The sequence below is a fragment of the Lactuca sativa genome, chromosome 9, assembly GCF_002870075.4.
Source record: "Lactuca sativa cultivar Salinas chromosome 9, Lsat_Salinas_v11, whole genome shotgun sequence".
Classification (NCBI taxonomy): Eukaryota; Viridiplantae; Streptophyta; class Magnoliopsida; order Asterales; family Asteraceae; genus Lactuca; species Lactuca sativa.
Window position 1 is genome coordinate 32,273,823 of NC_056631.2, and position 144,179 is coordinate 32,418,001.

General features: G+C 35.1%; 1 non-coding gene across 1 annotated transcript; it reads right to left on the reverse strand.

The window, feature by feature from the left end:
- Window positions 1–101,655: 101,655 nt before the first annotated feature.
- TRNAD-GUC (transfer RNA aspartic acid (anticodon GUC)) lies at window positions 101,656–101,727 on the reverse strand. The gene has a single exon. It is a non-coding gene; the product is annotated as a tRNA-Asp (tRNA).
- Between the last annotated feature and the right edge of the window lie 42,452 nt (window positions 101,728–144,179).

Sequence of the window (144,179 nt, forward strand, 5' to 3'; positions counted from 1 at the left end):
TATTATCTTGATTGCTTACTTATTAAATCTCATGACTAAAGTTGGCACTATGTCGGACAAGGAACCTAACTTACTTGTGTAAATCAAACTCGATCTTATACGGCCACTTAGGCTCGAACTTAGAGTCACTCTTCTAGACATCACCATATGACATGTGATGATGGAAATAAAATAAATTCATAGTGTTAACCAAACTATCTTCCTAACTATCAATGGCTTAGCAACTTTGTGACTCTTTTTGATCCAAGTGTGAGTCATGTGCTTCGTGTAGTTTTGGCATCTACTACCTTTCACACCTACTCATACTTGTCCCAAAATTTTTCTCATAGTTTCCAAGTCACTACACATGAAGACCACTAAAGAAATATGTATTTGTCCCTATGAGCACATACAAAAGATTTTTCCTAGACTCTACTAGGACTTTTCATCTCTACCGATGCCCTACCTTATGAATATATGTGGTTCGAGCATATATTATATTCCCTAGACCCTCTTTCTAAGAATACTTCTACTCTAACCTACTAATTTCTGAGGAAGAACTTCTACCAATACTAACTAATTAATTATCTGATTAATATGACTGCATGACTCTTGAATCAAACAGTCTACTGACTGAATGATCTAACACTACAACAGTTTGACTCAAACAAGAGTTGTGCAATAGCGCCAAATCAGGCAATCTAAAACTATTTAATTCTAGGAGTATGCAACCCATTGTATTTTTCAAATAAATAACTAATATCAGTATAGGTTCTAAGCAGCAAATAACAAAAAAATCCCTAGGCTATATGGCTTTTAATTTACCAGAAAATTCTTATCCACAATTCCTGAAAAGATCCATAGCCTACATACTAGTATGCATTTTGGACACTTCATTTATCAATAGATATAACCAATATGGATAGAAACCACTTTTATGTATGAGCTTTGGCTGACTTTACACATTGCATACTCTCCTGTGTGTATTATTCTTTATATAAAAGATTTATTAAATACTCAGATCCTTAGTTTCAGTCTAGAATCACATGAGTGTCATCCAGTTCGCTCAAAGTAGGGCTCTTATGCCAACTTGAAATGTCCCATGTTTTCAAACAAAACCATTCATTTTAATTAATAAAATTTTCAATTACATCAGAGTATAATGCGGAAAACATGATTTCGAATGCGCGTGAGTACAGTCGAATCTTGAACTTCTCTCGAACCCATGGAAAGCCTGAAAAATATTTGTAACAACTAGGTAAGCGATAAGCATAGTGAATTCCCCCAATATACCATATACCAAAATACACATACATGGATACAAATAATATGCTTATCTTAAACTTACTGTAATGCCCGTAGATCCGGGCTAGTCAATTTAGAAATAATAGGGGTCGAAAATGACTTTTTGACAAAAGATTATTTAGAATAAACGTCTCAAGGGTTCCGTACATATAAAGAACGCCGAAATCCAAGTTATAACGAAGAAATTATGTCCCGTCGAATTTTTTCGGCAAAATCGGCGCGGTACTAGGAGACGTAAATAGTGAATTTACGATAGAGTACTTTTTAGCCTTATTGATCTAAACATAAGTTGTAGTATACGTTAAACCGAGAACATACAAAAAAAAAGAACGCCCAAATCTGACTTTGTATGAGGAAGTTATGAATTTTCTAAGATTTGGTATAGCAGTACACAGCCCGAAACTCGAATTTTAGTTCGAGCGGTTTTTGGCCTACACGACCTAAATGAGAGTTGAAGATCTCATTAATAGGAACTCAACGATAAAAGACAGACGAAAACGGAGTCCGTATGTAAAAGTAATGAATTTTAAGCCGGCATTTAACCTCCTACAGTTAAATTTAAAATCGGTGGAGAATTAGCCGATGGAACCTAAATGAACGTTGTATATCTTGTTTTTACCTACGCGTGGATATAAATAACGTCGAAAACGTATCTCGTATGCGAAAGTTAAGGGGTTTAGAAGTCGGCAAGGTGCTGTGCGAAATCGGGTGACGTGGCTGAATATGGGTCAAGGTTTCTCCCCAAGGAAAGCCACCAGATGGTGACACATGGCCATGGAATCGACGAGTAGGACCTCCTACTCGACAATTAGAGCAGGGTTCCAGCCTATAAATAGAGGTCTCGGGTTCCCTCATTCTACACACCTTCCCAACTTCACTTTCTCTCTCTAACCCCCCCCCCCCCCCTTCTAAGCCTAGGTAAACCCCCTAGCACCCAAAGGAAGCCACGAGAAAAGATCCTTTCGCCTCGGGAACACTGCTCCAGTGAAGCCCGGTTTTCGAGAAAACCCGCTGTAAGTGAGCTACGCCTAACCTATCTTTAGTATAGCTTATGTTTCAATATAGTAATGTTATTAGGAACTTATAATGAGTATTTGGGCTATTATTATGATTTATTTAAGTGTCGTTATAATATCTTTTTAACCACTCGCGGTACGGGGAATCTGCTTTAAAGGGTCGCATAAGGTTGTTAGATTTCATAAGTGCTATATGCCAAAATGGTCCTGCCCTCCGTTGTTTTATGTTTGGCCCCTGTCAATATATAGTGGTTGAGAAATATTTTTTCATGCTTATATAATAGTAATAATAGCAAGACTATTAATTAGTCTCGGTGCATATTAGACTAAACTCTAGTGGTAATGATATTAGGTTTTGTCAAAGGAAAATTTTGTTAAGAGTAACGAAGTGTTGTCCGAGTGTCGAGTCACCACCTTTTCAAGTAATAGTTACTTTCATCTTAGACATAGATATGAAGTATTTAATATAAATTACGTGCTATGTGTGAATATTAACTATATACTTGCTATCTATGTTCGATGAACAATTTTATACATGTTTTAAATGATTTAAACTGTATATATATATATATATATATATATATATATATATATATATATATATATATATATATATATATATATATATATATATATATATATTAAATCTACAAAATATGTTGGGTAAACATGGGTAGATGAAATATGAGTCGGATGATGAGGTGGGAGGTGAAATAGACCATGAGGTGAGGGTGAGAGGTGGACAATTTGAGAAGCCTTTTTTTCCAAATGCTGGCCCCGTCATCTAGCAGAGTATGAATGACAACCACAGACTATTCTAGACAATCCAGTGGAAGACTAGTAGGCTCCCAACCTGTAGGTGTTGTGAACGATGTGTTCACCAATGTAATCTAAAAACCCATTGACATATATTGCGAGTGGACTCTCAAAAATGATATTGTCAATAAACGAGATAACCCTGGCAGATGCGCCTAAAGGACTCTACCGGCAGAAGTGCCTAATAGAGAACCTTATAACCCCGGCAGATGCGCCTCATAGAAAATGTCACAATTCTGGCAGCTGCGCCGAAGTGATAGAACTAGCAGATGTACTTGACAATTGTGTCATAGGCAACGATGGACTTCGTACCTATTCCTTAGGACAATCCTTAGGAATGAATGAATGAAGAATAGTTGACTCTTAGGGTAGATCCTTAACATTTAAGAAGAGAATGGGGATAGGTAATTGGGTTAATTGTTTGATGATTAGACATAATAATTATTATATTATTGTGGGTTGAAAACCTATGTACTCACCAGGTTTCCCAACCTGACCCACTCAGTTTATTTGTATCACAAGTGACGATATGAAGTTACATTACACTGAGAGATTAAGGAGATATAAATCACTAGTGATAACGAATGTAAGTTCTGTTTATGCTTATGTTTATGTATTGACGATGACATCCCAATGTTTTAAAATGAATAAAATACATTTCTTCGGAAATGCTTTGATGATGTATTTATCATGTTTTTTCTGGGAACAAATTCCGCTACATTTTTATTAAAAGAGATAATCTGATTTTTATAAAGCATAAACAAAATCGGTCTTTTTTGGCCATGAAAAATGGGGATGTCATAGTTGGTATCAGAGCATTAGTTTAAGCAAACTTGGAATACGGATTTATTTCTAGACATAAACATAGAATGGTAAGTGATGATCATGAAGAGTGTGTCTAATATATTTTAGGAAGTACACCTGAATAGACACAAGCACTAGCTTAATTAGGGAAGACACATAAAATGATTTTATGTGCTAAATGATTTATGATACTTTATGTTATCATTCGATCGGATCTATTGTATGTTGCAGACCAGATCTGGAAACTTTATGTGTTCAGATTTCTAAACGTTTATTTACGATATTAGAACTAGCATGTAACTTTTTGGAGTAATAAGGAGGAATACATGTCTAAATCTTCCTCTATCTATATTCTCGTCTCAATACACCATACGCCTGCTTTGGGGTATAGAATGTCATGATAAGGACTCATAGCGGACTGAGCAAATGGAGGAAATGAGAAAGCTTATGATAGTGAATGACACATATCGGAAGATATCGTATGAGTGGTATCTTGCCTTTAGAATATGTCAGGTAGTACGTTTATAGGAGTACAGTACGTCCGAGCTACACCTTCGATTGGCGGAATGATTGGCGTAATTCCCGAAGTTGTCCCATCGTATGAAATTTCCACCATCAACCAAGTTGAAGCAAAATTAATGATTGAAGATACGCGTGGAAGAAGTCCTAGTAGAGTTTAGGGGAAATTTTGTGATTGTTTGGACACATTTGTATGTGTTAAAACTGTTTTTGTGATAATGACATGGAAAATTGCGAGACATTACTTGGGACGAGTATGAGTAGGTGTGAATGGTAGTAAAGGCCTATACTACCGGAAGCACATGACTCACACTTGGATCAGGGAAAGTCACAAGGTTACCAAGAAGCTAGTAATTGATTTCGTTTTATTCAAGTAGGTCATTACCATTGTTTCGGTAATGACTAAGAAGATTGTTTTTATTCCGACCCTAGTGGTCATATCATATCGTGTCCGACTAAGTTGAGTATGTTACTTGGTTCAGAGAACCAAGTTTGATTTAGCATCCGACTTGATCCAGAAGATTGAAGTGAAAGATAATCAAAGCGATTATGATCGTTGTTAAAGTAAGAAACTTGTAGCTAGAAATGCTACATGCTAAAAGGCGATTATATCACATTAGAACATGAAGGAAGGTATATTCCATTCTAGATTTTGACTCTAGGAGACCTGAGTCTAAGCGTTGCATTACACGATGATAAGTCATTAGAATATGACACATTGGTCCATTGTAGTAATCAGAGAACTTATCTTAAGTTCATTAAGAAGAAAAATGAGTCTCCAATAAGGATTGATATTGTGATTGGAAGGTCATAATTTGGAGTCTAACATGAGATAGAGAGTAGGTGCAAGATCGATCACTACCTGCAGTCAGGAAGTCTTAGAGTTAGATACTCGTTCGAAGAAACATCAAAGTTACGGTTATTACTTAGGATCAAGAGATAACATATGGATTCATCATGTGAGCCCTGTTTCGTTGATGATTCCGGGACATAATCATCCTAAGGGGGGGATAATTGTAACACCCGTAGATCCGGGCTAGTCAATTTAGAGATAATAGGGGTCGAAAATGACTTTTCAACAAAATATTACTTAGAATAAATAATCTTAACCAAGTTGTAGAATATGTCTCAAGGGTTCCGTACATATAAAGAACGCCGAAATCCAAGTTATAACGAATAAGTTATGTCCCGTCGAAGTTTTTCGGCAAAATCGGCGCGGTACTAGGAGACGTAAATAGTGAATTTACGATAGAGTACTTTTTAGCCTTATTGATCTCAACATAATTTGTAGTATACATTAAACCGAGAACATACAAAAAAAAATGCCCAAATCTGACTTCGTATGAGGAAGTTATGAATTTTCTAAGATTTGGCATAGCAGTACACAGCCCGAAACTCGAATTTTAGTTCGAGCGGTTTTTGGCCTACACGGCCTAATGAGAGTTGAAGGTCTCATTAATAGGAACTCAACGATAAAAGACAGACGAAAACGGAGTCCGTATGTAAAAGTTATGAATTTTAAGCCGGCATTTAACAGTATAATCTCCTCCTACTGTTAAATTTATAATCGGTCGATAATTAGCCAATGGATCCTAAATTAACTTTGTATATCTTGTTTTTACATACGCTTGGATATAAATAACGTCAAAAACGGAGCTCGTATGTGAAAGTTACGGGGTTTACAAGTCGGCAGGGTGTTGTGCGAAATTGAGTGACGTGGTTGAATATGGGCCAAGGCTTTCTCCCAAAGGAAAGCCACCAGATGGTAACACCTGGCCATGGAATCGACGAGTAGGACCTCCTACTCGACGATTCGCGCAGGGTTCCAACCTATAAATAGAGGTGCCGGGTTCCCTCATTCTTCACGCCTTTCCAACTTCACTTTCTCTCTCTACTTTCTCTCTCTAAGCCCCCAATCCCCCTAAGCCTAGGTAAACCCCCTAGCACCCGAAGGAAGCCCCGAGGCTCCCAAAACCCCAAGAAAAGATCCTTTCGGCTCGGGAACGTTGCTCCAGTGAAGCCCGGTTTTCGAGAAAACCCGCTGTAAGTGAGCTACGCCTAACCTATCTTTAGTATAGCTTATGTTTCAATATAGTAATGTTATTAGGAACTTATAATGAGTATTTGGGCTATTATTATGAGTTATTTAAGTGTCGTTATAATACCTTTTTAACCCCTCGCGGTACGGGGAATCTGCTTTAAAGGGTCGCATAAGGTTGTTAGATTTCAGAAGTGCTATATGCCAAAATGGTCCTGCCCTCCGTTGTTTTATGTCTGGCCCCTGTTAGTATATAGTGGTTGAGAAATATTGTTTCATGCTTATATAATAGTAATGATAGCAAGACTATTAATTAGTCTCGGTGGATATTAGACTAACTCTAGTGGTAATGATACTGGGTTTTGTCAAAGGAAAATTTTGTTAAGAGTAACGAAGTGTTGTCCGAGTGTCGAGTCACCACCTTTTCAAGTAAGTGCATAGTTACTTTCATCTTAGACATAGATATGAAGTATTTAATATAAATTACGTGTTATGTGTGAATATTAACTATATACTTGCTATCTATGTTCGATGAACAATTTTATACATGTTTTAAACGATTTAAACTGTATATATATATATATATATATATATATATATATATATATATATTTTAAATCTACAAAATATGTTGGGTAAACATGGGTAGATGAAATATGAGTCGGATGATGAGGTGGGAGTTGAAATAGACCATGAGGTGAGGGTGAAAGGTGGACAATATGAGAAGCCTTTTTTCCAAATGCTGGCCCCGTCATCTAGCAGAGTATGGATGACAACCACAGACTATTCTAGACAGTCCAGTGGAACACTAGTAGGCTCCCAACCTGTAGGTGTTGTGAACGATGTGTTCACCAGTGTAATCTAAAAACCCATTGACATATATTGCGAGTGGACTCTCAAAAATGATATTGTCAATAAACGAGATAACCCTGGCAGATGCGCCTAAAGGACTCTACCGGCGGAAGTGCCTAATAGAGAACCTTATAACCCTGACAAATGCGCCTAAAGGACAATACCGGCAGATGCGCCTCATAGAAAATGTCACAATTCTGGCAGTTGCACCGAAGTGATAGAACTAAAAGATGTGCTTGACAGCTGTGTCATAGGCAACGATGGACTTCATGCCTATTCCTTAGGACAATCCTTAGGAATGAATGAATGAAGAATAGTTGACTCTTAGGGTAGATCCTTAAGATTAAAGAATAGAATGGGGATGGGTAATTGGGTTAATTGTTTGATGATTAGACATAATAATTATATTATTGTGATTTGAAAACCCTATGTACTCACCAGGTTTCCCAACCTGACCCACTTAGTTTATTTGAATCACAGGTGTCGATATGATGTTACATTACACTGAGAGATTAAGGAGATATAAATCACTAGTGATAACGAATGTAAGTTCTGTTTATGCTTACGTTTCTGTATTGACGATGACATCCCAATGTTTTAAAATAAATAAAATACATTTCTTCGGAAATGCTTTGATAATGTATTTATCATGTTTTTTTTCTAGGAACAAATTCCGCTACATTTTTATTAAAAGAGACACTCGTATTTTTATAAAGCATAAACAAAATCGATCTTTTCTGACAATGAAAAATGGGGATGTCTCACTTACGGCCTACATACCATTTTGTCTTTAACACGTGTCTACGTGTAGTTACGGCCTACATGCCATTTCGTTAACATGTGTCAATGTGTACTTACGGTCTACATGTCTTTTTGTTAACACGTGGGCTTATAGGCTCCCAGCCTCTTTTTCATTCCACCAGCATCCCCTAATTAATTCTCAATAACTTATAAGCATATCAATAATCACACACATATAATACATATTCGGCTCTATAGGCATATAGAAAGCTATATACTATGGGATCTACTCTACTGATTCATATATCCTAACATACACTAATATATATTGGAAGGCATAATATAGTGGGATGAACTCACCTTGATAATGAATCGAAAGATTGACAGTTATCTGAGTGATTCTACTGACGATCTGACCGACAGATAAACAAGTACTAAAATATAATACTTTAACATATTAATTTCTATGACGATCTGGTAATTAAAACTAGTTTTCACTAATCCTAATGAATACTGAGAGTTCTATCAAATAAGGATCAGCCAGGCCGGGCAGTTGGGAGGCAGGACCATTTAAACATATAGTGTTTCTAAAATCCAATAACCAAGCCAACATGACCATTCTAGACACCTCTCCCGTAAATAGATCAATCAACATTATAGCTAGAATTATTAACAAATCTAGTATGTATAGGTTCCTGATAACGACTATAATTACGAATATGTGTTATCCTAAAAGTCTAGTAAGTCTAACTTCATTTACATAGATTTCTAGGTGAAAAGCCAAAAAGTCGTGGGCAGGACCTCGATACCGAGCACTTCTATTTGCTCGACTCACTGCCTCAGAGCTTCTCTATAGCATTCAAAAAACCTAGAAAGGTCAGGCTCGAGGGGGAGGGGGTTTCTAGAGAGAAAGAGAGATGTGAGAATGAAGGTGAGAAATGAAGGAAGTCAGATCTATCTATTTATAGTAAGGATGTGTGCCCTGCATCATAGGTGCGTGAAACGTACAAGGGTAATGTTGACCAATCCACTGCTTGGCACATGTCAAAATCCCTATAGTACACGCTTGACCTTACAGAAGGTGCGCGCCCAACTCTTTGTGCGCGTCGTGCAAAGCGTGGGTTTTGTAAATTCCATATCTTCTTCATACGAGCTCTGTTTTCGACGTTCTTTATATCCATGTGTAGCTATCATCGAGATCAACAACTCTTATTTAGAAATCCTCGGAAAATTATCACTTTAATTTTAAATTTATGTTTTTAATAGGCTTAGACTGTTAAAGCCCATAGACAGAATCATATGGATGAGATCTTCGAGTCTCGTTTAGATTGTTTTTCCTAACAATCGGCCGATTTCTATTTCTATTTCTGTGTCATATATACACTTGCACTAAAACTTCAAAAAATCCTAACTTCCTCTTATGAAGTTAGATTTGGTCATTTTCTATACACACGCTCTTAGTTTTGCAAGTACTACGACTTTTGTTAAAGACTATTTATCCTAAATAGTCTTCTATCAAAGACGCCTATTTATGTGACTGGTTTTTTATACTATAAGGTGAAAATGGGGTGTTACGTCTCATCCATAAAAAGGATAATTGAAGAATTTCATCAAAGGGATTTGAGTGTTTAGGATCAGATTGAGCAGAATCATTAATAAATGAAGATAAACTTTCATCAATAAAATTATTTTTCATTTTTAAAGGAAATACATCCTCGTAAAACTTTATATCCCTGGAAAAGAAAACAGAAGAATTATCAAGACCTAACAACTTATAATCTTTCATGTCATTAGAATAATCAATAAAAATACATTTTTCTGATATTTCCACAAATTTGTCAGTTAAATTCTGCTTAACAGAAAAACACAAACAACCAAACACTCTTAAATTAATTTTCAAACATAGGTAAAAAATTTTAAATCATTTCAAAATGGGACTTTCCTTTTAAGACCAAAGTCGGAAGCCTACTTATAAGAAGCACAACACTGAAAATAGCCTCACTCCAAAATTTGAGAGGCATGTCATATTGAAATAAAAGAGATCTAGTAACATTAAACAGATGTTTATGTTTCCATTTTGCAACACCATTTTGCTGTGGAGTATAAGTACAAGTAGTTTAATGAGAGGTAACATCTTTATCAAATAATTTTTAAAGTGTGAATTAACAAACTCAGTACCATTATAAGACCTAACTACTTTAACATTTGAATTAAAATGATTTTTCAAAAAAAATTATAAAACACAGTAAACCAATAAAAGACTTCAGTTTTAGATTTCAACAAATACACCCATACAGCCTAGTGAAATCATCCACAATACTTAGGAAATATTTGAAACCATCAATAGTAGCAACCTTATAAGGACCCCAAACATCAAGATGAACTAAATCACATAAAGAGACACTTTTATGTTCACTTAATTGAAAAGAATTCCTAGACTACAAAGCCTTGTGACAAACATCACGAGGGGAAAGAGATTCATACCTAAAAGAAACAACATTTCTAAGAGCATTCAAGGATTGAACATCTAGATGTGTCACAACTAGCATTTTTAGCTAGGAAATTATGTCTTCATGTAAACATTGACTATTGTAAGACTTGTACTAACATGTTAAAGTTTACATTATGGTTCCTAGTGAAACATGTATTGTTATAATGCAAAGCATATATGTCTCTCAATCTCTCCCAAATCTCTCTAAGTATCTCAAATATCTCCCAAATCTCTCTATGTATCTCAAATCTCTCCCAAATTCCCCTATGTAGTTTCCTTAGGCGAAACCGACTCGAAACAAAGGAGAAAACTTGAAAGAGCAAGCTTATTCCGGAACCCCTTAAGTGACTTCGGACCCTCCCACTTGGGCAATCTCACTTCGAAACCATCTTGATCCAGAACCTCTCGTTTTGCTCCGGAATGCCTCGCATACTCCGAAAGATTTCGCAGCTTCGGACTTTCTAGGAGAACCGGACAGCTTCACACTTTGGACCGGAAGCCTTCGTTGCCTCGGAACCCTAACAGCCGCGGGAGGAAATGGTTCCGGATAAGAGTTGACTTCGGAACTAACGGCTTGACTCTGAAACTTGAGGATTTACTCTGGAACCTCTTGAATCCACTCCGGAACCTGAGAAGGACTTCGGAACTCATGGTTTGATTCCAGAACTCACCATTTGACTCTGGATTTTAAACCATTTAATCATTTTAATATATTTTGACGTCGGGAATCCCACCAAACTCGTGTTTTTCATAACTTAGACCCCTTAAACCCCTATTTTATGCCAAATTTGAATATTTAAAACATATTTATGCAAAATAATTATCAATAATTATAAAGGGATTAATTTAAACCATAAAGGGATAAGAGGGTTTGACTTTATGATTTGATGTAATCTCCCATTTCCCATGCAATTCACCGTAACCCATGAAACACCCACCAAATAACAAGGTTTGAACCATCAGATTTTCATGCACCTATTCCCCCCTTTTCTTTTATCCCCTTAAAGCAACGGCAGTGGTTGAGTTTTAAACTTCGCCATTTCTCTCACTTCTCTCATATTCTCTCCAATACTTCTCTCAAAAGTAAGAATAAGGATCTTACTAAAGGCTTAACTTCTCAAGTTCTCCTTAGAGTTTTTAAGTAAGTTTTTACACTCATCTTGTATTTTATATATAATCTTCAAGATAAATTCACATTATTTCACCCACAATAATGTGTGAGAAAAACTCTTAGGGCAACATTCCCTCCAAGGAAGTTCCTCAACTCATCCAAGAGTCTAGGCTTGAGATCTTCACCCCATCACTCCAATAAACTCATCAACCAACTCAAGCTGAGCTTCATACCCCTATTTTTCGAGTTTTTATTGTTTTGGGGGAGAATACAAGTCAAAGTATTGTTTAAATCATAATATATTTGCTTGTTATGCATGTATGCTAAGTTATATGTGCTAAAGTTATGAGAAATCCAAGAAATCGAAATCTTGAGCAAGTCTCAAGAGTTTGAACCATATTTCACAAACTATGTATAGAATCAAGAACTAGTATGTTACAAATTATAAGTCACAAATTTTTATGACAAAAACTGTAAGTATTTACTTCTAGAATCACTTAAACAATTATTTTGGAAGAAATGGATCACTTTCAACAATTCACATAGCTTTGAGTCACCTTTTGACAAACATGAGTCTTATTTGATAAATTATAAAATGAATGACCACTTTTGCCAACATCAATAATCTTGAGTCATTTATTACACGCCTGATTTAAAAAGGAGTTTTTTATATAAACAAAAATGAAATATCTAGTCAACAAGTCCACTAATGTTATAAATGTAATAAATAACGGATAACAAGGAATTTGCACAAACACCTGTTGGTATTCTAGTCAGGCGCATCTTCATAGTACCTATATATATACATAATAGTTTACGCTTAAAGTCCTGTAAGAGTTATAACTAGAGTCTCCTGGAGGGGGAGCGGGAATTAGTGTATAGATCTATATATGATTGACACCCTGCACCTTCGTTGTTCGCTACAGCTAGACCAGCTAGTCTAGGGTGACAAATGTCTTAAACGTACCTGATGCCTGAAGAATGTCGGAACAGGCACTCCGTCAGATTAGTATGGTTATAACGACTCACTCATAATATAAGAGTTATTATTTAGAACTTTATGCAAGTTACCCCTTTTGATTATAAACAACTATTATTTGGATACGTTAAATGAAGCTTTTACCACACAGGTCTTAGGGTTTTAAGACTAATATTTTATACATCAGAAAATATAGGATTTTTTGGCAAAATGATTTTATACGATTTTGAAAACGATAAACTAAAACACACATGCAACTATACTTGATTGGAAACAAGACTTACAACTATTTTGACAAGAAAATATTGGAATTTCTGGGTTTTCTAACTATCACAGATTTTTATACAAATGCTTATGAACTCACCAACATATTTTATGTTGATGGTTTCCAAACGGCTTGTATTCTCAGGAAATCAGTAAGCAGGTTAGTGGAATGCGGATTCAAGATTATTTTGATGTAGTTTGGAAATTACTCAATTTTGTCTCTTTTGTGTATTTCAAGAACATAAATAAGATATAAAACAATGTAAGTTTGATATATTGATGTGTGATGTTTGGATTTTCTATGATTCATTTATATTCAATTGTTATGATACTGCACAATGATGTCACCCGCCTCCAGACGTTTCCGCCGTTCTGGTTCAGTGGTGTGACAGATTGGTATTAGAGCATTTGTTTATACTGAACTAGTATATCTAGCCATACAAGATATACAACTATAAATACAATGGGACTAGAGCACTCTAACTAAAATAATACTTTAAAGATATAAGTATTTTATAAAAGTATACATACTTGCTAGAAACATATCATAACAAGAACAAAACGAAAGAACTTAAAGGTTGGACACTATAGTCAAACGTGGACAGTTATGTAATCATATATGGGATAAATATAGCCTGGTCAACTATATTTATTCGAGATATGACCAACATGTGCCTAGGATTGATCGAGGTGAACGAAAAATCTAAGACTACCGACTTAAAACTATAAGGGTCTGAGAACAACATGTGTCTAGGGTTTGAGAACAAAAGCTAAAATAATTAAACTACTATAGGAGTATTTTGACATTCCATCTATTTTCTCGTACTTATATATTCTTGTACAGATGACATGGTAGGCTTTCACCTCCTCGGAGACCCTTACTTCCCCAATCAGGGGAATGGAGGTTAGATCGAGGAAGACCCAAAAGAAGACCCCGAGGAACCCATGAAGGATCCCGAAGAGCCAATAGAGTTTGAAGAAGAGGACGTCGATGAAGAAATCAAGGAAGATTATGATGAGAAGGTTGAGGAGGACGATGAATCGGATGCAGAGTCTGAAGTTATCAACCCTCCCTACATGGCAAGGGTACCACCGCATAGAATGGGATACAATGGCCCTAGACCTCCTTGGGCTGACGATATTGAGAGATAAGGCCAACGCCAGGGTCAGCAACCACCATTTGGATGAACCAGGGTTTCTACAACCTCCAACATAGAGGACCAGCGGATCGCGCACTCCTGTCGTGGTCATGCGTATTAGGGACATCGGTGACTAGGCTCAAGTAACCGCCGACCGAGTAATGCAAATGTGGGCGGCTATGCAGGTTATGGATGCTCGCACGCGAGACTTGGAGCGAGACTTCTATCCAATGGAATGACTCATGGAAGACCTTGCTACCGCACGAGCGGAGGTCACGAAATACCAGGAGAGGCATGCCTCTCTGGAGGAGCGTGTGCGGATCACCGAACGTAGATTAGCACTGTGTTTCAGGGCACATCTACCTCGTCGCCAGCACCACCAGACCCTACTTGTCGCAGCTAGTACCCGTTTACTCGCTACCGTATTTATTTTCCTTTGTGCACTACTCTATGTACTACCGACTGCATGATTAAGTGATTACACTACTCATGGAGTCATTACTCTGTCAGATTTTATTTTCATGTATTGTATTCCTTATGAAGGCAAATTTTCATGTACTCAAAAGATTATTATCAATGAAAAATGGATATATATATATATATATATATATATATATATATATATATATATATATATATATATATATATTTTCTCATGATGTGTTGCCCGTTATGTGCTCTATTACTATTATTACATGCTGATTTTATGCACACTTGCTTACATACAACCAAATCACCGACACTATTCTATAATCAAGAAATCATGAAACAAAAATACATTGGATACTCATTATCCTTCTGTTCCATGACAAAATGATGTCGGGGAGACCACGATTCGTAAAAATAACAACGCAGCACCACCGCCGCCGCCCCCGTAGGAGATGAACTCTGCGGCCTTCCAAGAGGCAGTTTCAGTTGCAGTAACAATGGCTCTAGCCCACATTCAAACCAGAAATAATGGTGCTGGAAATGGCCAAGGGACAGGAAGCTCCCACCAAGGGATGAATCAAGGACCTGTAAAGGTCTATACCTACAAGGACTTTTCCAATGCAAGACCCCCTACTTTCAATGGGATTGGAGGAGTCATCGCCTTAAAGCGATGGATCGAAAAGGTTGAATTAGTATTTAAGATATGTGAATGTCCGGTAGGGAGTTAGGTGAAATTTGTGGCCTGCACATTTATCGACCAGGCATTGTCATGGTGGAACGGTCATATTGAGGCCATGACACTCCCCCTTGCAAATGCCATGTCCTGGGAAGAACTCAAGGAGATGCTAATCGCTAAGTATTGTCCCCGAGGGGAGGTACAAAATCTCAAGCAAGAACTGTGGAACCTTACGGTGCAAAACTCGGACATTGACGCATACATCTCAAGGTTTAGTGAACTAGCTCTTTTATGTCCTCGTATGATTAGGTCTGAGGGAAAGGAGCTCGAATGATTCATCTGAGGGTTGACACCTCTCATTCAAGGTAATGTGATTGCCTTGAAGCCCGAGACCTATAACAGTGCAAAGCGCCTAGCCAAGAAGCTTTATGACCACAGCGACAAGAAAAGTACCAAGATGACCGAGGGAGAAAACAAACAAGAAGGAGGGAACAAGAAGAACTTGGAGAAAAAGCATAAAGGGAGACAAAATTCAGGGCAATCCAAGAAACCACAGACTGTAGCAATTCATTCTGCTACCGCACCAGCCGCACCAGCCCCAACCGCCCCAGCCTCAACCACAACAGCACCAAAAAAGTCATATGCGGGCACCAATCCCAAATGTGACAAGTGTAATTACCACCACTTCGATGCATGCAAGGACTTCCAATGCACCAACTGCAATCAAAAGGGGCACATTGTCTGATATCTCAGGATGCCCCTACAACAAACCAGCAGCCCAATGTGATAACAACATGGGAGCTAGTCCTCCATGTTACGGATGCGGAGAAACCGGCCATTTTAAACGCAAATGCCCCAAGAACAACAATCAGAACGCAGGAAGGGTCCTAGCCATGGGACAAGGAGAGTCAGTGCAAGATCCAACCATGGTGACTGGTACGTTTCCCCTCAACAACTCTTATGTGTGTGTTTTATTTGATAGTGGTGCTGAGTGGAGCTTCTTCAGTAACGGATTCAAACACCTACTCAATTAAAATCCCCAAAAATTGAACCAAACTTTTACGGTTGAAATGGCCAATGATAAAACAGAATCAACCAACGATATCTACGTAGGGCACACACTAACATTAAATAATCACTCATTTCCAATCAATTTGATGCTTATTAATATTAGGAGCTTTGATGTAATTGTTGGCATGGATTGGTTAAGCCCCCACCATGCTGAAGTTATGTGTCACGAGAAGGCCGTTCACTTTCATCTTCCCAACAACGAAACCCTAACAGTTTATGGCGATAAACCTGGCACAAACCTCCGACTCATTTCTTGCATCCAAGCACAAAAGTGCTTGCAGAAAAAGAATCATGCCTTCCTTGCACATGTCGTGGATAAGACAAAGGAGGAGAAAAACATTAACGATATTCTAGAAGTACGTGACTTTCCCTACGTATTTCCCGAGGATTTGCCAGTAATACCTCCTAAGCGCCAGGTCGAATTTCGAATTGATCTTGTACCTGGAGCCACTCCAATCGCCAAATCACCTTACAGATTGGCTCCTGCTGAGATGCAAGAGTTATCTAGCCAGCTAAGCGAACTTCTCAACAAAGGATTCATCAGGCCGAGCTTTTCACCTTGGGGAGATCTGGTCCTATTTGTCAAAAAGAAAGACGGATCTTTTAGAATACGTATCGATTATCGAGAGTTAAACAAGCTTACGGTCAAGAATTGATACCCACTCCCTCGAATCGATGATCTATTCGACCAGCTCCAAGGAGCCAGTTACTTCTCCAAGATAGATCTGAGGTCAGGATCCCACCAAATAAGAGTCCGAGAGGAGGATACCCCAAAGATTGCTTTCCATACCCATTATGGGCATTTTGAATTCGTAGTCATGGCTTTTGGTCTCACAAATGCACCCACAACCTTTATGGACCTAATGAACCGAGTCTGCCAGCCGTTTCTCGACAACTTTATGATTGTTTTCATCAATGATATACTCTTTTACTCTCAAAGTAAGGAAGAGCACAACCAGCATTTAGGACAGATTTTGGGAACCTTGAGAGCGAAGAAGCTTTACTCAAAGTTCTCCAAATGCGAGTTCTGGATTCGTAGAGTGGAATCTTGAGACATGTAGTCAGTGAATAGGGAATACATGTGGACCCTACCAATATCAAGTATATCGAGGGCTGGGCAACCCCAAGAACCCCAACCGAAATCCGACAATTTTTAGGCCTTGCTGGTTATTACCGAAGGTTTATCCAAAAGTTTTCCAAAATCGCCAAGCCTCTCACCACTCTCACCCAAAAGGGTGTATCTTTCCATTGGAATGACAAACAAGAAGCTTCCTTCCAAACCCTGAAACAAGCCCTCTTCAGTGCTCCAGTGTTGTCCTTACCAGAGGGAACGAAAGACTTCGTAGTATACTGCGATGCTTCTAACCAAGGATTAGGCTGTGTGCTTATGCAGCGCGGAAAGGTGATAACTTACGCATCTAAACAACTAAAGACCCATGAAGTAAACTACACCACCCACGATCTAGAGTCGGGAGCTGTGGTTTTTGCCTTAAAGTTTTGGAGGCACTACCTATATGATACAAGGTGCACCATTTTCACGGACTACAAGAGCCTCCAGCACGTTTTGAATCAAAAGGAATTGAACATGAGACAACAGAGATGGGTTTAACTGCTAAATGACTATGAGTGCAAAATCAAGTACCACCCCGGCAAGGCAAATGTGGCAGCCGATGCCTTAAGCTGAAAGGGGTACTTGGGTCGCCGAGTAAAGACGTTAACAATAACCGTCCATTCCCATCTATCCTCACAAATCAAAGAGGGTCATTAGGAAGCCTTGAAGCCAGAAAATGTCGCCAATGAGGCATTGTGCGGAATGGAAAAGAATCTGACGGTCAAAGAAGACGGAGCCTATTATCTTATGGACCGAATCTGGACACCGAGGTTCGGTGGATTTCGGGACGTGATAATGAATGAGGCTCACAAAACAAGGTGCTCTATCCATGCGGGTTCCAATAAGATATACATGGATATCAAACAACATTATTGGTGGCCGAATATGAAAGCAGAGATTGCCACTTATGTAGGCAAGTGTCTTACTTGTGCCAAAGTTAAAGTGGAATATCAGAAGACCTTGGGTCTACTTTAATAACCCGAAATACCCAAGTGGAAATGGGAGAGGATGATAATTAATTTTATAACTAAATTACCCCAGACGGAAGATGGTCTGGATGCTATCTGGGTGATCGTTGACCGATTAACAAAATCCACCCATTTTCTGCCAATAAAGGAGACGTACAAAATGGAAAGGCTAACGCGATTATACCTGAAAGAAGTGGTGAGACTTCATGGAGTCTCCATATCTATTATCTAAGATCGAGATAGTAGATTCACCACTCGTTTTCGGTAGTCTCTCCAGAAAGCGTTGGGAACTCAACTGGATATAAGCACTGCCTACCACCCTCAGACTGATGGCCAAAGCGAGCAAACTATTCAGACTCTAAAGGGCATGCTCCGAGCATGTGTAATAGATTTTTGTAAAGCCTGGGATACCCACCTGCCCCTAGTTGAATTTTCGTATAACAATAACTACCATATGAGCATAAGAGTCGCTCCCTTTGAGGCCTTGTATGGCCGGAAGTGCAGATCGCCCCTTTGTTGGGCTGAAGTGGGTGACACCCAACTGGAAAAAGGGCAATCACCGAGCAGCACCCTTACAGGACCAGAAATTATTTGAGAAACTACAGAGAAGATAATCCAAATCAAAGCCCGACTCCAAGCATCGTGTGACCGACAAAAGAGTTACGCTGACAAACGACGAAAACCTATGGAATTCCAAGTTGGAAATCAAGTGCTATTAAAGGTCTCTCCCTAGTCCCTAGAAAGGGATGATCCATTTTAGGAAACGAGGAAAGTTAAACCTGCGATACATCAGACCATTCGAGATTCTTGCCCGAATTGGTCCGGTGGCATATAAGCTGCAGCTACCTTCGGAGCTCAGCAGCATACACCTCGTATTCCGCGTATCAAATTTGAAAAAGTGCTTAAGCGATGAAACCCTTGTCATTCCTCTAGAAGAGATTGAGATAAAAGAGAATCTGTTGTTCTTCAAAGAACCGGTCGAGATAATGAATAGGGAAGTGAAGCGCATGAAACATAGTCGCATTCCGATTGTGAAGGTTCGATAGAACACTAAGCGTGGATTGGAATTCACATGGGAACGCGAGGACTAGATGAAACAGAAGCACCCTCACTTATTCTCGTGTTCATGATCCTACCTTTCAAAAGAATTTCGTGACGAAATTCCCTTTAACGGGAGGATGATGTCACAACTAGCATTTTTAGCTAGGAAATTATGTCCTCATGTAAACATCGACTATTATAACACTTGTACTAACGTGTTAATTTTACGTTATGGTTCCTAGTGAAACATGTATTGTTATAATGCAAATCATATATGTCTCTCCATCTCTCCCAAATCTCTCTATGCATCTCAAATCTCTCCCAAATTCCCCTATGTAGTTTCCTTAATGGAAACCAACTCAAAACGAAAAGAGAAAACTTGAAAGATCAAGCTCATTTCGGAACCCCTTAAGTGACTCTGGACCCTCCCACCCAAGCAATCTCGCTTCGGAACCATCTTGATCCGGAACCTCCCGTTTTGCTCCGGAATGCCTCGCATACTCCGGAAGATTTCACAGCTTGGGACCTTCTAGGAGAACCGGACAGCTTCGCACTTCGGACCGGAAGCCTTCGTTGCCTCGGAACCCTCGCAGATGCGGAAGGAAATGGTTCCGGATAACAGCTGACTTCGGAACTAATGGCTTGACTCCGGAACTTGAGGATTTACTCCGGAACCTCTTGAATCCACTACGGAACCTGAGAAGGACTTTAGAACTCATGGTTTGACTCCGGAACTCACCATTTGACTCCGAATTTTAGACCATTTTGAACCATTTCCTCATTTTAAGATATTTTCACATCGGGAATCCCACCAAACTCATGTTTTTCATAATCTAGACCCCTTAAACCCCTATTTTATGCCAAATTTGAATATTTAAAACATATTTACACAAAATAATTATTGATAATTATAAAGGTATTAATTTAAACCACAAAGGGATAAGAGGGTTTGACTTTATGATTTGATGTAATCTCCCATTTCCCATGCAATTCACAGTAACCCATGCAATACCCACCAAATAACAAGGTTTGAACCATCAGATTTTCATGCACCTATCCCCCCCGCCCCCCTTTTCTTTTATCCCCTTAAAGCAACGGAAGTGGGAGAGTTTTAAACTTCAACATTTCTCTCACTTCTCCTATATTCTCCCCAATACTTCTCTTAAAAGTAAGAACAAAGATCTTGCTAAAGGCTTAACTTCCCAAGTTCTCCTTAGAGTTTTTAAGTAAGTTTTTCCACTCATCTAGTATTTTATATATAATCTTCAAGATAAATTCACATTATTTCACCCATAATAATGTGTGAGAAAAACTCTTAACTCATCAAAGAGTCTAGGCTTGAGATCTTCACCCCATCACTCCAATTAGCTCATCGATCAACTCAAGGTGAGCTTTATACCCCTATTTTTTGAGTTTTTATTGTTTTTAGGGGAGAATACAAGTCAAGGTCTTGTTTAAATCTTAATATATTTGCTTGTTATGCATGTATGCTAAGTTATATGTGCTAAAGTTATGAAAACTCCAAGAACTCGAAATCTTGAGGAAGTATCAACAGTTTGAACCATATTTCACAAACTATGTATAGAATCAAGAACTAGTATGTTACAAAGTATAAGTCACAAATTTTTCTGACAAAAACTGTAAGTATTTACTTTTAGAAAATGAAGGACCATTTGATAAACATGAGTCTTGAGTCACCTTTTGACAAACATGAGTCTTATTTGATAAATTATAAAATGAAGGACCATTTTTGCCAACATCAATAATATTGGGTCATTTTTTACAAGCCTGATTTAAAAAAGGCGTATTTTCTATAAACGAAAACGAAATATCTAGTCAACAAGTCCGCTAATGTTATTTATGTAATAAATAACGGATAACAATGATTTTGCACAAACGCCTGTTGGTATTCTAGTCAGACACATCTTCACAGTACCTATATATATACATAATAGTGTACGCTTAAAGTCATGTAAGAGTTATAACTAGAGTCTCCTAGAGGGGGAACGAGAATTTGTGTATAGATCTATACCGGATTGACACCCCGCACCTTCGTTGTTTGCTACAGCTAGACCGGCCAGTCTAGGGTGAAAAATGTCTTAAACGAAACCGACGCCTGAAGAACGTCAGAACAGGTAATCCGTCAGATTATTATGGTTATAACAACTCACTCAGAATATAAAAGTTATTATTTAGAACTTTATGCAAGTTACCCCTTTTGATTATAAACAACTATTATTTGGATACGTTAAATGAAGCTTTTACCACACAGGTCTTAGGGTTTTAAGACTACTATTTTATACATCAGAAAATATAGGATTTTCTGGCAAAACGATTTTATACGATTTCGAAAACAATAAACTAAAACACACATGCAACTATACTTGATTGGAAACAAGACTTACAACTATTTTGACAAGAAAAAATTGGATTTTCTAGTTTTCTAACTATCACAGATTTTTATACAAGTGCTTATGAACTCACGAACATATTTTATGTTGACGCTTTCCAAACGATTTGTATTCTCAGTTAGTGGAATGCGGATTCAATATTATTTTGATGTAGTTTGGAAATTACTCAATTTTGTCTCTTTTGTGTATTTCAAGAACATAAACAAGATGTAAAACAATGTAAGTTTGATATATTGATGTATGATGTTTGGATTTGCTATGATTCATTTATATTCAATTGTTATGATACTGCACAATGACGTCACCCGCCTGCGGACATTTCCGCCGTTCTGGTCCGGGGGTGTGACAAGATGTCCCAGTCTGTTATACCAAGTAACTTTGGAAACATAACAAATGGTTTTATTTAAAGATGACATATTTACCTGAAGCAAGGGAATCTTCAAGGTAATACAGCCCTCCAAATTCATTACTAGTCCCCACAATCACCTTGGACTATGAATCCTGAACATCACATTTAAATTCATAAAAAAAAACAACCAGATACTTATTATCCTTACATAACTTGTGAACCAAAAGTAAATTTACATTGAAGTCATGGAAAAAACATCAGATAAAGTAACAGACTCAAACAAGTTTATATTTCCAATCTTATTTATTTTGTAGAAGACCCATAAGGGTGATCCACTCTAAGATTAAGTTTGGAAACATCAACAACATTGTCTAATCTAAAATCATTTTTAATCATCTGATGATTAGCACCAAAGTCAACAATCCATTTCCTATTATTAAACAGAGAAGAATTACAACAAATACATTCCATATTTGCAGACACTTCACGTGCACTTGGTTTATCATTAATGAGACTAGGAATTTTGTGTATTGTTTGCTACTAAGGAAAAACTTATCATAAGCATTGTTAGATTTTGCATCAGAAACAGAAGAATCAAACCATGTTCGGAGTACTTGAGTAATTTGTAGAAAAAGTTTTATTTAAATTATAAGACTTGTTTCTAAATTTAAAATCTTTGGGATACCCAATGAGTTTGAAACATCTCTCAATGATATGTCCCTTAAGTCCACAATTTTCACATTGAAAATTAGAATTACCACGAGACTTATTCCTTTTTTGATCATTGAATTTGCCAACAAAAGCAGTAGCCTAAGACTTAGTGGAGGTTTGAGAAATAGAACCACCCTTTTGTTGTGACTCCTGACGAGAAATGGTTGCAAAAGCGGTTTTAACACTAGGAAGTGGTTTTGTAAGTAAGATATGACTGTTAACCTGACTGAATGTATCATCTAAACCAGATAAAAAATGCATTATTTTCATTAGTTTCGAATGATTTATAAACTGTGCAGATGCTTCACAGGTACATTCATTCAAATTAAAAAGCCCATCAAACTCTTTCCACAAAGCATCAAGTTTACTATAATATTCAGAGATGGACAAACCGTCTTGAGTAAGAGAATTTATTTTTTGCTAAATGATAAAGACAACATAAGGTATCACTCAATTCAGGCCAAATATCATATGTGACTTTGTTACAAGCATGATTAGCATACCCTTCAAAGCTCTAGTCATAGAACTCTTCCATATTCTAAAATTTTCAGTACTAGAAAATTTTAAAGTAATAATAGAAACTACACCAATATCAGAAGGATGCAAAAACAAGGGTTCATCAACATCATAATGATTTAGGCTCTTTGTTCCAGAAATAGAACCAGAAGTATGAGGTTCTCCAACCATGATTGACACAACCTATATGATAAACAAATTGTGTTCCCTTGGCAAACCGAGTGACTGTATTAAACCATATTCTTACAACCTTTCTTGGGGAAGAAAAGCTAGGACAACCATATGCCCATAACTCTATGTTATCAATAAATTGTACAAAACACACAAGCAAAAAACAAAGCAAAACAAAAACACAGAAGTGCCCAAGACAAATAAGCTAAACAAATAAAGAACAAGCATGCGAAACTTATAGAATCCACCAAACAAATGTTCTACAAGCAGCAATGTAGGTTATCGTTAGATCTGTCACAACCGATGGAATCTAACACTGAAGAAGACACATCATTCAAATTCTAGACATACACCAAACCACCCAGATTGCACCGTTTGCGACCTTGACGTTGACCATAAGAAATAACAAGGCGTTAAATCTAACGTTTACTCTTGAGATCTACGATGTCTGAGATGAAGTCAAGAAGCCATAAGAAATAACAAGGCGTTAAATATAACGTTTACTCTAGAGATGAAGTCATGAAGCCACGATCAACCAGATTGACAGACGATTTTCACCAAAACACGAATAACCAGATCGACAAACGGTCGACAATAAAAAAACATGAATCTACAAACATGTTACCAATAAGGACTCGTGAAACAAACTCAATCGCCAAGGGAAACGATCGTAGGGGAAATCTGAACTAACTAAACCCTAACTCGAGTGAAAACGAAAGAAACACGAATCAACTGAGAACAATCACAGGAATTAAAATTGCTCTGATACCATGTCAAAAACATAAAATAGATCACAACATCAATAAATTTTTTATTGATTCAATAAGTTCCAGTTGGTTTTGATCAGGAACTTACAACTGAAACCTCACTTACAAATTCACTCTCTCAAACAAGAACATAAAACTAAAGAATCATAACAAGTTTACAAAACAAGATGAACAATACAAGAAGAACCCTAATCTGGAATAAAACTCTAAACTAGGAAGACAAGAGAAAAAATGAGAGAAAACTCGAGTGTAGAATGTGATCTTCCCCCTCTAACAAACAGCTGCAGCACTAAACACTTTGGGTATAAATTTTGGACCAAGTTTCGATTTAACCTAAACCAAACCCGATATCTAAAAGCGCATGTGTCTTATAAGAACGAAGGAAATGAATCGTGGTTCCTGCAAAATAAGAAACCTAACACAACACACCCTGCACAACAAATTATTCACCAATCTCTCACAACCCTCTTTTCAACTTCTTACACAATCAACCCAAATTAAAGAAAAATTCTCAATGTTAATTTTGCAATAAATAAAATGACTATTTTTAAAAGAACGCGTTCGCGCTAAGCATTTTGGACGGCCAAATCCTCATAAGCTATTTGTACCTTTTTACCTTTTTGGCTTTTTGAAAGAGCACTTCTATTTGTTTCTTAGCAATGACATCTTCGCCGTGGACTCGTGGCATAACTAAATTAACTGCATATTAACTTCAAGATTTGATCAACGGTAATAGCTTATCCATTTATCATTTACCAATTTTTATTGCATAATTTATCAATCTTATATAACAAAATATTATTTTAATTAAAATAATTTGACAATAAACTCTAACCCACAATAAAATATGTACTCCTATTACAAAATAATAATATATATATATATATATATATATATATATATATATATATATATATATATATATATATATATATATATATATATATATATATATATATATATATATATATATATATATATATATATATATATATTAAAGATATGAAGCTTAGGAATAGTAAACTGGACATTTTTTTGACAGAAATGGTCCCTGTATTTTGCTCCTCATTCTTTAATTATATTGACATTTGTGGTCTTTGCAATCAATATTTTTACACTTTTTAGTAACCTTTTAATATTTAAAGTTTGGCCACAAAACTTTAACGGTTTGACAACTTTGATCCCTTTTCTAAAAATTTGCTAATTCATACTTCTTTAATTCCTTAATCGTTTTGAAACTTCTGATCCTTGCAGTCAAAACTTTTACATTTTTTCATAAAACGGTCCGGGGCAAACTCCGGGCTTTTCATCCTTACACTTTTTACGTCTGTCATATTTATCGATTCGGAAACAATATTGAAAGCTTTTAGCCCCACATAACGGGGTAACCTTTCTAGTTGTGTATTCAAGATTTTTTTTTAGTGAAGGGTGATCATCCTCTCAATATGTGTATTTTATTTGTAAATAATTAAATGAGAAAACAAAACCCATTTGGGTTTACTTTTTAACCACTTGAATACAAAGACAATGAGCAGTACCATCCCTTGAAATCAGGGTTTGAGAGCAACTGTGGTCTGTGGAGTAGTATCCTGACAAATAGAATAAAGACTCATTGACCCCTCAAACGGGTCCCACTTCAGATGATCATGTCTATGTTTTCTTAATTCTAGATAGATATTTATCAGTATAGTATTCAAAATTTCAAATGTAAATTGTAATCATACAGCAAATTTATACCAAAAATATATTTTAATACGTATTATAGTTCCAACATAATAATTATAAAAACTTTAAAAAAACTAATTAAAGTTATAATATTTTAATTAAATCGGTTTCGGTGTAATAATAATGCACCACCTGGAGGCAACCGTTTCGAAGGACTGAGAACCATCAAAACCATATAAACCACTTGAAAAGATCTATAGGGACTAACTTTAATCATATTTCCTTAAAATATAACAATTAAAAAATAAAAATAAAAGCCAAGAAAAGTGACCAATGCATGCGCCTATATCACCATTGTATATAGGTTTGTTCATAGATAGGTACATCTGGAAATTAAATTTGTGAAAGATTGGTGAGAACTGAGAATTGGGGATCGTAATGCTTTAAATTGGAAAAGTGACAAATAACGTGAGGATTTAAAAATAATTTTGAAATGCAAGGAGAATCAAAAATCATTCTTGGTCAAAACCTCAATACATAAAATAAATTATTTTTATACAAATTTATTAATTTTCATGTAATAATCTTTACACTTTTTCAATCCATCGATCAATTAAATTCTTACAATACTTATTTTATATATATATATATATATATATATATATATATATATATATATATATATAGAGAGAGAGAGAGAGAGAGAGAGAGAGAGAAAATTATCTCCTGTTTTTTATACCTACAAATATTCCTACCACTAACATTTTGACAGTGTTATCATTCTACCATTCAGTTTAATTTTATTTGAGATATTTCTAATATACTTATAATGATATAGTTAAGTAAAAATATGAAATGGTAACACATATCATACTTTTAATGGGTATAAATATTTATAGATATAAAAGTTAGGAGACAATTTAATTACTCATATATATATATATATATATATATATATATATATATATATATATATATATATATATAGAGAGAGAGAGAGAGAGAGAGAGAGAAAGAGACAAAAAAATTCTCTTGCTTTTTATACCTATAAATATTCCTACCACTAACATTATGATAGTGTCATCATTCTATCATTCAGTTTAATTTTATTTGAGATATTTCTAATATACTTTTAATGAGATAGTTAAGTAAAATATGAAATGGTAATACATGTCATAATTTTAATGGGTATGAATATTTGTAGATATAAAAGTTAGGAGACAATTTATATATATATATATATATATATATATATATATATATATATATATATATATATATATATATATATATATATATATAAAAGTATTGTATGATGTAAAAACAAGACAAAATTGCAAGAATGGTCTTTGTGGTATGTCAAAACTAGCACATTTGGTCCAAAATGGGTTTGGCTTGCAAAGATGGTCCAATTTCCTATGAACCTTTTTATAGTGACGAATTTGCCCTTATATTTTAATTTTCCATTTGTATTTTATTATCAGTAATTAAAAATAAAACAAAAATAAAATACCCTCTCTCTCTCTCTCCACCGTATTCCCCTATATATATATATATATATATATATATATATATATATATATATATATATATATATATATATATATATATATATTTTCTTTTTATCCAAGAACAGTTCATCTTCTTTCATCCCTCCCCTTCCTATCTGATATATCTGGCCATCATCCATCGTACCTCGCCCATCACCTAAACCAGGTAACATCTCCGACGAATACCAACAACACCATCGCTTCCTAGGTCAAACCACTATACCTAGCTTTTCTCTAATTGTCGTTTAGAGCTACAATGCCACTATTATCATTGTTCTTCTACAAGAGTCATCTTCTACGCCTAAAATTGATACACGCACCGATTCAGAGAAGAACAAAAGAGAGGGACATGATTGACATTTGATTCAATAATTTGAAAGGACGCCAAAATTTCTAGGTTGTAAATCATAATCCCTTTCATATGTAAATCGTAATCTCTTTAACCTGTACTGATTTAGGGTATACGATGTCTGCGATTCAAGGAGAGGGATAAAAGGGGTGCAGTTTACCTTCATCTTTATGTTTATTGAGTTGTTTGTGTGCTTGTGGGTTTGAGTTGGGAAACTCATAGAAGAAATTGATTCCGATGGTGGTGATGGTAGTTTATCAGAAATCGATTTCTTAGTTCGTGAATATGTTGTTCTTGTTCTTGAACTCAGGAAAAACCGAGTGTTCTTAAGATTTATATGCATATATGAGTATGTATGTGTTTAGTCTATTCGACTTCATACAATAAATTGAACAAAATTGATAAAAGTTAGGGTTCTTCATTTTACAAATCCACTACCAGATCTATATTAATTTTGTTTGGAGAGAGAGAGAGAGAGAGAGAGAGAGAGAGAGAGAGAGAGAGAAAGAGAAAGAGAAAGAGAGAGAAGGAGAGAGGGAGAGAGTATTTTATTTTAGTTTTATTTTTAATTGTTTTATAATTACTGATAATAAAATAAAAATGGAAAATTAAAATATAAGGGAAAATCCGTCATTATAAAAAAGTTCATAGGAAGTTGGACCAAACTCGCAACAAAACGAAACTATTGAACCATCCTTGCGAGCCAAACCCATTTTGGACCAAAGGTGCTAGTTTTGACATACCACAAGGACCATTCTAGCAATTTTGTCTAAGAACAATTCTAAATCTATAGGTTGAATAAATCAATAAGTTTGATTGATTTTGAGTATTTAAAATATTTCTTAATTAAATGCAATTATTTGTGTATAAAAATTGATTGCCATTCTCATTAGAACCGATTATCCAACGTTCTAAATTTGTTCGTACATCCAAATATATAAGCAAGTTTAATAAAGAAGTGACAACTAGAAATATACATTGAAAAGAGAGAGAGAGAGAGAGAGAGAGAGAGAGAGAGAGAGAGAGAGAGAGAGAGAGAGAGAGAGAGAGAGAGAGAGAGAGAGAGAGAGAGAGAGAGAGAGGGAGGGGTTAATATAAAAATGTATAAGTATTGTATGATGTAAGAACAATTCTAAAGCTTTAGGTTGAATAAATCAATAAGTTTGATTGATTTTGAGTATTTAAAATATTTCTTAATTAAACGCAATTATTTGTGTATAAAAATTGATTTTCATTCTCATTAGAACCGATTATCCAACATTCTAAATTTGTTCTTACATCCAAATATATAAGCAAGTTTAATAAAGAAGTGACAACTAGAAATATACATTGAAAATGGTACCTATAAAAAACTAAAACTAACAATGTGTAAATGCATTTTGAAAATGTGCATATATATATATATATATATATATATATATATATATATATATATATATATATATATATATATATATATATATATATATATATAAACTATAAATGTTGTGTGAATGTATAACCACTTATTTATCATATGATTAACAGAATAAATAGATGTGATTTGAAAGTGCATACTATTAACATAACATATACTATATAATTATACTTAATTAATTATAAAAATATTTTAGTCTATTAATGTATATTTAAAAAATGAATATTCTTTGTTTATCTCCTAATTTGATAGGATATTTATTTAATATTTATATATCTTATTTAATAAAATTAATTATGGATAATTACTTCATCTTTGTAGCAAAGTGTATGTTTATATCATATTACGATAAACGCTTGTTTTTAAGAATTAATATTCATAAAGAATACTTATATATAAATTATCAAGAATAATAATTTACATCAAAATAATAATCATTCTTATTGCACACACCCGACACATTCTTTTAAAACATTTAAAAAGCAACACAAGTAAGCATTTCAAATTTCACAATGTGTTTTATGAGAATATGATCATTCTCATAGAAGATATGCATATGAGTTATTTAAGAATGTTAATTCTCCTAAAATAGCTAAGAATGATAATGAGTAAGAATGCATAAGAAAAAATTAGAACGGGTGAAAATAGCAAACAATTCTATGAGAATTGAACATGTTCACATTAGCCAAACGAACCTACATTTTGGGTGATTTTAAAAGAATACATGAAATAAAAATAAAAGAAGGAAAAAAGAATTACAAATACACTAAATATTCTTGATATGTATATTGTCGATTTGTAGCTTCATTCAAGAATTAGTTTTCATTCTACATTTCATTCTTCCGTGTTCCATTCTTCAAGAACCAATTTCAAAAATGATATGATTGCTTTCTTCAAGCAGCTCTTTTTGATCCTACTGCTACCACGAAGAACCACCATCAAACCACGTAAAAGGTATTACAAATGATGATAACGTTCTCCTAAGAATAAGTCTTAAAAATCATATAAAAAGTATTATAAATGAGAATAAAATTATGTCGGAAAGAAATTATGTGAGAATGTCGGCCATAAAATCGAATTATTCAGCATTTGAAGCAAAGTAATATGACAAATAAAAAATCAAGCTAAAAATAAATCAATATACGAAATAAATTCACTAATTATCACAAATGAAAAAATATAAGATCAGAAATAAAAAAGAATAATTAAATTCGTATATTAAATACAAAATCGGAATTTATCAGAAGTGCGGTTTAAGCCTGTGGAAAAAACACATACTACAACTCTTGAAATTCAATACAGTTTGTTTGTTTTGATATAAGAGGATAAGTTAGTAAAGCTCATGTAACGCCCGATTTGTCAGGTAAACCTCTTAGCAATTATTTCCTTTCATTTGGACTTTTGGACTCGAGTACGCGGTGCGTACATATGGTATGTCATGCGTACTCCAATGGTTACATGAGGCAGGATGTCCCCTACGTATGCTAGGCGTACCCATGCGTATGCAAGGTGTACGTGAGTCAGGGGCAAACCCTAATTTGTAGGGTTTGCACCCTATTTAAGCACCTTAGGTCCTCCAATCCTTTATCTTATCAGCCTCCATCTTCTCCTGAGCCATATCTCGAAAGCTTAGCCATCTTGAGAGTGTTCTTGAGCTTATTGAGAAGTTTTGGGTGTTCTTTTGTGATTTTGAAGAAGAAGGAACTTGGTGGTGATGCATTGTTGGAGTTGGAGCTTCAAGATCCAGGTCTATCTTCTTCATTTCAAGCTTCTGGAGGTAAAAAGTTCTCACTTTGATGGTTCCTTGCTTAGATATCTGTTGGTGGGTAGATTTAGGATATTTGGTCCCATGACTTTGGTGGATGTTAGATCCTAACGAATTAAGACCTTAAAAGTGAGTTGGGGCCAACCGGGGCGTATTTCGGGCGTATGTGGGTGTACGTTGAGCATACGTACCTGAAGTCCTGATCCTACGGAGTACCCGAGTACGTCGGGCATACTGCTGGTACGCTTAGCGTACTCATCAGAGACGTTTTTAGGGCTTTTAGTTTGGGCCACCTTGCGTCTAGGGATTTGAGCCCTTGTTGGACCGTAAGCTTTTCTATATTGGGCCTTTTAGGACTTGGGCCCATTATGGGCATGGAATATCTTTTGGGATGTGGTTTAGTTGTATTTGGGCCTTGATGTGTTAGGCCTAATAAGACAAGGATTAAGTAGCCTTTTCCCTTGAATCAGGATTTAGGGTTTGGACTCTCGGGTTGGGTTTGAACTAATTTTTAATTAGGTTTTATTATGTGTGATTTAGTGAGAGGATTTCACGATTTAGAATCTCGAGTGTGATTTGATATCTTCAGTCTGAGGTGATTTTCCTTCGCTTTACTCACGAGTCGAAGGCACCAATCCCAGCTTACTAGACTATGTTGGTAAGATGATAATTGTCTTCGTGACACTTTCCTATATTGCATGTATATGTTTATTGTCTTTGTGACTCTTACTTTTATGCTTATATGATAGTTGTAGCGGTGAAATAGACCCGATACCGGTTGAAAGAGACCGAAGGGGTTGAAATATACCCAGTAACGGTGGAAAGAGACCAAAGGGGTTGAAATATACCCAGTACCAGTTGAAAGAGACTGAATGGATTGAAACATACCAGTATCGATTGAAAGAGACCGAAGGGGTTGAAATAAACCTAGTTATGCTTTAATTTTTATGTATGTATGGTATGGGGTATTTTAGGGGAGCTCAATAAACTTTGTGCTTACGGTTTTCTGTCTATGATTCAGGTACTTCCATGTTGAAAAGGAAGGGCCCGACTTGATCGCACTGCAACCGCCCGTGTTTTTCCGAATTATGTGACTTTGGGATTTGTACTCTAATATTTTTTTCATTATGATACACTTTTGGTTGTTTTGACATAAATTTTTGATCTGGAAAATTTAGGGATGTTACAAGTTGGTATCAGAGCCTTGGTTTGAGGGATTCGGGTATACTCTTGGGTGTGTCTCAACTCAAATCGAGGATTTGGTAAATTTTCCAAAAAAAAAAGAAACATTTTAAATAAGGTATTTTAATAAAATAAAGGGGTGTGATGCGTTCAATAAGCCGACCTCAAGTAAGTCTTCCCAAAATACCCATACATGTTATATGTTTTACGTTATGATATTAGGATCACATGCTAGATTAGGACTAAGGATCTACTTACGATTTTATGATAGTATGCTAAGAGAGATACCTTTGTGTGCCTATTTCATGAGTATTGACTTGTATGCTAGTACTAATCGATTAATGATAGGATGGCCTATTTATATTATGCTTTGATTACTCGATGCTCGAATGCTGCTTGCTTTGTGCTTTTTAGGAGTTCCCATTAACATTAACTAAATAGTAAGCAAATATGCTAGGTTAAATATTATTGAGACTAGAAAATTTTAGAAGGTTAGTTTTTAATTCTATTGTGCAGCTGTTGTTTGAGTCTAACCATTGTAGTGTGAGAATTTTGTTGGATTAGTGTCTAAGTCCATAACTATTTTGGTATGTACTTAACCCGATTATGAGCATTGATGTGCACAAAAGTACCCACTAATTTTAATATTTATAACCTAACAAACTTAGACTATCTATGCACTTATAGGCAGTGTACCTAGTCAGATTACAGTATAGCTTAGGTAAGTCGGGTGTCGATCACAGGGAACGGTGGATTAATTTAAAATATTTGATTATAGGTTACAGGTTACAGGTTACATAAAAAGAATAAAGAAATAAATATCAAACTAACAATTAATTAACTACTTTTGATAAACTAACAGGAAAGCAAATCTCTTCAGGTACTTTGGTTTAGATAAATTACACCTTAAAAACATAGACAATTGCATACACAAATTCATTTATTCATATTCACCGATTCCTAAAATGATTAGATTCGCGTTCACTATAACTAATCCTTTAGCAAACAAGTCAATTTAAACAGTGATCAATTGATTAAACTAACATGCTTCCTAGTGTCCAGTTCGTATCGAGCAAGACTTGTAAATATAGTTAATCAATTTAGACAATTAATTAACCTCTTGTTGATTGTCATCAAACAAGGCTCACACATTAACTTACTTATTCTCAAATTAATCCTAGTTTCACATTCGTTATTTATAGTCTTATAATCTCGATGGTCATCAAAAATCATAAGAGACAAGCAAATCAAGCAGATGTTCATACAACTTAATTCACTTAACAATTAACAAAAAATAATCATTATTAACACATGAGGATCTTTTAACAAGCTTGGCAAGATAAATTAAACACAAATAAACTATTTAATATAGCAATTAGTCTAATAATCAAAGTTTCATTCAATCATAAACACAAAGTAAAAGGTTTTTACACCCAAATCAGAAACTAAATACAGAAAAGTACCACAATGGAATGCTAAACATGGTCACGTTAGCAATCCATATGATTACCGACACGTATCTGCTCTCCAATCCTTCCGATCTCCGCTCCCGTTAGCTTAACGGCCTTCCGTCGCCTTCTAGACCCTCAAAACGGCTTAACAGAAGTTAATTGTCGACTAAATTAGGTTAGAAGTCGAATCCCCCTTCCTGGTTAGCTGAAAATCGTCATTTATAGTCTTTGTAGCCGACCTAAGTACGCTGGGCGTACTTAGGATTACGCGGTGCGTACTCAGGATTTACTCGCGATCAAGTCTATCCGGTGCAAGCGTGTACGCGGCGCGTACTATTACATTACGCGGGGCGTAATCACTCTGGACGCGGGGCGTAATCACTCCTTCAGCAATTTTGATTTCTTTTAGCTTCGAAGTCCGGTTTCTGCTTCAGTCTTTTCTTTTGTGCTTCATCGGCAACGAATAGCTGCAAAACATAATTCAAATTATTATGAGTACTTTTTAGTTCTAAAATAGAATAAATAAGGCCAAAATATTAAGATAAAGTGCATAAAAATATATATATATATATATATATATATATATATATATATATATATATATATATATATATATATAAATACACATATCAAAATACCCCACACTTAGCCTTTGCTTGCCCCCAAGCAAATTTACTTTTATTTTACCAATATCGCACTAAACAATCCATTTAAAACTCAGCCATTATGCCAAGACCTCAACGCGTACATTTGTGTCTAAAATTTTCCTAAAGTACCCCCCCATATTTTAAATACTCACAATCTTCATAAACACTCGCCCACTTTTTCCGAACAATGCTCATTTTATGCAACCCTCCGAATCCATCCGCAAAAAACCTCCTAACCTCAAGGTATTTTTAGTTGAGCAACCTAAGCATACATAATCTAGAATTACAATTTATGATACCACTATGGAGCTCTTTTGGAATTCTTCACTTTCTTGATAATTTGATCTTTGATTTCTTTGAATTCACCACCTTATTTGATTTGATTTCTGGTATCTTCAACTTTTGAATTTCTTGGAATTTTGATCTTTTGATCTTCACTTTATTTGCTCCAAAATTCATACAATTTCTCTTGTAATTCTCTCTCTTTCTTTTTTTTTACATGTATCTCACTTTTTTTTTCACTCAAAACCTACATGCTTAAGCAGAGGCGCTCAACCTCAACCTTTATTGGCTAACGATAATAATTTTCCTGGATACATTTCAGGTTTAGGCTGCTAAACATATTGCATCCCTCAAACCAAGCGGGGTTGTGTTTTTGTTCCATGATTTCACTAAAATAAGGGAGGCCACAAATGCACTATAACGTATATTGGCTCAACTAAACATTTGAGTTCTCATCGGATCATTTCATACAATATTAGCAAAATTTTAATTATTACTAGATTTTTCTAAATTAAACTATTATTTCAAGTTTTTAAAATTTTAAATTTCCTAAATCTAGCAATTTCCTAACTATTATTTTATTTTTCTTATAATTTTAATTTACTTTTACCGACCCCCTACCCCACACTTATTTCATACAATGCCCTCATTGTATGCTAAAACAAATTAAGATTATAAAAAGGAGAAAAAGGAACAGACTCCCGTGGGTAGTTGTGGCGAGATCGAATGGAGCTGCTACAAGTTGCTCCAAATATCGCCGAAAGACTGAAAACTGGAACTGCTGCTTCTGAATTTGCCGAAAATAAAATCAAGACCGCCATCTTTGAAAATGTGGTGCAAAGTATTGCAATTAAATGCAATGTATAATAACCATGACGTATGAAAGTGTCGACCACGTCGTCTCGTCAAGAATGACATCCTCTTCTCGCGATGAAAAATCCCCCATAACATAGGAAAGTATCAACCATGTCGTGGCAGCCGGGATGATACTTCTTCCTCGCGTCGAAATAAAACTCTATGGTGTAGGAACTGCTCATCCATATCATAAGAGTCAAAACATCGTAAAAATGTCAATCTTCAAAACGATCGCTCACAAAATAAATATGCACCCCACACTTATGAAAAATTGTGGGTCTTGATTATAATCTTCAACTCTCACACTGCTCTCTCTAGCAACAGTCGGACCTAGCTGCTAAACTTACTGCCAGCTTCCTAAGGGCGAAGATTCTGCAGAAATCTAAACAACCAAAGAGCATCAACATGGAAAACAAAAGTAAAACAAACTAAATCAAAGTTTAATTACATACCAAATACTAAAAAAAAAACTAAACTAAACTAAAAATAACACAAAACAAAAAAAATAAACAAAATAAAAAGGATCACTCGTCATCTCCATCATCATGTGGCTGTGTCCCAGAAGTACCGGCCCCATCAAATCGTGACTGGAATGGTGGTGGAAAGGGAACCGAATACTGAAACCCCTGGTGGGCAAAGAATGCATTCAATGCATTCCCATACCACTGTTGTTGCCAGTCCACATGTGCAACATACTTGCTAAGGTTCTAGACCCTCATGTCAAGACGGTCAATACCCTGAGCCAGGTAGCGCATATCAATCTCCCGCTCAGGTCCCTGCTGCGCTCCCCAAGGAGCAGGTCTACGCCGTTGGACCTGTCTCGGCTGTGGCTCGGCGGCACCCTCCTCATCTGCCACATCATCTGCTCGAACCCTCAAAACACCATCACCACCCCACTCTAATACGCGCATCGACTCCAACAGCTGAAGACTCATCGGCCTCATGTCGTGAAACACCATCGATCTCGTGATCTCACGCGTCAGCAACTGATATGACCGAGCTAACCGTGTGATAAAATGCCCTCCGCATATCGGGCTATCCCCCCGAAGTCCCCTGGCCCTCCGTCCCAAGTATGCAGCTAAAGCAACGAGAAGGTTCAGGTGCCTCCCTGGAGTAACTAGTGCCCATAGGAAATACAGGTTCGTGGAAGGCACTCTCTCACTATTCTTGTGATGCGTGAGAGACATAGAAATCAACCGGTGCAACATTCGGTAAGTAGTAGACCGAATCATCCCCCCTCGAGCGGTAGATGGTGTATGATCTCCTCCCGTAATCTCGACCCAAAAAGTGTTCTCGTTATAGTCTTCTGGCCGGTCCGTGAGACAGTCAGCAAGGAATGTCGGGAAGTGGACACTCCTCATCTCATCGGCTGTGTAAATACCCACCCGAGTAGCAAGCTCTATCATGCTGCATTCCTGGCTCACTCCTCCCAGTTTGAAAGCAAAGGTCGTCCTGTCATCGAGTGCCTTCCTAGGATCATAGGAAACTGTAGCGTAGAACTCCAGCAAAAACTCCCGATATACAGGCTCCAGGATCCTGAACAAACGCGCCCATCCCTGACACACAAACAATTCCACACCACTCGCGTCCGAGTGTGTGTATTGCAAAAATTCCTGGATCAATGCAGCAAGTCCAGTCCTGGTAGCCAATTCCCAATCAAATGAGGGTGCAATATCAATCTCCTTGGTGAGAAGTAAGCTCAAGTTGGTGACATAACGCACCCGGGTAGCATCGTTCAGCGTTTGCGGAAATTGTAAAAAACGATGATCGGTCACATCCTCAGATGGGTTGGTCCTTTGCGTCCTTCGAGCCATAGTCTGCACAAACAAACACAAACACAAAACCAAACAAAATATAACAGCATTAATAAATTTTTAAACCAAAAAAATGGAGCTGGATAGGGGCAGTACGCTGGGCGTACGTCCAGGTTCACAAATCTGTGTTCCAGTCCCTTTTCTTGTGCTAAGGTCATAATCCATATCCAAATAAACACAGCAGGGGCAACAACACAATTAATTTTTAAACATTGCGTGGTCCAAAGGTAGTAGGATAAAAATCGGGACCTCCCTAAAAAATATGAATCAATCCCTATAAATTCTTTGTCTATTAGAAAAACATTTAACAGGAAACATGCATAGCGGTCAAAAATCGAAGTCAACAAGGGTTACACTAGGCGTACGTCCCCGAGTTTAGATCGATGAATATGGGACGGCCACTGTTTAAGTTAGGGGATTAAGACCAAATTAAATCCTAAGGTTTAGTTATTTGGCAGAAATCGATCCATTCAAGTGGTAATCCGAACACATAATTGCGAAATCGGCCCTAATTCAAGAACACTATGAACCCTAGATTTCGAGCAAAAGCCAAATGCTGCTTATTTCATCAAATTAAACACAAATCCAAGCCATTGAGTATCTGAAATACTTACTTGTGTGTTGGATTTAACAAGAAACGAAAAAAATCGAGAATCTTTGGGAGAATTCTTCCGTCACAGCGTATGCGAGAGTAGAAGTGTTTGAAAGAGTAACACAAAAGTCAAGGGTCAAAAGATATAACCTGGTCGTCGTCTTATGCGGGGCGTAACCCCATCTCCTTGAAAATCCATACGCGATCCGGCTAAATTACGCATAGCGTAAATAAACTCACGCGGGGCGTAAGTTTAAATGAAAATTTCTCCTTTCTTTCTTTCTTTTAACTTCCTTTTCTTTTTAATTATTTAATCTAGGGACTTAAAACTTATTTATTTTTATCTTTTTAATTTCTTAAGCTAATGATGACTTCACGATGAGTGTTAAAAAAAACTGAGATGTCATAATCACTTATCTTTGTCAAGATCAAACAACAATGGTTGATCAAAAACCTTTGCATGCAAGAATTGGTTTGCGAAAACACCCACTTTCGGGACCCGTTAGAATATTTCCTTTGTTTTCCTTGCACCTTTAACTAAAAGCGGAACAAGAAGTGACCTAACTAGTCAAGAACAGTAAGAGCTCAGTCTTCCACTTAACCACCACAATACGCCTTGCTATACTACGCCTCATGGATTTAGTTGGACAAATCAACAAAGTAGTAGGCTAAGCAGGTCAAGAATTCCCTAATCGCTTTCATTCTCGAAACCCATGCAAAAAGTAAATTCAAGCAATGTGTACAATCCCAAATTCCTGCAAAATAAAAATAAGAACCCTCCCGACAAGTGAAATGATATCATCGAAAATCAAACTAAAAATAAAAACTAACTAAAAACAAATAACGAATAATCAAATAAACTAAATTAATTGAAAGCCGTTCCCCGGCAACGGCGCCAAAAACTTGATGTGCACAAAAGTACCCACTAATTTTAATATTTATAACCTAACAAACTTAGACTATCTATGCACTTATAGGCAGTGTACCTAGTCAGATTGCAGTATAGCTTAGGTAAGTCGGGTGTCGATCACAGGGAACGGTGGATTAATTTAAAATATTTGATTATAGGTTACAGGTTACAGGTTACATAAAAAGAATAAAGAAATAAATATCAAACTAACAATTAATTAACTACTTTTGATAAACTAACAGGAAAGCAAATCTCTTCAGGTACTTTGGTTTAGATAAATTACACCTTAAAAACATAGACAATTACATACACAAATTCATTTATTCATATTCACCGATTCCTAAAATGATTAGATTTGCGTTCACTATAACTAATCCTTTAGCAAACAAGTCAATTTAAACAGTGATCAATTGATTAAACTAACATGCTTCCTAGTGTTCAGTTCGTATCAAGCAAGACTTGTAAATATAGTTAATGAATTTAGACAATTAATTAACCTCTTGTTGATTGTCATCAAACAAGGCTCACACATTAACTTACTTATTCTCAAATTAATCCTAGTTTCACATTCGTTATTTCTAGTCTTATAATCTCGATGGTCATCAAAAATCATAAGAGACAAGCAAATCAAGCAGATGTTCATACAACTTAATTCACTTAACAATTAACAGAAAACAATCATTATTAACACATGAGGATCTTTTAACAAGCTTGGCAAGATAAATTAAACACAAATAAACTATTTAATATAGCAATTAGTCTAATAATCAAAGCTTCATTCAATCATAAACACAAAGTAAAAGGTTTTTACACCCAAATCAGAAACTAAATACAGAAAAGTACCACAATGGAATGCTAAACATGGTCACGTTGGCAATCCATATGATTACCGACACGTATCTGCTCTCCAATCCTTCTGATCTCCGCTCCCGTTAGCTTAACGGCCTTCCGGCCGCCTTCTAGACCCTCAAAACGGCTTAACAGAAGTTAATTGTCGACTAAATTAGGTTAGAAGTCGAATCCCCTTTCCTGGTTAGCTGAAAATCGTCATTTATAGTCTTTGTAGCCGACCTAAGTACGCTGGGCATACTTAGGATTACGCGGTGCGTACTCAGGATTTACTCGCAATCAAGTCTATCTGGTGCAAGCGTGTACGCGGCGCGTACCATTACATTACGCAGGGCGTAAGTTGCTTTGGTCATTACGCGGGGCGTAATCACTCTGGACGCGGGGCGTAATCACTCCTTCAGCAATTTTGATTTCTTTTAGCTTTGAAGTCCGGTTTCCGCTTCAGTCTTTTCTTTTGTGCTTCATCGGCAACGAATAGCTGCAAAACATAATTCAAAGTATTATGAGTACTTTTTAGTTCTAAAATAGAATAAATAAGGCCAAAATATTAAGATAAAGTGCATAAAAATATATATAAAAATACACATATCAAGCATGGTCCTTTTGGGTTGCCTTCACCATAGCAATATGTAGGATGAATTAAGGAGAGAAAGGTTTAAATATGATTTATTAATATATTATGAGAATAATATATTAAAAGAGAAATCATATTGTTTAATTAATATTAGTCAACAATTAATTGATAATTAATTTTGTGGCTAAAAGAGATTAATTAAATATAGGAGACTGGACTGCAATTATTGGATAATTGAGTTAGTGGGCTAAGGAATGCTAAAGGAACACAGGATATCAAAGAATAAGGCTGTTTGTTTGATGTATTTGATGCTTTCGTTGATTATTCATGCTTAAAATCGAAATTTTTTTGGTTCTGGTGTCCGGACTCGCCGAGTCCATAGTGAACTCGACGAGTTAGAGTCGCAAATGGAGCAGATTTCGGGATTTTGACCTGTTTTGGCTATAGATAATTACCTAAAACGTTTTGTATTAATAAAATTCGATTTTTATCAATATTTGGAGTTTATCCTTGCCAAAATTGAAGATAATTGTCAAATTTAAATAATCTTTTGTTTTATTAGATAAATATTGATTATTTATAATTTAGATTTGAATTATCTTGTGAAAAATTTCAATTTCTCCCGTTAACTTTTACAGTTTAAATTTGAACTTAAAAGTTTTGTTCTTTGAAATTTAAATAGTTAAACCCAAATGTTTTGAAAAGTTTCAAAACTTACCCTCAAGTTTTGGAATTTAAATTTTTGATTAAAAGTTTAATTTTGAAATATTTAAATTCTAAACCCTAATGTTTTGAATTGTTTCAAAACTTGCCCTCAAGTTTTGGAATTTAAAATTTTGATTAATGGTTTAATTGTGTAATATTTAAATTCTAAAACCCTAGTATTTTGAAAAAGTTCAAATTACACCCACATGGTTTTGTTAAGTTAATTAAATGTTTAATTAAAAGAAAAAGTTAATAAAACCACCCAGTATTTTAAAAGTGTAAAATACACCATATACTATATATGTAACATTAAAAGTCTACTATTATATATATATATATATATATATATATATATATATATATATATATATATGAGTAAAGGTCAGTCTTACCATTAGTATGCCTCATTCACGAAGCTGGTCTATAAGGGGTGTTTAAGGAAATTGCCTATAAAATGGTGATTGAATGGACATCCACTCTTACCCACTGCACTCTTGACTAGTGGATGGTCGTTAGCCGAACGGTAGGATAGGACAGAAACTTTCCATTAGAAGTATAATGAAGTACAAAGTAAATAAGTGCTTATACAAATTCCCAAATCATAGTTACTTTAGGCAAAATGTGAAATTGTATGCTAATCCATGGGATAACACTTCGTACCCTTGTCAAACGTTAGTGGAGCGTGTATGGTTAACCGGCACACTAATTTGGGGATGACATTGGTGGCGAAGGGTGGCTCGATGCTTATGATAGATCAATGGAGCGTGTGTGGCTAACCGGCACATTGATTAGGTGATAATAGCATTGGGTGCACCACATGATTTGTATGGTTATTCACACCTTGTTTGTGATCCTCGGCATCCCAGTCACAAATAGTAGGGCATAATCGAGATTAAACATGTCATTGAAAAGTTCAATGAATCTCAAAAGATCTAGGAGTTTCAATTCATTTAAAACTTAAACTTCATTTTCGTTTTTCATGGTGGAAATTGGTAAATCGTCATTTACCTACCTTCAAATATTTTGCGACTAGTTTACGGCATCCCTCTTCTAGGTTGTAGAGTATTGTGTTGGATCCTAGCTTGATGTTTCATTTGGTTGTTACATCAAGAATTCTAATCAACTTTGTTGGATTAATGTCTAAGTCCATAACTATAATTGGTAAGACTTGACCCAACCCGGCATGGTCCATTTGGGTTGCATGGCATCATGCACTTGGATAGACTAAAAGAGAGAAATAAGACACTTATGATTATTAATATATTATAAGTTCTAGTATATTAATAATAAGAATAATAAGATTATTTAATTAGTATTGATCAAGAATTAATCTAGGATTAATTAAGTGATCAAAAGAAGACTAATTAAATATATGGGTTGATTGTGTAAATCATCCATACTTGTATAGTGGGCTAATGCTCCATGGATAATCAAGTTGGGCTAAAACCCATAGGATGGTCCATGGATGCTCCATGGTGTATTTGAACCCATGGATCCAAGGAAATGGAAAGTCATGACAATTAGGGTTTGCCCTAATTGTAACACTATATAAAGATATTATTCTTGGCAAAATCGGCACTAGTATTATTCTAGAGAGGGCTAGCCGATTTCATGAAGTGTAGAATTCTCTCTAAGTTATTCCAAGTGTATTTGGTGTTGTGTGAACCATTTGAGGTGTCACACTTGGGGCACTTGGCACTCAAGCTTCATGAAGACTTTCTACACCAAAGAGGTATGTATTCTATCTTGCTATAGTTATTGTTTTGTATGCTAGATTAGGATAATACCTTGGAAGTTCTTATTTGCATGTATAATAGAGAAAACATAGATCCAAGGTATTTAGGGTTGCATGTACACTTAGGAGTGTTAGAATGCTCAAAACCCAACAGTGGTATCAGAGCCAGGTTTGCTTTCTCTTATACTTGATGCAAATTGCTGAAAAATGCTGAAAAACTCGATTTTCTGGCTTTCTGGGCACTGGACTCGCCGAGTCCACTGATGAACTCTCCGAGTCCATGAGTAAAATCATCCTACTCGCCGAGTAGGTTGATGCCACTCGCCGAGTAGGAGCCCCAGACAGCATATTTTCGAGTTTTTTGGCTAGAAATGGACTAGGAACATTACCCTAAGTTGTTTTTGAACTTATAAACTTGTTTTTGATGTGGTAATGTTCATGCTAATCCATTTTCAAAGATAATTGTCAATAGATTCATGTTTTGTATTAGTTTAAGGTTGAGACTAATTACATGAAGAAGTTTGATTTGAATTATCTTGTTGTTATGAGTTGCTTAGATTAATAGAAAAGTTAATTGATTATGTGTTTTCAATCCAAATTAATCTAAGAGTTGATTCTAAAATGTGTTTTTGTAACTTGTCCTCAAGTTATATGAAAAGTCACATTTAAGTTTCATAAAATTCATAAAAGTTGGCAATGGTTACAAAATGAAGAGTCTTGTGTCATTGAATAATTTTTTATGATTCCATTACTTGTCCTCAAGTTACGGAAGTTCAAGAGTCACTTCATTAAAGAAAAATATGTAACCATAATTAAATCCATAAGTTATAAAATAAAGAAAAAGTTAGTTCTTTTATTAGTTTAAAGTCTTCCATAACTTGTCCTCAAGTTATGGAACTTGAAGAGTTTTTGGATTAAAACTACTTTAAACACATAAGTTATGGAATTAATTAGTTTTGAATAGTTTCAAAACTTGCCCTCAAGTTTTGGAATTTGAAAAGTTTTCCTTATGAATACTTTAATTCCAAGTTAGCCCTTAGAATTTTAAAAGTTAAAATTCAACCCTTACACTTTATAATATTATAAGTTAATAATATATATATATATATATATATATATATATATATATATATATATATATATATGTATAAGAGTAAAGTCAGTCTTACCGCTAGTACGCCTCATTCACGAAGCCGGTCTATAAGGTGGGTATAAGGTTGTTGCCTATAAAATGGCAACTTAATGGGTGTCCACTCTCACCCACCGCTTGCTTGACTGGTGGAGGGTCGTTAGCCGAACGGGTTTGACAGGACTAGAATTCTCCCTTCATTAAAAGTATTAATGACAAATACTAAGTAACTAAACTCTTAATAATACCCAATCTTAGTTACTTAGGAAAAATGTGAATAAGGTGCTAATCCATGAAATTACACTTTGCACTTTGTTTAAGTCGGTTAGTGGAGCGTGTGTGGTTAACCGGCACACTAACGCGTATTTAACAAGGTAAGAAAAGGGTAACTTAATGTTTATCATAGTATCGATGGAGCATGTGTGGTTAACCGACACATCAATTAAGGGGTAAACACTTAAGGGTACCAAGTAATTTGCATGGTTACTTCACACCTTGTTGTGTGATCCTCGGCATCCCAGTCACAAAACCTGAAGGGCACACTCGAGATTGAAACATGCCTTTGAAAAGTTCAATGAATCTCAAAGATCTAGGAGTTTCAAATCCAATTAAAACCTAATAATACATTTCATTTATCTTGGTGGAAATTGGTGAATCGTCATTCACCTACCTTCAAATATTTTATAGCTTGGATTATGGCATACCTCTTCTAAGTTATAAAATAGTTTGTTGGGTCCTAGCCTTAATATTTCATATTGGGTGTCATATTAAGGACTTAAAATCAACTATCTTGAATATCTCCCAAAAGATGTCTGGTTTAGACACTTATGATCTTCCCAAATCTCTTGAAACAAGGTTTCCTAATGAAGATGATGTCCCATGGATATCATACTTCTTTCTCCTCCTCCAACTAATCTCCCTAACCCACAAGTTCTTGAAAAGTTTAAGGTCACTCAAGCCCTATTGGCAAGGCAAGGTCTAGGTGTGATCACATCTTGGAGATGTAGTCACATATTGACAAGCCGGGAGAGTTGGGTGTCAAAGTCTTGAGAAAGTTGGTGGTTCAACTACTTTCTAAGTCACATAGTGAGTTCTTTTAGAACACCTATGAAACAGACTATGACAAGACCCTTAATGATCTTATCTATTTGCTAAGATCAAATTCCTAAAACTTTATGGACATTGACAATGATGACATTGGATATCTAGTAAAGCTCTCTCTTCCCAGTGGAAAGGGATCGGCCATAGTCAACTCGGTTGACCAAATGGTAAAGAGAAAAGCTAAGTCTGTGATAGTCCCTTGTACCATTATCAAAGGGTCCATATGTTTATATTGCCAAAGGAAGGGGCATTGGTTGCGAAGCTGCCAAATTTACCTTAGGATGTTAAAGTCAATAAGTTTGACTCTACTTCAGGTAAAGTCCACTATCTAACTCTGTTAAGTTTCTATTCTGACATTCTTGATACATGATGTGACTGGGTCACATGGTGATGTTTTAAGAATCAAAGAAAAGGGAAGAAACTTAAAGAAAGAATATGCTGAATCTGATCGCGTAGATGGATTTCTATCGCATAGCTTGAAGATCAGATTCTTGAGCTACTTCTTAGGAGTTATGAGATATTGCTTAGGAATAAATAACAACAAGTTTTCATATGGATTGTAAGGATAAGTTTTTCCGCAAAGTTTTTAAAATAATAGAAAATTTTTGATTTTATTTATTTTGAAATATCCTTACAATGGCATTTGAGGAAAAATTGTTGCTTATATGATTCCATTAATAGCAAGAGTGGAAATATGAAATTGATTCTTTCATTTATGGTAATGTCTAGATTTACCAAATAAGGAAAGATTCTCATCACCCAAGTTTCATTTGGACCGGAACTTGGAATCATGCAAGTTGTATAGCATGATGAATGAGAACTTTCAAGTATTGGAAAAATTAAGACTAATTACTCGGTCACATGGATGTGTGGGTCAAGTAATGGACTAAGGGATCGAGTACATAGTCTTGTGCACTGGTCAAGTCCACCACAAAAGATTGATAAGACTATTCGTCATAGTTTACTAAAGCTCAGTAAATATGATTATACTTACAAGCTTAAGTGTAACTCTAAGACATTGGAAAAGGTTCCAATGTATGGCAGAGCGAATAAGAAGAATCAAAATGGCAGAAGGATAAAAGTTTCTCAAATCTGAAAAGATGGGAGAGTACTTTAGTATCAGTTTTGTGATCATCTTAATGATTAAGAAACCATAGCACAATTAGTTCTCTAAGGAAATCTTAGTGCATTCTTATGACTAAGAAGAGGAACTTGAATTGTTGAAGTGGTTAAATCAAGAAGATGAGTCATACTTCGTTCCAATACAAGTCTTAGAGTCATACTCCAAGATTGTAACTTGAGTGACATGTCTCAAAAGAAGGTTAAAACACTTGTCAAATGTAAGAGTAAAAGTTTTCTACTCTTGTACATTTGAAATTGGTAAGTTGTGATGTTTTGGATAAAACAAAGACCAACTTAGGCCAACTGTGTGAAGTGTTTGTCTTGATTAGAATCCACACTATCTCTTGGATATTTGACAAGGGAGTCTTATAGGTCAAGAGGATAGTGGGAGTCTTAAAGGTCTTGAAAGTCTCAAGAACTAATCAAGAATAAACCTGAAGTTCTTCACTAGCACACGACTTGAGGTTTATAACCTTTTGTGTTGACATATTCTGTGCCCATTCCAGTTAAAGTTGTCTTTGCATATGAGTTCTTAGAGTTCTCAATTGGTTGCACAACAACTTGGAAGCAATGGCAGGCCCTTGAGGTGCCAGGTGGCAAGAAATTAAGATTGAGTTCAGTCCATATGAGTTTGGATGTGTCATTACCCTTGTCCTGTGACTAAGGTTTTGACAATTCACATGGATAAGAACACATACACCATTAAAAATCTAAGTGTCATAAGGTTTCTCTCCGATTCATGAAAATGATGGTGAGGAAGCACTTTCACTAAGTAGATTTTAGCTAGATAACAATTGTGATATTTGCATTCTCAAAGTTGTTAGTGGAGCGTGTGTGGTTTACCGGCACACTAACCTGGACTTGTGAGAAGTGGCAAAAAGGTCTAACCATTATGATTACGGCATACCTCTTCATAATTGTTTAGACACACAAGTGTGCTATCTAAGGAAAGGTGTATGATTTTGATAAAGTTTTATCAAAGCAATCTAGTATCAGAAATCTGAACTTTGGTAAGAAATTCAATGAAGTATTGATTTCTAGAAGTCCAGGTGATTTCTGAGAACATGTCAAAGCTAGTGGGAGCATAAGTGTTATGCTAATAATCATCATGTTAGTGGGAGCATGATAATTATGATAAGTATTGCAAGCTAGCAATGTTAATTATAGAAAACAAAAAGTTTCAATTGGGAAAAGGTTGTTTTGCTATAATTAAGGGAGAGGAAATTATACTTCATCTCAAATCTATAAGCTTAGATCATGAGGTTTTAATCATTTAGTCAAGGATATATATATATATATATATATATATATATATATATATATATATATATATATATATATATGAATTTCATGTTGGAATGGCTCAACATAAGGAAATTCTGTATATGGGTCCATTATTTGCGTTCTAAAATTCGATTATGATTACGGCATCCCTTTTCATAATCTGAATTATGAGAACTTGGCAAATTGAAATGGACATATTATAGCAAAAGACTGGTTTAGTCTTTATGTGAGACATCATGAATCGTGTCCCATATGCTTCGGATATAGGATCGATTACATGTGCTATATTCATCCGTTCTAAAATTTTCCAAATGCCTGGGGCATTAAGAAGGGAAAAGGTTTAGAACTGGATATGACTAAAAGGATTAAACAATTGTCAAGGACAATCTAAGGTTTACCAAAGATTGGTTACTCAAGGACAGTTGGAAGTGTAGTGATAATTCTGGAAGGACCATATTGACATAATCTGGAAGGAGGCAACTCTTGTTCAGAAGTGATAGTCAAAATGGAATCTGGAAATTTTCAAAGTTAGAAATTTCAATCTGTGTAAGATTAAGGAAACTTAATGCAAGAAGGATATTTCCAAGGAGTTGATCTCCTTTGGAATACTCTGTAATGATTGTTGCCAAGTCTTTGTGAGTTTGTGCATAATCGTTACAAGAGGATCAATGCATATAAGTTTAGAATCTAACGGATTGCAGTAAATGGCATGAATTTGGAATTCTTGCATTTGCAGTAAGGATTAGGGAGTGTGAAAAGAGAATCATTGAAGTTATGTTCAATTGATCTAGTTCACAAAGTAAAGATCATAGACAAACATAGTATGCATACTTGGTGTATGGCATGACTAGTGTTTAAGAAAACATAGTGTACATGCTTGGAGCATGGGACAACTATTGTTTTAAATTCAAGAATAAAGTTGATATATGAAACAGTATACAATGAATAATGTGTAATCATATGGTGATAAATAAAAGGTGTTTTATTTATGTTCAAAGAGTTGATACCATATTGGATTCAATTATTATTGTGTTTCACTTTGCATGTTTTGACTTCCCGAATAAACTAGGTTATTCTTCCGGAATGACTAAGTTATTCAAATCATCCACAGTCGGTCATATGTTGGAAGTAGATATGAATTAAGACTGTCATGGGTTGGCTTGTAGAGGTCTAAGGTGTTGGACAAAGGGCTACAACACTCATGAGTGCTCATAAGTTCTAAGTATTGGATTCAACCCGCGCTCATTGGAATCACTTCATGGATCTTATCACGAGTGATCATGAGACGATAATATCTTATATTCTTTAAACCTAGAGATATGAGTTGTTACTATGAGTTGATAGTACATTGATTGCACGAAAATGCATTTGGTAACTCGGTGCTATAAAACGTGCATTTGTGTATAATTCAACAAGTAGTAGAACAAGCCATATGAGTCGAAGTTTATCCGTTCCTTTTACCTTCGGGATAAAAGCGATATATGTGGGCCCCTCGATGATTTGATGATGACAAATGGAAGTGCTCGGCCGGGCCAGGACTGATTTGATTTGTTCAATTAGTTAGTCGTCATAAATCGCAAATCGGGAAACAACAAATGGACAGAGAGAATGATTATAATCCATGTCTCAATCCATATGATATCTAGAATGGAGGAATATATGATCCCTTATCTAATGGACAAGTCATTGACAAAGGTCAGAGTTCATCTACAAGGTCAGAGTTCGACAGAAGCTTTTGAGAGCTACGATTGCCAGTTGGTTCCTGAAGTCATACGCAATAATAGTTTTAGACTTATCCAAGTGGGAGACTGTTGGATTAATGTCTAAGTCCATAACTATAATTGGTAAGACTTGACCCGACCCGGCATGGTCCATTTGGGTTGCATGGCATCATGCACTTGGATAGACTAAAAGAGAGAAATAAGACACTTATGATTATTAATATACTATAAGTTCTAGTATATTAATAATAAGAATAATAAGATTATTTAATTAGTATTGATCAAGAATTAATCTAGGATTAATTAAGTGATCAAAAGAAGACTAATTAAATATATGGGTTGATTGTGTAAATCATCCATACTTGTATAGTGGGCTAATGCTCCATGGATAATCAAGTTGGGCTAAAACCCATAGGATGGTCCATGGATGCTCCATGGTGTATTTGAACCCATGGATCCAAGGAAATGGAAAGTCATGACAATTAGGGTTTGCCCTAATTGTAACACTATATAAAGATATTATTCTTGGCAAAATCGGCACTAGTATTATTCTAGAGAGGGCTAGCCGATTTCATGAAGTGTAGAATTCTCTCTAAGTTATTCCAAGTGTATTTGGTGTTGTGTGAACCATTTGAGGTGTCACACTTGGGGCACTTGGCACTCAAGCTTCATGAAGACTTTCTACACCAAAGAGGTATGTATTCTATCTTGCTATAGTTATTGTTTTGTATGCTAGATTAGGATAATACCTTGGAAGTTCTTATTTGCATGTATAATAGAGAAAACATAGATCCAAGGTATTTAGGGTTGCATGTACACTTAGGAGTGTTAGAATGCTCAAAACCCAACAAACTTAACATGAATTTTTTCCCGTTTTGTAGATGTCAAACAACTATGGTTTTCCTAAATCCCTTGGAACAAGTTTTCCAAACAAAGATGATATTCCTCGATATGATCAAGGAACAAGATATCATGCTTCACTTCCTCCACCTCCTCCAATTGTTCTCCCTAACCCACAAGTTCAAAGGCTTGAAAAGTTCAAGCTCACTCAAGCCCTATTGGCAATTAAGCATGAAGATGGAAAGTCAGTGTGTGCACACGTCTTAGAGATGAAGTCACTCATTGACAGGTTGGGTATGTTGGGTGTTGTCATTACCAAGGAGTTGGCTGTTGACTGGGTTCTTTAGTCACTTCCTGATTCATATAGTGAGTTCGTTAGAGAGTACTAGATGATAGACCACGACGTGACCCTCATTGATCTCACATATTTGCTTATAGCTGTTGAATCAACAATGATTTGACGTGTTGGTCAAGCAAATTTGTCTGGTGAATCAAACTCCCAAACTTCAATGGAAGCTGGCAACATTGGAAGTCCAGAAAGGACTAAGTCTGTCCGATGTGCTGTGCCAAAGGAGTCCATTTGCTTTTATTGCCAAGAGAAGGGGCATTGGAGATGAAGCTGCCCTATTTACCTGAGATATCTAAGAGATGGGAGAGTCAAGACGTATGGCTCTACTACAGGTAAAATCCATTATCTAACTCTTTTAAGTTCCTATTCTAGATTCTTAATACATGTTGCGATAAGATTACATTTTGATCTTTTGTAGGATCGAAGAAAAGAGAGGAATCTTAAGGGAAGAAGTAATTTGAATCTAATTGTGAAGAAATGGATTTCGATCACATTGCTTGAAGATTAGATTCTTGAGCTACTACATGGAGTTAGAATAGATTGCTAAGAAATATGTAATAACATAGTTTTTCAATTGAATTGCATTGTAAGGACAAATTTTTCCGCAATAAAATAAATTTTGATTTTATCTTATTTATTTATCCTTGCAACAGCGTGTAAGAAAAATTGATATTTAAAGATTTCTATTGTTAGCAATAATGGATTTGATTCTTAATTATGTTATTTGTGGAGATGTCAAGAATTTACCAAATAAGTAGAATTCTCATTGCCCAAGTTTCAATTGGAGAGAAACTTGGAATCATGCAACTTGGTTGCATGATGAATTAAAAACTTTCATATTTGGAAACTAGACTAATTCTTTGACAAATTGTCAAGTGAAGGACTAGGAGATCGAGTACACTAGGTTGTGTGTTGATCAAGTCCACCACAAGAGTGACAAAGATATTCGTCATGATTTATTAAAGTTTAGTAAATATGATTATACTTATAAGATTAACTGTAATTCTAAGTTGATTGAAAAAGGTTTCAATAAATAACAGAACGAATAAGAAGAATCGAGTAGGCAGAAAGATAAAAGTTTCTCTATTCTAAGAAGAAGGGAGAGTACCTTTTATTATGTTTTATGATAAAGTCTTAATGATTAAGAACCATATCTCAATTGGTCCTCTAAGTGAGTCTTAATACATTTGTATGTCTAAGAAAAGGAATCGAGAATTGTGGAAATGGTTAAATCAAGAAGTCAATCATACTTCGTTCCAATATCGAATCTTAGAGTCATACTCCATGATTGTGAATTGAGTGACAAGTCTTTATTAGGTTTATAACACTTAACAAATGTGGAATTGAAAAAAGTCTTCTTATTCCTGCACATTTGAGATTGGTAAGTTGTGATGTCTTGGATAAGCCAAAGACCAACTAGAACAAATTATGTGAAGTGATAGTCTTGATAAAAACTACACTAACTCTTGAATATTTTTTTTGTCAAGGAATGTTTCTTGACAAGAGAATCTTATATGTCAAGGAGTCAGTGGGAGTCTTAATGGTCTTGAAAGGTTTCAAGAACACATCAAGAGTTAAACCTAGTTGATCATCACTAGCACACGACTTGAAGTTTAAAGCCTATCGTCGATGACATACTCTTTTTCTGTACCATTCCAATTAAGTTAATTATACATGTGAGTTCTATGAGTTCACATTTGAATGCATAAAGACAAATCACCTTGATCAATGGAAAGTACATTGATATGTAAGGATAAGTTGCTAAACTACTTGGAAGACATGGTGGGCACTCGTGTTACCATAAGGCTAGAAATCAAGAAAGTTCACTCCATATGAGTTTGGATTTATCGCAAACTTGGTTTTGGCAAATTCACATGGATAGGAACACATACACCATAAAATCTAAGTGTCATAAGATTCCCTCCTTCATGAAAATGACTGTGAGGAAATGCTTTCACTAAAAGAGATTTTAAGAAGATAGCAATTGTGAAAATTATATTCTCAAATTCGATTATGGTTACGATATCCCTTTCCATAGTTCGAATTGTGAAGATTTGGCAATTGGTCTGAACATTTGGGACTTAGTAACATAAGTTCTGAATTTCTTTAGACACACACGTGAGCTTTCTAAGGAAAAGGTGTATGAGTTTAAGAAGCTTAGATAAAGGCTTATCAAAGCATCTGGTATTAGAAATATGAACTTCAGAAATTCAATAGGCATTGTTTTCTGGAAGTCCAACTGTTTTCTGAATACATGTCAAAGCTAGTAGGAGCATAAGTGTTATGCTTGTATGATTATTATAGCAAGTATTGCAAGTTAGCAATATTAATTATAGAAAAACAAAGATTCAATTTGCAAAGTTGCATGGGTTGAAAAGATGTTTTGCTATAATTAAGGGAGAGAATATTATACTTCGTTTCAAAATCTAAAGCTTAGATTGAGAAATTTTAATAAATTTTGTCAAAGGATACATAGTGTGTTCTTAAATTTCGATTGTGATTACGGCATCCCTCTTCATAGTTCGAATTGTGAGAACGTGGCACATAAAATATTATCGCAAAAGATTGGTAAAGTAGCATATCTTTATGTAAGACATTATGCATCGGGTCCCATACGCTTCAGGTATAGGATCGATTGCAAATGCTATACTATTTGACCATTCTTAAATTTTTCAAAATGTCTAGCGCATTAAGAGGGAAAAAGGACTAGAATCGGTTTTGACTAAAATAATTAAACAACTATCAAAGGACGATCCAAAGATCGCTGAGGATTGGTCGCTTGTGAGTAGTTGGAAGTATGGTATTGGATGGACCATATCGACATTATTATAAATATATAAAATTCTATTAAGAATGAGTTGTCATATGGAAAATATGGAAATGTTTCCATATTGGGAGTTGGATATTAAGAGTCTATGTCTAGATTAGAAAATTTTATGCAAGAAGGATGTTCAAAGGAATGTACTTTGAGTGAGAGACATCACATCTATAGAATTGTTTTGTAACAATTTATAATAGAGTACTTTGTAATTTCATTGACCAAGTCTTGGTGACTTTTGTGTTATGACTTTGCTAAAGGATCGTTGCATAAAATGTTAGAATCTAGCATATTCTAGTAATGGCAAGAACCTTATGTTCTAACACTAATGACAAGGATTGGGAAATTGTGAAATGAGCATCATAGGAAAAGTTTTCAATTGATCTATTTCACAAAGTAAGGACCATAGGAAACATAGTGTGCATGCTTTGTGCATGGGACAGTTATGGTTGTAATTTGAGTAACAAGTTGATTTTCTAAAACAGTAAACGTTAAATAATGAGTAATCAATATGGTGGTTAAATAGAAGTGTTTTATTTACTCCCACAAGTTTGGGGCCATATAAGATTAAGTATTATTGTTGTGTTTCAGTTTGTATGTTTTGACTTCCAGAATAACTGGGTTATTCGAACCTCCACAGTCGGTCATATGTTGAAAGTAGGTATGAAGGAAGACCGTCATGGAGAGTCTGTAGATTGTCTGAAGAGTTTAGACATAGCACAAGTTTGTTGCAGGGTTCATGAGTGCTTTGATAAGATTAGAGTATTGGATTAAACCCACACTCACAAGAATCACTTCATGAATTTTATCACGGGTGATTGTGAGTCAATAATATTGTATATTCTTGAAACCGAGACGTGTGAGTTGTTATTTGCTGGTCCGTTACACATTGATAATAAGTAAACGCACCAGTAACTTGGTGTTATAAAACTTATTGTTGTGTGTGATTCGATCAGTAAATGCAAGCAAGCATATGAGTCAAAGTTTATCCATTCCTTTTACCCAAAGTGGGATAAAAGCGATATTTATGGGCCCCTCGATGATTTAGTGATGACACCTAAGCGCTTGGCCTAGTCGGGACTAAGTAGATGTGTTCAATTGTAGTCTGTTGTAAATAGGAAGTCGGGAAATAGTATAGAGAGAATGATTGGAATTCATGTCTTATGTCTATACGATATCTTGAGAATGGAGGAATATATGATCCCTTATCTAAAGGACACGTTATCTGATAAGATCATAGTTGACAGCGGCTTTTGAAAGCTACGATTGCTGATCAGGTTCTGAAGTAATACGGAAAATAGTTATTAGACTTATCCAATTGGGAGACAGTTAGATTATTGTCTAAGTCCATAACTATTTTGGTATGTACTTGACCCGATTATGAGCATGGTCCTTTTCGGTTGCCTTCACCATAGCAATATGTAGGATGAATTAAGGTGAGAAAGGTTTAAATATGATTTATTAATATATTATGAGAATAATATATTAAAAGAGAAATCATATTGTTTAATAATATTAGTCAAGAATTAATTGATAATTAATTTTGTGGCTGAAATAGATAAATTAAATATAGGGGACTGGACTGCAATTATTGGATAATTGAGTTAGCGGGCTAAGGAATGCTAAAGGAACAAGGGGTGAACGAAATTATGATGGTAGCCCATCATATTTTCGTCCATGGCCTTATCTAGAAGGTTCCATGGGGTGCTTAGAGTTTAAGTTGTCCATTAGGGTTTTGACTGAAACCCTAGCAACCCACACAAGTATATAAAGGACCCCTTAGGCCCTAAAAACGTGGGTAACTGAATCCTTAGGGTTTCTAGACATTTTTGGGTGCCTCCTCTCTTTTCTTTCTTCATCTAGTTGCTTAGTGGTGTTTGTGACTACATTAGAGGTGCAACACTTGAGGCACTAAGCTTTCTGAAGCCAATCTAAGTAAGGAATTGATTGTTATTACAATATAACAATCAAAGGTAATTACTAAACCCTTATTTCAGTTCTTATATGATAGATCTAGGGTTTATAGCTTTGGATATTCAATTGCATGTTGTTTAGACAAACTAGATCCAAAAGCTATTAGGGTTTGCATGCACACCATAGGATTGATGTTTTGCTTAAAACCCATCAACTTTTTCTTCGAAAAATTATCTAGTGTCTATGGTATGTAACTGTATTGTAACATCCTAAAATTTAAGACTCGGTTCTTAAACTAATAAAATAAATAAATGAAAAATGATTTATGTAGTTAAAGCATCAAGGGATAAACATAACATTAGTTGATATGAAGTTTAGAAAGTTATAAGTGAAAATAATAACATTCTAAAAGTTAAAGGGACAAAAGGATCAAATTGGAAAAGTGAGTTGACCAAATGGTTGACTCAGTTAGTATATAGAAAGGACTAAAAAAATTATATAACAGATGGATGAGGATTTTTTTGGATTAGGTGTCTAGGCCCATAACTATAATTGGTATGTACTTGACCCGATAGTAGCATGGTGCTTTTGGGTTGCCTTCAGCAGAGCAATTTGATAGGATGGACTTTTGAGAAAGACGTTATTTGTGATTTATTAATATATTATAAGTATAATATATTAATTGAGAAACCATATTATTTAATTAGTATTGATCAAGAATTAATTTAGTGATCAAAAGAGACTAATTAAATTTACGGGGACTGATTAAGTAAATCAGTAATACTTATAGTTTGGGCTAATGATCCATGGTTTGTTAGGGATGGGCTAACCTATATGATATTCCATTAAGGTTTAACCCATAGAGCCTAAAAAATATGAAGGGTCATGATGAATTAGGGTTTCCATGGAAGAAACCTTAGTCTTTGCCACACTATAAAAGCAACCCCTTAACCCCTAAAATCGTCCCCCATGCATTCTAAAGAAGAACCATAACCGATTTTGGTGTTACCAAGCCTCTCTCTCATAAGCATCCTCTTGCATTTGGTGTTTGTGACACATTAGAGGCATCATATTTGAGGTGGTAAAGCTTTTAAAGGCCAAGAACCACAAGCTACATCAAGAGGTATTCATCTAACTTGGTTTTATGTTCTATATCTCCTATTGCATGCTAGTTAGGGTGTATGCTTTGGAAAAATGAAATTGCATGTATAATTAGAGAAAACTTAGATCAAAAGCATCTAGGGTTGTATGTGCACCATAGGAGTGTTATAGTGCTCAAAACCCTGCAGTTGTATCAGAGCCTAGGGTAGTTTTTTGTTATATGGATGCATTGGTAATTGTTCAAAGCAAGAAAATCATTTTCTTTGGAATCTAACTGATGACCACGACGTGGTGACTGTTTAGTGAATGTTTTTTTTAGTTTTTTTGGCAAAATTTTGGATTAGAATCATTACCACAAACTATTTTGACTATTAAAAATCATCTTTGTGATAAGGTAATGATTTCTCTCATCTAATTAAAGAACAATTATCAAATTTTATGATAATAAGTTGATTATTTGTATTATTTGATTTGAATTGCCTTACGTTATGAGTTAGATTAGATCAATGAAAAATTACATGATAATTTTATTGGTTAAAATTGATCTAAATGCTTTTAAAGAATTTCATAACTTGTCCTCAAGTTATGGAAAATGAAAAGTCTCATTCATAAGAAATGCATTAACTCATAAGTTATGGAAAACAAGAGTTTCGAAGAGTATCAAAACTTGCCCTCAAGTTTTTGAATTTGTAAAGTCTCATTCATGAAACATTTAACTCCAAACACTAGGAGTTTAAAAGTTCAAAATTCAATCCTTATACTATTATAATATTAAAATTTAATACTTAAATAGTGTATAGTGGTAAAGTGGTCGAATCCATGGAGATTGGTTCACTTTGCTACTCAATGAAAATCTCTTTGCAAAGATACTTGTAAAATGACAATAAAGGTAAAAATGGGGGGTTTTGGTCCTTTAAAATACTTGATATAAAACTAGAGTTAAACTAAGATTTAAATCAACAATTCAATAAAATAAATAAGAGCTTGATGTAAAATCAATAAGTGAGAGATGGTTGACTTTAGGTTTCCTCATTTGAACATTTTGTAATATATCATTAGAATCGAATGGTGCAATACTTGTTTTAAATCCTTAATTTGGCTATAGTAATCCAATGAGCTTGAGATTACCTAGACTTTTCTTAATTGTTAAAATAGTTAGAAAATCTCATAAAAATTTCCTTAGTCAAAGTACCAATTTCCATTAAGCATGTAATTAGTGAATGCCAACAAGTATTAAGAATCAAAAAGTCACCAAATCTAAGAGAAGTCAAATTTTTTCACTTCCATGTTGGAGAAATGTTTTTATGATTGTGTGAAGTAAAACAAACACAAGAACCACTAGCTTACTTTAGGATAGATGCCTAATTTGGTTCTATGTGCTAAATGATTTACACAAGTTATAGCTATAATTTTCCTTAAGATGCTATAGGATGCCTTTATATGCTTTAGGATGTTCGGATCTATGGCCTATTGCCAACCAGATCTGGAAATTTTATGTGTTGAGATTTCTAAACGTTTAGTTACGGTATTAGAACTGGCATATAACTTTTTGGAGTGATAAGGAGATTTATACTTCTATCTTCCCTATCTATATTCTCGTCACTATACACTGAACGCGTGCTTCGGTGTATAAAATGTCATGGTGAGGACATGTAGTGGACCAGGAAACAATAATGAGAGTTGTCAGCCTGAGCCCTGAGCAATTGAGCATGCGCCTGGAGCATTGCCGGTAGCTGAACCTATCACAATGGAAATGCTTAGAGCTATGTTAGTCGAGCAAAGAGAGGAAATATGGCAGCTAATCCGGGAAAATGGAAAAGAACCCACGGTGTCTATTGAGTAGCCCGAACTGAATGAAGGTCAGTTAGAGGAAGAGAAATATAGTAGGACTGTGAGTCAAGAAGAACCTCAAGTACTTAGGAGGAACAACCTGGATGAACGAGTTTCTAGGAACAAATGTAAGTATAAGGACTTCATGAATTGCAAACCCTCATCCTTCACCGGAAAAGAAGACCCAGTGGGAGTTAGGGACTGGATTTCGGAGATGGAGTAGACTTTCATCACCTATGGTTGCACAGGAAGGTTGCAAACCACCTAAAGAGTGAGACAATTTAAGGACTAAGTTGTTCGCTGGTGGAGCACATTGGGAAAGATAATAAGCCCAAATCAGCCATTGCAACTGACAAAGCTCCTGGTGTATTTCAAGCGGAAGTATTATTCTGCTCAGAACATGCTGGAAATGGAGAACCAATTCCTAAACTTGAAGAAGGGGAGTTTAATTGTGGAGGAATATACCAAGGCCATCACCAGCAAGATGGAGTTCACTATGCGCATTGTTCTGGATGAACTAGCCAAGATTGATAGGTACGCCAAATGGATACCTTGGGGGTACATTGTGCTGGTTATGCAGGAATATACCAAGGCCTTCGAAGCAACAATAGGGGTGGTAAAGTCTGTGGAGGATATGATCAAGCAGAGAACCACCGACAAGACTAAAGTTGGTGAGAAAAGGAAAGGAGAAGGACTCTCAAAGTCCAATAAGAAAAATAAAATCCAAAGGTCTGGCCCCAGCAACAAGACGTCTAGGGGTAGTGATAAATTCGAATGGTGCAATAAATGCAAGAGGAAACATGATGGGAAACGCAAGAGAGAATTGACATGTTACAGGTGTGGAATACCTGGTCACTATTATGATGAATGTCGATATGAAGGAAGAGTGTGCTTTGAATGTAAGGAAGAACGGCATGGCACTAAGGATTACCCAAAGAAGAAATAAGCTGCAAATGTCCCGCGTAAGCCAAATACAAGGGCTTATCATATGATCTTGGATGCAGAAAAAGGTGAAGCCGATGACGCATGAGGAAGGCAAGGGAGAAAGTCGTATCTTAGATAGTATAAGATCAAGTAACCCGGTGTAATAGGCATGAATAATTATTCACGTAGCAATATAGTTTCTTAATTTATGTTATACGTTGATTTTCTATGTGGTTTTCTTTTACAAAAACTTAGTAAACTACGAGACAATAATTGGGATGAATATGAGTATGTGTGAAAGGTAGTATAGGCATATACTACTGAAAGCATAGGACTTGCACTTGAATCAAGGAAAGTCACATGGTTACTAAAATCTGGTAGTTGAGATTTTTTGTTCATTTCCATCATTACCTTTGTTTCGGTGATGATTCATGTTCCGACCCTAGTGGTCATATTAAATCAATTCCCACTAATCTATGAGGAACATTTGATATAGTATCCGAATTTAGTCAAAGATTGAAGTAGTAAAGGTTCGATGTGATCAATAAACAAATCGCAGTCGTAAAGATTAAGTAGACGGTAGCTAGGAAAGCTACCTACAAAGATGTGATAGTACCACATTAGAACATGAAGGAAGGTACCTTCAGTGTAGGCATTTGACTCTTAGAGACAAGAGTCTACAATTCAGAGGACATGGGAGTTATAATTACCACCTAGGATGAAAATGTAACGTGCAACGTTAGTATACAAGCTCTATTTTATTGATGATTTCGGGATGTAATCATCCTAATGGGGAGATAATTGTAACACTTGTAAATTCGGGCTAGGCAATAAAGTTATTATAAACCATAATAATGACTTTTAAATAAGAGATTGTTTAGCATAAATGATCTTAACCGAGTTATAGTATATGTCGTAAATTGTGAGTTGGAGATAGGTTACTTATTAGCACTAATTATCTAAACGAAAATCACAGTATTAGGAAAAAGAAAATATGTGCATACAAGAACGTCCAAATCTAACTCCAATAGAGGAAGTTAGGATTTTTCTAAGATTTCAATGTAGCAGTGTGCGCATACAAATCGAGTTTTACATCGGTTGATTTTTGGCCAAAACAATCTAAACGAGAATTGAAGGTATCGTTAATAGAATTTCACAAATATAAAAACCATCGAAAACGGACGTCGGATGTGAGAGATATGGATTTTATATGGGCTTTAATAGGCTAAGCATGTGTAAATAAAATGAAATAAAAACTAGACGACGGAGTCTAAAGGAAAGTTGTAGATCTTGTTGAGAGCTTTCTGTGGATATAAAAAACATCAAAAAGGAGCTCGTATGAATGAGATATGCAATTTCTAAATTCTAAAAATCAGAACGCGCAGCACGATGCACGTTGCTTGCGCGCGAAGTCAGCCACACTTCTCCAGCCGACAAGTGACATGTGTCAAGTAACCGATGGATCGACATGTTTGAAGTGCGCGACGTGCACCTCATAGGCGTGACGCACATATGTGTTTTTGTCCATATAAATAGCCAACAACCCCTCATGCATTCAACACACTCTTATAGCCATTCTCTCTCGATTATCCCTCCTGTAAACCTATTTTTTTTTGTTTCTAGATTGAGGCGAAGCCTTGCGACACCCCAGAGTACGCGTTCGAGTAGCAGCCTTCGAGTAGGACACCCTGAGTCAGAGTTCTGCCCACTTGGACCCCGGTTCTCATCCATAATCTATAAGTGAGCTACATTTACTCTGCCCTCACGTAATTTATAATTATAGTCATATTCGTTGTTATGAACATATAATTAAGATTTCTTAGTGATTCCAATCAAGGAAGCGGTGGGTGAGAGTGGACACCAATTCAATCGTCATTTTATATGCAATTCACTTATATATATATATATATATATATATATATATATATATATATATATATATATATATATATATATATATATATAGAGAGAGAGAGAGAGGGAGAGAGCTAGGTTCAGGTATTAAAAGTAATTATTGTGTTATTGTATGCATTAATATGGGCCAATCATTTCAAAAACTTAAATAAGGATATGTAATCTTACCTATTAATTAATTTAGTTAATTAAATAAAAAAATTAATTAATCCCTAAAATATTGGATTGCTTTCCTTTAAATCCCTTCAAACCGTTACTGCTTCTTTATCACCGATCCATCTCGTCTTTCTCCTCATCGCCTTCTCGTTTCTTTCTTCTCGTCGGCGCCTCCTCACTAGCATCCTTCTTGGTCGTCGGCAGACCTCCCCCGCCGGAGCACCGCTGCAGCCACACCTCCGCCCCACAGGTAAGCATCTCCTTTATTTAATTAATTATTTATTTTTCTTTTTTGTTCCTTCTGTTCGTTGCAGCCACGACTTCATCTGTTTCATCTTCTTTCTTCTGATTTTGCAATCAATATATGTAGGAGGACCATCTAATCTCTTTTTTCTCTGATTTGTTTCTTCATAAATTCCGATTTTACCATACATTTTGTGAATTTGTGATTTGTTATCTTCTTTGTATATTATAGAAGCATAAACTAGCATAGATGTTGATTTGAACTTTGTTTGTGGTTATTGAAGCGTACATACATGTTGTGCATTTTAAATTCTTGATTTGTTGATAAGAAAAAGAAAATACATGTTGAATTTTGTGTTGATTTTTGTTCAAACATGCTAATGTAAAATATAAGCTTTAATATTATTTCTCGTGTACAGTAATTATGTGATTCTAACAAGTCATGACAGTTCAGAAATCTTAAAGAACACAAAAATAATTCTATGAGAATATTGCACACCAAGTGTTTGTAGAAATGTCTGAAAGAGAACTTGATGTTCAAATTTTTGAAGAACACAAAAATAATTTATGAGTTTGTTATTTGTGTTACTTGATTTTAACATGTAGTATGAATTATCTAAGAACTTGATGTTCAACTTTAACTTTTTTGTAACATGTAGTTATTCTTATAAAATGCTCAATTTCATAGCAGTTATTCCCATAGAATGCGTGAAGGAGACATGTTGATCAAGGGCGTGAACGTTGGATGTTGGCGCATGAGATGAAGATGAATAATGCTCAATGGTCTTCACAAAAGAAAGCATTATTCATCGTTATATTCTGGCGGAATAGTCCATAATAAAATGATCAAGTGCATTCGTTCAAGAATTTTATATTTAAGAATTCTATACTTTTTAAGATATTTATTTATTTTTTATGATATTATGTTAGAATATGTATAATTATATTAAAATGTACAAGACTATTACTCTATAAGAATATGTATGAATCTATATTTACATTCAATGTCTATGAATATATATAAGAATCATGTTATTTTTAAATTGATGGTTCAAAACTATTGTTTGTCTTCAAAATATTCATTCATTCAAAACATTTATTTTGTCAGAATAGATAATCTGACATTTTCATAGAATATAATTCTAACTAGAATTATAATCTAATTAGTTAAAAAAATTCAAAATTCAAAATTAAGAAAATCAAATATCTCTGAAAATTCGAAATTTTTATTAATTAAAATTGTGTTTCCTAATTAGTAAATTTTTGGTAAATTAAGAAAGTGAATGTTACCTATTTATTAAATGGATAGCTTTTTCTTTTTCTTTTTTAATTTCTTTAACCATAATAATCACTCTCTTAATTTGCCAAAAATGATTGACCCACATTTATGCATACAATAACACAATAATTACTTTGAATAGAATAACCTAAGCCTATATATATATATATATATATATATATATATATATATATATATATATATATATATATATATATATAAGACTTTTCATGTTACATATAAGGGTGTATTTTTAAAACATTTTCAAAAATACTAGGTTTTATTTTAAAATTTCGAAATTAATATTCAATTAATTAAATTGGAAAAATAAAGCTAATTATGAATTCTAGATAAGGATGTCAAATTACATTTTAAAATATTCAATTTTATATAATTAAAAAATATTATTAAAGGTAATTATTCTAATAAATTCATAATATATCTTAAAACCGGAATTTTGAATCTGACAGCTCACTACGTCGTGGTAAACAATTAGCACATCATGCTAGAGCAAAATCGTAAGGCACCACGTCGTGGTGGCGGAACATAATGACGATTATGTTTTGCTTCTCCTCGTTCATGTTCACATGTGTATCAATTCAATAGAAAACTAAACCTACGCTCTGATACCACTATTGGGTATTATGCAAAACATATAATTCTATGTGTGCATGCAACCCTATATTTTGATCTACGTTTTCTCTCATTGGACATAAAATATGAATAACAATGTAGAAACCCTAGAACACTAGTATATAATCAAAAATACACAATTACGGCTAGTAAAACAAACCTTGATTGTTATATAGCAATAACAATCTAAATCCTTAGTATTGTAGAAGCTTTGAAAGCAAGCGTCACAATTGTCATGCCTCCAATGGATCACACCCAATACTAGCAATGAAGAATGATTAAGGAGGAGGAGAGAGGTTGCAAATTTTGGCTAGGTCTTCCAAAAAACAAGTGGCCAAGAATTGTAGGGTTTAGTGCAGTCTGGAAACCCTAGATAAACCCTAATCCAAGATAATCCTAAAGTGGGTAATTATCCACTTTCCTGTTTATCTACTAAAGACTATAATAGAAATCGTAAGGTACAAGATAACCGTCCATGGCCTATGGAGGGTTCTAGATTGCCTCTTGCTCAACTATTAAACAATTATAATTCAGTCCCTGCACTTTTAATTAATTATTTTAATCCCAAAATTAATTCCAATTATTTTCTGGTTAAATACTAATTAAATATTACTATATATAATTAATATATTATTTTAATATTATATTAACAAATCATTTATTTCAATTTATTAATCATATAATAAATCCACCTCTTTCTCCAAAATCATCATGTCTAGTTGCTAGTGTTGAAGGAAACCCAAAAGGATTGTACTACTATCAATTCAAGTATATATCAATTATGGTTATGGGTTTAGACACCTAATACAACACATGATAGCTTGGGCTTATGACCGGGAGATTAATATGGAGACACTGGGAAAGAGGAAGTTCGTTCAGCCTCAGGTATTAGAGGGCTCAACTAAGAAGCCCAAGGTTTTTTATTCTCGATCGAGGGGCCAGCATGGCTGTAGCCGTTGTGGCAAATGCAGCAAGACGCATGATGGGGTTTTCAGGATGGGTTATTATGGCTGCTTCATGTGCATCAAGTTAACGATGAAGAACCGTTTTCCACTTCCAAGGATTGATGATTTGTTCGACCAGTTATAAGTGTGACTTGGTTCTCCAAGATTGATCTACATTCAGGCTATCATCAGATGAGGGTTAGGGAATAAGATGTTTATACTATGGCTTTCAGGAATCTCTATGGTCATTATGAGTTAGTGGTAATGCCTTTTGGGCTCACCAATACACGGTTTATAGGTTGATGTTGGATTGGACTGTGATTATTTTCGTTGATGATATTTTGGTCTATTCTAAGACCAGGGAGCAGCATGAGGATTATCTGCGATAGGTTCTAGAGACTCTGAGGGGGGAGAGGCTTTATGACAAATTTTCTAAGTGTGAGTTCTGTTTGCGCGAGGTGCAATTTCTACAGCACCTTGTCAATCAGAAGGGTATATTGGTTGATCCGACCAAGATCGAGATTGTGATGTGATGGGAGGTTCTAAAGTCTCCATCATAGACTTGGAGTTTCCTTGGTTTAGCCAGGTATTATCAGAGGTTTATTGAGAATTTATCTAGGATCATAGTTTTGTTAACCAGGTTGACGACGAATTCGGTTACTTTCCGTTGGGGGCCTAAGTAGCAGGCGACATTTGAGACCATGAGGCAGAAGTTATGAGAGGCTCCAATTTTGACTTTACCACAGGGTGTGGATGATTTTATGGTATAATGTGATGCGTCGATTTTGGCATTGGGTATAGTTTTGATGCAGATGGGCCATTTGATAGCTTATGCTTCGAGGTAGCTGAAGCCTTATGAGGCGAATTATCCCACCCATGATTTTGAGTTGGGTTGGGGGTTTTTCCTTCAAGATTTTGTGTCATTACTTGTAAAGGGTTCGTCGTATCATCTACATGGACCACAAGAGTTTGAGGAATTTGATGGATCATCTAAATCTAAACATGAGGCAGCATAGGTGGCTAGATGTGGTGAAGGATTATGATTGTGAGATCCTTTATCACCCTAGGAAGGAGAACGTGGTGGCTGATTCTCTTAGCCACAAGACAGATGGTACTTCTATCAGGTATGTATATTTGAGGATGATAGTGATTGCCCCACTATTGGAGCAGATCTGTTAGGCTCATAGTGAGGCTATAAAAGAAGATCACCGAAAGAGTGAGCGCATAGTGAGCTAGGTGTCATATTTTGATTATGATAGTCGGGGATTGTTGACCCTTCATCGGAGAGTGTGGGTTCCGTATTTCAAGGGTACACAATAGATTTTGATGGAATATATGCATAAGTCGAAGTTTTCTATTCATCAGGGTGTGACAAAGATGTATAGATACCTCCAGCTTGATTATTGGTGGCCCTGCATGAAACAAGATGTGTCCTGGTATGTGGAGAGGTTCTTGACTTGCAAGAAAGTCAAGGCCGAGCATTAGCACCCTCATGGCAAGATGGAGTCCTTAACTATTCCAATATGGAAATAGGAGGAGATCACAATGGATTTTATCACGAAGCTACCACAGACTGCACGAGATATGGATTCAGTTTTATCATCGTGGATCGATTGACCAACATTGTGCATTTCACTCCTATTCAGGAGAGCATCTCTATAGAGAAATTAGCAGATGTATATATCCATGAGGTGGAAGCACGTCATGGGGTCCCAGTTTCAGTGGTTTCTAATCGAGATGTCCAGTTCACTTCCACGTTCTAGAAGAGATTTTGTGTGGAGTTGGGTACGCGACTGCACTTCAGCATGGCTTTTCCTCCACGAACTGATGTACAGAGTGGGCAGACCATTCAAAATTTGGAGGATATGCTTCGGACATGTGTGCCATATTTTGGCGGTAGCTAGGATACATATCTTTCTTTGGCTGAGTTTTTTAACAACAACAACTATCACGCCACTATTGATCGACCTCCTTTTGAGATGCTCTACGGGAGGAAGTTTCAAACCCCGATTTGCTGGGGCGTGTTGAGTATATTATGTTGCGTCATTGGGCTGTTTTGTTTAATGTCCATTATGTTCATGGTTTGGTCCTGTCTAGCCGTATTTATTATTAGGGTTATAGTATAAATAGTGCATGCATGCAACCTTAGTTGTTAACATTGAATTGATCTTTTCATTATAACCCTAGCACGCCTCTACAGTAGCAATTCTTTATAGAGTTCTTTTGAGGTGGTGGTTTTTAATCATTCGACATCTTTGATCCATATTATGTTCTTGTTTTTTACATCATGCAATACTTTACTTGTTAGAATCTAATCTATTCAAAAGGATTTTATTCCTAACAATTGGTATCAGAGTAGGAGTCTATTAAATCATACGCATCTCTTTTGTTTGAAGAAATATTTAGGGTTTCCGTTATTATCAAATATGTTGGAGCCATCATTACTTTGTTGACGTTAATCCAGGATCTCGATATTACCCTAATACGATCCTATAAGTCTTATTCTTAACAGGTACAAAAAAACAACACGAAGATCTTTCATCCAATCCAATCAACATCTCAAACAGCATAAGTTCAACCACAAGAATTCCAATTCTATATCCTCACGAGTACGAAGTATGGGCTCTTCATTTTAAAGACTATGTTCTTGGCTTAGAAGACAACGGGTATTTGATCTGGGAAGCAATTACTTTGGGTCCTTTTGTTCATTCTGAAACCAAAAGAGTTATTAAAACTAAGAAGGAATACAATCAGTTGCTCATTGATATGAAGGAAGTTCCTAAGGATGAGAGAGACAAACTCACCAGTAACCTTAAAGCAGTGAGAGTTATAAGGTTCGCTCTTCAGTCTGATACATTCCGCTTGGCGAGTTCCTGTGAAAGTGCGAAAGAGATTTGGGACAGGCTTAAAGAGCTTTATTCACAGATGCTGATCTCGAGCATTCCAACCAAAACCTCATGTGTTCAGAATTTGGTGTCTTCAAACAGAAGCCAGAAGAGAATCTCAGCCATACTTTCAACAGATACAATCATCTTCTTAGGAGGATGATTAAGCATGGAATACAACGAAAGCTGATCGAGCAGAAGGTCACATTCATGAATGGTCTTAGACCTGAATGGATGGCAGTTGTCTTAACTGTTAAAGCACATGAACAGTTCAAGAATTATACACTGGCCAAACTGGTTGGCATTCTTAAGTCACATGAAAGCGAAGTGACAAAAGAAATGAAAGTTGTGTCCAGCATGGGGTCCTTAGCTCTCGTAGCGAAAGGAAAAAGTGTTCCAGAGGAAGAATCTGAAACAGAGCTCTTTGATTATGATCTTTTAAGCGAAGATTATACATTGATGATCACGAATCCTAAGCGGTTTGCCAAGAAGAAGTTTCCATCAACCAAGAACTGAAACTGGCAGGGAAGCTATAGTGCTGAGAAAGTGAAGGAGGGGAATAAAAGCTCTCCTAAGAAAAAAGAAGAGAAGAAGGAAAACAAGCTTACAGGTGACTCTGGCTATGACTGCAATTACTGTCATGGTGAAAATCATCTGGCAAAGGAGTGCATGCTGAGGAGGCTAAATGAGAAGAAAGAAAGAAAGAAAGGATGATGAAGCTTACCACATGCGTAAGCTGGAAGAGATAAAGAAGAAGAAGACTAATGATAACTCAATTCCTACTTTAATTGTACAAGAAAATACAACAGAGGATGAATTTGGAGGAGTGGAGATCTGGTTAACTGACTCTAAGGATGAGGAAGTTCGCAAACCCACGCATGGCAGGGCATTCGTTGCGAAAGAAAAGAGCTCAAAAATTGCAGGTAGAAGTTTGATGGTGACTAATGGCGGGTCAACTGATAGTGGATATGGGGATGCAAATAGAAGAGTAGATGACAAGTGTTTCGCTGCGAAACTTGTTAGCGAGCAAATTAATAAGTTTGATCAACTGATCAAAAAGGTACACACCATTCTTGAATCTCTTAACATACCTATATCTAACGATGAAACTGAATTAAACAACATAAAATTCACCTTTTCAAGTAAAAGTAATAGTCTTAAACAAACTCGTCTAGCGAATGCTAACCTAACTGATTAAATCAGCTAGACGTCATCCAAAAGTGAGGAGCGAAGGATGTGGATTGAGAAGATAGAGTCAGAGTTGTCTAGGTCTAGAGATGAATCAATTTATTTGCAGAGGGATAATTTGAAAATTTTCAAACAAAGAAACATTTTTTGTTTGATTGCTAAACTTCTTTATACAAATATTTCTCAGCTGCATTTAGATTGTGATATAGGTAAAAAGATCCACAACATGATCTTGCCTTTCCTTGAATTCAAGGAAGACGAGGTTAATGCTGATTGTTACAAATGTGAATCTATCGTCTCCTCAGACGAAACCTCTGAAGCTTATAGAATTGGACTGGACAAAATTGAATCTTTTATTAAGTCCAAAGACCATAAGTACATGTTGAAAAACTTGATCGATGAAAATGACAGGTTGATGATAGTTGGCTACGCCACCGACAACTCTCGCACCTAAATTTCAAGGATATCAACAAGCTCGTGCTTGGTATATTAAAGTTCGATAAGGATCATTTATGCACGACATGTGAAATAGGGAAGAAAAGTAGGAAAAGCCATCCCACTCGAGTAAACACGAAAATCATCGAATCCTTAGAACTTCTACACGTAGACCTTTGTGGACCTTCTGCAATCGAAAGTGTCGGTGGTAGTAAGTATATTCTTGTTATAGTTAATGATTTTTCACGTTTCACTTGAGTGTTCTTTCTTAAACATAAATTAGGCAACTCCTACACTTAAAAGTTTTATCAAGGAAGTTGAGCTTCAATTGCGAAAGTTGGTTGCAATATTCACAGCGATAATGGACTGGAATTCAAAATTCAAGACTTCGAAGAATTTCTGGCCAATAAAGGAGTCACACACAATTTCTTTGCTCCTTATACTCCACAATAGAATGGTGTAGTTGAAAGATGAAATCGTTCTTTGTGTAAAGCTGCACAAACTATGCTTACCTTCGCTTTGCTTCCTCTGTATTTATGGGCTGATGCTATAGTAACAGCATGCTTTACCCAAAACAGATCCTTTCTGAACAAGCGATCGATTCTCTCTTACTCCATCTGAAATCATTAACAATCACAAACCTAACGTTAAGTTTTTCCATGTATTTGGTTCCAAGTGTTTCATCTTAAATTCCAATGAAAACCGAAACAAATTTGATGCAAAAGTTGATGAAGGTATATTCTTGGGGTATTTGTTGAATTCCAAGGCATTTAGGGTTCTCAACAAAAGAACAATGAAGATAGAGGAGACCTACTATGTCACCTTTGATGATAACTATCTAAAGAAAACTAAGTAGAACGAAAGTCTATCAGAGGAGATCTTCTCAAAGACAAGTCCAGTAACGGTTCCTACTTCAACTCTTTATGATGAGTTTATACTTCTCTTTGATGAACTAGAAAAAGCCATATCCTTTGAATCTAAAGCAGCAGGAAATAAAGAAGATGAGTTTTTCATAAATCAAGAGGCTTACACCAAGACCTTGCTGGCGAAGTTTGGCATGATGGGAGATTCAAGAGTGAAAATTCCATTGGCATTCGAAACGAAACTGACACCATCTCTGGAAAAACCAGTTGCTTATATGACCTTGTATCATCACAGATGATAGGGTCATTGATGTATCTAATAGCTAGTAGACCAGACATTATGTTTTATGTTTGTTATTGTGCAAGGTTTCAGGCTAACCCTCACGAACCTCACATGATGGCAGTAAAGAACATCTTCAGATACCTGAAACGAACCTCATCTCTTGGCATATGGTATCCAGCGAAATCAGGGTTCTTTGTTCAAGCATTCTTAGATGCTGACCTTGGAGGATGTGGTTTAGATAGAAAAAGCACTACTAGCGGGTGTCAATTTCTTGATGGCAAACTCGTCAGTTGGCAGTCCAAGAAACAAACGTGTGTATCTCTATCTATAGCCGAAGCTGAGTATATAGCTGTTGCATCTTGTGCTTCACATGTCATTTGGATTCAAAGCCAATTAAGAGACTATGACCTGAACATGAAACGAATCCCTCTATATTGTGACTCAGAAAGTGCCATTCACATTTGTCATAATTCGGTTCAACACTCAAAGACAAAACACATTGCATTGAGGTATCACTTCATCAAGGATCATGTAGAAGATGACAATGTTGAAATACACTTCGTACGATACTCTAATCAATTAGCTGACATATTCACGAAAGCCTTGCCTGAAGCATCATTTAATAGAATACTCCAAGGCTTAGGAATGATGCAAGTTGAGTCTGTTCCAAAACCACCTTCGTTTTTTGCCTTGTAAGTAATTGTAAAGCAAAATGAGGCGAACGCTCGCTCTATTTTGTTTCTGATTATTCTGGGACACGAAATGGACCAAACTCTCGCAACAATTCACTTCACTCATTCTCTATAAGCGAACTCTCGGTTGATTAATCCACTTCCTTGTTTGTTTTGAACTCCTATATCCTTTTGCACCTTATGTATACTATTTAATTTAAGCATATCTTATATTTGTGTTTTTATTTCTTTTTCAGAAAAACCATAATCCAAAAATATTTTTTTAATTAATTCTTTTTCAGAAAAATCAAAAATATTTTCTTTCGTGTTTAGTTTTATTTCTTTTCTTTTTCACAAAAATTTAAAATACCAAAAATATATAATAGTGAAACTTCTGACAACATATCTCCATAGTTACTCTAATTCGCTTGATAGGGCAGTTATAAATTTCTTTATCTATGAATTAGCTAAGTGTCCCTAGAAGCATGCTGATGTATGTTGTCTAAAGCCTCAACGACTCTATGTGAAGCCTTACTAATTCGATATATACAAATCATTTCTTCCCAATCAGGCTACTACATTCACATTAGTCATGATCTACCTTACTCTACTCACATTGAGTAAAGAGTTATCTGCATGGTCACTTTCGCATTGCAGAGGTACTTTCGTTTCGTAAACCACCGCAACACTTTTCTTCATCACCTTCGCTTCATAAACGTGACCCTTGAGACTCTCAGCATTTACCACTGAGGTTTATGGTCACACAACATCTGTGTTGATGATCTTAGTTGCTTTTACCAAGTACTAAGTGAGACCCAAAATACAACACCATAATGAATTGACGGTGAACCATTAAAAGTTCTAGCTTTTCATCCATGATTTAACGAAAGCCATTATGGTTTGTTCCACAAAATCTCCTTTATTTTTGCGAGATCTTTATGGAATGTTCTAAAACTAAGACATTTCTTCCCAAAATATCCAGTTTCATTTTTGTTTTGATATTTCTAAAATTTTCCCAAGTCACTATAAAATTATCAAACCTACTTGTTGTCATAGGCTACACTGGCCACACAAGTACTTCATCCAACTTTCGTTCTTATATCAAGTTTGTAGTTTGGTTGAAGCGAAAGCCACCCATAAAGCCGTAATTAAAAAATGCCTTTCAATGTTTCTTAACAAATATTTGATTGTACTTCAACGGGAAACCACACAGACATTTCTCTGTCTCTCTTGACTTTGAAAGAAAGAAGAGATTCGTGCCCGGGATCATCAGTTTCATGTCTCTACTGACATCACTTAAATTCCATAGATATTACTTGTTTTATTTCTTTTCATTTGGCACACCCTTGCACGAAAATCCATTGATTTTCCAAAAGTCTTGTTCGTGGTAATTTTGGCTCTTTCAGTTTAAAAGACCTTATGTTGTCTCACTTCTATATAAGCTTATTCAAGGTGAAAGGTGCTTCGTTTATTTACTTGGAATATGAAGTGTTAGGGGATAATATGGAGAGGCGGGGAATGGATAAGATTTCAAACAAAAGGCGCGTGAATGTGAAACGTCACCATTTGTCACGCCGCATGACACTTTTTTCGGAGTGACAATTGTCAAATCACGCCTTTTTCGGCGTTGTGTACGAGACCTTTATCCGATTGACGATTCAGTTCTCTCTCTTGGGCAATTGTATAAAAGGGTTATCGATCATTACGTTCTATTTTACCACTATCAAATACTTACAAAAACCCTAAAAAGCGATTTTCCCCGTTCATCTTCTCCAAGTAACTGCAACAATGGTCGGCTCTTCCTCTGTTCAAGATCATACCACTCAATCCTCTTTTCTCTCAATCAAGCCAAATCAAAATCTGATCTTGGAGCTTGCACCATTTAAATACGATTCCTACATGCTGCCTATAGTGGAATGTCTCAAGTACTCCCCGTTGGTCATTGCCCTAACCAAGGTCAAGTTGATTCCAATGCCAATGCTTTCCAAGGTTTATTCCACTGCGACGTACCAGAGGGAATCAGAGAAGATCATCTTTGAGATCTTTGACAAGAAAGCTTCGATTTCAAAAGCTCGATTTTGCTCACTACTAGGGCTAACTTACGATGACCCCATGGTCAATCCAGAGTCAATTACTACTGCCAAATCTTCGAGATGTTTTATCACATGGGGTATGCCGACATTTTCACCACGATCACAAAGTTCAAAAAATATTCTCTCCCACCAAAATGGAATGGTTGGTTCACTCTCATCTTCAAAGCCTTTTCTGAGAGAGTTGTTGCTTCGGACTGTGCCAGCAAACATTTTATGACAATCCTTTATGGCCTTTACCATGGGATTAACCTTGACTACGGCTCAGTATTGTGGGCTCATTTGGTACAGAGTATGAACTCTTCTTCAAGGCACAGTGAGATTACTTGTCGTCGTTTTTGGACCATAGTTGTGCAAAGGGAAATTGAAAAGCTTAATGTTATAGACATGGAGGATTTGCTGAAGGCATTTATTGCCATATTCCACACAACGAAAATCATCATAGCAGACAACTCAAAATTTTCCTTCACAGGATCGATTATTGAATCCATGTTTCGAAGCGTTTCTGGGGAAAGTACTATTTTTAAGTCATACAAGATGAAACCAATTTCTGGTCCAAGAGAAATAACTCCTGAGATGTAAAAATGTTTGGACGATGCTGATAAACCGAAAAGAGGGAGGAAAGAAGGGAGATAAGAAGAAAGGGATTTCTGAAGGTCCATCAACATAAGTTTCCAACCCCAAGAAGCGAAAGACCCAAGGTGCAACTCTTTCTGCTCCAAAGAAGCGAAAGTTAAGAAATATGACTTTGCAGCCTAGCTCCTCTTCCACAAGCGATTCTGAGTATGTTCCTAAAGGGACTACTATTTAAGAATCAAGGGAAAGCGCAGACTCCCAATCTGAGGATTCACTCTGTGGTAATTCGCCTCCACCATCACCAATCCAAGAGGTAAATATTAATGATAAGATTCCAACTCCACCTCCATCTCCCACTCACACCTCCATTGACATTACTATCACACCTTGTCCACCTCCTGTATCTAGTCAATCCATCCCAACTTTATCTTAACCACCACTTGTTACTGTAATTTCTTAAACAGTCACCACTGGCCCTCCACCCGTTTCGTCTCAACCACAATCAACTATTCCCATTTCCACCCCTATCTTCACTGATTCCACCATAGCTCCTACTATCTCCATCCAACCTTTTGTTTCTGTCAATGTATCTGATAAGGGGGCTGAAACTTCAGGTTTTTCAACTCATGTTTCACCTCCTATTTCCCCTATTAACCGTGATGATCCAGACATGGTCTTCTGTGATGACGAAGATGAAGATATTGAGGGTTTTACTTATAGTCCCTTACAAATTAGGACTGAAAAGGATGATGTGGAACACGTAAGAGCAGGGAAAATTCAATCTCTACATAAAAAGATTGACCAACTACTTCAATCTACCAAAGCCTTGTCTACTGATGATTATGCCAAAGCAACTGTAGAGTCTCTCTTTGAGCGAATCATGAAGCAACATTCTGCTTCTGTTGAAACCTCGAAAAAAGCTGTTGCTGATTCTGCTGAGGTTTGCAAGTCTACGACCGAGAAAATCGATAAAATAATTGAGAAGACAACTGCTTTCATGGAGGACTTCCAAACCACCTATAATTCCAACACTACATCCGCCAATGAAGCATTGAAGAGTTTGGGATCTCTCTTCAAGATTGAAAAGATGAAACTCCAAGAGATTCAAACTGGTCTTAAGTCTGATCATAAATCCTTTCAAGCCACTCTTTCATCTCAGCTTAAAGACGAAATTGTGAAGGAAGGTACTCTCAAGGATTCCCTTGCTCTTAAAACCGAAGAAGCTAAGGTGTTAAGCACCAAACTTAAAGCTTCGGAGAAACAGGTCAATAAATAGTTATCTGAGAGGGCAGTCATGCAAAGTTGTATAACTGATGTTACTAGCATGCTCTCGGATATCATTGAGACCAGGGACTTAATGATCACCATCACCATGAGAAAGCATCTGCAAGAGAATTTAAGGCCTATCTTTTCCATGCTTCATCGCCTTGAAGGTTTTTCGAATCAAGCCTTTAATCGGAACCAAGGGGGAGAAAGAATAACTGGTGGTGGATCAAGAAAAGAGTATATGGTTGGTGGATCACGAAAGGGAGAACCCAAAGTGCCTAAAGTTCCTGTCAAGCCAGTTGTCAAGCCGGAACCGAAAGACAAGGAAACTCTGTTTCATGATGAACCAATCATTGACAATGATAGTGAAGAAGAAATTACTAAAGAAGAACTAATAAGGAGAAAACTTCGTGAAGCCGAAATAAATGAGCGTCAGCAAATCATCCGTGAAGCTAAAGAAAGGGAAAGGGCTGAGAAAGAAGCACATGCTACCTTATAAAGTAAAAAGCTTTTGTTTCCCAAGTGGACTCTCAAGCGAATCCAGTGTGATGTTCTTGATCTACCGAGCCAGTATTAGTTGGAACCTGTAGTTTCGTTCGAGCTTCAGAACACACGAGACTCCCAACTTGATATGCCCATTACTCCAAAAGCTTTTCGTTTTCATTACTTTGTTAAAGTATCGCATGCCCCAATCACAGACAGTGAAGCGGATCATATGCTTTTCTCACTCTATCTTAAGCATATCAAGCCCTAATATGAAACTTGGTCATTAAGCAAGATTACAGGTGTGAAATTTACAGGGCCAATTGAAATTGATAACTTTCCAAACGCTAAGTTTAAAGTAGCAAGAGGTTCAGCCAATCAATGCTTCGAGTTTACTCTTGCATATCTTCCATGCCTCAACCCAAATGATTGGTTTACTCTTTACAACATCTAGCTAAAGCACAAGGAAAAGTATGAACCTGTCATGTCTCATCATAAAATTATGATACGGTCCTACATCTAGAAGGTTGGGGAGATGGATGTTGAAGTTGCTGCAATCCTATGAAAGAAGCCTTCGGCTATTCTCAAGGAAAATCCTAAGGATTTTGAAAAATTGAAGCCAGGGAAACTCTACAGTGGAGATTGGTTCGTGGTCTATTCTGCAAGGGAACGATCTGGAGCAGATTTTTGTAAAGTTTGCTTCTATCTTTCAGATAAGCATCTCTATACCACAACCTTTCTTGAGTTCATTTTGGCGCAAGTGAGCAGGTTTAGAGGCAACAAGAAAGATGACATCAAATTCTTCTCTGATATGGTTCTTTGGTATATTGAAGTTCGTAATGCAATCTACTCCATGATACCAGAGGTGTATGAAGTGTAGAAACGAATCCAAGGTTGAAGGGTTCGGGCCTCAATTGAAGCAAACGAATCCATTATGTTCACGGTTTGGGCCTGTCCAGCCGTATTTATTATTAGGGTTATAGTATAAATAGTGCATGCATGCAACCTTAGTTGTTACGTTGAATTTATCTTTTCATTGTAACCCTAGCACACCTCTACAGTAGCAATTCTTTATAGAGTTCTTCTGAGGTTGTGGTTTTTAATCATTCGACATCTTTGATCCATAGTGTTCTTTTTTTTTACATCGTGCAATATTTTACTTGTTAGAATCTAATCTATTCAAAAGGATTCTATTCCTAACAAGGTGATTTTAGTCAGTGAGTCATGGGTAACACAGAGGTGGTTCTCCTTACTACAGAGTTGATCCAGCAGGTATGCAGGAGAATGTAGACCAAATAAAGTCGGCAGAAGAGCTATGCTAATAAACAATGATTGTACCTAGAATTTCAGGTCGGTGATATGGTACTCGTGAAGGTGTCACCATGGAAAGGTGTCATCTGGTTCAGGAAGAAGAACAAGTTTAGTCCCAAATATATTGGTCCTTTCATGGTTGTTGTCCGAATGGGCAGGGTCGCGTATCGTTTGGAGATACCCGTGCTCAGTCAGATCCACAATACTTTTCACGTCTCTCAACTGCGGAAGCTTTTGATTGATGGTTATGTATTGGTTCCTATGGAGGATGTCTAGGTGGATTCACACATGAACTAAATAGAAAGACCGGTTGCAATTGTAGACAAAAAGACGAAGACTTTGCAAAAAAAAGGTTGTGGGACTAGTGAAGGTGCAATGGAAGCACCAGAAGGGTTCAATGTGGACGTCAGAGCCTAAGGTGGGGATGAGGGAGAATCACCCAGAGTTATTTGCATCGATGGACTATGAGGACGAAGTCTGATTCAAATGGGGAAGAATTGTAACACCCGATTCCCAGATAAATTCTTTAAAGTTTATATATTTAATTTTTCAAGGATGGCCGTTACACGGGGCGTAACCAAGGGTAACTCATTAACTTGGACGTGAGGTTTCCCTCGAGTATGAATGGAAAATCTAATTTTTGAGTCTTGGTCCCTAGCTCCATTTTGTGAGAATATCAAGCTTTTGTGTGATTTTTGGTGTGTTATAGTGAAGAATGAGAAATTAGAAAGTGTGCTTGGAGTCCATAGCTTATGTATCTAGACTCTACTCTTCTTCATCATCTTCAAGAAGGTATAAAGTCTCAACCTTTATGATTCTCTTGCATAGATCTATATTAACATAGGTTTTGGCATGTTTTAGTCCCAAGGGTTGGCTCTTGTGAGTAAAAGTTAATCCGGAAGCTTGAGTTATCATTTTTTGATGTTTCAGAGGTCCTTATTGAACAAAAGTCAAATGTTGTTGGATATATTTCAACCATGCATGAGTTGTTGACCATTTTCTGAATTTAAGAAGTTAGAGTTTGGTTTTGGGATTCATTAAGCCATACAAAGCCATAAAGTCAGGAAATTTATGGTTTTGGGATGTCCATTAGGGTTAGATCCGAGTTTTAGATGATTAGTCTTAAGTGAAGAAGTGCTTAATATGAATTTTGGAGACTCTATAAGTATGCCCGGCATAGGGTGGGAGTACGTAGTAGGTAACATATGGTTGTCCCATTTTCCAGCTGGAACCTTTATGCATGGCATAAAGGAGTATGCATAGCGTACTCCCAGAAGCTCTTTTGTTTCATTTTTGGGCCTTGTGTAGTTATAGGTTTTGGGTCATGGTTAGTTATGTTAAGACTAAGAAGGGTAAAATGGTCTTTTACCCTCAGTATGATAGAATAAGATTTTGACCATTGATTATGGGTTATTACCTTGATTATTACTTAGGGTTGATTTTGAATATGTTTAGTCTGAGAAGCAGTGGTAGCAACAGCTCGAGTGTGTGATTTTTTTATCATCAGATTGAGGTGAGTCTCATCACAGTATTTGCGGGTCAAAGGCACCAATGCTAACCCATTGATTATGATTATAGGATGCTAGTTGTCTGTGTGAATCTTGCATGTATTGTATGTACTTGTATGTATACTGGGTAGGGCCCAATGACGGGCGGGACCCATTACATGTATGTATGATATGTGGTATTGTGGGTAACTCACTAAGCTTTGTGCTTAAGGTTTCATGTTTATGTTTCACGTACATCTGGTTCCAAGGGGAAGAGCGTGGGCTAATCACATCGCATCCACCGATGATTTTCCGCATGATTACTCTGATTTATTATTGTTTTTTTAGGATATACATTTTATACTATGATGGTCTTTTGGAAACAATGAAATGAATGGTTTATTTTATTTTTAAAAATGAAATTTTACCCTCTATTTTTGGAATCACTGCCTAGACGATTATCACAATACCTTCCATTTTTCATAGATTCTCAAATTCATGAAGAAGCTTGACGGTGTGAACCAATAAACCAATTGTAACTTTTATTTAAACTGTATACCTTACTTAATCTTGCAAGTGAAAATAACATATTTCAGGATTTCATGTCCTCGAGACTAGATAATTAAGAACCATACTCGACACATCCTAAGAACCAGTCACGTCAAATCAGCTTTCGCTGAAGCAGTGGGCCACACCCCTAGGGGCCCAGCTCCAATGTTTTCACTTTTCTGAGAACTACAAATATCATATCACATAGTTCTTCATTGGCGCCAGATTTGTCTTTGAGATGGCTTCTAAATTGATTGAAATTGCGTTTTTGTATTTTTGTCTTCAACTTGAGTTCTTCAATTAACTTTTTGAATTTCTTGAGATTTCTTTGATTAAGTGCTTGAATTTTGATTTGGGTATCGAATATGACAGTTAGTACCCTTCTTTTCTTTTTGACTATGTGGATCTGATATAAGGTTCTATGTTACTGCGAAGGTAACATATGTCAACAAATGGTCCCTGTTCTGTGCGTCCAGACTTTTCAAGCAAGGTTCTTTTTAAACATTCCAAAGCAAATAATTATGAATTATTATTACCGCCCACACAGTGTTTTGATATGCCATTCTTCTTATTTTTAACAGCCGGTGTCTCAGATCATGGTGTTTTGTGACTCCTAGTTACGAGAACTATTACTAAACTTACCACTACTGGTCTGACCACTTCAGACTTTCATTTTCCCTTTATACAGAGTTGTCGAATGCAAGAATATCCTCATCTCATGTAACTTTTTTTTAATTAATTTCTTTCAAAACTTTTTTGATTTTTTTATGCAGAAAATAAACACTAAAATAACTAGAAATAAGATATTTTTAGAATTTTTTTATAAATACAAAAAAAATAAAAACATGAACATAAATATTTTTTTAAACTTATTTATATTTTTATAAGCAAATGCAATATTGAAAATAAAATGAAAAAGGGGAAATTGAAAATTTTAACTGAAATTTTTTAAAGGTTTAACAAAAAAATTCAAATTTTTATACTAACCCCCTCCCCAAGCTTCAAATGATGCATTGTCCTCAATGCTCAGAGAGGAATGAACAACTCAATAAAACATATAAAAGCAAAAAGGATACAGCTAGGAAAGAATGTACCTGATAAGTTTGCAGAAATCTCTGATTTTGATGATGATGTTTGCAAAAAATCTTAATTTCAACAACTTTGAAGATCCTTTGATTTCCCCAAGCTTGCTTGGAACTGCGACCATCTCTTTATTGAAAGCATAAAAAACTAAAAACTACTCATTGGGTTGCCTCCTGGAAATCCCTTTTTTAAAGTCGTTAGCTCGACTTTACCTGACCAGATTTGCTAACTGGTGTGGTTGGGACTTCTCTAAAGCTCAACTTGTTTCCTTGTTGTCACACCCAAAAACCGGAACGCCGGAAACGTTCAGGGATGGAGGACGTCATGTTCAGTATCACAACAATGCATAGTAGTAAACAAGCAACAACATCATCCATTGCATTAATAGTATAATTTAATACAAGTGTGTTCTGTTAAGTTTAATAGACACCAAAAAGTAAATCAAAATATGAGATGAGTCCTGAATGTGCTCCATCTTCTCAAAAGCCTGGCATTGGTACCTATCTACTGATGACCTGAGAATACAAGTTGTTTTGAAAGAGTTGATCAGCTTTAAAGCTGGTGAGATCATAAGTATTTTAGTGTCATTGTTTGTATGAAAGTGTTCGTATGCACTTGATATATAAGTTTGTAAATGTTTGTAATTGTTTGTAAATATTTGAACTCTCCTAGAAAACCCTATGTTTTCTACTAAAAGTAGCCTCCTACCAAGGCATCAAACATTTGTATGTATATCTCTTGTAAGAGTATGTATTTTCCCAATTCTGACTATTATTAACCAAAAATATAGTTTTTACATAATTGTTCATTGTAAGAAGATCACATGTGAATGCAATGGGAAAATAAAATAGTATCGTAGTGTTGTATTAGGTAACTACTGTTGTATTTGATGGGTTTAGGTCATAAGACATCCTATGTGCTCATACAAACCCTAAAGCTCGGATCTAGGTTTCTCTATTGTACATGCTTTGAATCCAAGACTATAAACCCTAATTCTAGCATATGGAAATCAGAATTCACATGTAAATAGGTTTAAGAACATACCTTGATTGTTATATAGCAATAACAATCCAATTCCTCCTTGAATTGACCTTGGAAAGCTGAGAGTCACAAGTGTCACTCCTCTAATGGCTTACAAACACCATAAGCAAGTGGAGAAGGTATATAGAGAGAGGAGGGAGGTTAGAATTTGTCTCTAAGACTTCTTGGGAAGGGATACACGAATTCATGACCCTATGGGTGTTTATATAGGTGTAGAAATAGGGTTTCAGTCATTATCCTTATCTAGTTGCTTATCCACCAAGCAACCAATAAGATAATCCTTGAATCCTTATCATACTCGAATTCTAAGGCTCGTTATCCTTAAATTCGTCCAACCTATCAATAAGATAACCCTTACCTTATTTTGTAACTATCATATAATTACAAATCAGCCCCTCTAGTTTAATTAATTACACTTGATCACAAAATTAATTCTTAATTAATTATTGACCAATATTAATTAAACAAATATGATTTCTCCTTTAATATATTATTCTTATAACATATTAATAAATCATAATAACCTCTCTCTCTTTATTTATTTCTCCAATCAAGTTGCTTTGGTGAAGGCAACCCAAAAGGACCATGCACCATCGGGTCAAGTACATACCAAAATAGTTATAGACTTAGACACTAATCCAACAATCTCCCACTTGGATAAGTCTAATAACTATTCTGTGTATGACTTCAGATCCTGATCTGCAATCGTAGCTTTCCAAAGCCGCTGTCAACTCTGATCTTATCAGATACGCGTGTCCTTAGATAAGGGATCATATATTCCTCCATTCTAGATATCATATGAGATATGATTTCAAATCATTCTCTTTGTACTATATCTCGATTCCCGATTTATGACGACTGACTAATTGAACAAATCAAATTAGCCCTAGCCCGGCCGAGCATTTACGTTTGTCATCACTAAACCATCGAGGGGCCCAAAGATATCGCTTTTATCCTACTTTGAATAAAAGGAATGGATAAACTTTGATACAATGCTCGCTTGCACTCACGCACCGAATCACACACAACAATATGTTTTATAACACCAAGTTACTAGTGCGTTTACATATTATCAATGTGCAACCGATTTGCAAGATACAACTCACACATCTCAGTTTCAAGAATATAAGATGTTATCGTCTCACCAATCACTCGTGATACAATTCATGGAATGATCCAAGTGAGCGTGGGTTTAATCCAATGCTCAAATCGTATTCGTAAGCACTCATGAACGTTGCAGCAAACATGTGCTTATGTCTAATGCTCTTTTAGACAATCCACACACCAATTCACGACAGTCTTCTTTCATATCTACTTCCAACATATGAACGACTGTGGCCCGTTCAAATAATTCGATTATTCTCAATAAACTCAATTATTCTGGAAGTCAAAACATGCAAATGTGAAACACAAGAATAATACTAATCCCATATGGCCTCAAACCTTTGAGTATAAATAAAACTCCTTTTATTTATCACCATATCGATTACTCATTATTTGTCGTTTCGGGTAATCAACTTCTTACTTGAATTCCAACACTTGTCCCATGCTCCTGGTATGCACACAATGTTTACCTATGGTTCTTACTTTGTGAAATAGATCACATTGAACGCATTTCCAATCCTTCTCATTTCACAACTCCAAATCCGTTTTCCATAAGTTAAAGAATATCAAATTCTTGCTACTTATAGAATATGCTAGATTCTAACATTCTATGCAACTATCCTTTCGTAATGTCATTGCACCAAAGTCACAAAGACTATTGTCAATGATATTACAAAGTCCTCTATCGGAGATTGTTACAAGACAATTCCATAGACGTGATGTCTCTCACTCAAAGTACATTCTTTGAACATCCTTTTGCATAGAAGTTTCTAATCTAGTCATAGATTTCTCAATATTCAATTCCCAATATGGACACACTTCCATATGTTCCATATGACAACTCATTCTTAATAGAATCTTATCTATTCGTAATGATGTCGATATGGTCCATCCAATATGGAAACATTTCCATATTTTCCAATACTATACTTCCAACTACTCACAAGCGACCAATCCTCGTCGAACTTTGGATTCCTTTGATAGTTGTTTAATTATTTTAGTCAAAACCGATTCTAGTCCCTTTTCCCTCTAAATGCGCTCGACATTTGGAAAATTTTAGAATGGTCAAACATTAAAGCATTTGCAATCGATCCTATACCCGAAGCGTATGGGACACGACGCATAATGTTTTATTTGCTATGTTCTTAAAATTCGAATTGTGAAGAGGGATGCCGTAATCATAATCGAAATTTTAAGAACACACTTTGTACCTTTGACTAAATTTTATTAACATTTCTCAACCTAAACCTTTAGATTTGAAATGAAGCATAATATTCTCTCCCTTAATTATAGCAAAACAACTCTTCAACTATTGTGACTTTGCAAAGTATGACTCTTGTTTTCTATAATTAATATTGCTAACCTTGCAATACTTTCCTTAATAATCATACGATCATAACTTTTATGCTCCCACTATCATGATGATTATTATAAAACATAACACTTATGCTCCCACTAGCTTCGACATGTATTCATAAACATCTTAACTTTCAGAAAACCAATGCTTATTGAATTTCTTAAGTTCATGTTCCTAATACTTAGTGCTTTGATAATCTTTTATCAAGGCTTTTTGAACTTATACACCTTTGCCTTCGATAGTTCATATGTGTGTCTAAACAATTAAGACTAATTGCCAAACTTCACAATTCAAATTATGGAAAGGGATGCCGTAACCATAATTGAATTCGAGAATGCAATTTTATAATCACTATCTTCTTAAAATCTGTCTTAGTGAAAGCATTTCTTCACAATCATTTTCATGAAGGAGGAAATCTTATGACACTTAGATTTGAGGGGTGTATGTGTTCTTATCCATGTGAATTTGTTAAAACTAAAGCTTACGACAAATTCAAACTCATATGGACCGAGCTTTCTTAATCTTGATTTCTTGCCTTATGGTAGCACAGCTGCCCACCATGTCTTCCAAGTAGTTAAGCAGCTCACCCTTTCCTATCAATATACCTTTCATTGATTAAGGTGTTTTGCCTTTATGCGTTCAAAATGAGAACTCATAGAACTCACATGCATAATTAACTCGATTGGATTGGCACATAATCAAAATAATGTCAACACGACAGGTTGTAAACCTCAACTCGTGTGCTAGTGATGATCGATAAGGTTTATTTGATTTGTTCTTGAAACCTTTCAAGACCATTAAGACTCCCACTGACTCCTTGACATATAAGATTCTCTTGTCATTAAACATTTCTTGACAAACAAATATTCAAGAGTTAGTGTAGCTTTATCAAAACACTTCATAAATTGGTCCAAGTTGGTCTTTGTCTTATTCAAGACATCACAACTTTCCACATTTGATGAATGTTACAAACTTTTTTAATACTTTTCACTCAATGTCACAATTTTAACTTTAAGACTTGTTATTGGAACGAAGTATGATTGACTTATTGATTTAACCATTTCTTCAATTCTTGATTCCTCTTCTTAGACATACAATTATACTAAGACTCACTTAGAGGATCAATTGAGATATGGTTCTTAATCATTAAGACCTATCATAAAGCATAAAAGGTACTCTCCCATCTTCTTAGAATGGAGAAACTTTTATCTTTCTGCCAACTTGATTCTTCTTATTCGTTCTGCTATTGATCTAAACCCTTTAATCAATTCAAAATTACACTTAATCTTGTAAGTATAATCATATTTACTAAACCTTTAGTGAATCATGACGAATATCATTGTTACTCTTATTGTGGACTTGATCAACACGCAACATTGTGTGCTCGATCTCTTAGTCCTTCACTTGACACTTTGTCAATGAATTAGTCTAATTTCCAAATATGAAATTTCTCATTCATCGTGCAACCAAGTTGCGTGATTCCAAATTTCTGTCCAATTGAAACTTTGGGCGATGAGAAACTCTCCCTATTTGGTAAATTCTCAACTTTCCATAAATAACACAATAAGAACCAAATCCATTATTGCTAATAATAGAAACATTTTAACATCAATTTTTCATACACGCCATTGCAAGGATAAATAAATAAAATTTAAAATCAAAATTTATTTTATTGCGGAAAAATTTTGTCCTTACAATGCAACTCATTTGAAAACTTATGCTAATACATCTTTCTTAGCAATCTAATTCTAACTCTAAGTAGTAGCTCAAGAATCTAATCTTCAAGAAATGCGATCGAAATCCATTCCTTTACAGTTAGATTTTGCTCACTTCTTCCCTTAAGCTCCCTTTCTTTTCTTCAATCCTACAAAACATCAATTGTAATCTTATTACATTATGTATTAAGAATCTAGAATAGAAGCTTAAAAGAGTTAGTAAATGGATTTTACCTATATTAGAGCCATACGTTTCGACTCTCCCATCTCTTAGATCTCTTAGGTAGATGGGGCAGCTTCGTCTCCAATGCCCCTTCTCTTGGCAATAAAAGCAAATCGACTCTTTTGGAACAGGACATGGAACTACTTCAGACATCGCCTTTCTCTTATGATCAAACTTTTCGATCATAGCATGTCTTTCGTTGCCATTGTCTATATCCATAGAGGTCTCGAAGGCAGATTCACCAATCAACTTTGCTTTTCTATTGCACCAAATCATTGCAGATTCAGCAGCAATAAGCATATAGGTGAGATCTATAAGGGTCACGTCGTAGTTCATCATATAGTACTCTCTTACGAACTCACTATATGAGTTGGGAAGTGACTGAAGAACCCAATCAACAGCCATTTCCTTATAGACAACGGATCCCAACATTCTTAACTTATCAATGTGTGACTTCATCCCTAGGACGTGTGCACACACGGACTTTCCTTCTTTATGTTTACTTGCCAAAAGGGCTTGAGTGATATTGAACCTTTCAATTTTACAATCTTGTGGGTTAGGGAGTATAATTGCCGGAGTAGGAGGAAGTGAAGCATGATTACTTGTTCCTCGATCGAATCGTGGAATATCATCTTCATGTGGAATGCTTGTTCCACGGGATTTGAGAAGACCATAGTTGTCGAACTTTGACATCTACAAAACGGGAGAAAAACGAATTCAAGTTAGTTGATAGATTGAGTCCTTAGTAAATCACCCAAATGAAATACTAAGGCTAGGACCCAACACAATACGCTACAACCTAGAAAAGGGATGTCGTAATCTAGTTGCAGAATATTTGAAGGTAAGTGAATGACGATTCACTAATTTCCACCATGAAAAACGAAAAAGAAATTTAAGTTTTAAATCTATGAAAACTCCTAGATCCTTTGAGATACATTGAACTTTCAATGGCATGTTTATATCTCGATATGCCCCTCTTGTTTGTGACTGGGATGCCGAGGATCACAAAGCGGGTGTGAATAACCATGCAAACTTACATGGTGCCCTCACATGTTACAGTCACCTATTCGATGTGCCGGTAAACCACACACGCTCCACCGAACTATGAGAAACATTGAGTCACCCTTTGCTACCTTTGCTTAGACCCATTTAGTGTGCCGGTTAACCACACACGCTCCACTAACGTCTTCGCAAAGGGCACAAAGTGTAATTTCATGGAATTGCATCAATTCACTTTTCCTAAGTAACTAAGATTGGGAATTTTGAAAAACATTTAGTTACTTTAGTAATTCATTATACTTATAATGGAAGGTTTCGTCCTATCCTACCCGTTCGGCTAACGACCCTCCACTAGTCAAGAGTGCGGTGGGTAAGAGTGGATACCCATTCAGTCGCCATTTTATAGGCAATTTCCTTAAACACCCCTTATAGACCAGCTTCGTGAATGAGGCCTACTAACGGTAAGACTGACTTTTACTTATACATATATATAATGTTAGACTTTTAATGTTATATATATAGTATAGGGTGTATTTTAACACTTTTAAAATACTATGTGGTCTAATTTAACAATTATACTTTTAATTCAATTAAATTGTAAACCTAAACTTTTATGGATTTATTAAATCTCTTTTAATTATACACCTTAATTAATTAATAAAACCATAAGGGTGTGATTTGAACTTTTTCAAAACTATACTAGAGTTTTAGAATTTAACATTCCTAATTAAACTTTTAATCAACTTTTAAATTCCAAAACTTGAGGGCAAGTTTTGAAACATTTCAACACATTAGGGTTTAGAATTTAAATATACATCAAAATTAAACTATTTAATCAAACTTTAAATTCCAAAACTTGAGGGCAAGTTTTGAAACCTTTTTTCAAAACATTAGGGTTTCAACTATTTAAATTTCAAAACAACAAAACTTTTGGGGTTCAAATTTAAACTATAAAACCTAAAGGGCCAAATATGAAGCTTTTCACAACAACAAGGATCAAATAACAAATAATTCAAATTAACATTTAATCACATAATTATCCATATTTGATTTATCTAATGATTTCTTGCAAAACAATTTATCAAATTACTCAAAATAATTAATCAATTATCTTATAAGGAAACAATTATCTTATTAATTGATAAATATCTTCAATTAGATCAAAAATATAGTCAAATATATCATATAATCGGATTAATATTGATCTAACATGATAAGGTAACTATCCATAAGCAAAAACAGCAAGAAATCCCGAAGTACCCTCCATCTGACGAGCTGACTCGTCGAGTCAGGCTTGGACTCGTCGAGTCACTTTGGACTCGGCGAGTTCAGCTATGGACTCGGCGAGTCCAGCCTCCAAAACACCAAAAAACGAATTTTTTAGATATATCAATCATCAATACAATAGAAACCAATCAAGTCTCTGATACCACTGATGGGTTTAGGTCATAAGACATCCTATGTGCTCATACAAACTCTAAAGCTCGGATCTAGGTTTCTCTATTGTACATGCTTTGAATCCAAGACTATAAACCCTAATTCTAGCATATGGAAATCAGAATTCACATGTAAATAGGTTTAAGAACATACCTTGATTGTTATATAGCAATAACAATCCAATTCCTCCTTGAATTGACCTTGGAAAGCTGAGAGTCACAAGTGTCACTCCTCTAATGGCTTACAAACACCATAAGCAAGTGGAGAAGGTATATAGAGAGAGGAGGGAGGTTAGAATTCGTCTCTAAGACTTCTTGGGAAGGGATACACGAATTCATGACCCTATGGGTGTTTATATAGGTGTAGAAATAGGGTTTCAGTCATTATCCTTATCTAGTTGCTTATCCACCAAGCAACCAATAAGATAATCCTTGAATCCTTATCATACTCGAATTCTAAGGCTCTTTATCCTTAAATTCGTCCAACCTATCAATAAGATAACCCTTACCTTATTTTGTAACTATCATATAATTACAAATCAGCCCCTCTAGTTTAATTAATTACACTTGATCACAAAATTAATTCTTAATTAATTATTGACCAATATTAATTAAACAAATATGATTTCTCCTTTAATATATTATTCTTATAACATATTAATAAATCATAATAACCTCTCTCTCTTTATTTATTTCTCCAATCAAGTTGCTTTGGTGAAGGCAACCCAAAAGGACCATGCACCATCAGGTCAAGTACATACCAAAATAGTTATGGACTTAGACACTAATCCAACAGTACTCACTACCTTAATCCAATTGTTAATTAAAGTACAATGTGATATGCATGTACCATACTACTGACTCAAACATCACGATGAAAGACGTCGGAAGAAATGACATTTGGTACCCGTAGACTTGCAAGTCCCACTGTAGCGAGCAGCAAGGTGTAGGATAGTCAATCCAGTATAGATCCATACACAAATTCAACGCTCTCCGCTTAAGGAGATTCTGGATACAAAACGAGCCATGACAGGTGATGTCATGCTCCGTTACGTGGCTCACATAATTGTTGTAACGTTCTTATATATGTATTGTATGTACTAGCTGTATTGTATGTTCTCCCTCTGTCTAGTATGTATGTATGTTCTCTCTGTTTCTCATAATAGTATGTTCTGACTCATGTATGAACTGGCTCATTGTATGTTTCATTGTTGTAGTAATAGTATTGGTAACTTCCTAAACTATACCTATTATAGTTTACTCGAAATGCTGTTTGAATGTATGAACATGATTGTATACCTTTTCTACCCAAAGGTATTGAACTGAATGAAGGAACTTTTATATCTATACACATATACATAATATATAACTAAGATTCAAACGACCTTCGGACAAATAACCGATACCCTAAATCCACAACCAAACAAGGAACAGGAAGCAAGGCGAGCTATCAATCCTAAGTCCTTTCAATCCTAATTATATGACTATATCTATATTGACATGAATTTGACAAAGTATAAGTTTAAAAGAGTTTGAATAAAAAGTATTTAACATGTAAAAGCATTTGATAACCATTGAAGTAGTTTTGTTTGATAAAACAGCTAATTTAATAGCAAATCCTTTGTTTGATAGGTATTAATCACATGTGATTGATATAATAACTATAATGTTTCAACTTGTATTCCCCCCCCCCCCCCCATAAAAGCATTTAAAATCATTTAAAGGATAGATTAAGGGGTATGAACTCACCTGTAGTGAGTGGTTTGGAAGAACGGATGGTACATGATGCTAAGTGTCAAGTGAAGACTTCAACACACACACGGATCCTATATAACATATAATAACACATATATGTATTCAATTAATCATTTAACAATTAATTAACCAAGTTAAGACACCCTAGGACATGGAAAACACTTTGATTCAAGTGCTAGAAGTACCAAGGGTTGCATCCAAGGGTTGTATAGCCACTTAAGGGAGTTTTCGGTTCAAAGGTATGTTTCTTGGAGTTTTCGGTCCAAAGAGGTTTTCGGTCCAAATGGTTGGCCGAAAACTCATGATCTTTGATGCATAAGGTGATTTCCAAGGACTTTTAACAATTAATGAAGTGTTCTAGACTCAATACTAAGTATTAGGAAAGGCTTAAAGTCATATTGCACCCTTCATAAGGGTTTTCGGTCTAAGGATATGCACTAGACCGAAAACACCTTTGTTCTTGGATAACTGGATGTTTTCAAGGCCTGAAATCAAGTATCCTTACTAGATAACAAGTATATGAGATACATACTTACAATATGGAAGCAAAGGAGGGTGTTTTCGGCCCAAAACACTAGTGTGTGTTCTTGGTGTTCTTGGTGAAATGAAGAACACTTGAATATCTAAGAAAATGGAATGATTTCACGGATGAAATCATGTAAGATCACTAGATAATGGAAGAGATCAACTAAACAAGGAAGGAAACACTTACAATCTTGAAGATCTTGAAAAAAGTACGGATGATACTTGAGAGAGAATTGTTCTTGACTTGGAAATGGAAAAAGAATGGTAAAAATGACTAAGTGTCATTTATATACCCTTTAGGGTTTTCGGTCCAAACACTATTTTGGCCGAAAACTCCTAACTTTTGGAGTTTTGTGACTTAAATGTTGTACAATTAATCCTAAAGTATACTTCCTCTAATTATCTCTTGAAGTACTAGGCTTTAGAACACCCAAACTAACTCCAAAAAGCTTAAAAATTAGCAAAAATAAATCTGACTTCTATTGAAGTTAATGGTTGTACAAGATAGAAAGTTCGGGTTGTCACACTTGTTACTATAGATCCCTTCAGATAGGGCAAAATTGACAGATCTGGAACTCGCTCAACACAAAAAAAAAATCTGCTTTTTATCAGATGAACCCTTTTGATTTTTAAATTTCTTTCTTTTTCTGATCTTCTTTTTTACAGAAATCTCATCATTCTCTTCAATTTTTTTCCTTTTTAGATTCTTCTCAGCAAAAATCTTTTTCCTTCTTGAAATTTCTTTCTTTTCTTTAATCCTCTTTCCAAAAATCGTCTTTCCTTCCTCCCCAGGCTTATCTTTTTCTGTCAGCTCCTTCCCTGATGCTTCTTCAGCAAAAATCAGATGCTCCTCTTTAGGTTTATCTTCTTCTTTCAACTTCTTTTAAACAACCATTTTCACTTCTTCTTCCCTATGCTTTCCCTTTTCCAGCTATTTTGATGTGTCATATAATTTTCTATCTATAAATATTTCTTGCACGGAAACATTAGAAAACTCACAACATTCCTCAAACAAAGGACTGGTGGTACCCAAAAAACTAACAGACTAATTATCAGAAGGAAAATCATCATCATTCATTTTAAAATTAACCACTTCCTCGTCAAACTCCATTGAAATTGTGTCATTAAAAACATTTATTTTAGTTTTTGCAGTTTTCATGAATGGCCTGCCTAAAATAATAGAGTTTGTATCTGATATGTCCAAATTACCCATTTCCAAAATATAAAAATCAGCGGGAAAGATCAAATCATTCACTTGGACAAGAACATCCTCTAGTATACCTTTTAGGTATATTGTCGAGTGGTCAGCCAACTAGATAATAGTCCCGGTCTTTTTTAGAGTTCCCTATTTTAATTTTTCAAAAATAGAAAAGGGAAGTATATTGACTGAAGCTCCTAGGTCAAGCATTTCTTTTGAAAAATTAAGGTCACCCAATTTACAAGGAATATACAAAACTCCCGGTTCTTTGCACTTTTGAGGTAAACACTTTTTCAAAATAGTTGAAATGTTATCACCAGCTTTTAATGTTTCGTTAGTTTTAATTTTTTTTTCTTTGAAACACATAATTCCTTTTAAAAAATTAGCATAACGAGGGATGTGTTTTATAAAATCTAAAAGTGGAAGGTTTAGCTCCACCTTACGAAATATTTTCATGATGCCTCCATCTTCTTGCTAACATTCCGTACTCTTTAGCCGTGATGGGAATGGTGGCAAGGACTTGTACCCCTTCAAAACTTGCTTGGGCTGCTTAGGAGTTGCTTTTTCTTCCAAATTTTTAGTCACCACCTCTTCAGATTCTTTATCAGCTTCTTCTTTATCAGGTTCAGATCTATTTGGGCCTTCATAATTCTTCCCACTTCAAAAGAAAATTATGCTCACATTATGCTTCAGATTGTGTTCAGTTTGGACATGTAGTTTTCCTTGAGACTCCAGTTAACTCACAGAAGTGGCAAGCTGAGGCATTTTGTTACTCCCGATTTTTTATACATGCTCTGGTTTCATTTTGAAATACATGAGTGTTGGTGGAAAGGTACTTCACTATATCTTCTAATGCCATGTTGGATCTACTGGCTTGTTGATTTCGAGGTTGGTTCTAAAATTTTTGCTACTAATAATTTTGCTGAAAATTCGACTATCGAAAACCCGGCGGCTAAAAATTTCATTGCTGCTAAAATCCGGGTGGTTCTGATATTGCTATCATTACTAAAAATTGTTCTGATAATTCTGTTGATAGCCTTCGACAACTTTTACTGTAGCTACATCCTCTTGCAGTAATGGGCACATGTCAGTGGGATGATCAGTCTTCAAGCGTATCCCATAATGCTTCTTCGCAACTACTTTTTCTTTCATCAGCAGCAACACTACTTTTTCTTTCAAGGTGAGCTTTGTTGATTTATTTTACTCCTCTTGGATGATCCGGATACCATTCTTCTTCAGTTGTTGAATGCTTTGACTCTATTGCTAGCTTCTCGATCAACTCGTAGATTTCTGTTGGTATCATATCACCTAGAGATCCGCCACTTGAATCATTATCAGACACCTCTCTATAGGTGTCAGACCTTCGCAAAAGAAGTTATAGAGTTGGTAATCATTGATTCTATGTTGTGGGCAATGAACCAACAACTTTTTGAATCTCTCCCAGTAAGTATGTAGAGCCTCTCATCTTCCTTATTTGATACCAAAGATTTCTCTACGAAGACTCGAAACTCGCGTTTCTAGAAAATATTTTTCTAAAAATAATTTTGCGAGTTATGTCCACATGGTGATTGATCCTGATGGAAGCTCATACAGCCATACCCTTGTTGAGTCAAACAAAAAAATGAATGGCCTTAACTTTATTTGGTCTTCTATGACAGCATGTGTAACATCCTGAAACTAGGTATATCTCAATAGCCCTTACTTTATTGTAGTTGTCAAGTTTGGCCCTTTATTTGAGAAAAAGGTGGTAGTTGAGTACGCAGGGCGTACGCATGTGTACGCTTAGCGTACTCATGTGCGTGATTTGGACGCGAAAGCAACCTAGTACGTTGGGCGTACCAGAGGGTACGATGGGCGTACTAGGCTCAAAGTGAAAACCCTAATTGTGTGGTGTATCCCTATTTAAGGAACATGATGGCCTCATTTCTGGCCACCATTTCTAGTCTTCAACTCCCTCAAAGCCCTAATTTCTATTTTCTTAGCTTGAGTGGCCATTTGAATATTTTGAGTGTTCTTTGTGGGATTCTTTGAGTGAAGAAGGAGCTTTGAAGAGAGTAGAGTTGGAGTTTAAGCTTTGGATCTAAGTTTCCATTTGGTTGGTGCATCATTTCTAGGTATCAAGCTCAAAGCTTTCTCATTGTTTTGATTTGTGCATATTGTGGTTCATTTTAGGGTTTATGTCCCAAAGCTTGAAGCTTTATGCATTTGTTGAACTCTAGAGCCTAATACATGTCCTTTTAAGTGTCTCTAGTGGAGTGGACTCATAAAAATGGGATCTTGGACGTCAAGATCTCCCCATGCATGATATATGAGAACTTCTGTGAGTAAGGAGTGAAAGTTTATAGGTTTTAGACTTTCTCAACCATGCAAAGGCTTAAAGTCACAAACTTTATGGAGTATAAACCCTTGGTGAGTCCAGATATAAGATTATAGCCATGGTCTTAACGGATTAAGACCATGAGAGTGGGAAATGTAAGTTTGGGACATACGCTGAGCATACTCCTACATACGCGCAGCGTAGCGCCGAAGATTCCCGATGCATGGATGGCGAAGTAATATGCCCAGCATAAAGGATTGTACGCCCAGCGTACGTGATTGTTGTTGACTTTTGTTGACTTTTAGGGTTTGGTCAAACTGTGAACATTAAAGGTCATGGAAGGGTAAAATGGTCTTTTATCCTTCTGAGAATTAGTAGTAGGTTTAGCCTAACATCTTTGGGGTCATTTATTAATTGGAGGCTCCAACCCAAGCTGTGAGACTGGAGGGTCTTCACTGAGACACGTGACCGGAGGGTCCACATCGAGCCGTGAGACCAGAGGGTCCTCACCTAGATGCATGACCGGAGGGTCCATGCCGAGCTATAGCCGTAAGAGGCTTATTATTAGTGTATTTAGTATTTTGGGGAACTCACTAAGCTTCGTGCTTACCGTGTTGTGTGTTATGTGTTTCAGGTACTTCTCAGGATCGCGGGAAGGCACCGACTTGAATGTACACACTTGTTCGAGATTATGTTTGAGGATTCTAGGATATTATCAGTTGTTTGGTTGATTCGTGTTTTGAAAATTGATACATTGATGGTTTCTGAGAAATATTACATTGAGTTTTATGTGGTTTAAAAATGAAAATATTGTTTGAAAAATTATGGTGTTACAGCATGCGGCTTCATTCCTGAATATACCACATGAAATTCCTTAAGGAATTTATGTGGTTCTTCGTTTTCTAGACCTTAGAATGTAGAGAGGAGATGTATCAGCTCGAATTTAAGCTTGAAATTATGAGCTTGTGGAAAAGTGATGCAGAGAGGTTGTTGATTGACCTTTTGGGTGGTCCTACTCCTTGAGAATCTTTTCTGCTTCATCTCCTCTCATGCTTGATTTTGGGGTGTTGGGTTCTCAAGGTTCTAGTGTTCCAAAAAATTTAGATTAGGTTTCAGAAGAGTTTGTTTTCTCAGAATTAACTGAAGGTGTTAAGGAGTATGTTTTATAGGGGTTGTTAAAAGGAGAAGGTGGGGGTACTTTCGGGAATGATGAAATGGTGATCTCTAGTTCGTTCCACAAAGGACTGCCTTATGGTGTGATGATTTCCGGAGGTAGGGATGATGATGATGAACCACAGAAACCAGGTGATTGTTTTTGTTTTGTTGCTTCTTTCTTCAGATTTCTTGCAGTTCTCTCAATTTCTGGATCAAAAACTAGAGGTATACATGTACGAAAATTTCTTAGCATACAAACTATTAGAAGCATCGTGTTCCCAGCAACGGCGTCAATTTGTTAAACCATTGTCAAGCATAATTTAAACAAATAAAATATTCACTGCTTTTTTGCACTAAAAATATAGCACAGGCAAGCAGGGTCAAATCATCAGGGACACAACCTAATGGTTCAATGTATCTTTGCATAAGGCACATTCTAGTCAAAAACATAAAATAATAAAAAGGGTGTTTTGATTTAAAACTAAAACCAAAAATCGAAGTGAAATAAACTAAACAAAATTAGTAATAAAAATGAATTCAGCTCTGCTGCGACTTTCCTAATGCAAACAGCCTAGATCTAGTTGTTCAGAATGCATTCTATCTAAGTTGGTATTGAGAAAAACTAACAAGCTCTAGTATAATCTCTTTTACATAGTAAAATTAATCAAAACAAACTCTTCAGTTAACCCTAATTTTTTACTGTCTAATTAAACAAGCTCTTAATTAATATCAGAAAAGTTGCATTAAGATCTATGTAAAATCCCCAGCAATACCTAATACTTCTCACAAGCTTGGAAGAGTAAAGGTATGAAATTTCAGTTTAGATCAGAGTTAAATCCCTAACACGGAACCAATATAATACTTTTTACTTATTTACCAGTTGACAAGAACAATTACGGATTCTATTAATTGATTCATTGGAATGATTAAACCCTAGCTATGTGATTAGACTAACAAGAATTAAAAACCAAACGTTCATAGAGTTCAAAACTGAAACAGCTAGATAGAAACACACAATAAAAACCAAATCTGATAACTGATTACATGAAAAGTACTAGTCTGATGCAGAACTGAAAACTAGGGTTTATCCAGACAAGGCTAAAACAAATTAAAACTAATAAAAAGATAAACTAACTGATTAATCTTGCTATACTAAATGTAGGAGATGATTCACGACCTTCAGGTCTTTAGAAAGTGCTGAAAAGTATCAGAAATCGCCTTCAGAAGGGTTTTTCATCGTCTGGAATCGTCTAACCTTTGAATCTGATCAGGATGGTCATATTTGTATGCAAGTTTGAAGCTTCCGGAGCAAGATAGCAGAAAATGCGATCACAAATACCAAAATATGATCACATTTTTGGTGATTTTCTCCAGAATTGTCAGTTAATGAACTACGATGTTATTTCTGACATTTTTTGAGTTGCGTCAAGGAAATACGACCATATTTGCGATCATATTTTTCTCCCTATGATCGCATTTTTCAAAATTCCTTCTCAAATGATATTTTTTGACCTTGCAAATCCTCGATCAACAAATACGATCGCAGAGGTGAAAAATGCGATCGCATTTTCGGTTTTTCGGCACGTTTCGGACACGATTCTTCAGTTTAAACATTCCAAGTCATTCCTCAGCACCCTGATTTAATTCCAACTCCTTTTAGGCTCCAAACATGCATCTCCCTGCTCCCAAAGTACCGCTCCACTCGAATGATCTAAGAACGACACAAAAACGCTAACAGTATGAGAATTCAGACATAAGACATGAGTTGAACATTATTTAAACTAATGACATGCAAATATGTAAAATATGATGTTAAATGTTAATATAAACTATCTGAAAAGACGCATAAAATGGCATCTATCAATCGCCTCAACCCACCCCGCCACAATATGTCGACATATGGAACAAGTCAGTAATCAAGTAATCGCATAAGCACAGGCAACTATCTACCATAGTCTACCTATCTAACAGCTCACTATCTCATACTCAGCCTCATAATATACTACACCACTACTAACATATCTCTAAGTAATGCATAGCTATATGTAACCAGCGGTGAGATAGATATTCAAATAGGAGATCCCACTCTAGAGCCACAACCAAACAAGAAACAGGCAAGAAAGCCTAGATCAATAGTTCTCATGCTATCCGACCTAACTACATACAACCTCTAGGGTACTCCAGTAGATGATAACCAACAACGGTTCTCTAACCAATATACTACTACACTTATATCCTAACATACAAGGATATACACTACAATACATAGTATCGTGAGGAAACTCACTTGAATCGGAGACATAAGAAACACATTGACACGCTTACTCTCTGCACTGATTGCTCCTACAAGCCGGATGACACCAAAACATGGAATGACCTTAATCAATAACCCAATTCCTTCAAATTTGACCAAAAAGTCAAACCAGTCAAAAGTCAACATTCAACGGTCAAAGTCAACAGCCAACATTACCAATAGTTGACCCTCGCGTCGTGACCTACCCTTGGTCATATCGTGAGAACATGCTAAGCCCAATTCCAAAATCAGCCACGCACCAACTCAGCCAACTCGATCACGAACAACACATTCAGTAGGCACCACGACGTGAATCCTCCTTGATCACGTCATAAACACAATGGGAAAAGATAGACGAAAGATCCACCATGGTCACATCATGACATTCCCTATGTCACATCTTGACCACAGTCTGAGGCAGCATCTTAATAGTTTGAGTCCTTAATCCATTAAGTTATCAACTCCAACTTTCCAAAAATCTTTAATGAACTCCAAAGGTTCATAAAACTGACAACTTTATGGACATGCATACCCCATGCATGTCCTCCACCCAATCTAGGTTAAAAGGCAAGGAACTGACCTAATTCTCATGCAAGGCTTACAAAATACATCTAATTGTTAGATCCAAAAGATATGATGATCTAGGGACTCAGGAGGACCATAAAGTTGCCAACTTTATTCCATCCATTTACTCAAATCAAAACCATGTACCAAAACGGACTAAAACAACTTAGATATAAGAGAATAAACCATAAAGGTGGAATCTTGAATCTTTGCAAATGGTCCAGAAGTTGATATCCAAGATGAGAAGTTGTTGCTTTGCACCAAATCTCCTTTTGCTTCCTTCAATAAGCATCAAAACCACTAAAATGAGCCAAGAACCACCAAGAGGAATAAAGGTTAGGGTTTCTGAGGTTTGAGAGTGATGGAGGATGATAACGAACCCAAAATTCGAGGTAATAAGGTTTAAATACGAAGGAAACCCTAAAAGATTATGGTATTGGGTTGTAGCCCTCCTCACGATGTGACCATACTCATGTCACACCGTGATATGCCTCTGGATACGTACTTCCCGTTTAACTCATCACGTCGTGACCACCCTATGGTCGCATCATGACACCCAATTTTCCCCAAAGACCGTGCTTTTGACTCCTTAACGCCCTAAACCGATCCATTCTGGAAAACAGGTGTTACATGTAACCTCTGTTTGAGAACTTTGAAATAAAAAATATCTCCCCCCCCCCCTGTCTGTGGACGTAGCTCACATTGACCGAACCACACAAATACCATGTCTTGTGTGCTTTTGGTTTTGCTTGTTTTCCGCTTTACTTCCTAACAATGTGAAATATTTCATATTACGTCTTATTTAAAATTTTGATAGATCATAATTTTAAACCAAAATGAAGTTTTATGTATTGTTTTGTTATGAAATTTTAGTTTCGACCCCTTAAATTGTGATACTCATGTTTCGCCCTTGGCAATATGTTAGTGCCTCTAATAATGTATGAGTTTTGTTTCTATAAGACTTGTAGGTGTGGGCAACGCCCACACCAGCGTTATTAGGAAAAAGACAAAAAAAAAAAGCGTTATAACATGTTATGGTGGTAACGGGAAGCAACGCGCAGGCTAATAACGTCTGATAACGAAGAAGGGGGGCGGTGTTCACGTGTTATAACACCCAATAACGCCCCTTGGGGCATTACCCATACCCACCTCCCTAAGGTTTTCATCAACTTTTAATGGTCAATGTGCTGTCCTCTCGATTTCATGATTTTCAAATGGGTTTAATATTGGTTTCTTGATCCAAGGAAATATAATAAACTTGATCCACTATAAATATTATCAAAATATGACCATACACTTAATCTTATCTTATCATACCGAAGGGTTCGACCAATATAACACTCTAACAATGAGTTTAACAAATCACAATCTTGGCTATATATGTTCCTTATAAGTTTCCTATCACATCTGATAGTAGCATTTATAATTTGTCATAAATCGTACATAATTGTTATAATATCAAACACTGCCCTCTCCTACTAACACACGATTGGTAATTCACTATGATTATCCCTTCATGCATGATAAAAACATGATATATTTTCTCCCCAAGTGTTTTTATGTTTTGGTATATTATAAATCATAATGTAATTTTAGGTGAAACAATTTTTATAGACAAGTTTCCTGCATTAACTAGCATGTGATTGATTGCTCAAACATTTCATCTTTTATATGTAAATTATAATATCCTCATTAATAAATTATATTCATTATTTCTCACGATATAAACAAGTATAATTGGATGGGCCCTAATTACACTATTCCTAGCACTTCGTGAGTACCGTTGTTTTCGGGGCAAAAAACATGGCATGTGGGTTGCCCAACCATACTAGAATAGATGTCTATTTCTGGAAACGTCGGTTATGTAGGTTTCCACATTTCATCAAACAACAAAAGAGAAATTTATTTTAGCCTCTTATATAATTATTAAAATGTTTGATTTAACATATAAATAATATTCGATTGTTCAACCTTTTTGAACAGTTTTATTATGTCGCAAATTCTCAATGGCAAGCTGTTCTACAAGACAACAAAGAATGAGTCAACTATCCAAGGTTTGGTTTAAGTCACTTTACCGTCTTGATTTAAGTTTCATTTGGTTGGATACTATTAATTCTTCAAAAGAAAGAATTTCGTCTTAAATTAATAAGTTTATTTGAAAGTAAGCACCAACTCTAAGGACTTGATCAGTCAAATATCAAATATTAATGTTAATAAAACCAAAAAGAGGGAAAAAAAATCTAAACAATGATCATCTTTCAATATTTTCCATTGATGCTTTCTTTAATAATTCCAACATCTTGTGCTCTCACAAGTATTTGCCCATACTTGACAATTAATTCCATATCCTCTATAGCACTAGCTACCGTACAATGTGATGAAGTATAGCAACCATGTATCTAGAAAGACAAAAATTTCCCTTGTGATTCCATAGATGGGATACTACAAGAGATGACAAACTAATCTTGTTATGAGAGAATGTCTTTTATTTTAACTCTGCATATGTGGTCCTGTCTCATTTGATTTAACGACTTGTATGTTTGTCCTAGCAGTAATGATATGTCTGTCTTAGTAGTTGATTAGGTTTGTCCTTTCAGTAAGAAGGTGAGCATCTATAAATAAGATCTGATAGCACGAGTCTAGCATCACCTTCCTTATTTTGTGCACACTATGAGACTGGGACTTGATTGGTGGGGACAGCTAAAGGTGATGTTAACCTACATGGTTTGACCCGAGTCAAAGACAAATGCCATAGGCGTTGTGAGATAATGAAACCCTAGAAAAACGAGTGTATTGAGATAATAACATGATAAAATAAAGCGGGAGCTACCTTCCCATTATGTTTTTCTTGATCCATCCATGGATGGAAACACTTTTTCTTCCTTTTGCTTTATGTGAAGGACCCTTTTACTTGAGTTTAACTTTAATAAATCCAACCAAAATCTTGCCTTTATTCATCATAAAGGAGAGATGAGTACATAACAAGAGCTTTTTAATCCAATTAAATCTCTTTCACAGATTCATGTTTCCTACATGACATGTTGGGTATGTATGTCTCATACCAATTTCTAACATTAACATTACGAAACCAGATAAACTGTCAAGATAAATTGTTCCATTTTTTCGATGAAATAAAAAAATAAAAATAAAAAAAAAATGTAATTTTTGTTCCATTGTTCCATTGATACAGTTAAAGTCTCAGTTTGATGTATAGTATAGGAAACAATGTACAAAATGTATTATCCTCGGTTATTCTAACCAACAAATGGGGCATAACTAAAACAACATTTACATGGATGTTAACATTTTAAAGCAAATCTAACATCTGAAATACATTGTTACTTTAATATATACTCTGACACAAATATTTGCTTTATTATTGTTCTGGTAAGTGATGTCATCTAATTTAGCTTCTTACAATTGACCACATGCTATAAACCAATTCTCATTAGCAAGTACAGGTGCATATCTTTAGGGACAGAACAACCTACACAGCCAACATCACTGTGTCTTTGTCCATAGAAGATCAAAATAGCCAATTTGGATTACAAATTTGAAAATTGAAGTTCCTACATAAAAAACCCAAAATGTAGATAGTGATTACTACAAATTGAAGAGCAAAGTTGCTGTTCATGATGTAGTAAGTTTCATGAGTGATTTTGAAACTAGCTATAGCTGAAAAGAGTAATATCACCCCACCAGAAACTAAAGGTATGTATAATGTATCCTCTTTAAGTTAAAGGGCAGTGTCACTAGTAGTGAATTTAGGAAAAAGTAATAGCCTAGAAATTGAAATAGGCTGCTAGAAGACTATTTTGGACCACAATTAAATAGTTGAGAAGTAAAAACAAGGGGAAAAAAAGCGTAGTCAAAGTGTCCCCCAAAGTAATTTTTAATATATATATATATATATATATATATATATATATATATATATATATATATATATATATATATATATATATATATATATATATATATATATATATATATATATATATATATATATATATATATATATATATGTGCAAAATACAACATGCCATGGGCCCAAATATTATTATTATACAGAATGGGCCTAGCTAAACTTTAAATCAAAAGTTTGATTGAATGTCGTATACAACATCAAAACGAGAGTGTGTTGGGTGTTGGCCTAACTTTCATACCTCTTTGTATTTTACATCCAAAAACAAAATTTTGGTTGCATAATGGTTTGCAGATTATTGTGTGGGCCCAACGTTTCTCTAAATTATAACAAAATTGGCTCGTATGAGATTAACTCATGTTTAAATTGTTAAAGATATTATTCATATGTCAACATATATATTATAACAAAGAATTTTCCTATAATTAAAATTTATATAATAAAAAATATTGCTTACATATCTAAACAAATCAAGACTATATAATATGACAAGAATATACTAATTTAAAATATCTTATCTCTATCAATAAAAACTTGTATCTATGTTCCTTTGTCCTTATTACTCACGTCTACGTCTATTTCTACCTGCTTTTCAAATGAGGATACAATACATATCAGTATGTATCACATACAAGATAAGTGACAACGATTAGTGAAATCTTCAGTTTTCTTTTCTGTAATCTCAACATCGTGAGGTTGACTAGCATGGGATATCTTGAATCCTAGATTATTCTCTCCAAAATAACTCTTACAATAAACGGCAGACACAATAATATATGAAATCATTTAGAAATTTGTTTTGATAAAAATCCTTGAAATAATATGTCGTGTCATCTTTGTATGACAACCTACTGCCGAAACTATTGGATACCCACAAAAATCAGATGAAATCAAGAGAAACGCTGACCAATATTCAACGACTGGTAAAAAAAGGTGAGAAATGGAAGTGAAAAATAATACGCCGTTGCCGGGGATCGAACCCGGGTCACCCGCGTGACAGGCGGGAATACTTACCACTATACTACAACGACTTGTGTTTACTTCCTTGTAGAGTATATATATAAACTAAAGATTATTCTGAAGGAAATAATTTATCCTTCATAAAAGCATCAAAAAGGGCAACAGATTCGATAAAACAGTAAAAAGTAAATCATACTTGGCCGTAATTTTATTTCGAAACTAAATGTTGCATTTTCTCTATTTATTGATTATTTATTCGAGGGTTATATTTTTATAAATAAATATTTCGTGGTTAAAATAACAAATAAAATCATTACAAAACATATAACATCCAACTTGAATCTAGGTATGATAAACTAGACCTGGCAAACGTGTCGTGTCGTGTCAAGACATTAAACGGGTTGAGAGTGCTTGACCCTAACCCGACCCATTTAATTATCGTTTCGTGTCGTGTCAACCCGTTTATTTTCATGTCGATTTCATGTCGGGTTTCGGGTTATGGTTTAAATCTTATACATATGTTGTGTGATGCCGGGTTGAAACATTTTAAAGGTTGAAAAGTAAGAGTTATAGAGGAAAAAAAATGAAAAAGTGAAATGCTAGACTTGGGAGGTGGGAGGTGGAACGGAAAATATATATATATATATATATATATATATATATATATATATATATATATATATATATATATATATATATATATATATATATATATATATATATATATATATATATATATACTCTCTACGTCCCATATTTATTGTTCATTTTTTAACTTTTGAAGTTTTTATTTTTTTACTTTGACTTTAAATATTTTTATTTATGTTATAAATTATTTGATAAAACTTATAACAATGAAAAGACATTTAAAACACAATTCATTCATATATTTTGCATTAAATGTTATATATCAAAAACAAAAATATTTAAGATCAAATTTGAAGAATAAAAACTTCAAAAGTCAAAATTGGACAATAAATATGAGACAGGGATAGTAGTAAGTTTAGAAAGCAAAATAGAAAAAGTTAGAGTTATGAAGCAAATGAGATAGGTAGCGAGGAGGAGTAAAATTAAGTCACTTTGAAATTTTGAATTTTACTTTTAGTTTTTGAATTTTACTTTTAGTTCTTGATTTCGAATCATCTTCGAGTTAAAAGTCTTGACCCTAACCCTACCCGTTTAATTATCGTGCCGTGTAGTGTCAACCCGTGTACATAAACGGGTCGAAATCTCTAACCCTAACCCGCTAACTTCGTGTCAATGTCGAGTTGTCGTGTCGTGTCAGATTTTGTCAGGTCTATGATAAACTGACATGTGTAGACAAAAGCACAAAATTCTTTGATGCCCGTTTTATTATAACGATCAAGATAAAATCATTATATATATATATATATATATATATATATATATATATATATATATATATATATATATATATATATATATATATATGATTGAATCGGGTAAGGACTCTTTTTTTGATGAGGACTAATCGTGGCCCTCTATCTAAAAAATTGAATGGCTATGATTTTTTTTATTTAATTGTATTTTTAATAGAAATATCGGTGGCATTTTTGAAATTATATCGAACATTTTGCCATTTTCTGTCGAGGGGTAATTGTTTTGAGGGCTCAATCGTCATTTGCAAAAAGGAAACCTTCATTACCGTCTTATTTCATTCTCCCCCCATTTTCTTCATTCTTCTTCGCTCTTTCACTGTATCAAATTCTCAAGCATCGATCGTATAATCATGTCGTTCAAAGTCGTAATACTCTTTCAATCATCGTGTTTAGTCTTCGCGGTTCTCGGGTTGATCTTATGGAAGCAGGTACACTTTTGTTTTTTAGTTTTTATGTTATTAAGTTCGTGTTTGATTTCTTTATGTATAATCAAAGTCCTTATTGTTAGTTTTTGCTATATTGTTGTTCAGATTCATTGATTATTTTTCATTGATTCAATTTTTTCATTTTTATAGTTATTACAAAACCTTATTTTTTTTCGTTTTTGCTATATTTTCTGTATTCGTTTTTCTCTGTGTTTTTTGGTTCGATTTTCTGTTAATCGAAGTGTTTTAAGTTTCATTTATTGATTGTCGTTGATGTAATTGTTAGATTATGTGATATTGTCACTTTTTGATATCGTTGTTGGGTCATGTTCTAATGACCTCTTATCGTATGACACAACGCTTAGACTCAGGTCTTTTAGAGTCAAATTCAAGAATGGAATATACCTTCCTTCATGTTCTGATGTGATATAATCACATTATAACATGTAGCACTTCTAGCTACAAGCTTCTTACTTTTACGGTGATTGCGATACTTCTATTGATCGCTTCGATCATCTTTCACTTCAATCTTCTGGCTTAAGTCAGATGCTACATTGATCTTGGTTTTATCTGAACCATGTAACATACTTGTAACGCCCCGATTTTCAGGTATTGGTTTATATAAGAATTTTCTTGGTTTCAAGTTCTACTCGATAAGTTGGTCGTCCTACTCGTCGAGTAGCTGCGGGTTTGTCCGCGAGTTTTAGTGATCTACTCGCCGAGTCCAAGAAGGGACTCAACGAGTATGAGTTGGCAGATGAAACCCTAAATCCTAGGGTGTTGCACCCTATTTAAATGATCTTTGGCCTTCCCCTGCCTCCCCTTTTACAGCTCTTTGACACCCTTAAACCCTAAATTGTGTGTCTATGTGTTTCTTTGGTGTGATAGAGATTGGAAGAGAGATCTTGGTGAGGAACACTTGGGGAAACAAGTAAAGTGAAGCTAGGAACTCATGGGAAGCAAGGATATACATCAGTTGACACTCTCTGGAAGGTATTAAGCTGTCTCTTTGGCTCATCTCATCTTTAATCTCTTTTGGGTGGGTTTTAGGAAGGGATTTTGTGTTTGAGCCAAGATCTTAAGCTGTAACTTCAGATATGGACTGCCTTTGGTCTCTAGATCCATAAAGGTAGCAGTTTTGACAAGTATGAGCCTTCCCTCAAGTGTTGGACTTCATTTCAAGCTTAGTTATGTCATTTTAGGGCCTTAAAGCCTTGCATGCACGTAAAGTTTGCAACTTTACATGATAAGCAGGCCTTGGAAGGTTGGATCTACAATCTGGAGTCTTTGCATGACTTAAAAAGCATCTGTATGGATGAAGGTCTTAAGGGACTCGACGAGTGGCATGGTCAACTCGGTGGGTCCGATGAAGTTGGTCGTGGGCTCGACGAGCCGGATAAGTAACTCGACGAGTCTGATGAAGATTTCCATGTACTCGACGAGTCAATGAGTGACTCAGCAAGTTGGTAAAATTAGGCAAGAACTCGGCGAGTGGTTGACTATGGCCGTAATCTCCGCCACAGTCTCAGTAGTCTGTATAAGATCCTGGAATTCCATCGCAAGCTACTGCACCTCAATGGTCGATGCAAACTATGCCCTGAACATGGTCGTGAAATCAGCCCAGGTCATCGCATCAAGGGTTGCGTCATCCCCAATGGCATGTCCAACCTCCTCCCACCAATCACATGCCCTACCCTTCAGAAGACAGGATGCAAGGCGGACTTTGTCCCCCTCGGGACATTTGCTAGTGCGGAAAGTGTTGGTCACATCTGCCAACCATCTGATACTCGCAATGGGGTCTTGGGCCCCTTGGTAATTTGGAGCTCCACAAGCTCTGAACTCCCTGAAGGTCAAAGTATGTAGCCCTATCATTGCCGCCATCTCAGTACGGAAGGCTCTCAACCTCTCATCAAGAATCTCTAGAATGTCCTCCTTGACCGTACCAAAGATCACAGGAGTCTGGTCTAGTATGATGCGTGTGATATCTGAGGAGATGAACTCCCTAGTCTGCTTATCCAAATGCTCGGACCCTGAGCCTGAACCTTATCCATCTCCGACACCTGAACTACCGACTGCTGGTCTAGGGCGTAAAACCACCATTCTGAAACATAATGTGACAACGTCAGAAACACTGATATAACTAGAAAGATCACATCTACTACAAATTTCTTGGTCTCGTCTCTGTAACACCGTAAATTTCAAGACAAAATTTTCATTTTAAATAATCATTTTAATCTTAGAACACTTTTTGAAAATCTCATTCATAATTGAATTACAAAACATAGCTTCATTTTCACTTGCATAGAAAACCAGGATCCTCCAAAATATGATTCTTTCTCTGGTGTGTACAATCAAGCCGGTGCCGTCCCGTGATACTGAAAGAAACCTGAAAACAACATAACACAAAACACTGTAAGCACGAAGCTTAGTGAGTTCCCCAAAATACCACACACATAACACATATAAGCCACTCGAGGCCATAACTCTATGGGTCCGTGCACCCAAACTCTGTGAACCCTCAGGTTCTAACTCTGTGAACCTTCCGGTTCTAACTCTAGGATCTCTTCGGTTCCAACTCTGAAAACATGCACCGCATAAATCACATAGAAATAATGCAGTACAACACATAGCATACACATAACATACACACACTAACACATAGCTCTGATTACCTACTCAAGGTAAACTATAGTGAGAAGACTCACCTGGCAAGCAGAAAGCAGATATCTCCATACTTGAATCCCGAACTCACCACCGCCTAACACGTAAGGCAAAACTCTCATGACTATAACTCTCGAGACTAGAATCAATCCTCTCAATGCACCCTCTTAAGGGTAAAAGAATATTTTACCCCTCTCTTGGCCCAAAGGCCACATCGCTGACCAAACCCTAAAAGTCAACGGTCAACCCTTGGTCAAAATCAAAGTCCTCAATCAAAGTCAACCCCTGAATGACCCTACTCGCCGAGTCAACCCTATGACTCGCCGAGTTCCTATAATCAGAACTTCACTCAATCCGCGACCTAACTCGCCGAGTCCAACAACTCTGAGTCCACTCGCACACAACTCACCGAGTCATCCCTTGACTCGCCGATTCTCAACTCAACCAGGGAATATCGGGAATCTTCGACAAGACTCGCCGAGTCTAAGACTATCATCAACCTACTCGCCGAGTTGTTCATACAACTCGCCGAGTTCCAGGCCATCTTCATCCAACTCGCCGAGTTGTTCTTCCAACTCGCCGAGTCCCAGCTCATCTTCAAGCAACTCGTCGAGTCCGCTCATGTGACTCGTCGAGTACCACCGGTTTGAATCCACTCAGAAGCATTCCAGACCATGCAAATGATCCAAAACATAGGTCTAGTCTCATACAACTCATCCATCACGTAAAGTGGCAAACTTTACGTGAATCCAAAGAGATCTAGGCCTTATTCACTTATAACTAGGGTTTGGGACATGCAAGCTTCACTAAACAGTCCAACACAGGGACTTTCATGCTCTCTGATTCTTCTCCACTTCAGATCTGAGGTAGCAACCTCAGATCTAACCTCTAGACTTCCAATTTCATCCATAGACAAGATCCCACAAACCCTAAAATGAAGAAACAACATACAATCAGACCAAGAACGAGATATTACCTCCAATGGACGCCCCAACTGCAATGAAATTCGAATCCAAGCAAAGCCCCTTGCCCCAAGCCTTCAATCTCACAAGATTCCTTCAACAAACTCCTCCAATGCTCCAAATACGCTCCAATCTTCTTCAATCACACTTTCTAGGGTTTCTGGACTTCAAGAGGGAATAAAGAGGCTGGGGGAAGGATATAATGTTCTTTAAATTGGGCTCAACCCCGAGAATTAGGGCTTTCTCCACACAGTGCCTACTCGCCGAGTCCATCTCATCGACTCGCCGAGTCGGCTGCTTAACACGCGACCAAGCCGCGACTCTACTCGCCGATTCCATCCATGGACTCGCCGAGTCGCTCTTTCCCAAATAACACTTTTAGCCCTTCAACTCTACTCTTGCTATTCCGGGATGTTACAGTCTCAGCCTTCCTTGTTTCAAGTACGGATCCTCTGCTTTCAGTAGTATGGGCCCCTACTACCTTCCAAATCTATCCGTACTTTCCTCAAGAACTGCCTCGACTCCACCAAGTCCCTTCTACTACTAATGTTGATCTCACGCTAATCTCATCCTAGGCTTGCCCTAGGGTAATCACCAACTCACTCTCCGCCCTCAGCTACATAAGAAGTCCATGTTTTCTTCCCCTAACTAGCTCACGAATACTATTACATATTACTCAGACTAGATAATTCTTCAAATGAGAGATCCTACCCTACAACGGTTGGACTCAAACAAGAGCTGCGAAATAGAGCTAGACCTATCCTTCTGAAATTATTTAATCCTCACAATATGTAATGTGGCATATTCATTTACTAGTTAGTGAAACACAACTAAAACTCCTAAAAGCACAAAGCAAGCAGCATTCGGACATCGAGTACACATAATCAATCATATACTACTCAGGCTATCATACTGTCAATTCTGTACTTAGCATGCAGTTCTCATAAAGTTGAAACACATATAGCAGGCACATAAGGCATCCTTCCTAGATCCTAAGTCCTATTCTAGCATGTTGTTCTACTGAAACTGATAATCATAACATAAACTTGTATTGCTAATTTGGGAGTACTTACTTGAGCTCGGCTGATCGCATGCACCACACCCTTTCCTCTTTTTCAAAAACTCTTTTCTTTTTAAGTTTCTTTTTCAAAAATTTCTTTCGAAAATGTTTTTCTTTTGAAAACCTTATACCATTTCCTTAGTTTGAGTTCAGACACACCCGAAAGTGTGTCCGAATCCCTCAAACCAAGGCTCTGATACCAACTTGAAACATCCCAAAAATACAAGGCAAAAATTTCGTTTGAAAACATTACTAAAACCATAATATCCAAATATCATATAAGAAAACCATAAGTCGTGTGTCTCAAAATGTCATAAAATATGTCTCATATCAACACTAATGTCAAGATTATGTCAAAATATTAGAGTCTAACTCCCAGGCTAAAACTGTAGTGTGTGTCATGCCATCATCCTGAGCCCTTCCCCTTGCTAGCTGAAGTGCCTGAAACTAAAACTGAAACTATAAGCACGAAGCTTAGTGAGGCCCCCCCAAACTACCACATACCATGCAATAACATATAAAGCACATACTGGGCCTTGCCCACTGCATCGGACCGAAGTCTGGAACTGACTAGGGCCTTGCCCACTGCATCGGACCGAAGTCCGGAACTAACTAGGGCCTTGCCCTCTGCATCGGACCGAAGTCTGGAACTGACTAGGGCCTTGCCCTCTGCATCGGACCGAAGTCCGGAACTAATTAGGGCCTTGGCCACTGCATTGGACCGAAGTATGGAACTAACTAGGGCCTTGCCCACTACATCAGACCGAAGTCCGGAATTGACTGAACATAGCATAACATAATCATAACATATAACAATAACACATATACTGCATACTGCATCGGACCGCAGTCCAGAACACATAACACATAGACATGCCTGAATCACAAAGACATCAAGCATACTGAACTACTTCTCCAGACCACCCCGGCATCAGACCGTAGTCCGGAACTACTACTATCTAAACAGGCCGGCATTGTGGCCGTAGACTCGTTCCTATTGGAAGGAAACTCACCTCGAAGAACTGACTGCTGAAAATCTGAGTGAAAGATCCCTGACTGCTGTCTCGGCTGCTCTCTGGCTATCATGACCAATAAAACACTTAATCAAAAATAAGGATCCTTCTATGGGTAAAATGACTATTTTACCCCTGCTATGGTGTGGGTCATAACCAAGGCCCAAACCCTTTAATTCTTTCTAAGTCCACCAATGGCACACTAATGGCCCAATTTTCTAAATTGGGCCTAACTCCTCATATAGGCCCTACTTAAGCCCAAAAATGCCCTTGGCCCATAATCTGACTCCTAAAGGCCCAATCACTAGATAGGCTTCCTAAGCCCACTATTGGCCCAATTTGCTACATTGGGCCCAAATTCCTTTATTGGGCCTTACCCAAAGCCCAAAACCTATACTTGCCTCATATTCACTGACTCCTACTGGCCCACTAAGGCCCAAAGTCCAAAATACAGCCCACACTGAGGCCCAAATACTCAAGGTCCAAACTGACTGCGTTACATGGGGCGTACTCCAAAGTACGCTTAACGTAAGGGTTTGATGACGAGTACGCTGGGCGTACCTACACGTACGCTCAGCGTAACACCCTGTTAAGTCCTTTCTCTATTAAGTGATTAATATTCCGAGTCAGAAGCTACAAACTCAGATCCAAGTCTTATTCCATGCCTTAAACCATAAATTTGCTTACTTGATGGCTTGCATGACTCATATAAGCTCAAACTCTAAAACAATGATCTATTTCCATGGAAATGGCTAGATCTCATGCATGGCTTCATGAAAGCCTCAAAGATTGAAACTTTATTGCTAAGAAAGTGTTTTGAGCCTCAAGGATGGCAACCCCAAGCTCAAAAACGGATTCACATGATCAAGGTCCAACCTTTAGACCTAAAGAGGTCCAAAACTCCCATAACCCTAGATCTAGGATGTGAGGAAGAAAGTTAAGTGCTTTATACCTTCTTTTTATGACAAAGGGTGAGTTTAACTCAGATCCTTGAGCTCAAGCTTCTTCTCCAACCTTTCCTTTCCTTCTTCACAACTTTCTTTCACTAAATGCACTCACAAAAAGCAATTTCACACAATAAAGAGGGTAAGAACTTATTAGGGTTTTCTTGTGAGTGAGGAGGCTGATAAGAAACCAGGGGGGCTATAATGGGGTTTATATCCCTCTTAAACCCTGAAATTAGGGTTTAGTGTCTGTCCGCGTACGCTGGGCGTACCTTATACGCTGCGTGTACGCTTCTCATGTCCCGTGCATCCAATGACACTATGCCCCATGTACGCCTGGTTACGCCCCACGTACGGCTTATGGGAAGCCTACATCTCGGCCCAAGATTCCTAAAGTCCAATCCAAAATGCCAAGTCCACCCATAGTCCAATATCTTTTAAGTTGCATAATTGATTAATTAATACCTCAAGAGACGGATGTTACATTTTTGTTTTATTTTTTCTGCTTTTCGCATCATCAACATACATTATACATTCTATATTTATTAATTTTGCTCCATAACTTGTTTTTGACGTAGCATTAACATAGAACCTAATATTAACACGATTTTTATATATGATTGTTATATTTGATTAACCTTTTGTATTAGTCAATTTCGATATCACTCATCATATTATCAATAAAAAACTAAAAACAAATGTTTTTTGTACATTAATTACAATGATCTAAAGTTTTTTATGAATAAATATTCGATTTTTAACCTAATGATAAAACAATTTCGTATATGAACAAATGTTGTTAGAAATCATGTCTTTTCAATCTTAATGTATATAAATATCGACGCATGGAGATTTAAATTGAAGTTTTTACAATAAATTAAGTTTAATCATGTCAATATCATACATGATTTCATTAGAATCGTAGCTGAATTATCGTGTTTTGATACAAAGCATTACAAATCGGCAGTAATCTATCATTTATGAGTTCGAATCTAAGCTAATTTTGTGTTACGTGAATCTAAATTGTAGAGTTTCAGTAGAAGTCGATGATAATTTAAATTTAACCCGATTTCAAATTCTAAAACAACTTGAATGATGATCGAAGCAAATTTTTTGATTTTTTGAAACATAAATTCATGATGTAAAAGATAAGATTTTGATCTGAATGTAACCTGATTCCATATGATTTGTATCGAAGTGAAGATTTTAGTAGAAAGAATCTTGATTTCATCGTTCTTCTTCGAACTAGCTTGATGATCGGAGGTTAATGGCAAGCTGAAAGATAATGACGTCGTCGTCATAATTTATAAGCCCCAACGCTATGTTGTCCAACATTAGCAGCCCATTTTTTTGACCTAAATACCCTTAATGAGCTTGATTGATCACGGTTAGTCCTCCCAGTCCTCACCGAAAAATAAATCATCACCGGAACCGGACTCTCTCTCTCTCTCTCTCTCTCTCTATATATATATATATATATATATATATATATATATATATATATATATATATATATATATATATATATATATATATATATATATATATATAATCTCAAGGAGCTTATGAATAGCAAAATAGTAAACATTACATACTTTATGTTTTGGCCACAATAAGTTTGGGAGGTTGATAATTTTGATCCTTGGATTGCTTTGCTTTTGTAGTTTTGACCACAATAAGTTTGAGAGGTTGACAGTTTTGGTCATTGGATTGCTACCGCCTTAATATTGACATAAACAATCCCTGTTTTTAAATTATGTTTATCAAAATTGTCCACATATTGATAAAAAAAATTACAGAAATGATCACTTTGTGATTTACACTTTCAATATATATCTTTTAAAGTTTATCAATTTTCTTATATTACTCCAAAACAGTGTAGCCGCGCGTTGTTTACTAGTTAAAATTGTTAAAGAAATATGAATTTATTCTTGAAGATGAATATGTAAATTATGTTAAACGTAAATTCCCACATTTGTGTTTATTTTGTTTTGGATTGCTCAATAAGACTTGCAATTTAAAATCATATACATGGTACTTTCAAATTCTATTATAAGTACCAATTGTAGATTTGGACATTGGATTTTTAGATTTGCACCCTATTTTTTAATATTCTTCCGTTATTTAATTTTCTATCAAATATTTAAGGTTGGAATGAGTGACTCCTTAGCCAAACTCACTTCCAGCTCGATAGCCTCGTCTCCACCACTCCCATTGAAGTCGCTAAAAAACTCGCTAGCCATGGATCGCCACATAGAGAGAGAGAGAGAGAGAGAGAGAGAGAGAGAAGGTGGTCTTCAAGGGTTGTGATTTGTACTTCTTGCTTTGATGGATCGCACTTTACATTTTACCAATTTGTTGTTTTGTTACTGAGAATTAGGGAAGAATGTGTTCTTCCTTTTTTAACCATAGAATGGGAAGAAGATAAAAGAAGTTATATATTTGGTCCCTAAAGTTTCAGTAACTTTGTATTTTTTTGTCTAAAAATAGAAACTTTTTTATTTAATATTAAAATTTTGTGTTTTATAAAAATAAAATTTATTTCATATGAAATATTTTTGTATTAAATATATAGTTAATTTAACTTTTATAAAGAAAATAAAAAAAATTAAGGTGTGCTAGGGTGCTACTAATCTCTATGAAATTTTAAGAAAAATGTGTTTGCAAGATGGCAGACAAAAAAGATTACAACAAAAAAAATGATGTTGCAAGATGTTAGGAGTTATATCATTCTTTTCGCCTGAATGATAATTTACAACACCTGTTATGGAAGGTTCATGAAGAACATAAAATGAATTAAACTATTAAGATAACATTTAATAAATCAAAGTATAAAGTTTATAATGTATTTAATTATGTTGACTACTTAACTTATAGGCGTTGCTTCAATTTTTAATTTGTAAAATTTCTATTAGTGGATACTAATTTTTTTAAGACAAAATTGCAAAAATGGTCCATGTGGTATGCATTTTTTTTGAGGTTTTAGTCCAAACAATGACTTTTTAGGATTTGTGGTCATTTTGAGCTAGTTTCCTTGCATTTTTGGTCCCCTAGAAAACTGAAAAGACTAAAATGCCCTTTTGATATATTTTTTTTTATGGTTTTTGTTATTTAATTTAAAGTTTTATTAATAAAAATTATGGGGCCCACCTCTCTTTCTCTCCCCCTCTCTCTCTCTCTCTCTCTCTCTCTCTCTCTCATAATCCTATCAGGAATGTCGACCATTTCATATTTTGCTATGAAATCCACCACCTCCAGTTGTTTGTTTGTCCCAAAAAAATCAAGAACATAACCATATATTGTTGCATCTTCAAAATCATGTTCATCCTAATACCAATATCCAAAACAAACATTCATCCCCACCCCTTCATCTCCCACTTCTTCGGTTACATGACACCTTCTTCATTATCGTCATGTAGCTTGTTTATACACCAGCAGAAAATACTCCAAAAACCATTTGCACCCTACCCTTTAAACCCTGAAAACCCTATCTCTAGTGCGAGAAGCTGCTAAGGTTTCGATTAGATTCCGGCGACCATAAACGAACATGTACAAAAGGGTTTATGAGTATGAAGACCTCCATATTTGACGCTACATATATGTGTGTTATGAGGTTGAAGACGATTCTAGAACCCTAAAATCTAACTAAAATTGAATCTAGAACCCTAAAATCAGAACTCAAATTGATTCTACATCTTTAAGGGATTTCCCATGTTGCTTCGCATCCATCTTCGTTGGTGAAGAGGTTGAGTCTCATTCCTATTAAGTGTTCGATTGCAAGCAAGACTGGTACAAGCAAGCATTAAAGAAAGTCGATTTCTTGCTCAATTTCTTCTCTTTAGTTCTCACATCTGGTTCTGGGTTGATTGTAATCAATAAACTTTAGGTTATGAAAATTTTCACATATCTTCGTTTCCATGATCATTATTTGGAACTTTCTTGGTTCGTGAGAGGAGGGGAAACCAGGGGCGGTGGTGATTAAAGAGTAAGGTGTTCATCTGATGATCACTGAAATTTCAATTTGACATTGACGGGAAGAAATGGTTTATCAGAAATGGCAACAACATGGTTTGGGGAAGGAATCAAGTTGGAGAGAGAGAGAGAGAGAGAGAGGGGTGGACATGTGGGCCTAATTTTATATTTAATAATAATAATAATTTTAAAAATGAAAGAAAAATGAAAATTAAATTAATTAAGGGTATAATAGTCTTTTTAGTTTGGACAGGGACCAAAAGTGCAAGGAAACTAGCTGAAAAGGACCACCAATCCAAAAAAAAATGTGATTTGGACTAAAACCCCAAAAAAAATACATATAATATAGACCAGTTTTACAATTTTGTCTTTTTTTAATAATCAAATTAGTGAGTCGACTATATGTCATGTTTACATTTCTTATTGACATACTATATTTGCTTACCTATTAGTAACATGTTTCCCAAAACTTGTAAAATTCATTTTATATAGGTAAGAGGTTAAAAATAACCGAAAAGCTATCATTTTTCTATTGATTTTATTTTTGTCCCGGTAATAAACTTTATAAATCGTATGCTTGGAATCATTCAATTTATTTTTGTTCATTTTTACGTAATAAACTAGCAAAAATCGTCTTATTTTAGTCTTTTTAACAGGGTATAGTCATTTCTTACATGACTAAAATTAAACGATTTTAAAAGTTCATAACCCGAAAGTGAAAAGAATAAATTGGTTGATTAAAAATAAATTTTTGAAAAGTTTATTGTAAGAAAAAGAAGTTGAGTGAATAAAGATAGACAAATAGAATAATTGATTTTTTAACCTTTTCCTTTTTATATATTAGCGTTAATGTCGGAATAGGATAATGGCTCTTTTACAAAATTACAATTTTGAAATTTGTTGGATTTTTAACAAAAAAAATCTCTAGTTTTGGTCTTAGCAAGACAAAAAATATATATATTGTACTTCTTTTCAAGTACATATAATTAGAAAACAAAGCAAGGTGTTGCATCACATTTATTTTAGAGAGAGGAAAATGAAGAGAATATTCATGTAAATATTAGAGAGAGAAAAATTATGATCAGAAGAAAATATTCATGGAAATTTTATAGAGAAAAAAATAAAGAAACGAGATATATAGTTTATTTTTGGCAATGATTTAAAAATCATTTCTTTAGTTGAATTGGTCTGATAACTGGCGGTTTAACAGTCAGTTTAATCGGGTCGATGGCCGACTCAACCAAAAAAAATTCTACATCTAGCGGTGGTATTCGGCGGCCTTCGAGTTGTATACATTCCAAAAATGTTCAGTTTTCTATGGAAATTTTTTGTTTTTTTAATAGGTTAATGAAATTCAACTATACAAGTCCAATAAACCGATTCGAACTCAGTTCAACACGGTTTTTGAAGAAACCGTCTGCTTTGATCTGTTCTAAAAATTATAATAAAATCAGTCATTATTGAACCGCTATCGTCCTCAGTTCCCTGTGTAATCGGTTCGAACCGGTTTTTAATAGGGGTGTGCATGGGTCGGATTGGATCGGTTTTGGACTAAAACCGAACCTAACCCATTAATTTAGGTAATAGATTTTATAAATGAGTCTCAATTTATTACATCCCCATTTTCACGGCCAGAAAAGACCGATTTTGTTTATGCTTTATAAAAATCAGAGTACTTCTTTTAGTGAAAATGTTGTGGAATTTGTTCCCAGTAAAACATGATAAATACGTTATCAAAACATTTCCAAAGAAATGTATTTTTATTCATTTTAAAATATTTGGGATGTCATCGTCGATACAGAAACATAAGCATAAACAGAACTTACATTCATTTACACTAGTGATCTACATCTCTTTAATCTCTCAGTGTAATGTAACTTCGTATCGACACATGTGATACAAATAAGCTTGAGTGGGTCAGGTTGGGAAACCTGGTGAGTATACAGGGATTTCAATCCCACAATGTTATATCATATATATAATTTAGAACTCACAAAATATACAATTTCACCATATATATAAGCAACTCTTACCCCACTTCGTTAATCCTTACAATGAGACTATCCATACTCTCGGACCTTAAATTTTACCTGCTACTTAACCCATACTCTCGGACCTTAAATTTTACGTGTTACTTAACCCATACTCTCGGATCTAATTCATGCTCTCAGATTAATAATTGTGCCCATTCCATAATCTCGGATTAGGGACAAGTGTCTATGTGTAAATATATTCTCCCGGATTAACAACGAATGACTATGTCCTATCCGTACTCACGGACTGAGGATGACTGACTATGTCTTAATCCATACTCTCGGACTAAGGACAACTGACTATGTCTTAATCCATACTCCCGGATTAATGACAATTGACTATGTCCAATTCATACTCTCGGACTAGGGACAATGACTATGTTTAATCCATGCTCTCGGATCAATGACATATACTAAAGCTCTATTCTCTGAGTATAACTCACTCGTACTCGTAAGAAAATACTACTCAATATTCCTCATAATTAATTTAGGTTTACTCTTTATCCTAAATCATCATATATAATCAGGTATGTTCTTTAACACGTATTTCAGGCTACATCAATTAACTCGCACATAAACATATAATTAATACTTCAATCAATACTTGTATTAAAATCATGTTCATGAAAGGGACCATGCAGTCACCTGCAAAGATGGTGACTCGGTACTCGGACAACACTTCGTTTACTTTAAAACAAATTTCCGTTGACAAAACTTGTTATCATTTCCACTAGAGTTTAGTCTAATGTTCAACGAGACTAATTAATAGTCTAGTTATTATTACTATTATATAAGCGTTAAACAATACTCTTCACCCATTATGTATAGACAAGGGCATACATGAAATACCGGAGGGCATGATCATTTTGGCATATAACACTTCTGAAATCCAAAAACCCAGGCGGCCTTTTAAACCGGATTCCCTGTACTACGAGTGGTTAACAATATATTATAACAACACTTATATAACCTATAATAATAGCTCAAATAATTATTATAAGGTCCTAATAACGTTACTATATTTAAATAAAAGCTATATTATAAATTAGGTAGGCGTATCTTACCTACGAGGGGGTTTGGCTAGAAGTCAGACTCTGCAAGGGCAGAACTTCCGAGCCGAAAGCTCTTCTTCCCGGAGTCGTCGAGCGCTTCGGGGCTTTCTTCTAGCGCTATGGGAGTTTTGGGAGGTTTAGAGAGAGAGTAGAGAGAGAATGGTGGAGGTGTGAAGAAATGAGGGTGGAAGGGATTGTATTTATAGGGTGAAATATTGTTGAAATTGGTGCCATATGTCACCATCTAGTGGCAAGCCTTGAGGAGAAAGCAATGGTCAAGATTGTGCCACGTCACCCATTTTGCAGCACCACCCTGCCGACTTCTAAACAATGTAACTTTCGCATACGGGCTCTGTTTTCGACGTTATTTATATCCACGCGTAGGTAAAAATAATATCTACAACTTTCATTTTGACTCCATCGACTAAATCCCAACCGATCTTAAATTTAATAGTATAAGGAGATTATATTGTTAAATATCCGCGTAAAATTCATAACTTCTACATACGGACTCCGTTTTCGTCTGTCTTTTTACCGTTGAGTTCCTAATAAGGAGATCTTCAATTCTTATTTAGGTCGCGTAGGCCAAAAACCATTCGATCTAAAATTTGAGTTTCGGGTCGTGCACTGCTATGTTAAATCTTAGATTATTCATAACGTCCTCATACGAAGTCAGATTTGGGCGTTCTTTTTTTTTTTGTATGTTCTCGGTTTAACGTATACTACAACTTTTCTTTAGATTTCTAAGCCTAAAAAGTCCTCCATCGTAAATTCACTATTTACGTCTTCCGGTGTCGTGCCGATTTTGCCGAAAAACTTTGATAGATCATAACTTTTTCGTTATAACTCGGATTTCAGTGTTTTTTATATGTACGGAACTCTTGTAACATATACTACCACTAGGAAAAGATTAATCCTTCTAAATAATCTTACATCAAAAACTTATTTTCGATGTATATTGTCTCTAAATTGAATAGTCTGGATCTGCGGACGTTACACAATTTGATTCCAATTTGGGTATTTGTTAATTTGTTGTTAGCCAAATGAATCAATTTTGACGCCAATAGTGACTTTTTTTCGTATTTGTATATCTTACTGTTCTTTTTAGGTAATCGGTTTTATATATGATGTTATTGTATCGTTGGATGCTTTGTCTTTTTGCTAACAACAATGCTCTTGTATTTCTTTTTCTTTTTTTCTTCTGAAATAAGATACAACCTCACTTCCAGCTTTATTACACCAAATCTTGATTGTTGACTTAAACTATTTGACCATATAAAATTTGATTGTAAACTTTAAAAATATTATAAAAAAATGGATAAATACGATATTTTCAAGGTTAATATGAATAAATATGATATTCATATTTAAAATTGAACAAATATAATAATTTGATTATATATATATATATATATATATATATATATATATATATATATATATATATATATATACACACATTACTCGTTACCCATGCAAAGCGGTGGCGGCAAATAGTTTCATTTGGGGGTTAGTTCTATTCGGAAACATGTTATACTGAAGGAACACAAAACAAATATATTGTTATGAGTCGGTTGTAACTTGTAACTCTCACAATAAATTTTTAGTATACATGGTATTTTGATACCCGTTCTGTCGATTATTTGTTTCTTTCGGCAAGTTGATTCGGGATAAAAATAATAGGACGTTCGATAAACACAAAAATATCATTAGCATTCTGTGATTATGTCAAGTTACAAGTTACACGCAACACATCGAAAAAATATCAATTATTAAAATAATAAATGTCTTTTATCTATCGTAATGGTATATTCAGATTTGTTCAAGTAATGTTTCATAGTTGTGAACATTGGAAAAGTGATTTTGAAACCGGAACCCATGTGGATAGGTGTTGGTTACTTAAATTTGGAGTTGCTATGGGTCAAACCCATTTCCATTTTTCGTTCCTTTTTTTGGATTCGCTACTGGTTAGCTATCCACCGGGACTGATATTTAAAAACCATTGAATATATATAATGGAAGAGATTATGTATAAAATAATAAAGAGCAAATTTCATTTTTTAAATATGAAAACTAACATAACTAAAAAAAAATTCTCCATTGGTCATAAGTTTTATTCACTTTACCATTATTTTCTTATTTTTCTTTCAACTAATAATTTTTTTTCAACAAATGGTAATTTAATTCATTTTTTCTTTTTTGTTTATTACATCATTTTCATATTTGCAAACTTCTTATTATTATAAGCATTTTTATCTTTGAAAATATGCTCAATTATAGCATTTGTGATATAATTTATACCAAGCCTAAGATTTGAACTTTGTTGATTAAGAGTCGGGTTCAACTACTCTTCATTGGAATTACATTGTTGTTTTCCATCCTTTCATCCGCTGCCATTTTCTTGGGTTTTTCAACTAATTAAAAATGCTCTTTTTATATGCAAGAGATAAACATAGATGTCATTTATTTAATTAATGGAGCATCATATTTTAATTTCTTTCAATTACAAGATTGTGCTTTTATGAATGTCTTGAAGTACATTGCATTTAATGCTTTAATTGATAGGTGTCCAAAGTGCTCAGGTGATATAGCACAAAATGAGTCAAACCCTATCAAGAAAAGTAAGAACTTATATATAACAATGACTCTAACCTAAGCTCATATTAGTCATTATAAAGTAAGAACTTATAAATATGCCTTCCTCCAATCCAGGTGTGGCCTTATTTTCTGTAAACATGGAAAAACTTATATCAAAATAGAATTCTGAAACCCCAACAGTTTTTGGTTCACTGTTTTAGCTAGCCCAACCTGGGTGTCACTAAAACCCACTCCCAGTTTTAGCAATTCCGTCCAACTTTTAGCAAAAAAAAAAAAAAAAAAAAAAAAAAAAAAAAAAAAAAAGAGGAAACACCATACATGTAGTTCCAAAGTTGAGAACTAACTACAAGTTTTATCATCTTCAGCAGATCATAAATTATGTGTACGATGATTAGGGTCTAAAGAAAGATCCTTCTACAATACGCAGTTTCCTTTTCTTGTCAATATTTTGTGCCTGCAAATAAAAATAAAGTTTAAATATGGAACAAAATTACAATAGGTGTACAAAAAAGTCTAATATTAGTTTCTTTATTTTACACTTTTGGTCTTCTTAAGTAAATTAATTCTTTAGTCTAAAATATGCTTTTTTTTAGTTCACTGTGTTCTGGGTCAAGGCACAGCCCTTTCTGGTAATGCATGTGCAAAAAATAATTAGATGTTCACTAATCACTATAAGAAAACACTTAAATTGTTATTTTCATTTAATTACGGATTATAAAGAAAATAAACCTTGTAGCAACATCACGGTCAACTAAATAATTATAGGCACGACCAAGCAAGTAGCAATGCCTCTAGATTATCCTCATCGTCTTTAAGCATATATCACGATTTCGAAATTACCCCTGAATAATCCTTGGCAGCTAATAATAGCTTTAGCTTAAATAGTTTGTCCTGCCACATGGATTTTGTATTGTAATATAAAGAAGAAACACAGTAAATGAAATGAAAAATGAAAAGGTTGGAATATACGAGTTATTACCTGTGAGTATGCTGGAGAAAAACAAGAACCACTTTATTAATGAAATCCAAAGCTTTAGTGTAATTGTAATCGCCATGTTCAAAAAGATTGTTGGTTGTATCTAAAGCACCATGTGCTTGATGTAACTAAGAAAGCTCCTTCTCAGCGACTGAATTTTGAGGCTTCATTTCAAGAAATTTTTATATCTCTTCTCTGATTCCTTGTATCTACATGATAGCCAAAAATCCCCTGAATCATATAAATTTCTAATCAGGAACTACATGAAAAAAAAATTTCAACCAATTAGGGGTCCTAACTATTTTTAATTCTCAGGAGATGGAAAACCAATTGAATTGAAATTGTAAGAATGATCTATTTGAAGTTTAAAGAAGAACCTTCACAGGTGACCAAGAACTGAAGCTCGACTCCAGTATGCTTCAGAAAGCTTCAGATGTGGTTAAGATCATTTATTACATCACTATAATGTTTCACCTCTATATTACATGAAGCTCTCTCAAACAATTCAGTAGCAACCCCTGTGTCTCCATCTGGAATGCCATAAGCAGATTCATACCATTAGTTGTGTAATTAATGGTCGTCAAAGAATAGAAGAACCTAAGGTAATCCCTTTTTACCTTCAAATTTTAAGTACAAATCAATATATAAAATCACTTCGAATTTTAGCTACAAATCAATAATAAAATCACATAAGCTCCGATTCAAATTCGAAATTTCAAAGTTCAGGCTTGGAAAACACTTAATCAGTATATCAAATCGCAATCAAAACAACAACTCATAGATAGTTCATGAATTGAACTGGCTATAACGAAAACATTCATATAAAATATTAGAAAAGATTCATGATCATATTACCTAGGGAAAAAACGAGTGGTTGAAGAGTAAAGATGAACTGGAGGATAAATACATACACTAACCCTCTCAATGCTACCAAATCCATAACTGAGACCATCTTCAATACCTTCATCGTCGCATTACAATGTGTTTTTGTATGATATATAAGTACTCAATTTATGTATGTATGGGGAAGTGGGGAGAGGAAGATCATAGGTGGTTTAAGGGCTAGGGTTTTTTTAGATTGAAGATGAGAGTGTAGAGTGACAGAGGGTTTTCGATTTTGAAACGGAGATCTGAAAATGAAGATAAATAGGTGTGATTTGAACGAGTCTCCTCGTTTGAATGATTCTCCCATGTTTTAAGCAAAATGTGTTTTAAATTGCAAATTAATGGGTCAACACAAGGTATTTAAAATGAAATTGACATGTATTGCATTTGATGTTAGTATTGTTAGCTTATTAAATCTATTTTTTGAAATAATAAGGTTTGTATAATATATATATATATATATATATATATATATATATATATATATATATATATATATATATATATATATATATATATATAATATAAAGTTAATAAAATAATCATTTTTAAATGATACTTTTATTATTAATATTATTATTGGTAAAAGAGTGATATTGTATATTTTGTATTATTAATTGCAGTATTAGTTGTTTACTATTATTAGTTCTAAACTTCTAGTCACAAATGGGCCTGAACTTAAATACACTTAAATGTTTTCTAACTTTTAACGTAGATACGGGCCTTAGGCATTTTTTATATCTTTAAGAATCTTAAAATCCTCCTATTTTTGTTGTAAGTTTATAATAGAGGAATATAATTGTTTTGGGAGGGTCCTGATACTAGTTTGGTCCGTCAGTTTTTACATGTGGTTTCGATTTTATTTTTTTATCATTCGGATATAGTTTCTGTTTGGGTTTTCTTGCAGTTTAGCACAATTTTTTTTCCAAATAGACGTCAGTACGAATTTTCTTTGCTACATTCCTCAAATTGTGTGTTTGGATCAAAAGCGACTTCCTTCGTCTCTCAATATTTTTTTATTGTCTGAGAGAACTGAAGATCGCTAAAAAGGAAAGAATTTTAGAGATAGCGAGACATTTCAAGAAAGAAATAGAGTTTTGGGTAGAAAAATATAGCCGTTGAGATCCGTCTATATTGACTAGGCCCAAAAAAGTTACCTTTGGTCTTGGAAAGTGGAAACTGGTTGTTAACTTGGAATCTCACCCGACCCGTACCCAAATTGCCTTAAAGTCAACCCATACCGACTTTTACACCGGTTTTTCTTGGACCAACTTTGGCCCAATTTGAGACAACTTCAAAACCGACGAGTAGATGAAAATGTGGACCGACCCGAGACTGTCTTTCTGGAACAAAATCGGATTGCTCGGTCCTAGACCAGTCTGTCCTGTCTTGGTCTAATTTTCAAGATCGGTCTGAATCGGTTCAACATCTCAGACTAATGCATAATAGGACATTTTTATGATTTTTTCAAACAAAAAAAACTTTTGAAAATTGAAAAAGCCATTGGACTAGCTTTTTAAATTAAAGTGCTTTGAAAAGCCTTCTAAATTAATAGGCTCTTGACATGAACTTTTAAATTTTTGTGATGGTCTCGTATGTTCTCAACCACTAACTTATACAAACACCACTAAAATAATAATAAGAAAATTATTTGTTCTCATAAATAAACAAATCCTGGAAGTTCTCTTCAGTATATTAGAACACGACAAAAATTTAAGAGGGTGTTTGATATAGTTTTTCAAGTGAGTTTTTATTTTTATCTTTTTTTTAAAAATCAAAAGATGTTTGGTAAAATGAAAAAGACTTTTATAATAATTTTTTCAACAGAGAAAATTGAGTCTTTTTGAAAAATCACTTAAACATAACTTTTATAACTTTTCAACCACTTAAATATTAAATTGCCTTTATACATCCAAAAGCTAACTTTGTAAACATGTCCATTTTAGGTTTTTTTTTTTTTTTTTTTTTTTTTTTTTTTTTTTTTTGTCATTTTACATATAAAAGTTAAAACAAAATATTTTTTAAAATAACTTTTGACTTTTTCTCCTCAAAAGCTAATCCAAACACATTTTAAAAAACAACTTTTGTAAAAATACTTCTACAAAAAGTCTTTTTACAAAAACGACTTTTGCCCCACAAAAACTAGCCAAACACCCTCTAATTGTCATATTAGAACTTGTTTTTTCAATTGAAATAAATATGTTACATATGTACAGCGTCTCTATAATACAAAATTTCAGCTATTACTAATTGAACATTTAAAAAAAAGATATAAAAAAAAATAAATAAAGGTTAAAAAGAAATCCATAAACAAGGAGTTAGAAAGAATCATCTTAAACAATCGGAACCTTTGATTGTGTTTTCTTTATAGATTTTAAACCATTAGATCGGTTTGCTTACGTCAGCTTCATTAAATTAATTTCACACCCAATTTATTTGGATAGCATGCTATAATTAAGAACAACTTTAATTATGGAAACAATATTAGAATAAATGTCGTATGATACTATAATTAACCTACATCCGTTGAAATGGAATTTACTAAAATCCAAAAAGAGTTTTTTTTTAATCTTTTTTGAAAGAGTGTAAGAGTGAATTTTATTAAATTCCAATAAAAGTTTCTTAATTGTCAAACAAAATTTTATGTCATTCATTTTTAAAATCACGTAATATGGAGGTATGTTTCATATTTGAAATTCATTCACAACTAATATGTAGAATTTCAAATAAAAGATTGATATCCTTTCCAATTTCATTTTTTATAAATTATGTATAAATATAATATCATTAAAATGTTAACACATTTTCTTGAAAGATTTTGTCATTCTTTTTTTAAATCATGTAATTTAAAGGTACGTTTCATATTTGAAATTCATTCACAGCTAATATATAGAATTTCAAATCAAATATTGATACCCTTTCCAATTTTGTTTTGTAAATGATGTATAAGTATAATATCATTCGTATATTATCACATTTTCTTGAATGATTTTATTTGCAACATAACGTTCGAATACCCTGCATCATCAAAGTCAAATACGCCACCATCTACATCAGGTTAGCAAAGCCTTTTGATTTAATGATGAATTCTTTTGCAAATCTCCTTATTATAGTTTATGTGCACACTTTATGCGTTATTCTTATCTTTATTCTTGCTTTGGTCGAATTTTCATGTTATTCTAATGTTCGAAACCTTACTGATGTTTGAATACATATATGGTGTTCGATTAAATGCCTTAAAGAAGTATATTTTAACTGTCTGTTTTAATATTTGATTCCATTGCATTTGTCCTGCTTGGTCATGTTTATAGAAAAATTTATGCTGGTGAGAGCCTCTTGAAGGGTTATTTTCGTCAATGGAAAATTTCTTGGAATGTCTGCACTTATTAAACAACTTTTGACTCGTTATCATGCACGCAAGGAAAATATCGAACAACATACTTCTTAGGTATAACCAATGTATTAAGCTTACCTACATCACTTGGAGTCAACTCCTTCTGAAATAGATCCCTACATGAAAACCCAAAACTACCTTTTTGATCTGGATATAGAAGATTATTCTGCTCATTCGCTTTCTCTATAATCCATAACTCATCATACTTACCTTGACAAGTTCCATGTTTGGATATGGTACACATCTTTTTTCCTCTCACTAAATGTCCATCTCAATTCAACGATGTGATTTCTTTTTCACGATAATAAAGTTTAGAGCTTAACAAAGCAATGCATCAAAGGTTATGTGCTTTTTGTGATAGATCAGTGATTCCGATTTATTTGCTACATAAAGGTGATAAATATAGTTCGTATGAGCATATTTTGTAGTTAGGAGAAGTTTAAAGTACAACATAAATTCTAAATCATCAATGGCATATTAATGAACCGTTAGTATGTGTTCTTCGCGAGAAAATATAAAAGTACACTTAATAGATAGTCAATCCCAAAAAATGACATAAACAGTTGGCTGTTAGTTTTCAAAACTTACATAACGTAGATGTTTATCCCCTTCATACTTCATTTTCATAATAGTTGACAGTTTGTTATATAGTTTACTCTTTGTTGATATATGTTATGTGGTTCTTAACATTTGCAGTGTGTGTAACCACATGTTAATAATTGCTCTTTGATCTTCTTTGTTAATTGTTATATGTTTAGCAACTTGGTATTTTTTTGTCTTAATTAAGCAGATAAATATTTTTCTAAAACATTTTTCTTTCTTAAGCAAGATTGTAGGGAGAATATGGACCGAGACACCTTAAAATTTTCTATGGTGTTGTTACCATCATTGCATTGAGGCACTATACAATATAAACAAATATCATATTTTGATTGTTACATTATTTTTGAATGTAACTATTTATTAATTGATTTTTTTTTTGATAAAAATATGGATACATGAATAAACAAATACTTATTTTATATGTAGATTTTAATAAATAAAAAAAGTTTTTATGTTATTACTATATATGCTAATTTTTGAAAAAAAATTAAAAAACTAGATACATTTTAATATAACAAATAAAACAAAATTGTCTACTCCTATTTTACACAGTTCATATTACCTGGTTGAGTCATATTTGTTTAACAATCATTAGTTTTTTCACAAACAGAAACATGACTCAAAGCACATATGCTAATTGTAGTAACGCTTCATCCTCCATCATCTACTCTAAAAATGGCGATTTCCTTCATAAGTTTGATTTTCATGCTATTGTTGATCTCCAACAAGTAGATGAGGTTTATATACTTAATCTTCATTTATGAAATAAACATTATGTCAAATAGTTTTTGGATAACTTTTACCCTCATATTTCATTTTACTTATTTTATTATATAATTTGAATTTACATCAATATTTCTCAGAAGAAAACATTGATTGTTGTCGGTACAATTAAACATGTGTGTATTGATGTGGAATCGTAGTATTTGACTTGTACTAAATGTCAAGAGAAAACCATAAAAGTCATTTTAATGCATGAGAACCAAAAGCAAGATAAAAAAGTTTTTTTATGGTCACACTTCATCTTGAATGAACAAAGACATATATGTTGTTTCAAGGTTTTCAATAATTCTTTTATGTATATTATTATAATTTTCGGTTAAAATTTTCCAATTTTATATTACTAAATTTGTTTATACCAATGGTTTTAGTTTCAAAATCACCATTAAAGTACACGACTTCACTGGTGTGCATTCACTTACGTTATTTGATCGTGACGCAAAGAAACTACTGGAAAAAATCGCACAAGAGTTGCCTCAAAAGTTTAATGAGGTTATCGATATTAACTTCATTTACATAAAACTAATCTTTACTTTTTGTCTATCTATATTTAGAACCATTCATTTTTTTAGGAGGGTGATATGGAGATTTATTCATCTGCTTTGAATGCACTTTTAGATTAAAAGTTGGTGTTCAAAATTCAAATTTCAAATGATAATTTGAAAAACAAAGTTGATGGTTATGTAATCTCAAAATTCACTGTTGATAATACAATCATTACTGAATTGGAAAAAATAAATTAACATCGATCAGGTAACATTTTTTTACGAAGAATACTACAAAGACTATATTTATTAAATTTCAGTTTTTATATTTCAGTTGATCAGCTAACATATTTTTATGTACTACAAATGTAGGCAACATAATGTGATTTGTTTAATGTGTTATTGGCAGATCATACTTCTGGAGAAGACAATCAAAAACTGTTAATTTCAAAGCAAGAAAAATAATATATGATTTTCATGATTTTGTTTGAGTAGTTAGGTGATTTTAGTACTATTGATTTCATACTATGGTTACATACTATTTGGTTTTCGTTTTGGTTTTTGATGACTTTGTTTCACACTATTCATTTTTTGGTTAGAATTTTGATCATTTAAATATATTTTGGGTTTTATGAAATGTTTAATTATTCAAACCCTCATTTGTGCAATAACCATGATATATGTTTGCAAATCAACATGTTATATCTTCTTTTGTATTTCTTTTCCAATGTACATATGAAATGAATGAGTATTGACATTATTAATAGTTAGTATAAAAAATATATACACATATGAAATGAATAAGTTTTCTTGCATCATACATCTAATAGTTAGCACATGAAGGACAATTATGGTGCATAGTATGGACCTTTTTAAACTCTCCCAACATGTTTGCGTTCAATAAGTAGAAACACGGCTCAAAACCCAAAAACCTCTTTTATACTTCAATCATACCTTACCCACTTTAGTCCCGACATCTACCCATTTCTACATTTGATTGACAAATAATTCATCATCACATTTCCAAATGTGCGCTTAACTATTTTCTTCCTAGTAAAATGTAAAAGGGAACAATTACATATGAAACTTAAATAATATAATTACACAAAGAGATAAAAGTACACTACTATTGGTTGCTTCTCGGCCGATGAAGGTTAAATGCAAGATATAGCAACGTACTTCCATTTTTTTGTGAAATATAGCATCAAAATTTTATTTATAATTCTTATTTTAAAAAAAAAAGTATGGTTTTTTTCTTATTAAATCACTGTGTTTTCAAGCGATACATAAAGCTTTTTCTTAATTGAAGAGATGGAACTTTGAATGTCCAGTGTCGTTGTCTTCATCTTTGAATCGGCCATTTTTTCATCCTCACTTTGTTATTGATATTTTTCAACCATAAATCCAATATTTCTTCTTGGCATAAAACCTGGGTTGGTGGTTTTTGTTATGTCATCTTCTGAGTCATCAAAACCAAGTTTTGTTTAATCTTGTTATACTATAAAGACACAGTAAAACCAAGTATTTTACAAAGTTTACAATCATTCAGAAACTTTCACCTTTTATATCAAAGCCATTATCATTGCAATATTGACTTTGATAGATATGATTGGTATATGTTAACAGATTCTATACTTGTGCAATTTTTTTAACAACTATTTTGTTCTCATTATTGATCTTTTACCCGAGGTTTCCACGGGTTGTAACCTAGATAATTAGACATTTCGTTTTATTTTTTTAGATATTTCAATATAATAAATAATACAAAGTCTCTTTATTTTACTTTAACTTATTTTTTTATTGTGTCGGTTCTTTTATAACTTTATATGTATTTTTATATATGTTCTTTCACGTTTTGTGCGGATCATAATCTAGTTAATACTTTAATAGGAAAAAGTTGAAATATTTCGTGGAACTTTGTCTTTGCTTTATTTCAGTCTTTTGTTTTTTATTTTTTTAGTGAATTCAAAATTCCACTTGGTGATCTGATAGCAATCCGAGTAGATTATCGGGAAACATTTTGAAAAAGTCTTATACAACATCAATTTCTTCTTTAGTCTTATTTCCTTTGACTGTATCAACACGGTATGTCAAATAAGTTTGACATATTTTCTTTGAACACTTTCTTGTTTTTATCATATGTTAATAACACTAGAGGTAAATTCACATTAATCTCCATCTATGAGAACCGGTTCTCGTCTGGTGAATTATGGTGTCACCAATTTCTTCCCACATATGATTTTAGCTTCATATTTTACAACCAATCTATTTCACATCAAACCCTCTAAAGTTCATGGGAATAAGGTTCCCATGGAATTTGAGTCCACCACATTTAATTTACCCCCCACCCCACCCTTTTTTTTCTCTCCCCACTTCTAATGCACATAAGGAACATTTTTACCAAATATTTGAGACACATAAGAATTAAAGAAATTGATAGTCGAAGACTTGATTATTTCATTTGATGATCAAAATAATATATACAATCACTAATCAAACTTGCAAACAAACTAGGAGGCTAAAACTATGAAAAGATAATGATAACTCAATCCAATAAGAAAACTAATAGGGATAATGACAGCAATGAAATTCTTTAAGAATAAGTAGCTCCCAAATAAAAATAATGATATGTAATAGAATCCAAAAGAGATGTACCTAAAACAACATCGACATCTTCACGAGCTATATACATAGTCATTTGAAATGCTTTAACTTTAGCTTTTGGAAAATATTTTCTTTCTACCTTCACTTTTAGGCACAATGCAATTTGGTGCAATATAACCGATTCATGGCACTTGTAACTTAGGGTCCCTTTTTGCAAACATTAGCATAACATGTCCTTCTATCTACACTTACGGAAAGTAACCTCAAATTATTTACTATGCACATTTATTCTCTTATCCATTCCTTCAAATATTTTTATCTTATTGTCAAATGCTTTCTTACTTACTTTATATTCTTCATTATTCCTTTTGTGGACTTGAGTTCTTTGCTTTCCATTATGTATTTCTCCATTTTCTTACTTTTCTCATCTTTTCTAATCGCTTTTTCTAAAGTAATGGGTTCTCCAAAAATTAGTTTAAACTTTCATGGTAGTATCCCTTAAACATATTGGCTAATCTTGGTTGCCTCATTGGGTACCAACCTTCATGCAAAGCTCAATAGTTTATGGAACTTAGTATTATATTTAGTTATAGAAAAGTTTTAGGCTTTGAAAACCTAGTGAATATGCCCAATGTTGAGTCTTTAAGAATTTTAGATAATGGGAGATATTCAAACTCAAAATCAAAACCTCGAAAAATACTTTTCAAAACCAAATATACAACTATAGATAGGAAAACAAGCTTTAAGCAAAGTAACATTGCCAAATTATTATTAACCGATAGAAATCACCCTATGGTTTGCATATCTAGACAATAATTTTCTGAAGTTGCTTTGAGGCAACACCTTGAAACCTAGATATTATTCCAAATGATAAATACATTTGAAAAAGAACCAATGAATTTGAATTAGGCTTAAGTCTCAACTTTTATAAAAAATAAAAAAATAAAACATAACCCACACAATTTGGATGGCCCATGTTGAACCCATCTCATGGTTGTAAGAAAGTTAGGGTTTGTGGTGGAGATCTGGATACCAACTTGGATCGTGATTACACTTTCTGGGCTGATATTTCTATCTTATGTGTGGGTTACAAGAAATTCAGCATAGAATAATCTAAGTGGACATTTACGATTCTAGGCATAGAAACCGTAAGCCAATTTGCTAGAGGGATTCTGTGAGAGTTTGATGAAAACGAGAGCTTAAATTTCTAACCCTCTTCTGAGAAGGAAGAGTCGTTTATATTTTAAACGAGATTAGGGTTTTAGTAGGGTTGGGTCGTCATTAGTTACTTTGGAAGCAAACTAGGCTAATCCGAAGTTAATAAGGATTTAGGGTTATCAAAACTAACGAGTTTTGTTAGTTTTACCATAATCACCCTTAAGAAATTGAATTTTCCACTATGTTCCCATATGTAAAGTTCGGTGAGGTTTTGGGGCGCTGCCCCAAACCCCTTGGACCCCGCTAGGGGCTTTGCCCACTGGACCTCCGACTAGTCGTCGAACCGACTTCTAATTCGATCTTATATATGTGTGCACTCCGCACAACCCCGTACTGTACATATATTAGAGTATAAAATTATAAAGTCATTTAGCTCACATGTTAGTTCCAGTTACTTAAAATAACATTGTGACACTAAAATCACCAACAATTGTCTATTGCATGGGTATTAGATCGTGGTATACTAACATTATTTTGGTCATATGAATTTTCAAACTTGGACCTTCAAGTAAAATTTCATATCTTGACCACTAAACTCTCACAATTTTTGCAGCAGACTTCTCTTCTTTTTGAACCGAGCAAAATGTTGTTTATAAAGCTTGCAGATGAAGACTTCCAATCGTTTTTTATCCTTTTAGACTTAAGCAAATTTTTTGTTTCCACAAAGTTTCTTACACTTACAGCCTTTTTTATTTAGGACAATGTCATGTTACATAACGATGGTTATAATTGTCCACCTAACTGAAAATAACTTCTGAAAACTTATATTTTCATCGTACTCATCCTTTCTATGGATTTTGTGTGCATATACTTAATACTCCTTCAATATTTCTAATATTACGAACAATTATCATATAAATTTTTTACTTGTTTAATCTCAAATTGTGCCTAATATTGGAATGTTACGTTCTTGTTACATTATCCTGCTAAGTTATTTATAGAATTATAGAAATAAAGAGCAAATAGTTTGAAGAAAAATGATTACACCGCGTTCCACAACTATCCAAGCAATTCGATCATCAACATTCAATTTTTCATCCAAATAATTCCAACACAAGAGATGTCTAGAATATATAGATTCAAAAAATAAATAACATGATGGTGAATAGTAGTCACATATATCCTCTCACAAAAGAATCATAGGAATACAAAAGGAATAATATTATAAACCGAATGAGAAACATCACTAGTGCCTGAAGAGAGCGACGAGAGATAGAAGCATAGAAGATCCGATCACAACTCCAGAAATCGGAACAGAGAAGGCCACTCCGGCGTCAGGAGAAGGTGCGGGAGCCGTTGCTTGAGCTGATACGGTGGCTGCCACAGAGAATGCAACGACGGCGAGAACTGAAGCTTTCTTCATAATGTTGCTGCTAATTTGCGCCATTTCTTGAAATGAAGAATGATGTCAGTATGAGATGTGGAAGAGCTTTGTTGGTTTTGGTTTTTTTTATAGGGGAAAAGTAGAGTGACAGCTTGATAAGGGCTGTTCCTTTTTCATTCACATGGGAATCTCATATCATTTTATGTTTCCAGGTGTTTATGGTAATCATGGATTCTTCATATATTATAATACCAATAATTAAGGATAGAACTTTATTTTATATGTTATTCATTAAAATAATTGAATGGAAATGAGACTAAATACATAACAATCATTATTTTCACAATTTTAGTAAAATAATAGTTATATATTTTGCAAATATTCGTTGAAGATGTCTCTATTATGTCATTTATCGAAATGATATTTTGCAAACCGATAAGTATATGGCAAAATAGGTTTTATAAATAAAACAATAGACAATAAATTATGAAATTGTTAGAATTTTTTCGTTAAATGAAAGTTGTTTTGCAAGAGATTTTTTGACAAAATATGCATGTGATAATCTTCCTATACTTTTGTTAGAAATTTTTCGTTAAATGAAACTTGTTAATGAATAGCCCTTACTTTATTTTTAATTTGGTTATTAGTTTTAGCTATTGTTTCTTTAAAAAAAATGACAATTTTGAATGGTTTTAGTTAACAAAACTTATAGTAATTAATTTCGTTGTCTATCTTTATTTTCAGAGAATTTATAAAACAATTTACAACTTTGGACAAGAAAAACATACTCAGACAGTCAGAAATTATTACCTAGAACTAATTAAATATCTGCTTCTAATCACATTATAACATATAATCACTTATCACTATACCCCCTTTATATGCATGATAGTATGATCTGTTATTTAAGCCTTTTAAGCACATTATTAACGTGGGCCGCACAAGAAAGCGAAAAAAAAAAAAAAAAAGATGGCGCCTAATAATTTAAAAAAGTTGATCCAACCACCACCATCACTACAAACTCCTTTCTACGGCACGGCGCTGCCGTTTCAGAGTCACATCCACCACATACTCTTAGCTGTTGGTCATTCATATTCATATATATTATATAGTATACTAATCTCTTTTCTACTTCTCTTCCTTGGTAATTAATACCAATTTAATGGAAGTTATTCACTGAAGTAACAACATATTGAGGAACACAATTATCTTTTTCGAATTTTAACGAAATAACTTCCAGAAAATTGCGAATAACTGCCCGCAAACACATAGGTTTTTTTTTTTTTTTTTTTTTTTTTTTTTTTTTTTTTTTTTTTTTAACCTGAAAAATATAAATATATAATCTACTTCTAAATTAACACTTAATTTCATCTATGTTTACCACGATATTTGAACCCTCAACCTCAAAGAGAAAGGACACCGTCTGATACCTTTAGGCTAGAAACTCCTTGGTCACAGGAATGTTTTTTAATGTTATTATTGGCATCCTTCGAATTGGTGGCCATTCGTTATAATCTCGATTTGATTGTGATTTCGTACGACACAACACACAACATGAATATTTGGTTCCTAAACCAATATTGATTGTTAGTGCTCCCCCCCCCCCCCCCCCCCCCCCCCCCTTCCTACATGTTATGACTATGTGTTAAGATGAAACCTAATATAGAAGAAGACAATTATCCAAGTTATAATGATCTAAAAATGAGAAGAGCAAAAAAGGAATAATTATTAATGGTGCAAAAAAATGACAATCGGCAGCATTAAGGATAAATCCATCTTTGCTGCAAAAGAATGTCAACTGTAAGAGTGAAAGACGCTATTTTGCCTTACAAACCCTAAAGGGTGATGTATTATATTTACAGATAACATATTACAGAGGATAGATCCTAGACTTTAGGATGCTTATCTATACAAAAAATACTTGTAATCAACGTAATCTGATCATATATCTTTGGTTTACGTTTCCCCTCAATCTTAACCATAACAAGGTTTAGATTGTATCGAAGCTAATATAGCATAAAGCATATGGTTAGTTTGGTGAATCCATCAGCTCCTTGATCTTTGGATGATATGAAACGAACCTCAAGAGAACTCATCACCACCTTTTCACTGAAAAAATGAAAATCAATTTCTATGTGTTTTGTTTGTGCATGGAATACTGGATTTGATGTTAAGTATGTAGCTCATAGGTTATCACACCATATGACCGATGGTCTTGGTTGACAAATGCCTAATTCCTTGCACATAGATTGCATCCACGTCGCTTCAGCTGTTCCATTTGCCAATGCTTTGTACTCTGTTTCTGTACTCGATCAAGATAATGTTAGTTGTTTGCGTGAACTCCATGAGAACAGATTTGGTCCTAGACATACAGAAAATCCTCCAGTGGACCTGTGATAGTCTACACATCTGGCCCAATCAGCGATCTATAAACACACTTAGAAGTCTAGACTTAGACTTTCGAATATGTAGTCCAGTATTGGTCGTTCCCTTTATGTGTCTCAGTATACGTTTGATAGCTTCCCCGTGGACATCACTTGGCTTGGACAAATATTGGTAGACTTTTTTTACTACGAAAGAGATATCAGGCTGCGTTAGGGTGAGATACTGGAGACCTCCAACCATGCTTCTATATTTGGAAGTGTCATCATCACTGAGTGCTTTTCCAGATTCCCGAGATAGTTTGTCTGTAACAGACATAAGGGTTGAAATGCTTTTGCAATTCTCCATGTGAGTCTGATGCAACAGATCCAAGGCATACTTGCGTTGCATAAGGGTGATACCCCTTGAATTGTGAGCGGCTTCAATCCCTAAGAAGTATGTGAGGCGACCAAGATCCTTAATAGGAAAGGATGATGACAAGCAATGTACCAATCGATCAACAAGTAATTGAGATGAACATGCAATAACAATATCGTCAACATAAACAAGCATATAGATAGTGTGCTTCCCGTGGTGAAAAATAAAGAGGGAGGTGTCAGCCTTGGATGAGTAAAAACCCAGTTTATGGAGTTTTTCACTTAGACAAGAGAACCATGCACGTGGTCACTGACCATAAATTGACTTTTGGAGTTTGCACACGTAGTGTGGCCTACGGGGTTCTTCAAGACTAGGTGGTTGCCTCATATAAACATCCTCATTTAAGATTTCATGTAAGAACGCATTATTGTCATCAGTTTAAGGAAGATCCCATCCTCTTAAGACCGCAATAGAGAGGATCAAGCGAACCGTGGCTGGTTTGACCATAGGATTGAATGTATCTTGATAATCCACCCATATTGTTGAGTGAAGCCTCGAGCAACCAAGCAAGCCTTGTGTTTATCAATGGAGCCATCTAGATGTTGTTTAAGTTTGAAAACCCATTTGTAGCTGACAAAATTGACATCGGGAGGGCGTGGAACCAGAACCCAGGTATTATTGTTACGTAGGGCAGCAAATTCAACTTCCATAGCAAGCTTCCAGTTGGGTTCAACTAAGGCCTGACGATATGAATTCAGTTCCCCAAAGAAGGCCCGTCGTTGTGGGTTGTAGATAACTGTACCATCAACAAATTTGCAAGGGAAAGATTTCCTTGCACGAGCACGAGTTGTCACCCCCAGTTGTTGTGGAGTGGAACTGACAAGAGAAGACTCAGCTTGGACAAGAGTGCCCTCGGTAGCAACAAGGGATGCTGGAGTGACGGGCTCAACGGGTGTAGCAGCGACTGGAGTTGGGGCATCCGTAGGTGTTGAAGAATCAGGGTGCAATGGCACAGCTAGTGGCTGTGAAGGTGCACTCGGGCGCTGAAAATGAACATCAAGGGCTAGAGTTGTTGCAACTGCATCAGAAGAGTTAGCTAACAAAAAATAAAGGTCATAATTCCATAAGTGATCATTCACAATTCGTGGTTCAGATTGAGGAAAAGACACAACTATGGATCTGGGAGAGAGTATAGTGGAAAAAGTTGCGAACGGGAAACATGACTTATCAAAAACCACATCACGGGAGATATAGACTTGACCGTTTTTTCTATATAGACATTTATTACCCTTGTGCATGGAACTATACCCTAAAAAGGCACACATATTGGAACGAAAAGCAAGTTTATGAGTGTTGTAATTTCGAATGCTTGGCCAACAGGCACACCCAAATGTTCGAAGAAATGAGTAGTGGGTTTGAGATTAAGGAGACGTGTGATGGGAGTAGAGTTATGTATGGTGCGACTTGGCATACAGTTTATGAGATAAGAAGTTGTTAAGAAAGATTCATCCCAAAAACAAAGAGCTAGAGAAGATTTAGCTAAAAGAGCCAAACTTGTTTCAACAATATGGCGATGTTTTCGCTCTGCTATTCCATTTTGTTGAGAAGTATGGGGACAAGATACACGAAGAATAATGCCCGTTTGTTGAAAATAATTATGAAGTTTATGATACTCACCACTCCAATCATATTGAATGGTGAGAATTTTGGCGTTCAGAAGATGCTCAACATGTTTTTGAAAATTATAAAAGACTTGTTCAACATCATATTTGCGTTTAATAAGATAGATCCAAGTATACCAGCTATAATCATCTAAAAACTAACATAATATTGAAAACCTCCACTTGACACTTGAGCCGGTCCCCAAACATCAGTGTGGATTAGCTCAAGTGGTGATGAAGTGGCATGAATAGAATTATTATACAGTAGTTGATGACTCTTTGCATGTTGACATGCATCACAAAAAGACGACATAGAACTAAAAGAATAATCTAACTTATTTGACTTTAAAATAGACTTGACAACTATTTAACTAGGATGACCGAAACGTTGGTGCCATTGTGAAGAGGAGACTTTAGTGCTGAGATTTACGAAACGAGACAAATGATGGATTGGTACCGGGAAGAGACCTCCTTTGCTTTTACCGACCAGAAGCATTTTCTTTGTTATTATGTCCTCAACAAATAAAACTTTAGGATAAATTTCAATAAACAAATTATTGTCAGAAACCAATTTATAAACATGGAGAAGATGTTTCTTCATTTGAGGAACATAAAGAATATTTTTAAGATGAAGTGGTCTACCTAAACCATGAATTTTAGAATGACCAATATGGGAAATATGCAAACCTGTTCCATTAGCTAGTTCAACCCGGTCTTTGACCTGATAGCGACTTTCAATAGACAAGCGATCAAGATTACTTGTGAGATGATCAGTGACACCCGTATCAATATACCAGTTGTGATCATGGTTGTAGCTTTGAGTGGTGACAATTAGGGATGAGCAAAAGGATCGAACCGGCCGGAACCGGCCCAAACCGGACCGGAACCGGGAACCGGCTTCGGCCAAAATCAAGAACCGAACCGGCCCAGCGGTTCTACCGGTTCCGCTTCCACCGGTTCCCGGCTCCTACCGGTTCTTGTCGTGTCTTCAAATGTTGGAACCGGTCCTCGAAAAATAGCATCATACGGTTCCGATTTTTAGCGGTTCTACCGGTTCCGGTTATATCGGTTCTGGTTCCTATCGGTTCCCGGTTCCAAAAATCCACAAAAATAACGTCCCGGTCCCGGCCCGACCGGTTCCGGTGCCGGTTCCGGTTCCAGTACCGGTTCCGGCCGATTCCCCGGTCCATATGCTCATCCCTAGTGACAATGTTTCCACTATGGTAGTCTTCTGGTTGATAAGCATGATTAAATCGATTTCTGCAATTCAATGCAGTATGGCCTGGGATTCCACATACTTGACAACGCGGGCCACCATTGTCGTGTTTGCTGCGACCACGTCCTCAGCCACGGTTGCCTTGATAATTGTTTTGTTGGTTGTTGTTGTACCCATTGTTGTAGTTCTTGCGAGAAGCATTTGAGTCTTGTCTCGTAACATTACTTGCAGAGGTGTGAATTCAGATTTGAAATCTGTTGTCCCGTTCGTCATTGTTGTTTGAGTTTCATGTGCAATCAAATATGAATAGAATTATGGGAGTGTCACTTGTCGTTGATTGCCAAGGATAATGATAGTAGTGAAGAGATCGCGATGACCTGGGCCAAGTCGTGCAAGTATATAACCAACAAAGCTAAGTGAGTTCCCCAAATACCACATACCATACATATTCACTGATCCATACATGTCATACATAATCGTGATCCATACATATCATTCTTATACCATAACCAAAAAGAGTGTTATATGCCAACCATATTCTTGTCATTATGCCACGAGCCACCTTGTGATCTTTCTTGCCATGTCGGGGGGCACAACCCTAGGTCTTACAGACAAGTGCCAAGAGCCACCTCCTAGTCTTCCATGCAAGCATCACAAAGACAACTAGCATAAAAAGTATACTACTTAACCAATTACTTGCCAGAGTTCGGACTCTGGTTTTGCATACAGTGTGTCAGGAGCCGCCTCCTGGTCTTTCATACATAATATTAAAGGCTAACCCCCCGGTCTTTCTACAATACATAAACCAAATGGGCCGGCATTGGTGCCTTCAACCAATACAACAGTGAGGAGACTCACCTCGAATGTTGAAGTTCACTGCAAGAAATCCTTAGTTGCTGCCCCGATAACTTCTCGAGCTAACAATACCAAAATATCACCCAATTAGCAATTGGGTTCCAAACCATTATCGATAATCCATACTTGGGGTAAAATTACCATTTTACCCTTGGCCCAACAAGATTCATAACTAAGGCCTAAGCCCAAATCCAACAAGATTCAAAACCATAAAAATCCATAAAAGCCCACTAATCCCATACGACCCTTATCTTAAGCCCATACTTTCTTGATTACAAAACTGATTACCTCAATTACCCCTTAGAATATCTTGGTCAAAGGCTAAGGTCAAAGAGTCAAAGCTAGTCAACAGCCTGATTTGACCCAACTCGTCGAGTTTTATCCTTAAACTCGCCGAGTTCATCTAACAATCCGCGAAATCGGGAAAAGCCGAGCCAACTCGTCGAGTTTATCCAGGACCATGTTAATGCATTAAGCCCTTTTTATCATATCTAAGGCTCCAAAACATAGATCTGAATTGTTTCCAACATACAAATCCATAAAGTCGACATCTTGATGGCTTTGCAAGCCCTAAATGGATCTAAACTCGGGATATAACAACCTACTTCCATGGAAATGGCCTTTTCTTAAACATGGAAGAATTTCAGGCCAAAACACGACCACTTTATGACTCAAGGGACCAAATAACGCTGAGAATGGCAATTTTTCCAATCTTCACAACCATGAGAATTTATCATACTTTCCTAATGGGACCAAAAAGGTCCATGAATCTAAACCAAGAGAGATCTAAACTAATAATCACCAAGTTCAAGACTTTATACCTCAAATGATTACTAAATGATGTTGATGTTTCGGATCTTCAAGCTCAAGCTTCACTAACTCTCCTTCACCAACTTCCTATTTTTCTTTCTAATGCTCCAATCCTCCAAAAATGATCTTCATAAGGTCAAGAACACACACAAAGATGATAAGGGTTAGGTTTTAGGGTTTCTAAGCTAAGGAGGCTGATAAGAAGGCTAGGATATGGGACATAATGACATATTTATATGGTTTGAACCCTAGAAATTAGGGTTTTCTCAAACAGAGTCCAACTCGTCGAGTTCCCTTCACCAACTAACACGTCGAGTTACCCACCATCAACTCGGCGAGTTGGTATTTTTATAAAAGAGATTTATACCACAATTGGGCGTTACATGATATATATATATATATATATATATATATATATATATATGTGTGTGTGTGTGTGTGTATTGCAGGTTCATTTTATGGTTATTCAACTTTTATGAATGTATTTGATTTTTATCAATCTTAGTTGGCATATATATTAGAAACAACATATGTATGAATTCAAACAAGCATTGCATTAACTTATATGTGATTATAAAACATATAATAACATATATATATATATATATATATATATATATATATATATATATATATATATATATATATATATATATATATATATATATATATATATATATATAAACATTGATAAAAGTTGAAACATAAAAGAACACATAGTAGATAACACACTGTCACGTTACATTACGTAAACATCCGAATAGGTGGTCTAATAATACTACAAACGGAAACACATACTCTTCTCGGGTCGGTAATTAGTGGAAAGTGAAAGAAAAAGTCTCTCCACCACTCACAAACTACTATATGTTAACAATGATAAGTTGCCAATCCAATTAGGGACTTAAATGACTTATCATTAAAACACATAATGCCTAAAAATACTTATTGTTATAGATGATCCCATCATACGAGAAAAAAATATGGTCACCGAAGGCATTTGTATATTTCAACAAAATCCCTTTTAACAGGTTTCAATAAAAATCATCTTTACGAAAGAAAAAAAAAATAGTTTCGTTTTCGCTTTATACACTAATAGACAAGTTAAATTCTTTAAAATGTATTTTGTATAGAAAAACAATGTATTGCAAATCATGGACTCATAAATTCCAATCCCAATTCATCTATATATAAAGTGATAATAACTTAAAAGGGTAATATATTTTTTGATTTGTACATATTTAGTCATTGAGTTTTTTTTCCGTTCACATTTACCCCTTCAACTTGTTGAACTGTACATATTCAGTCCTTATGATCGGCTATTCCAGGTTAGCGGTAAAAATAACTTAATAGGGTAATATATTTCTCACTTTGTATACATTTAGTCCTAAATATTTTTGTACACATTTAGTTCTTAATATTTGTTTTGTTGCAAAATAAGTAATTTTTGTTTTTGTACTCATTTAGTGCTTATGAATGATTCCTTTAAGTTTTTCTCATGACATTTTAGGTGGAAAAATCATTAATAAGGTGTTTGGGGCTTTTGATGCTTATGTCTATCGCGATATAGACTACTTGGTTGCTTAGGTCATGTGTTTTGAACGTCATAACTTCTTCATACAATCTCAGATTTTAACGTTCTTTATATCTATGCGTTCATATTTTAGTCTACTACAACTTTGGTTTATATTACTCTAGTTAAAAACTGATATATTTTTACTTACGATCATTATATCCTTACATTTTTTATGAATGCATGTATAGATGTTTTATTTTAATAAAATTTTAAGAAATTTTTTTTACATTTTAGAAGTAGAAATATTAACGAAACTTGTAGTATACTCAAAAAAACGAATATGTGGATATAAATATCGTTAAAATCTGATATCGTATGAAGAAGTTACAACATTCAGAACATAAGACCTAAGCCAAACCACAAGACCTACGCAACCACATATTCGAGATCGAGATGGACATAAGTATCAACAACCCCAAATACCTCATCAATGATTGTTTCACGTAAAATGTCATGAGAAAAACATAAATACAACATTCTTAAGTATCTAATGAGTACAAAAACAAAAATAACTGATTTTGAAACAAAAAAAAATATATTAAGGACTAAATATGTACAAAAATATTAATGACTAAATATATACAAAATGAGAAATATATTACCCTATTAAGTCATTTGTGCCGACTAATCTGGAGTAACCGGTCATAAGGACTAATGTGTACAGTTTAACAAGTCAAAAGGGTAAATATGGACGAGAATAAACTCAGTGACCAATTGTGTACAAATCAAAAAATATATTACCCTTTTAAATCATTATCCCATATATAAAGTTAACGTTATAGAAACAAATAATATTTGAATTCTACAAGAAATCACGTAACATGCAAATCACAAACATATGCATATCTGACAAGGTTTGTAAGGTCTAAGTGAAATCAATGATATCTTTTAGAATGTAAATACTCCTACACTGTATCCCAATTTCAACCAAGTGTTAAGACCACATCATCAACTCACACAATGAATCCACATGATTTACGCATCTACCCAATTAGTCTTCATTACATATACAATTTAAATGAGTCTGTTTGTTTCAACAAAACACTATGTAAGCACAATTAAGTAAATATAGATATCAACATTAAGTATTTAATACCATGATTGTTTGATATTCACATATAATCAAATTGTCAAATTAGACTATATGGTTAGAATATTCTGGTTTTGGGATTCGTTTACACCAAACCCGAGTTATTATTTTGATTTTTAGTTTGTTTTGGTTACTAAAATAAGAATTTATTATATATATATATATATATATATATATATATATATATATATATATATATATATATATATATATAGAGAGAGAGAGAGAGAGAGAGAGAGAGAAATAGAGAGAGAAAGAGAGTTAGGTTCAAATGTTTTCACTATCTATTGTGTGCATGTATGATTGATTCTGGACCAATCATTTTAGTTATTTTAATAAAGTAATTAATGCATATTAAATGCTGAAAATATAAATAATATCTATTATATCTTCAACATATAATATGCATTAATTACTTTTTTAAAATACTAAAATGATTGGTCCAGAATCAATCATACATGCACACAATAGATAGTGAAAACATTATAACCTAACCCTATATATATATATATATATATATATATATATATATATATATATATATATATATATATATATATATATATATTTATTTATTAAACTAGTTTTTTAGTTAAATTAAAAAGGCCTAGACCAACTGGAAAGTATATATTAGTTAACTATAGTCAACTAAGATGGTGATATTAAAGTAATTCTAGTTTAGTGGTATCAATTGTTGTTTTCACTTCTTGAAATTGATAGGATCTGAATTTTTAATATCTAAATTTTTAAGAGATATGAATTTATAAGAGAGTCTGAATTTTTAAAATTTAAAATTTTTACAAACTGTTTGGTTGGAACCTCTGAATTGTTGTGCTGAATAATAAAATAATCATTTTACCCTTCTGTATCATTTCTTTCAATTACAACATTATACTTTCAACATTTTCCATATTAAGAAATCATACTTTAAAAACTATAACCAATTCTAGTTTCATCCTCGTCTAATGTCACCATGTGAAAATCATCCATTTTGTAACCTTTAAAAACTAAATAATTCCTAATTTATTATATAAAAAGGGTTAGCGGTGCAATTTATTGTTTGTTTGTCTTCACACTCATTGCATTGTGATCAATAATTAACCATGATTGTGTTATGGTTTAAAATATAAATAAAAAATGTCGATTAGAAGGATTTTAATCTGTAACATCCCGGAATATCAAGAGTAGAGTTGAAGGGCTAAAAGTGTAAGTATGAGAGGGCAACTCGGCGAGTCCACGAGTGCACTCGGCGAGTAGGGTCTCGACTCTAGTCGCGTGTTAAGTGACCAACTCGGCGAGTAGCGTGGGTGGACTCGGCGAGTTGGTGCTGAGTGGAGAAAACCTTAATTCCATGGGATGAGCCCTATATAAAGAACATAACACTTCTTCCCCAGCCTCTTTACCATTCCTTGAGTTCCAGAAACCCTAAATTCGTGAGGAGCCCCCATTATTGAGTGAATTAGAGTTTGGAGAAGGATCTTTGGTGCTTTAAGCTTGAAGATTTGGAGGCTTGTATCAGAAAGCTTGGGAGATCAGGAATCTACAGTTGGTTGGGCTCATTCCAGGGGTAAAGAACCATTTCCTTAAGCTTTTTCTTCATGGGGTTCATGTGTGGTGGTTGATATGACATCTAAATTGAGATAGAAGCTTGGATCTGAGGATGCTACTTCAGATCTAAGCTTGTGATGGTCCTATATGTCATAGAGTCCCGATTTTTGAGTGATTGGTGAAGCCCTTTTGTCCCAAACCCTAGCCCTAAAGTGTTAAGTGCCTAGATCTCTTTGGATCCACATAAAGTTTGCCACTTTACGTGATGGATGGCTTGTAAAAGAGTAGATCTATGGTTTAGAGCTTCTGCATGGCTTGGAAAGCCTCTGTATGGTTTCAGATCTAGGGGTACTCGGCGAGTCACAAGGGTGTACTCGGCGAGTTGCTTGAAGATAAGCTGGAACTCGACGAGTTGGAAGAACAACTCGGCGAGTTGGATGAATATGGTCAGGAACTCGGCGAGTTGGAAGAACAACTTGGCGAGTTGGTTGCAGATAGCCTTGGACTCGACGAGTCTGTTCTTGGACTCGGCCAGTCTGGTCGTGAGGTCCTAACCTTTCTTCTGGTTAAGCTGTGAATCGGTGAGTCAAGGGATCACTCGGTGAGTCGAGTGTGAAAGGACTCAGAGTTGTTGGACTCGGC